The sequence below is a fragment of the Theobroma cacao genome, chromosome 3 (assembly GCF_053813885.1).
Source record: "Theobroma cacao isolate CCN51 chromosome 3, ASM5381388v1, whole genome shotgun sequence".
NCBI classification, from domain to species: domain Eukaryota; kingdom Viridiplantae; phylum Streptophyta; class Magnoliopsida; order Malvales; family Malvaceae; genus Theobroma; species Theobroma cacao.
The window spans coordinates 42,600,558-42,720,949 of record NC_142641.1 but is presented as its reverse complement, the minus strand read 5'-3'; the positions used below and the strand labels follow the sequence as shown (position 1 = coordinate 42,720,949).

At 34.8% G+C, this 120,392-nt stretch overlaps 23 protein-coding genes, 1 long non-coding RNA gene and 1 pseudogene across 31 annotated transcripts; 16 read left to right on the top strand and 9 right to left on the bottom strand.

The window, feature by feature from the left end:
* Positions 1-4,958: 4,958 nt before the first annotated feature.
* Positions 4,959-6,137, top strand: ERF-1 (ethylene responsive element binding factor 1). Its single transcript, XM_007039670.3, has one exon. It carries the CDS (start codon positions 5,083-5,085, stop codon positions 5,896-5,898), a length of 816 nt encoding a protein of 271 aa, XP_007039732.3. The 5' UTR covers positions 4,959-5,082; the 3' UTR covers positions 5,899-6,137.
* A 3,264-nt stretch (positions 6,138-9,401) lies between these two features.
* LOC148763846 (G-type lectin S-receptor-like serine/threonine-protein kinase LECRK3) lies at positions 9,402-10,745 on the top strand (annotated as a pseudogene).
* A 331-nt stretch (positions 10,746-11,076) lies between these two features.
* Positions 11,077-14,318, bottom strand: UCH3 (ubiquitin C-terminal hydrolase 3). Of its 2 annotated transcripts, XM_007039668.3 has the most exons (10): positions 14,141-14,318; positions 13,761-13,892; positions 13,591-13,629; positions 12,977-13,082; positions 12,691-12,749; positions 12,508-12,582; positions 12,240-12,288; positions 12,003-12,079; positions 11,356-11,458; positions 11,077-11,206 (listed from the first exon to the last, which is right to left on the bottom strand). In XM_007039668.3, the coding sequence occupies exons 1-9, from the start codon at positions 14,213-14,215 to the stop codon at positions 11,360-11,362; spliced, it is 711 nt and encodes a 236-aa protein (XP_007039730.1). In that variant the 5' UTR covers positions 14,216-14,318; the 3' UTR covers positions 11,077-11,206; positions 11,356-11,359. The 2 variants fall into 2 exon arrangements, with proteins under 2 accessions (XP_007039730.1, XP_017973297.1); XM_018117808.2 differs by lacking the exon at positions 11,077-11,206 and having other exon boundaries at positions 11,270-11,458; positions 14,141-14,317.
* Positions 14,319-15,037: 719 nt separating this feature from the next.
* LOC18606197 (AP2/ERF and B3 domain-containing transcription factor At1g51120-like) lies at positions 15,038-16,463 on the bottom strand. The gene is made up of 2 exons (XM_007039666.3): positions 16,329-16,463; positions 15,038-16,156 (listed from the first exon to the last, which is right to left on the bottom strand). The coding sequence occupies exon 2, from the start codon at positions 16,138-16,140 to the stop codon at positions 15,259-15,261; it is 882 nt and encodes a 293-aa protein (XP_007039728.3). The 5' UTR covers positions 16,141-16,156; positions 16,329-16,463; the 3' UTR covers positions 15,038-15,258.
* Positions 16,145-20,270, bottom strand: LOC18606196 (ATP-dependent caseinolytic (Clp) protease/crotonase family protein). Of its 2 annotated transcripts, none has more exons than XM_088804931.1 (8): positions 19,970-20,270; positions 19,711-19,880; positions 19,422-19,496; positions 18,909-18,999; positions 18,730-18,781; positions 18,511-18,614; positions 18,350-18,426; positions 16,145-16,284 (listed from the first exon to the last, which is right to left on the bottom strand). In XM_088804931.1, exons 1-8 carry the CDS (start codon positions 20,157-20,159, stop codon positions 16,246-16,248), a joined length of 798 nt encoding a protein of 265 aa, XP_088661057.1. In that variant the 5' UTR covers positions 20,160-20,270; the 3' UTR covers positions 16,145-16,245. The 2 variants fall into 2 exon arrangements, with proteins under 2 accessions (XP_088661057.1, XP_017973296.2); XM_018117807.2 differs by lacking the exon at positions 16,145-16,284 and adding an exon at positions 17,628-17,953.
* Positions 20,271-20,549: 279 nt separating this feature from the next.
* On the bottom strand, positions 20,550-23,513 carry LOC108661389 (ATP-dependent caseinolytic protease/crotonase family protein). Of its 3 annotated transcripts, none has more exons than XM_088804259.1 (7): positions 23,408-23,513; positions 23,149-23,179; positions 22,835-23,049; positions 22,626-22,662; positions 22,185-22,463; positions 21,704-21,987; positions 20,550-21,430 (listed from the first exon to the last, which is right to left on the bottom strand). In XM_088804259.1, exons 1-7 carry the CDS (start codon positions 23,498-23,500, stop codon positions 20,723-20,725), a joined length of 1,647 nt encoding a protein of 548 aa, XP_088660385.1. In that variant the 5' UTR covers positions 23,501-23,513; the 3' UTR covers positions 20,550-20,722. The 3 variants fall into 3 exon arrangements, with proteins under 3 accessions (XP_088660385.1, XP_017973290.2, XP_088660386.1); XM_018117801.2 differs by having other exon boundaries at positions 20,550-21,418; XM_088804260.1 differs by having other exon boundaries at positions 22,626-22,656.
* Positions 23,514-26,827: 3,314 nt separating this feature from the next.
* On the top strand, positions 26,828-30,589 carry LOC18606195 (increased DNA methylation 1-like). Its single transcript, XM_088804868.1, has 9 exons — positions 26,828-26,963; positions 27,110-27,215; positions 28,081-28,942; positions 29,017-29,119; positions 29,249-29,325; positions 29,420-29,658; positions 29,753-29,839; positions 29,943-30,042; positions 30,187-30,589. Exons 3-9 carry the CDS (start codon positions 28,136-28,138, stop codon positions 30,433-30,435), a joined length of 1,662 nt encoding a protein of 553 aa, XP_088660994.1. The 5' UTR covers positions 26,828-26,963; positions 27,110-27,215; positions 28,081-28,135; the 3' UTR covers positions 30,436-30,589.
* A 974-nt stretch (positions 30,590-31,563) lies between these two features.
* LOC18606194 (polycomb group protein VERNALIZATION 2-like) lies at positions 31,564-38,883 on the bottom strand. The gene is made up of 15 exons (XM_007039662.3): positions 38,716-38,883; positions 37,642-37,813; positions 37,258-37,313; positions 36,416-36,480; positions 36,245-36,297; positions 35,803-35,856; positions 35,661-35,720; positions 35,242-35,288; positions 35,019-35,152; positions 34,555-34,816; positions 34,258-34,306; positions 33,641-33,724; positions 32,641-32,720; positions 32,357-32,446; positions 31,564-31,916 (listed from the first exon to the last, which is right to left on the bottom strand). Exons 2-15 carry the CDS (start codon positions 37,765-37,767, stop codon positions 31,793-31,795), a joined length of 1,284 nt encoding a protein of 427 aa, XP_007039724.3. The 5' UTR covers positions 37,768-37,813; positions 38,716-38,883; the 3' UTR covers positions 31,564-31,792.
* A 7,796-nt stretch (positions 38,884-46,679) lies between these two features.
* On the top strand, positions 46,680-48,448 carry PLA-I{BETA]2 (alpha/beta-Hydrolases superfamily protein). The gene has a single exon (XM_007039661.3). The coding sequence runs from the start codon at positions 46,792-46,794 to the stop codon at positions 48,373-48,375; it is 1,584 nt and encodes a 527-aa protein (XP_007039723.3). The 5' UTR covers positions 46,680-46,791; the 3' UTR covers positions 48,376-48,448.
* A 3,851-nt stretch (positions 48,449-52,299) lies between these two features.
* On the top strand, positions 52,300-56,039 carry LOC18606192 (RGG repeats nuclear RNA binding protein A-like). Its single transcript, XM_007039660.3, has 7 exons — positions 52,300-52,720; positions 53,584-53,890; positions 54,017-54,082; positions 54,240-54,372; positions 54,928-55,083; positions 55,172-55,225; positions 55,464-56,039. The coding sequence occupies exons 1-7, from the start codon at positions 52,537-52,539 to the stop codon at positions 55,638-55,640; spliced, it is 1,077 nt and encodes a 358-aa protein (XP_007039722.3). The 5' UTR covers positions 52,300-52,536; the 3' UTR covers positions 55,641-56,039.
* Positions 56,040-56,473: 434 nt separating this feature from the next.
* Positions 56,474-59,013, top strand: LOC18606191 (Tetratricopeptide repeat (TPR)-like superfamily protein). The gene has a single exon (XM_007039659.3). The coding sequence runs from the start codon at positions 56,687-56,689 to the stop codon at positions 58,742-58,744; it is 2,058 nt and encodes a 685-aa protein (XP_007039721.3). The 5' UTR covers positions 56,474-56,686; the 3' UTR covers positions 58,745-59,013.
* Positions 59,014-59,315: 302 nt separating this feature from the next.
* On the bottom strand, positions 59,316-61,713 carry LOC18606190 (GTP-binding protein YPTM2). Its single transcript, XM_007039658.3, has 8 exons — positions 61,527-61,713; positions 60,887-60,959; positions 60,724-60,771; positions 60,585-60,632; positions 60,202-60,273; positions 59,955-60,110; positions 59,753-59,856; positions 59,316-59,589 (listed from the first exon to the last, which is right to left on the bottom strand). Exons 1-8 carry the CDS (start codon positions 61,538-61,540, stop codon positions 59,493-59,495), a joined length of 612 nt encoding a protein of 203 aa, XP_007039720.1. The 5' UTR covers positions 61,541-61,713; the 3' UTR covers positions 59,316-59,492.
* Positions 61,714-64,038: 2,325 nt separating this feature from the next.
* LOC18606189 (uncharacterized) lies at positions 64,039-65,401 on the top strand. The gene is made up of 2 exons (XM_088804650.1): positions 64,039-64,448; positions 65,003-65,401. Exons 1-2 carry the CDS (start codon positions 64,193-64,195, stop codon positions 65,014-65,016), a joined length of 270 nt encoding a protein of 89 aa, XP_088660776.1. The 5' UTR covers positions 64,039-64,192; the 3' UTR covers positions 65,017-65,401.
* Positions 65,402-65,876: 475 nt separating this feature from the next.
* On the bottom strand, positions 65,877-68,160 carry LOC18606188 (monooxygenase 2-like). Of its 2 annotated transcripts, XM_007039655.3 has the most exons (6): positions 67,816-68,160; positions 67,405-67,551; positions 67,206-67,271; positions 66,913-67,075; positions 66,555-66,783; positions 65,877-66,457 (listed from the first exon to the last, which is right to left on the bottom strand). In XM_007039655.3, the coding sequence occupies exons 1-6, from the start codon at positions 68,046-68,048 to the stop codon at positions 65,946-65,948; spliced, it is 1,350 nt and encodes a 449-aa protein (XP_007039717.2). In that variant the 5' UTR covers positions 68,049-68,160; the 3' UTR covers positions 65,877-65,945. The 2 variants fall into 2 exon arrangements, with proteins under 2 accessions (XP_007039717.2, XP_017973903.1); XM_018118414.2 differs by lacking the exon at positions 67,405-67,551.
* Positions 68,161-74,601: 6,441 nt separating this feature from the next.
* Positions 74,602-75,953, top strand: LOC18606187 (HXXXD-type acyl-transferase family protein). Its single transcript, XM_007039654.3, has 2 exons — positions 74,602-75,129; positions 75,236-75,953. The coding sequence occupies exons 1-2, from the start codon at positions 74,665-74,667 to the stop codon at positions 75,866-75,868; spliced, it is 1,098 nt and encodes a 365-aa protein (XP_007039716.3). The 5' UTR covers positions 74,602-74,664; the 3' UTR covers positions 75,869-75,953.
* Positions 75,954-76,996: 1,043 nt separating this feature from the next.
* On the top strand, positions 76,997-81,198 carry LOC18606186 (dynamin). Of its 2 annotated transcripts, none has more exons than XM_007039651.3 (7): positions 76,997-77,298; positions 78,559-78,647; positions 78,753-78,828; positions 79,431-79,480; positions 79,566-79,904; positions 80,273-80,311; positions 80,577-81,198. In XM_007039651.3, the coding sequence occupies exons 1-7, from the start codon at positions 77,127-77,129 to the stop codon at positions 80,754-80,756; spliced, it is 945 nt and encodes a 314-aa protein (XP_007039713.3). In that variant the 5' UTR covers positions 76,997-77,126; the 3' UTR covers positions 80,757-81,198. The 2 variants fall into 2 exon arrangements, with proteins under 2 accessions (XP_007039713.3, XP_017972172.2); XM_018116683.2 differs by lacking the exon at positions 76,997-77,298 and adding an exon at positions 77,331-77,446.
* A 2,159-nt stretch (positions 81,199-83,357) lies between these two features.
* Positions 83,358-84,227, top strand: LOC148763845 (uncharacterized). The gene has a single exon (XM_088805088.1). It carries the CDS (start codon positions 83,655-83,657, stop codon positions 84,102-84,104), a length of 450 nt encoding a protein of 149 aa, XP_088661214.1. The 5' UTR covers positions 83,358-83,654; the 3' UTR covers positions 84,105-84,227.
* Positions 84,228-85,468: 1,241 nt separating this feature from the next.
* Positions 85,469-86,398, bottom strand: LOC18606184 (uncharacterized). The gene is made up of 2 exons (XR_001926954.2): positions 86,062-86,398; positions 85,469-85,954 (listed from the first exon to the last, which is right to left on the bottom strand). It is a non-coding gene; the product is annotated as an uncharacterized LOC18606184 (long non-coding RNA).
* Positions 86,399-87,450: 1,052 nt separating this feature from the next.
* Positions 87,451-91,246, bottom strand: G3PP4 (Major facilitator superfamily protein). The gene is made up of 3 exons (XM_018116697.2): positions 89,840-91,246; positions 88,281-88,826; positions 87,451-87,805 (listed from the first exon to the last, which is right to left on the bottom strand). The coding sequence occupies exons 1-3, from the start codon at positions 90,870-90,872 to the stop codon at positions 87,768-87,770; spliced, it is 1,617 nt and encodes a 538-aa protein (XP_017972186.1). The 5' UTR covers positions 90,873-91,246; the 3' UTR covers positions 87,451-87,767.
* A 494-nt stretch (positions 91,247-91,740) lies between these two features.
* LOC18606182 (Ribosomal protein L19 family protein) lies at positions 91,741-94,407 on the top strand. Its single transcript, XM_007039646.3, has 5 exons — positions 91,741-91,901; positions 91,985-92,359; positions 92,659-92,745; positions 92,835-92,968; positions 94,110-94,407. Exons 1-5 carry the CDS (start codon positions 91,878-91,880, stop codon positions 94,216-94,218), a joined length of 729 nt encoding a protein of 242 aa, XP_007039708.3. The 5' UTR covers positions 91,741-91,877; the 3' UTR covers positions 94,219-94,407.
* Positions 94,408-97,046: 2,639 nt separating this feature from the next.
* Positions 97,047-100,881, top strand: LOC18606181 (Plant VAMP (vesicle-associated membrane protein) family protein). The gene is made up of 8 exons (XM_007039645.3): positions 97,047-97,279; positions 97,515-97,608; positions 98,210-98,280; positions 98,399-98,480; positions 98,708-98,823; positions 98,929-99,063; positions 99,914-99,982; positions 100,541-100,881. The coding sequence occupies exons 2-8, from the start codon at positions 97,548-97,550 to the stop codon at positions 100,676-100,678; spliced, it is 672 nt and encodes a 223-aa protein (XP_007039707.3). The 5' UTR covers positions 97,047-97,279; positions 97,515-97,547; the 3' UTR covers positions 100,679-100,881.
* A 2,484-nt stretch (positions 100,882-103,365) lies between these two features.
* On the top strand, positions 103,366-108,497 carry LOC18606179 (Protein kinase superfamily protein). The gene is made up of 15 exons (XM_007039642.3): positions 103,366-103,773; positions 103,866-103,942; positions 104,156-105,028; positions 105,186-105,252; positions 105,357-105,419; positions 105,538-105,601; positions 105,718-105,811; positions 105,885-105,968; positions 106,044-106,133; positions 106,253-106,280; positions 106,665-107,183; positions 107,273-107,334; positions 107,654-107,763; positions 107,846-107,933; positions 108,022-108,497. The coding sequence occupies exons 1-15, from the start codon at positions 103,416-103,418 to the stop codon at positions 108,307-108,309; spliced, it is 2,865 nt and encodes a 954-aa protein (XP_007039704.3). The 5' UTR covers positions 103,366-103,415; the 3' UTR covers positions 108,310-108,497.
* Positions 108,498-109,538: 1,041 nt separating this feature from the next.
* On the top strand, positions 109,539-111,601 carry LOC18606178 (bax inhibitor 1-like). The gene is made up of 6 exons (XM_007039641.3): positions 109,539-109,773; positions 110,095-110,238; positions 110,338-110,429; positions 110,793-110,979; positions 111,073-111,228; positions 111,341-111,601. Exons 1-6 carry the CDS (start codon positions 109,663-109,665, stop codon positions 111,392-111,394), a joined length of 744 nt encoding a protein of 247 aa, XP_007039703.1. The 5' UTR covers positions 109,539-109,662; the 3' UTR covers positions 111,395-111,601.
* Positions 111,602-113,267: 1,666 nt separating this feature from the next.
* LOC18606177 (transcription factor IIIB) lies at positions 113,268-115,583 on the top strand. The gene is made up of 4 exons (XM_007039640.3): positions 113,268-113,413; positions 113,611-113,757; positions 114,220-114,330; positions 115,026-115,583. Exons 2-4 carry the CDS (start codon positions 113,641-113,643, stop codon positions 115,308-115,310), a joined length of 513 nt encoding a protein of 170 aa, XP_007039702.3. The 5' UTR covers positions 113,268-113,413; positions 113,611-113,640; the 3' UTR covers positions 115,311-115,583.
* A 636-nt stretch (positions 115,584-116,219) lies between these two features.
* On the top strand, positions 116,220-117,828 carry LOC18606176 (protein BUD31 homolog 2). 2 transcript variants are annotated; one of them, XM_007039639.3, is made up of 4 exons: positions 116,220-116,422; positions 116,652-116,753; positions 116,857-117,044; positions 117,513-117,828. In XM_007039639.3, the coding sequence occupies exons 2-4, from the start codon at positions 116,660-116,662 to the stop codon at positions 117,666-117,668; spliced, it is 438 nt and encodes a 145-aa protein (XP_007039701.1). In that variant the 5' UTR covers positions 116,220-116,422; positions 116,652-116,659; the 3' UTR covers positions 117,669-117,828. The 2 variants fall into 2 exon arrangements, with proteins under 2 accessions (XP_007039701.1, XP_088660884.1); XM_088804758.1 differs by lacking the exon at positions 116,220-116,422 and having other exon boundaries at positions 116,645-116,753.
* Positions 117,829-120,392: the final 2,564 nt, after the last annotated feature.

The window sequence follows — 120,392 nt, the reverse complement described above, 5'->3', positions numbered from 1 at the left end:
ATCCAACTTTTTTGACCAAGTTTGTAAAAGGCTAATCTGGCTCTAAGGCTATAGATAATCATAACCACATAATTATTCAGTTGCGATAAAAGGTCTACTGACAAGATAACTTTATGAACATCATATTGGTGGCTTGCTTTCGTTGGATAGAAAACATAGGGAACTTTAATTTTAGGGAGATTAATCGCGATCCCATCTTTAAAAAGATTTGAGAGAATTACAACCATAATTTTGTTCACAGCAGCAAACCAACCATAAGAAGAACCACAAAATCTCTTGCTATAAGACTCTGGTAATTCAATGTTGTAGAATTTTGCTTTGGCTTGTAGGCTGCATAATTGTCGAACTCTATTGCTCATTCTTGTTGGAATCAACAACATGGGAATTGGATTACGTGGTGAATGCCTTTTTAAGTCAAGAAAATTATTGAAGACTAAATGCCAATGCTTACATACTGCACTAAATCGAACCAGATTGCTAGGAACATTTAATTTGTCAAGAACTAGAAAGAGACAGAGTGTTGGGAGATTTTTCCAACTTTTTTTAGTATTCTCCATACTTTTCTACATCAAAAGTAAAAAAAAAAAAAATATTTTGTTAATGAAACAATCTGAAAAAGGAAAAAAAATGATAAAGAACCACTTAAATTGAAGAAAAGAAATAGAAAAGAGGATTACCTAGCTTTGTACTTGATAATTTTTCTTCTTTCTGGGTCGCACAATCCAAGTCAAGGTATTTAAATATACAAAAATTAAGCTTTTATATCCTTAATATCGTAATTCCAATTCAAATCAAAAATTAATTTAAAGTGTTATAATACAACTGAAAAATAAATAGAGTCCAATTTAAAGTAGGAATGAAAACAAAACTTTAAAAATTGATGGCCTCTGAAATGGTGTATATTTTTACGTGAAAACTTTAATCTATGAATTCTTTTTGTTTGGTTTGGATGTGATAATATGATTGATGTCTCCGCCTCCTTATGGTTCCGTTTGTCCTTACGTTCACATTAGATGAATTTATGTTTAGAATATAGATTATTCTGTCTAATGTGAAATAGTTCTAAATGAAAGCTTTGATTGATTTCGAAATTAACACAGGAAAGCAAACAAAATCTTTAGTTTCATACCTTTCATTACGTATGATAAGGTAGTGCCATAAATTATGCAGTAGCTGGCAAATATATTATAATCAAAACCACTATTTTGAAGTACATGGATTCTTTCCATTGATTAATCTAATTCAATTATTAACTTTCTTTTGCATCAACAACGATTTGAAAATTGAACCGCCCCAAGCCGCAAAATTTGAGAGCACAACGATTCGATACCCATGCTTTAATCCTTAATTATTGTAAAGTTGCCTTAATCGGTCTCCTAACACGTGCTTTTCAGTTATTCATAGTATAAATAATGGATCCCTTAATCAGTCAATCTTCAAAATTGACTGTTTATTTCAAGATTAAGGGCTTTGTTAATACCATAACATGACCATTCAAGATAACGACGCTCTATATAAACTAATAAGTATAATAATTAAAATCGTTCACACTCCATAATAGTAATTTAACCTAAATGTGATGTAAATTAAATTTATCAAGATTGTTCCGTTTTTCATAATTATTATAATTTAACTTAATAATTATAAAATTTCATCAAAATTGTTTTATTTCTTTATAATGTGAAGTTATCCGTGGAGTTGGGTGAGGTCTAGCTATCATATCAAAGCCTTTTGTTTTTACTTATACAAGTAGTATTAGTTACGTAGTTTTGGCTAAGATTAAAGTTGTCAGTCATGATTAGAAGCCATAATATTATATAAAAAAGAATATATGCAACTTGATTAAAAAACACAAAGAATTTGCAACTTGATGATTGAATACAAGAATTGGAGGCCAAAATTTTTTATTGGAATTCCATTCAACAACGAATTCCTCAACATAAAAAAATAATTTCATGTAGGAAAATAGAGCATGGGAAGTTCCCATGCAGCCTTTTATTACGCACGTGTAGAAAAAACCCCTTTTTTTTTCATATTATATTTTAAGACAAAGAAGGATGCAGCTTCTGTCGTTTCGAGACCAAAAAAAAAAAAAATTAGGGGACTCAAACATTGCACTCGAACCGCACGTGCCGATTATTGGCATTTTGTGACCATGTACATCCTGTTCGGTGTTTGTTTTTAGCTAATAATAGAAAGCGGACTTTTCTTCCGTCAAAGTCATACATGACCAAGCCTATGGTCAATTTCCGCTTGATGGTGCGGCTGGCCGTTGCTTGAAGAAAGAAGGTCTTGGATTTCCGCTTCTTGGACCAATATGGATATGGTAGCTTAGTTTGCCCACGCTCTGCAACGTTATCCATTTCCTTGAAAGTGTAAATTTGGAAGATTAAAATATATTTATAGTGAAAAAAGAAAGAAATGAATAGAGGAAGAACTTAAGATTTGATCCGTCCTAGTAACAATTTTTGTCTTTGGCCGCATAAGAAGAGTCTAAACATTGAAACTTAATAGTTAATTCTATTTTTAGTGAAGTTTAATCATGATGAGGAAAAAAGTCTTGTTTATTTTTTTATTTTTTCGAAAGATATAAGAAATTCATTAATCACAAGGAAGAAATCCTTGGAAAAAAGGTACAGGGGAAACAATCCAGAAAAAAAAAAAAAACCAAAATCAGCAGCAGAGAAAAGAGCATAAAATGTGGTCACATGGCATAGAGCAGAAAAACAAAGAGAAGGATCAGCAAAAACGAGAAATACGATAAGAAAAATCAAGCAAAAAAGTCTTATTTATATAGATGATCGCGACATTAATCAAAGATGTCTTTTTTATAAGATAAGAGTCCCATTCTTTTTTATTACAATTGTTGAAAGCTTAAAACTCAATTATAATTTTAAGTCCATGTTTGACGAAATTAGTTAGATATTTTCAACCCATATATTGTATACAATCTAAAGTTAAATTCATTCCATAATAAATCTATAAAAACAAAGCGAGGAAGGTTCAACACCCATATTTTTAATTTTTATTCTAATAAAAGTTCAATATATAGATAGCATTAAATCATTGAATCTTACCTTCTTCCTCTTTAGTCACTTGTATGAAAGATAAAAATCAAAAGTCAAAATAAGGATGTGTTTAGTGTTAATTTTGTTTTGAATTTTTTGTTTTCGTCTTCACTCTTCTTAGAACTAATTTCTTCACCGTTAGGTTGCGGGTGAATAGTACTCCCGCACCTGAACATTGTCAATCTTTTAATTTTACACGTCTCTATTGCCAAATTGTCGACACGAAAATCCAGACCAAACATGTTGCCATTTTCAATAAATTGAAAACAATACTAACGTAAGGTATCACACTCTGTAACCAAACCTAAATACATTAGGGATAAAGAATGCTAGAGTTTTCCATATCCTAAGATTCTTTACAGCTGCATATACTATAAATTAAATTATATATTTAATTAATGCAGCAAATTTAATGAGGGCAGTCCAATAATCATTAATCATCAAATAGGGTGCATACATTAGCAGCCAATGTCCAATGGGGTTTCAAAGTATTCCAATAAGAAGCGAAGTTAGACTAAAAAATTAAACTTACAAAGTGCAATCCAAGTAGATTTTTCAAAAGGCAAAAAGGCATATAGATCTTCCCAAGTGATATGTTAATTTAATTAAATGTTAATTAAGAAAAAGGGGTTAGGAGAGAGTGTTAGTTAAGTGTAGCACAATAAACTCACCTTCCTTGAAGGAGCATAAAAGCAAGGGAAGTGCAAATTGAGGGAGTGGGTCCATGCCATAATATCTTTAATGGACTATTGACTTTATGCGAGACTTATCCTAAAATTATTATCATCATTTAACATTATTTTTTTAATTTATACTTTTATACATGTCTAGGACCAATGTATCCGTTTTGGACAAGAAAAGTCTCAATCTTGTCTTTTTCCTCCTATTTGCTTGACGATTCCTCGGCTATAATTGTTGTTTCTCGTTATTTTCCTAGATTATTCTTTTACTATATTTTTTTTAAACAAATGAGTAAGGGTTACTATATATATATATGCTTTTTTCACAAATTCTAGATACCCAATTTTCTTTTACAGTGGTAGACTGAACTAAATAGTTAATCATATTTCAATTCAAAGTATTTTAGTTATATTTAACATAACAAGTGAAATTTATTAATAAAAAATAATCCATTTTCATCATGAAAATTAAAATATATTGAGTTTTTATACAAGAATTTGAAATAGGGGAACACTTATCTTGAGATGGACTTATTCTTTAGATGGTTTTTAGCAATTATTCACTCCATCCTGAATACAATAATTGATACGTTAGGATGCATCTTTCTCAATCTTTTCATTTTCAATCTTTTAATATTTAGAGAAAATCTTTTTAATGTTTTGACTTTCATATCGAATATAAATCGAATTGTCTCATAATACTTTAAAAAAATATAATATGAAATATAACAGTCATTAAAGCTTGAAGCAAAGGAAAATAACGGAGAAAAACATCATTACATCAAGAAACAAAGGTGAAAAAGAAAGGAAGAAAATGGTATTGGAAAATTAAAAGACAGGGAAAGAAAATGAAAGGCAGAGAAAATAAAAAAAGAGGGGCAATTGAAATTCGATGATATTACTCGGCGATTATCAGCCGGACAACTAGAACAAGTGGCCAAGCAAATAGGACAAGCAACATTTTGCTGCTGTCAACTGGATGACGTCATCCTCTCTCTCTCTCTCTCACAATTTGGAAGCACCAAACACATCCAAAATATTAATCACGTGTATAAATGAACCTTCAAAGAAACTCATGCCCTAAAGTATTAATTAGAAAACAAAAATAAAACCCCACCATTGAGAATAAAATATTTTAAATTAATCCAAACCGAAAATTCCGCCAACTCAAATGCATGTATCGATTTCCCCTATATAAACCTACTTTCCCTTTGCCACGGAACGATTCAGACTCCTAAATTCTCAGAATTCCTCTCCCAAGTCTAATCTTTCGTCCTCCTAAAGCAAAGCGACCCAAACCCGAAAATTACAAGCTCACTTACCTGAAATTTGAAATGGAAATGTATCAAAGTACAATTGATTCCGATTTAGCGATGCTGGAGTCGATTCGCCGACACTTACTCGGCGAGTCATCAGACCTCCGACTCACTGCCTCAACGGATTGTACCACGGCTCCCCCCATGTTTTTCAGGAGCTCGAGCTTCAGCCGCTTGTACCCTTGTTTGACTGAAACCTGGGGTGACCTCCCACTCAAAGAAGACGATTCAGAAGACATGCTCGTTTTCGGATTCCTCCGCGATGCTTTAACCGAAGGCTGGGCCCCATCCGATAACTCTTCCACGAATTTCCCGCCGATTAAACCGGAGCCACAGGAGATTTTAACAGAGACACCCGTGAAAAAGGTTGCTACGACAGAGGCGGCGACGGCGGTTCCCGCGGTGGTTCCTGCCAAAGGAAAGCATTATAGAGGAGTTAGGCAAAGACCGTGGGGGAAGTTTGCTGCTGAGATTAGGGACCCGGCTAAAAATGGGGCTCGGGTTTGGTTAGGTACTTTCGAGACGGCTGAGGATGCGGCTTTGGCTTATGATAGAGCAGCTTATAGGATGCGTGGCTCCAGGGCTTTGTTGAATTTTCCGTTGAGGGTGAACTCCGGGGAGCCTGACCCAGTGAGGGTAACCTCAAAGAGGGCGTCACCGGAGCCATCATCGTCTTCGTCCTCTGGCTCGGAGAACGGGTCGCCGAAAAGGAGGAGAAAGGTGGCTGCCTCGGCTCCGGTTGTGGCTCAAGCCGGGTTAGATATGGGTTCCGGAGCGGAAGTTAAGTATCAAGTTGAATCGTGTACACATGGCGAACAGCTATTAGTGAGTTAATGCTGACGTGCTAATGCAATAATGTAAGTTTTGGACATTCCCACAAGCTAGGTGGATAAGGCCCTCCCCCAAAAGAAAAAGGAAAAAACAAAGAAAAAAAAAAAGGAAAATGAGGGTTGAAATATACTAGTATTTCAGAGTCGAGAGATCGTTTGGCTTTTGTGAATACAAAGGATTTGTTATTATTTCATGGCAATTTTGTTGAATGGGAATTGTTTTTTTTTTGTTTTCTTCTTAAATATGGCGTTCATATTGTGCTTGGAATATGCACTTCCTAAAGAAAAATGTGAATATTCCCATCAAATCTTCTCAGTTGTCTTTCCTTTTTCATTTTTATGTTGAGTTTAACACTTAGCTTTTGATCTATGGCAATCTTGCATGAACCTTTTACTTAGTTTAAATGAATAATATTTTTATCAAAATACAAGAAATGCAATGATAAGAAAATGTATTTAAAATGTATATTCACTACATTCAAATATTTAATTTAATAATTTATATAATTTTTCATTTAAAAAAATTAAGTCAGTGATTAATTTATAATTAATCGCAACTCCAAAACCAATTATTAAGACTTTACTTGATTTAAATCTTAAAATTTAGATAGCGTTTGGTATAAAAAAAATGAAAGCACATTTCTTACAATGTGTCCAATTAAATTATATTATTATGTTTGTTTTGCAACATACCACTGTAATGTAACATTGTAATGCAATCACATTGCAGCCAAGAGATATAATGTGATTACAGTCCAAAATCAATGCAATCACGTTACATATTTACATTACACTCTGCAATGTTATTAAAGACATTTTTACCCTTCAACTTTATTTCTTTGTTAAAAATATTTTATAATGTTATAATTAAAATAAAAAAATATTAAAATAAAATAAATAATATAAGAATCAAAAATTAAAATAAAATAAAATATAAGAAATTAAAATTAAAATATAATATATAAAATTATATTAAAAAATAAAAATAAAATATATAAAATTATAATAAAAAATAAAAATAAAACATATGACATTAAAAATATATTTAAGAGATGATATTATATAAAAATTAACAATAAAAAATATAAATATATTAAACTTGTATTTTAATAAATAAAAGTAATTTTGAAAATTAATATTACATCTTCAATAAAATACTTGTAAATTAAATACTGTAATGTTATTTTTTTTATATTTTAATTATTATTTTGTTTATATATTAAATACTATAATATTATTTTCTCTACAATTACATTACTTGTAATTATATAACACTGTAAAGTGTCAAACTTTATCTTAAATTAATTTAAATTCTTTAAATTATTTGGACATTCCAATTTTAGAAAACTTCTAGAAAATAAAGTTATTATACGGAGATTAGTTGGCGGTTACAGGCAATTGGGATCTACTTTCCACAAAGGAGAGGAGCCCTTCCATTTTCAGAAATGCTTTGTTTTACCGACAGCGCGGTCCGAAGCGATCTCTGTGGCAAAAACTTACTATTTGCCAGCATTTAAAGCATGAGCGTACTAACTCTCGTTGCGAAAAGGGCCAAAGGGGCGTCCTTGTCGACACACGTTTGCGCGTGGTACCCCCCAGCCCCGGGCGAATTGAAGCTGAGACATCCAAACCAACTCCAGCTGGTTGGGCCTAGAAGCTTTTGTGTTTCCTTATCTCCAAAGAAATTAAAGCAGCATGTCCATGTGTTCTATTTTGTTTTTTACCAAGGCCCTTGTGAACTAATAAAAAACTGATTAAGTGATGCCAGAAGGGTCTTAATCGTTAGTGCAAAACTAAGGCAAAGTCGGCATGCAAAACAAATGAAAATGTCAGCTTTTACTTATAAAATTTTAGTAAATATATTGAATGGTTCATGTTCACACATGCAGCGATGACATGAGAAAACAGCTCAACCGGAGTTAGAAGAAATGGATCGCGTCAACCTCAAGGAACAGAGACGGCACACCCCACACGAGCGCGGTTAGACGACATTCGCGACGATCGAGGTAGTAAAGGATGTAGCAGATAATTCGTTTTATCTTATCGCTTTTGACATTGAAGATTTGACTTGACTATGTTGACTTTTCAACGTTTTTAAATGCTTTTACATTTCCAACTCGAAACAATCCTTCGTAGTTTGTAGGGGGATTTGCTTTTCTGAGCTAAATTGCTGACCGACTAAATATATGCAATTAATGAAGTTTGAATGTGGTCAAATGAATTTTCAGTCTGAAAAGCATGTTTTTCGATGTTCTTATATGCCTGCATTTTGGGCTTTTCCAGTTGTGGTGCTGGGTTTTTGTTGTCTGGTTGTTGGGCCCAGTGAGCAATGTGCGGTATAGTATGACCATGGAAGAACCTGACATCAGCTTTGTTGACCTTGGGGAAGAAATAGTTCGACGAATTACTCATTTTCCATTTGAAGGTTGTGAGGACGACCTTTCTCTTCTTGGCAATTTTTACGTTTCCTCCAAATACAAGCAGCTATCTTTACTAGGAATCTCATGATTTTTAGAGTAAGCTGGCATGTTTAACTCCATCAATTATTTTAGGAATAATATAAAAAAAATCTTAAATTATTTTAAAAATTTTAAATAAATTTTTATATTTTTATTACATACAATCAAATTTTTATATTTTTATTTTAAATCAAATAAGTTTTTATAATTAATTATTTACTTAATCAAAATATCATTTGTCATTTTATACCATATGATACTGACGTGACATACTAATATATTATAATTGATGATAATATTATATGATGACATATTATAATTAGTAATAACGTGACATGTTAATTTGACATGATAATATGATCATATGACATTTTTACCCTATACAATAACGTCATGTTAATGTCACATGTATATAAATTGACAAATAACATTTTAACTAACGACAATTAATCAATTATTAATTATAAAATTTTATTTGATCAAAAATAAAAATACAGAAACTTGATTGAATATAATAAAAAAATAAAAATATATTTAAATTTTTTTAAATAATTTAAAATTTTATTTGAGTATTATACCGCTAATGTATATACAGCAAAGAATCATTTATTTGCAATGTTTTACCATTGTCATCTGTCACGGTCAGGGAGGGAGGGTAGCTGTTGCGTGACACATTCTTTAAACCGAAATTCTTTCATGACTACACCACGAGGAAATATAAGTAGGATATTTGATCCTAAAGAACACGTATTCCATCTATCATTTGCTTCTTTCTTCACCTTGTCTTGACAAGGAATGATTACCACTTTTTACTAACTTCAAAGGCTTTATCATATTATAACTTGATCTCACTGATTGTAACATGTTTTGGAGGTAAGAATTTTAGAGCAGGGAGACCAAATTTTAATGATATTTTAAACGTTAATCTTTTGAAAGAAGACATATTCATATGTTTGAACTTCTGAATTATTCGACGCATGCCAAAGTCCCTGTATATATATAGACTGAAAAAAGAGTGCCTTGACCATTGACCCACAACAGCAGATACATGTTAATAATTCGCACTGCAAATTATGCACTTTCATTACATTTTGTAACATTGAGAAGCGGTGCTTGCGGCTTCAACAGCAAATGCTCAATTCAAAATCGGTGGCCCAGCTGCGACTGTCCCCTGTCCCCTCGGTTATGTCTTTGTGGATCAAAAATACAGATTTAGTGGATTGAGAGATCCTGAAGAGTTATATGAAATGAGGGGATTTCGTGATGATGATTGGCCACTTGGAGACTATGAAACATTGGCACCTTATAATCAAACAAGAGTGTGGAAAGTGCCTCTTGCATGATTACTCTTGTGCTGTTGCCATTTTCGATGGCATGAGCTGATGGAAAAAGGAACTGCCACTCGAGAATGGATGAGGAAGAAACACCGGTTTCTGAAGGGTACCTTTCAAAGTACGGAAGGAAGCTAATCCAGGTTATTGGACGGTAAACTTTAACAGAAAGAAAGAAGAATCAATTCTTTTAAGAGGAATTCTTGAAAGCTCTGTATTTGGTCCATGTCGTTTTGCTAGTGATATGGTCTTCATGTGGCACAGAAGAAAAGGAGGAAGGAGTGCCCACAAGGAACTCGAAGAAGCAATGTATCAGCTCAAGGAAGAACATGGCTGGGATTCATTCGGAATTGTTTATAATTGGGCAAGTTGGCTCAAGAAAGGGAAATGGAATTTTGAACTGAAGTGAGTGCAACTGGGAAAACCCGTCACAAGAATCTAGTTGGATTGTTTGGCTTCCGTGAGGAAAGGACTCATCGGCTTTTAGTTTATGAGTTCTCTCTTTGCACTTCCCAGACCTGGATTGCCTTGAACTTTGCAAGAGGACTTGTCTACGTACATGAAGAGTGACCTACCTATAATCCACTGTGATGTTAAGCCTCGTAACAGACTCCTAGATGAATATTTCACCGTAAGGATTTCTCAGTCTGGAATTCGTACCATGATCAGTGGAACAAGAGGATATGTGGCTCCGGAATGGTTTAAGAACGTACCTATCACAGCAAAAGTGGATGTTTACAGTTTTGGTGTGAGGTTATCAGAAATCATTTGCTGCAGAAAAAGCGTGGTGATGCATTCATCAGAAGAAATACTAACAGATTGGGCTTATGATTGCCATGTCTAAGGAAGAGTAGATGTTGAGGCAGGTGACGATGAGGCAACCACGGCCGACAAGGACAGACGTTGCAAATGGGTACCATAGGTCACTTTGCGCATCCAAGACGAGATGGTGATGCAAATGCTAGAGGGCTCTGTTGAGGTCCCTTTGCCCCCATGATTGCAAGGATTGTCACCAGTGTTCGCTTTATATTTTTTTACAAATAGTATTTGTGTTGATAAATCTATAAATAGATGAAAATTAGGCACACGCCATCAAAGAGTAGTAGTTTCCTCGAATGATAACCTGGGGTCTTGTTCTGATAATGACCCTTTGAAGAAATGCTATTGCCTTTTATTGTTGCTCTGCTCCTTCGACATTAACATTGACAGTCCAGCTGAATAATCTGTTTTATAGGAAAGACCGTTCCACTCACAAGATTGGGTTTCAATGACTAACATCCCCTGGAGACCCCTAACCAAGGCCTTCAAGCCCACGCTCACCCCCAATCCCCTTGAAATCCTCGTGGACAATTTATTTGAACACACACACAACCAAGTATGAAGACAAGTAGACACACCGAAATGAAAATTTTTCGGTCAGCAAGTCGTACTGTAACTAGCAAAACCGAGTCATCAACCACATACAACAAGTTTCTTGGAAGGCAGGGTTTTCCTCCAACCAATCATCAAATAGGGTTGTTTGCTGCACGGCAAAAGGTCCATCTGTTTAGGCTAAGTTGCCCACGTGCAAATGATGAAAGGTATATAGAGAGACATGCAGTGCTTGACTATGTCAAGGTGACTGAACATTTAAATCGAATCAGTTTGAAGGAAATTGATGACAATACTTGCCATCTTAAAATCCACCCCCCACTTTCTTAGAAAGTGCAATAACATTGAAGTTGAGTGACTCGGGATTTTTCTGGATCATGCCCCGTATGACTTTGGCCGCATCCTGTTGTAAGAGAAAGTCATAAAAATTAGTCTGAATCAATAGTATATAATGCAAATGTTTATCACTGAGAATAAAGGAAAGTTGCCAGAAAAATGTTGAATCCTGAGCATTCACATTTGACTCAGAGAGCCAGCAAAGTCCAATCACAAGGGTGAAACAATCATCTAATACCAACACGGTTTAAGTAACTCAGTTTAGCACAAACAAACACAAAAACAGGCACATCCACAGAGGAAGTGTGAGGTGGACTGTGAAAGCTGAAGCTGATGATTCAAACTAAAACCTATTCTACCACTTGAAAGTCTCCAAACCCCAAAGAGATATAAATGAGCTAGCTTCTTCCACTCTCAACTTGCTCAGGGCATCACAGTCAAATTACTAGAACGAAAACGTAAAAAGAAAACATTTCCCTCTATGAACATCAAACCAATTCCATTTCTTAAAAGCTAAACATTTCTTGTAAAATGTCTTTTTGACAGCCATATATGTAAAAAGGAAAATCATACAAAGAAAAATAGATAATGTTTTAATTACCAACACAAACCTGCAATAAGCTACTTGGTGAGGAAGCACCATGAGATATTGGTCCTGACTTCCTTCCATCAAGCTCATAAAGTTCCCCTACATTAATGAGAGGAAAAACAATTAAGATCAAAGCACCAAAAACAACTACATTTATTTCAAAAAACATCTGTGACCAAAGCATTAGAGCTTGTCTCTTCCTATAATTTTTGTTCCTTTATGTTCCGCAATGAGAGAGAAAGAGAGAGAGAACATGTACCATCAACACAAGTGAAGCAGATAAAGTGAGTGTCCACATTGTCAGAAGCCTGTCAAGAAAAATAGTAAAACAGGAAAAGGGAATTGGGATTAGACAAAAAAAAAATTATAATACATATTGCCCAAAAAAAAACTTGATATGACATATTGCCCCAAAAAACCTTGATACGCCATATTGTGCAGATCTGTATCATACCCTACCTTCCAAATATTCTAATTATACATTAACAAAACCAAGTAGAAAAAAAAAAGCCTTTTAAGAGATTTACCTCTGTTTCACCAGCTGTAGCTGCAACTGAGTGAGCCACTTCCATTTCTCTGTCTTTCTCAATAAATGCTGCACGCTGTAGAAGCATACAACACTTTGAAGTCAGCAATGAGGAATCAAAAAACATGCAGGTAAAAACATGCAAAGAGAGAGGGAGAGAGAGAGAGAGAGAGAGAAGTAGAACCTCCAATGCATCCATGCTTGCAGTAGATTTGAAAAACCTATCTAAAAATGATCCCTCTTCTGAAAAAAACAAGGAAACAATCATTATTGGATGTGTATATATCTTAATTATCATTCTCCCAACAACTAATATTCCAACCAATGGCAGCATGCAAGCTAACATGTCACAATTAAACTGACACACGTAAAAATTATCATATGGTAATAAATACACCCTGTGAGCATCTTTAACATGCATATGAAAATAAGCATTAGTCAATAAATGATGAAAATTAGGCCCCACTTACGAAGCTTGATTTCTGAAGTGATATTTCCAACAGAATGAAGAAGCCCAATCGTTCCACAAGCATTTCCCACGGTTTGTTTCATGAAATAAACTTTGTTGCTAGCATCCTAGAGCCCAAGCAAAAAGGAAAAAAAATTAATTAAATCATACTAAGTTATCATTTTATTGGTACCACTACAAACTACTGCATCTATTCTTTTAATTTTAGGAACTTAAAAAGGGGAACAGAAATTTTGAACTTAAACTTTGCACTCTTATAAGAGTTTTTTTCTTTTTTCCTATTCCATTTACTTGGTTATTCAATGAGCTCCACTATCCAATAGAGTAGTCAGTCTCATCCACAAAGTAATTCATCATTTCGAATGCTACCCACACAAAATATACAAATGTTTGACAAGGAGGATATTTATACTACTTGAGAGATCTCTTACACCAAGAAGAGATCAAGTAATCATAAGGCCGAACTACAAAAGTTTACACAATTTAAATTATAATTATATTTATGGTCTAAACATTTCTAATCAATCTTGACAACAGTCTGACGCAAATCACAAAGGTCTAGAATAAGATATTAGATTCAAAAAAAAAATAAAATAAAAAGAGCATTGCGCTCACCCTCTTCTCATTTTCCTGCTCCAATCTCTCTTCTTCAGTCTGAAAACATTCAAACGTAGAAACAGACAACTTGTTTTAATTATGCGTATCAGTGAAATTAATTTTCAAGAAACGGCCCGACTAGGCAACTATTAGTGCTGGAAAGAAATAACGTCTTGAGTTGAACGCACCTGAGAAGTTATTGGAAAAAGAAAAAGCACAGCAAGAACAGGCTGTGGGACCATAGCTAAGAGTTCATCCTCCAAGCCGTAAACATCGCAGCACTCTGCCTCATCCTCTGGAAGACCCAGGCCCCAAAGAAACTGCAAGATATACCAATCATATTATTTTCAAGGGATTCAAACAAAATATTATTTCCACAGACTCATAACATCAATTTATTTCAACATTTAATATAACTCTTTAAAGAGCTAAACCTCAAAATCTCTATTCGATTGCCGAAATTTTTTTTTAAAAAAAGAAAATCGATGAAAAACGTTTTCTTTCCTATTTTTCTGTTCTTTACCGATCTTTTCTCGGTAAGCAAATCAAAAAAATTAAAAAAAAATACCTGGTTCATGACATCGGGGTTAGCTTCGAGAGGAAGCCATCTCTTAGCAGAAGGACTTTCGTCTGGCGTTGCCATTTTGCTTTTTCGCTTTTGCTTTTGTTAGGATTTTAATAACTTTGATGATAGGGCTTCGTATTTGGCGATCGGAGTGAAAATGGAAAATGAGTCGGTCGCTTCTCCTCTCTTGCTTTATATATAGGTTTTGGCTCGGTTTTAAATCTGATCAATGAATCGTTTTTAACCCCACTGTGAAACTGCTACGCCACCGCAGTGAAAACCAAGAGCAAATAGTCAAAACCCATTTTTTACCCCAGGTTGAGGACTCAAATATAAACTTGATCGGCCCATATAGTCCAAGTCCAAATAGTTAAAAGAAAAGGCCCACCCTCTTTTCCGTCATTCGATTGTGCGCATGACTGTTTTAATTACTCTCATTACCCTTTTTTTTTTGGTACATATTACTCTCATTCCTTGACATCTGCAGTTTCATGACTCACTGCTTAGACAAAATAAATTATTTTTTTATTATTTTTAATCAAATAAACTTTTATAATTAACAATTAGTATTATCGTCGGTCAAAATAACTTTTATCATTTTAATATTCATATAACATTAATGTGACATTAACTTTTTATTATAAAAATAAAATTATTACATAATCATATTGTCGTATCATATTAACATATCATATCATTACTTAATTATAACAAATTAATATATTATATTAACATCACGTGATATGTAAGAATTAATCAAATTTATTTGATTCAAAATAAAAATACAAAAATTTAATTAAACACAATAAAAACATAAAATTTATTTAAATTTTTTTGAATAATTCAAGATTGTTTTAAGTATTATGCTAACAAAATATTAAATTAAAACAAATACTGACATGCCCTCACTGAACTGTGCTTCTTCCTGTTCACAAAGCTAACCAATATGCGACCATAAAAATATAATTCAGAAAGAAAACAAACCCATCAAACGATAATTTCCCACACGATAGTCTGCAAATGATATTCAAGCACAAGAAAAGTAATTAATCCAACAATGAAAGAGCATAGAAAAAGGAGAGGGAAAAGAACAGCACTAGCCAAGGGATGGTGTTTTGTGGTTAAGCTATTTGGATTCCAAAAAGCTTAACCCCATTTTTTCTCTCAACTCCACTGATTCCATCCACATGTGCACCATTGTCAACAATGTTGGGCTGTGTGCCAATTCCTTGCTCTGCATCCCTGCCAACAATGTAGTTTGCTGCATCATTCCGATGTATATCGATCATGTAAAAGTTTCTGCTCTGTCCTTCCTCTACAAAGGCACATCCATAAACCATGATGGTGTCTGCAATATTCAAGTTATTCATTGCAACAAAGTGTCTCCAGCCCTTCGTAAACAGGAAGGTCTTGGTGCTACACCAATATGAATAGCGGAAAGTCCAAGGACGGTAAAATTTGTCGTAGAAAGTTAGATCAACCGAGTCATTTCTCATTTGACCTCCATCTGAGCTGTTGCCAAGTGGGGGCAAGTACTGCAATGCATATTCCTTGGGGATGTGAAAGCCTTTGATTTGAGCAACATCTGTCTGTGTCAGCTTCTTATGAAATAACAACTGATGTGAGATTCCCTTAGCGTTTATTAGGCAGCCAGACATACTTCTCCTTACAAGAGATTCCCGTGCAAGGAAACTGGTCAAGTTAGATGTGTATGTCTTGTCCTTGATCATACTCATGATCTCCTCATTTGAGTACGAACTCTGGAATAATTTCTCCTGAGCTGTGTAAATCTTCCAGGGGAAGTTAAGGGGAGAGTCACTTCTGTGCAACTTGAGGGCTGCTCTATCATAAGCAATAGCTGCCTCCTCTTCCACTTGGTATGTCCCAAGCCAGTATGCCCTGTACTTGAGGGAGATCCGAGCACCCCATTTACTATTATTAAGTGCAAGTACCCCTCTGAATCTTGAGGAGGACATCCTGCCACTGCTGCAGCTGCTTCTCATTCTGTACTGTGAGTTCCTACGACATGGGATAATTTTGTTTGAGTTAGAACTTCCTACCATGCCTTTTCTTGAGTCAGATCTGACTCCCTCCTTGAAATGAAAAGACTAAGAGACAAGGCTTGATGGTGAAAAACCCTTAGGCAGCTGTCATTTATAAGGAGAAATCACTTATAAGAATAGAAACTTACAAGTCCAACACGCAAAAAGGTCAGTTATGGTAACTGCAAACAAGAAAACTCATCAAAGGTGATTTTGTTATGGTATCTATCACTGCCTTCCTTAAAATGAACTTCAGATATTAACAAGAATGGAAAGTACAAAACATCTATTTGGTCAGAGTCAGTTTTACAAAAAGTTGAGACTATTTCTAAAATGATCTTTACACAGAAGAGTTATCACAAGCTTATCACTGAACTGTCCTTGGCTTTTGCAGTATTGACAAAATAAATTAAGGAGCCATCCATGTAACTAGAATCCTTACTCTAAATGTCACCTGAATCAGCTCGTGCACGTGTCATTATCAAAAATCTCATCCAGAGAACAAAGGACACAGTTGCTACTTGATGACTTGTAGCTTTTAATTCTTGAAGCCAAAGTTGGTGCTATACTACAAACATGACAATTTTGTAAACTAACTTTATGATGAAAGCAAAATATACCTTACCTGGCATAATGTGACAAAACATTAGCTGGAAATTCAGGAACATCATATGCTGATTACCTTCTTTCATAACAACAAGAGTTGTCGATAGTAAAGGCTCTTAAATTATGTTCCTCTCTTCTAATTTGGGAACAAACATGTTTTCATTAATCTACTTGCCAGTAATGTTAAAACACATTATTTGGATTTGTCAGACTTCAAACATCGCCATATTGACTTCTACAGGATCATCTGCAGCATTCATCAATATCCCAGTCAATTGCACACTACGCCAAACTAAATTTCTTGTTTAAAATACTAGTCGTACTGTTTATAATCAGGCTGTATGCACAATTAATACAGATACAAACTGAGTCATTTGATGCCATAGCAGAAGATGTGGAATAGACAATCGGTAAACTCACTCAAGGAAAATACTAGTTCATAGTCATCTTAAACCTTTTTTCTGCAAAATTTTTAAAGTAAATAAGTGGATAATATCCTTTTTTTTATTGAAACAAGAATCAATAAGTAGTTGCAATTAGGTTTGTCCAAGTGAGATGATTGCAGAACTATTTTAAGCTTGCTTTTCCAGAGTTCCTCAATAGTAAACGTTTCCAGAAATAGGATGCCCAATCTCAAATCAGGATAAGAAAATTTATGCCTCTTTAGGACTCTAAAGCTTTTGACTGAGATTTTTTCTACTTACATCTATGTTTCCAAAAACAAAAAAACTAGGGATTGGAAAAGTAAGGATTTAGATCTCTGAAACAGCTTCCTATATGATCGAGGCTGCTTATCACACCGAATATTCATACCACCATTGAATTGACTTTAAGACACAAGGTTTATGTAATTTATTCGTCATTTTAATTACTATAAAGAGTTCATCCAACATACAGACTTCTGAAAGGACCCAAATTTAAAACAAAATGAAAACTTTCATCCGTGATAAACCTGTTGGAAGCTGTTATTAAGTAAGATTCTGAGTCTTTCTTATTCGCCATTATATCTTGGCTTCCGCTTCTCAGCAAATGCTGCTAAGCCTTCCAAGCGATCTTTTGTATTTAAAAGCTGTTCATAGCACTCTTCTTCCAAATCCAAAGCCGAGGTCATATCTCTCTCAAGCCCCTCATTGATAGCCCTCTTTGCCATCCTTATTGCTATTGGACCCTGTTAAGGATATGTCCATTTGAATGCTCAAGAATTTGTATAAAGTAACAAACAGTTCTTTTTTCAATAAAATGACTTCTTTGTTACATTAAGTTATGAGGTCAACATTATCAATGAACACACTACATAGTTGGTAATCAAAGAATCAGGAGATGCTCCTTCACTCTTTGAAATAAGAACAAGGGCAATTAGTGGAACAAAATTAGAGTATCAACAATCTAGCAACAGCATAAAAACAATAAAATCTTCAATGCTATAACACATTATAGTTGCAGCCCTTGCATTTCTGATTAAGCTTAACTAACATTCATGGATGGTTAATTTGAATGAACTTAGAGAAGAATGTATCACATGAAGTTCCAAGCAAGAAAATTTTTGAGGATCCATAGATTTTACCTTCTGATTTATTTCCCGAGCAATTTCTAAACCTTTGGGATGAGCTTCACCAGCAGGAACACAGTAATTGACAAGACCTGCAATACCACAGACCTTGTTCAGTATTTGGGCGGGACAGGTCGAAAACAAGGGGAAAAAAAGCAGCTTGTTGGTATGCATACCCATAGACATTGCATCCCTGCCACCAATTCTCCGAGCAGTAAATATAAGTTCCTTTGCTATTGATTGTCCAACCAATCTAGGAAGTCTTTGAGTCCCACCTGCACTGTTAAACATAGGGCCAATGAGCTATCACCTTTACAGATTTTAAAAACAAGAACAAAAAAACTGGATCAAGTAATAGATATAATGTAGAAAACTGAAACAAGATAAGCATATACCCAGGAATTATGGCAAGTCCTGTTTCAGGCAAGCCCAACATTGCATTTTCCCCTAAGCAATTTTAGAGGACAAACCATTCAAAACAATTATAAGGAAAAAAATTATAAAAAGCATGTAACAGAAAACAGTTTAGAAGCAAATAGAGCTAATTATGAAATGATTACGAATATAAAACTACCACAGATCCTAAGATCACACGACAGAGCCATTTCAAGTCCTCCACCCAGCGCTGCACCCTCGATAACAGCAATAGTAGGAATTTGAAGTTCCTGAACTAAATAAATAGTAGTCCATGTAAGCACCCAATCTAAAAAAAGGCCATTGCAAAGCATGATGCAAAAACTATAACAGCATTAGTTAAGAAGAACATTTTTGAAAATGTCAGGGAATTTATCCAGTTAATGGTAAAATGTGTTAATCTTGCAAGCAACACTTTATGCAACAATGTTAAATGACTAAACCCCAGACCCTGCTTTAGGAAGAACAATATTGGTAAACAAGACAATTTGTTTCTAAGAGCACATCAAGAACACCCAAGATATACTTGTGTATTTCAATGTTTTAAAATGTATATATTTGTAGTTAGTTTAAGTGTTACTTACAATGTATGATGCTCACAAAATTTCAATATCCATGTGACAACAAGAGAATCAACCGCCATACAACATGTTGATGTAAAATAAGGACTAACCTCTATCAATGAGAAAGTGGATCGCAAGTAGTTGACATATGAATGAACCTCAGAAGCAGTCATTTTCTTTCGTTCCTGCCAATCAAAGGGCAAACTACAAGATTAAGATCTGAAACTCACAATATCTTAACGCAAGCTTAACCCTTTAATATCATTTCCAAGCAGGAAATTTCCTCGTCATTACTTCTAGTAACCACACTATCAGTTGAAATGAAGTAAAAAATTTTCACTTTTTTAAAACATTTAGTTCTTTTTAACTTTCAGAAGCCAAAAAAAAGGAAGCGAATACCTTTAAATCAGCGCCAGCGCAGAAAACATTGGGAACTGAGCTAGAGATCAAAACTACATGAGCGGAGGAATCTCCATCGATAGCTTCGAAGGCGTGGCGCAAGCCTCTCAACATATCGTTCCCAATTGCATTTCTGGCTCCAGGCCTTTCCAAATTAACCTCAACAATTCCTGCTCATCGTACTCGGCTTTTAAGATCTTAAACACGAAGGAAAAAAAGGTTAAAACTGGAGAATTTCTTAAAAGGTAAAAAATTATACCGGAATCGGAGCCGGGGAGACGACGGAGCTTGACAGATTCGGATAAAGAGGGTTCCAAAATCAGAGTTCTGAGTGTTTGGAATTGTAACTGAGAGTTATTAGAAGGAAATTTGTGAGGAAAGATGGAAGGTTTCAATCTTTTCGGGCAGTGTTGCCCCAGCGATCTGGTTAGTGCGGTTACTACTGCCATTTTTCTTTTCTTTTTTCGCGCAGGAGTTGAAATTGAATAATTACAGAGAGAGGCAGAGAAACGGTGTTTTGATTTTTATTCTTTCAATTGTCAGCGGGAGACCGGGGGAGATTCGTCAATCGGCTCCCTCGGTCTCACTCTCCGTAGTCAATGAGACTGTCATGGCCGTGAAACGCACCGTTTCATCTCAATACATTGATGATAAAATAATATTATTGTATTATTTATTTTTAGTATTGTTAAGCTGATATATAATAAAATAATATTTTTTGGCAGAAAATAAAAGAATTAATAAGATCAAAAAATATAATTCCTAAAAGAATTTTAAGTATATAAATAGTCTGATTATTTAATTTTATGTACACGTAATTCAATCATTTAAAGAGTGACTAGAGAATAATGGAAACCTTGTAATTGGAAATTGGAATGCCTTTGGTTTGATTAGGAATATGCCCGTACAAAGTAATTTGGAGCTTCTGAACATAAGGGAGTTCAGGCTGCAAAGTAGATAACAGAGGATCTTCCATGGCATGCGACGAGAAGATTTCTGCCTTTTCACAGGGTCACACCCTGCGAATCCATTGCTCAAGCCGAAGCTGCTTCAAAGGAGGGCCACGGTGAGGCTTGCTTTTCTGTGGACAACGCCATTTTCCAGTGATCTCCATTGCCTCACAGCGTTGAACATTGGTTGTTTCTGCCAACACCTTTCTTTTCACGACAGCACCCCTTTGACCGCCTGTTATATTACTACTTTTGTTTCTTGAACACTGTAACACAACCTCTCGCCTTCCTCCCAGAGAATTTTCACCATTTCTTCTTGTAAACTTGTTCTTGCTTGTAGTGATAAAACCATTTTTTGCAATGTCTTTTCCTTCATTTTCTTTGTCATTGCTTCCATGGGTTGGTTTTCTCCAATAACCTCCACTGACCTGATCGAAATCCTGACTCTGATCATGTGATGCAAGATCAACTTTAGTTTCTGGGCTCCTTTCTATGCTATCCCTCGTATTAATCAACTTCTTTGAAGATTTTCTATCAGTTTTGCCTGCACTTCTGCTGATAACTGTCGATTGAGAATCAGCTTTCTCATGTTTTGATAGGAAATCTCCACCATTAAAGCCTGAGTTTTCAACACCTTTGTTTGAATTGACGGTGCTACCTCGCACTTGTTTGACTTCCAAGATTGGATCCAAGATCTTCTCAAAACACAAATCACCCTTCCAAGTAAGGTTTTCCTTACCTCCAGCGCAGTGCAAATCCTGTAATGTCAACTGGACAAGATAAATAGAGCCATATACAGATGTACTCCTGCATCCTTGAGAAAGAGGACTATTCCCCAACACTGAATAGTAAATAACTATACTCAAGAATCTCAAATATTGGGTCTTACAACCACTTTTAGCTACACAGAAGATGAGAATCGAGGTCATAATCCTGTTCCTTTCTTAAGGCCTCAGAACAGAAATTGATATGATTATTTAAGAAAATTTAAGAGATCAAAATGGGAAAAGAGAGGGAAACACACAGGGAGATGGAAAGAGTACCTTACTAATAGACATATTTTCTTGCTCATCATTTCTTAGGGAGCTGTTACATTTCCTAAACTCATTTGCGCACATCTTCTTAACAACACCCTCTTCATTTCTATGTCTAGTTTTTGTTGTTGTGTTGACTTTCTCTTGTTTCTCTCTCTTCCTCTCTTCAACAGCAAATTCATCCTCATTAGGTTCTCTTTCTTCAGAAAGGGTATCTCTAAATTCATCACTTGTATCCAAGACAGGAGACTCATACACATAGTCTGCGAACCAAAATCCCAAATCCGGAGGTCCTGACAGAAGAAACACAGGCAAACATTACTACTCCTTTACTTGGATTAGATATTCACATGCCTCATTTGATGACTGAAAAACAATAGAAAAAGAGAATGATGTTCCATATGTTCTTTGTTTCCCCCAAGATTTCCTAACCATTTAAACCACTATAAAGTTCTTGGTGAAAATTTAAGAATTTAGAAGTGATACTAACCCGAAAAGAGAGAGTGTGACTCATTCTTCCTATCTACTAAAGAACTACTGCATTTGACCAATTTAGTTGAGCATATTTTCTCAGAGGCATCTGGTTTGCAACTGCTTTTCGTTTCTTGGCCCAAATTCGCTGCTTCACCTTTGATGCTTTCGCCAATGGCAAGTTCATCTTTCTCACATTCACTTTCTCTAGAAACATAACTTCTAAAACCATCACTCGTATCCAACAAAGGAGATTCATACACATAGCTCGAATACCAGTTTCTGATATCAGGAGGCTCTGAACGAACATGAAAACATAAACAAATTTCACTCCATCTTTACATGCTTAAATTAAGCATTGTTTCCAACTCCTAGTCTTAATTTCCTTCCCTAAAGGTTTTCAACCACTAAACACAATTTAGACCTAGTAAAATCTCAGAAAAAGAAAAGTGACACATACCAGAAAGGATTGAGGGGGAGTGCAAAGTATCCTGAACCTAGCAAAAAATAAAAACTTGTTAGATCTAAAAAACTTCGAGCTCTACACTACCTTAAATTCTCAAAAATTATTCAACAAATTATACAAAAAAGAGCTAAAGAAACATACTATTCAACAAAACCCCAGATTCCCAGAATGCCTAAAATAGAAAATCAACAAATGGAAAATACCTCATTAGAATTCAAGCTCCCATGTTCATCAGCCTTTCTAATTTCTCCAGACCCATCAAAGTTCTCTTCTTTTTCTCTGTTAATTTCTCCAATCACCAATTCATCTTTGTCGCTTTCCCTTTCTTCTGAAAATGTTCCTCCGAAATTTTCGCATGTATCCAAAACAAAAGACTCGTACTTGTAACTTGAATACCAGTTCCTTATATCAGGAGGCTCTGATTTTAAAAAATAAAAATAATAAATTTTCTCAAACTCGAATGAAATTAAATCTTTAAAAAATTCTAAATTGAAGTTTTGAGATAAGAAATGCTAACCAGAAGGAATGGAGCATGACGAACCCGAAATCTGTGATAAGAAATAAATAAATAAGCAATGGGTTAGAAAAATGGATTTCACACCAAAAAGAATACTTAACTTTTGGAATTTTACGATACCCAGTAAGAGAGAAACTTGTTGCTACAATACCAAGTATTCCAATTATTTTTCCTACATTTTCTCTTGAACGAAACGGAAAATAGGCTTCGCTACGATTGGAAATTTAGGAAATTGGTTGAAAATAAAATTCATCCATACCTCAGATTTAAAATCCTCCATTAAAACTCTCTTTCCTTCTCTCTTTCTTGAAAAGAAGCAAAGCCTGATAAGGAAAGGTTTTTTTTCTTTCATTTTCAAATTTCCCGGGATTTTACTTTGGCGCCTTATCTTTTAAGTCGCGGTTTGGGCCTCATATAAATATACCGTAGACGTTAAACTAACCACTCAACACAGTATCATTATGCAAATGTATTAGATTTTGACTGACAACCAAACATGCCCTTTCTATTTTACCCAAAAAACGTGCGAAATTCGTAATCAAATTTAACATCTCTTCAACTATTGAGTTTACAAATTTTTAAAAGGTAGTATTATATTTTTGAAAATTAAAAGATTTTTTGTTTAAAAAAATATAAAGATTCATCTTTTACTTAAGGATGTAAATGAGTATCGTATAGTTATTTTCAAAACACTTTAATTCGAATCTTATTATTAAATAAGAAATTCGAACTTCATAAAATTCTTATTAAAATTTTAAATTGTAATTCAAACCTTTATTCAAATATCTTACACACTATCTATTAAATATTTAATTAAAATTAATTTTTATTATTAATAAAAATTAATTTAACAAATTATAATTAGTTCATAAAAAATAAATTAAATTTTAAAATCATAATTAAAACAATTAATGAATTTCAATAAATATTACATTACCTATAAGAAATTCATAAAGAAAAATACATATTTAAAATCAAATTTTAACATAAAAATATTATTTATAATCGAGTTAAGGTAGTAAGTACATAATATCACAATCCGAACCCAGTTATAAAGTATACTAATCTTACTTAATTGGGTCTGATAATAAGTTGGGTAATACAAGGTAACCCATTATAAAATACTCACTAATATTTTTACTTTTACAGTAAAACTTCTATAAATTAATACTCTTTAGACTATAAGAATTTATTAATTAATCGATATATTATTTAATCGATAAATTAATAATTTGTTAATTTATATATTAATTAATAAAAATTTAATTTATCAAGGTATTTTTTATTTGTTTTTTTTTTCAAAACATTGAATCTGATACATGTATTCTATATTGTAATTATACAAATATTACCTAATTATGAATTATCATTATTCTATATATTTGTTTAACAAAAATAAATTTATGAATGTAATTAGTCTTATTAAATAAAAATCGTAAATCTATCCATTTTTACAACAAACTAAAATTACATTGGATGTATACTTAATTGATATACTCATGAATATTAAGTTAAGCAAAATATTTACCAAAAAAATACAATATCATAAACGGTAAACTAAACACAATAGCTTCTTATCTCAAAATTGTAAATACATCAATAATGACGAATAAAATGCATAAAGTATTTTATGAATACAACATAAAAAATCCAAATTGTACCAAAAAGCAATTGCAATAGTAGATATCAAAAAAATATAACTTGCAAGTGAGCTAAGCAACAATATCAAATATAATCAAGAGGTTGTCAGAGCATTTATCAGACAATATCAATTTTCTCTTATAATACAAGAACACTACACCAGAGTTTTTTAATGTATTAAGAAAAGTTATAGATGAGGTCCAATGAGACATTAATTTCAGAAATAAACAAGTAATATTATAGTCATATTTTACATATGTCTCCCAATCGAGTCAAGTATATATATAATTTTGATGTATAAGGAGATTATTAATTTATATATCAAACGAGACTTATGCATTTTTTTTAAATGTATTATCTTATAAATTTAGCGAATGATTGTCTCAAGTCGAAATTGATAAAAAAATATTATTTAATAAAAAATAATTTATTTATTGAGTATTAATTTATTGATATTTTATTATACTTCCAAAAGATATAAGAAGTAAATATCATAACCAAATGTTGGGTTTTTTTTTTTCTTTACAAAAGAACAATGTTGCTTAATTGTTCTAATTTTCACTTCTTTATAAGAATTTGAAACAATAAGAATATTGTCGTTACCAAACACTAATTATCTGGATTGATTACATGACTATATTTATACAAAAGCATGTCAATGGGAAAATGACACATGATCTATGGCATACATCATATATACCATTTGAAAAAAATAAATTATAAAAATATAAAACATAATATTTGAAAAAAATGAGCAATTTAAAAAATTTTAAATAAATTTTTGTTCTTTTATTGCATTCAATCAAGCTTATATATATTTTATTTTTGATGAAATAAATCTTTATAACTTATGATTGACTGATTGTCATTTGTTAAAATAATACTTTAATATTTTATACCCAATGCTGACATGGTGTGGATGTGGATGATAAAAAAGTTACATGATCATATAATTATACAAAATCAGTGTATTATATCATCATCAATTATAATATGTAATTATATTATGTTAACGTTATGTGATATAGAATGATAAATGACATTTTGACTACTAAAAATTAATTAACTATTAGTTATAAGAGCTTATTGATTTAAAAGAAAAATATAAAAATTTGATTTAATATAATAAAAGAATAAGAATTCATTTAAATTATCTTAAATAATTCAAAGGCTTTCTTTAGGTCTTATGTCATTTTTTTTTTCAAACTTAGGACATTTGAAGTTGACTTTTTAGGTCAATTTAGGATTCTACAACATTTTAGGTCTATGTAGGTTGAATTTGACTTATTCACGTTTCAAATCAATTTAAATTGGTAGGGCAAATGTTTGAAATTTTGGTAAATTTGTACTTCATTTCATTTGCATGGGGATAATAATCGGGTTTAGGTTTAGATAATCTACTTCACTTTTGATTATGAACTTTTCCATAACTTTTGGTTGACATGATCAATGTTTCAAGCATATTAGCCAAGGCAAATCAAGGTTTGCCATCTCATAGACTTTTTATAATGCAAAATCACATATAATTTCCATTTTCAACCTTAAAAGTTCTGATGTTTTCTCTATTGAAAATAAAGAATTAAAATGTATTATTTAAAAAAGAGTAAAAAAAATTCGTCAAAGCAATTTCAAAGTGCCAAAAGATGGTTTTCACCAAACCCCACTACCAACTACAATGAAAAATCTACTGAAAAATTCTAACTTTTCCATACATGGGAAGTTTCTTATAGCAACAAATTTAATGATAATTCTATAGTTGGAAAATAAAATAGATTCCAACTGTCTAATACCATATTTCAAATATTAAATAAATTAAAAACAGAATAGTTCATATATAATTGGAAGAAAAGCCAAACAAATTGAATTCACTTCCATATTAGTAGAATTTTCCCAATTGTAGTCCAAATTAAGAAAAAAATCTTAAATGTATACAGCCTATAGCCAGAATGTCTTTTTTTTGGCTCTTTTCCTAATAATTTATACTTATCTGTAGTGGGCGATATTTTCTATAAAACCGGTGAATCGTCTTGAGAAAATTATCAGAATAAAGATTACTTTGAAATTTCTCTCGGCCATTTCACAGAGTGAAACACTGCGCGAGATATAGTTGCATGCAGTGTGGCACTACTCCCTCATGTTAGCCTAAGCAGCTTCATAGTTTCGGTTGATCCGTGGTAACCTTTCTAAACCCTAAATCATTTTTTTTTTCGATTAGATAAAACGTTTTTTGAATGTACACAATTTTATCATTTTTGTCAAATATAATCGATATCCGTTTTCAAATATATTTGTTGCTAACAAATTTCCGTCGCGCCTCAAGCTGTTCAAGGAAGTTGCCGATCGTTTATCTTAATCGCCGGACACAGACGTTTAAAGAGAATCGTGTGCATATTCAAAAGCAAGGATTATTTTCAAAGAAATTGTAGGTAATGCTCTTTTGCTTTTGCAATTAAAATGAAATTTATTATGACTTGTTTAACTCACCATGTTGAAGGGTTTATGGTCTTTATGAATAAAGCTTAAGGATCTAAATGTGTATCTCCAAAATTGAATAGATCTAGTCATGGTTGGTGTTCCAAGCCCCCCCCAAAAAAAAATTAAAAGGAAAAAAGTGCTTATATTTTGGTAGTAATGCCATTTTAGACAAAAGTTTTATGTTTATATTCTATATATATTTTTGATATTTTGCTATTTTCCAATCTTGAACTTCTGTATTTAAACCTGTAGCATCAACTGTTTTTTTCTTGTTCTCTCTAATCAGTTTTAATCAATCAATATTTAATTTTTTTTTTTTTATAACTTCCCATCGGACTAGTTGTTATCATATCTACATGGACTTACCATTTAGGAGTCAAAGGTACTTTTGGATCTTAAGTTGTTTTTAATTAAATATTAATCTACAAACATAGGGTAAAAAAAGATTTAAAATATTTCAAAATTTTATGTTTTCTGGTAGAGTGAAAATTAAATTGATTGTAAAATTTTCTATTGATTTAAAAGTATGATCATTCAATATAAGATAAGGCTGGTTATAAAATGGGCCGGGCTTAATAGTCGAGAAGTAGTTAATACAGCACTAGATTGCAAATTACAAAGTGAAAAAGCATGCTGTGTTTTATGTATTTACAAATATATTTGAGATTTGTTTCATGAGTGCTATAAATTTATCACATCTAAGTGAAGAAGAAAAATTAATTCCGGAAATAAATTTAGAAATGGAAACAAATAACAATGGGACAAACTTGAATTTGGTACTTTAGTTGCAATTGTTCTCATGGTTGCTATTTGCAGCCAAGTTGCCTTCATTTCAGTTTCAGGTACAGAAACAAGTTATCGGAGCAATTTCATGGATTTGGAAAGATCAATGAATTATAACTTGAGGAAGAGGAGAGTCCTGAATAAAAAGATTGCTAATTTGGGATCGACAAGCGGTTCGGATAATGAAAGCAATGATTCTACTCATTCTGACCCTGACTATGGGAAGCCTATGCCTGCAAGGAACAATGGCAGACCATCTGGTGCAACACAGAGGGGTGGTGGTATCCGAATAGGAGATACTGCGCTTGCAAGTTCCAGCAAGAATGCTGCGACCGCGCAGAAAAGGCGGCCAGGGCGGCCCCCAAAGGCAAAGGCTAATGGGGCAGAAGACAGGCCAGGCAACATAGAGGAGAGAAGTACGAGGAGGAAAAGCAAGGATATCTCGCAGTCGCCTGTAGAATGTATATATAAGAGAACTGTATTGGCTTGGTTGATAAGCTTGGGTATAGTTGGACAACATGAAAAAGTCTGGTACGTTGATGAGGATTCTGGACGTATATTGGCAGAAGGCAAAATCAGAGCGGAGGGCATTGTATGTGACTGTTGTTCTCGTGTGATTACAGTAGGAGACTTTGAGATCCATGCCGGACGTGACACCAAAAAGCCCTACCAGCATATATTGTTGGCATCCTCACGGATTTCCTTGTTGGAATGCCAAATAGAAGCATGGCTAGATAGGATGGAAGAAGGAAATCGTGCATACAACAACGTACAGCCTGCACCTGAAGCTACTGATAAAAGTGATGATGCCTGTATGGTTTGTGCTGATGGAGGGAACTTGGTTTGCTGTGAAAGATGTCCTTCAACGTGTCATTCGAGCTGCATTTTCCTGGGGGTAAGAAGGATTTGATTTATATGGTATTTCATTATATTCTAGTAATTAATTGTATGTTTTTGGAATTGGGACAGAACAACATTTCCGGAGATGAATGGCTGTGTCCATATTGTGTCTGCAAATACTGTGCCGGCGGGGATGGCACTTTAAAGAAGTGTACCCATTGCGAAAAACAATGTATGTAGCACTTTTTAACCCAATGCTATGAAGGAAATTCAATCTGCTCCCTGTTTTACATGATTTCCTGTTAAGTCACACAACTCTACAGCTATTCCTGCTTCATAACTTGAGAAAACCAATTTACAGATCATTGCAAGTGTGGAGGAGAAAAGCTGGACCTGAATTCTCCGACCTCCCTGTTCTGTGGAGACAGTTGCAAGCAGGTATTGTCCTCAATTTAAAAGCTAAAGATATTTCTCCATCATTTTTGGAAGCCTTGATATCAGAAAAAGCAACTGACTTTGAAGTTTACAAAAGATATATGAAGGGTTACAGAGTATGCTTGGAGTTAGAAATGATCTTGTCGGTGGCCTTTCTTGGACTCTACTCCAACGGACAGAGCCGATATTCACTGCCCATGCAGGTGTTGATTACAACAAGGTAGTGATCAACTCCAAGATTGCTGTCGCCTGGATGGTCATGAACGAATGTTTCGTGTCATCCATAGACCGCCATTCAGGAGCCAATGTTGTGCAAAGCATTGTCTACAATATTGGGTAATGATCAGTTCGAAGCCTTTACTTTCAATCTCTTTCAGAAACTCTTTGAAGAAGTTCTGACCCTCCCATTGAATTATGCAATGGCTTTCAGGTCCAACTTGACGCGTCTTAATTTTAGTGGCTTTTATACTGCTGTCCTGGAAAAGAATGACGAAATCATATGTGCTGCAAGCGTAAGGTATTTCTCAATTCTCATCCAATAAAATCTATATGTGTCTGATAGCGTTTGCACACGTTCCTTTAACATGCCATTCCAGTTAACTTCACTCAATGCTTTCCAGGGTGCATGGAAAAAGGTTGGCTGAGATGCCCTTCATCGGAACCCGTACAGAATTCAGGCGTCGAGGGATGGCTCGCACCCTGGAAAATTGCGTTGAATCTGTAAGCATAGATTATTTTGCGAAATTGAACGATTTCCATTTCCATCCCGTCAGTGCTTGAGTATGATATGCTAACTAATAGTCATATATCTGTATATGCTGCTTGAAACATGTCGTAATGCTGCTGGATACACTTGATCTTCAGGCTCTTTGCGATCTAAAAGTTGAGAAGCTGGTGATTCCATCTCTCCAACAACTTGCCGGCATGTGGATGGAGAAGTATCTTTTCTCCCACATCGAGGAGGACCGCTTGAAAATGGAGCTCAGCCAGTACAATACGGTGACGTTCCCAAGTTCAGTCGTGAGACTCCAGAAGACGTTGTCGACGCTTCCTGACTTGAACGGTGGTCCTTCTCCTTCCGAAACCAATGAAGGTTCATTGAATGCCATTTAAAAGTTATCTTCAGCAATCAGAATCACAGTGCTTGTTTCAACGCAGTTTCTAGTCGTGCTGTACACATGGGGCTGTTGTTTATACTAGTTGCGGGCTTGCAGACCTTTCCCCCTTTATCGCTTTCTGGATTTCTAATAAATATTTTATGAATGGATTGTTTGCCTAGTCAATATGATATATATATGTTGGTTTTTCTCTCTTTCTCAGAAAAGTGAAACCAATTTTAATCCTTTCGGTTCTTTCTTTTATGAACCCAAGCCCCAGAATTCATTGAATGTTACAACCCTGGAGAAGCAAGATTTCACTTCTCCTGAGAAAGAATATCTTTTTTTTTTTTTTTGAAAATTATAAGAAGATTATCATTAAAGAGCTGGGAAATTACATTTCCCCTTTGCAAGAGACATGTCGAGCAACCAGCCAGAACGACAAGGATATTGGTTGATATGCCCTTAACCTGTAAATCAGTATACACTCCCAATACCCCTGTCCAAAAACAACTACAGCTCCTCTCTTCGCTCTGACCGAGAAAGAACATCTAAGAACCAATTGCTGGCCAAATAGAAAGAATGGTGAATGGAATGGAAAATTAGGAATAAGCCAGAACTGCATGAATTAGCATGTAAGTTTTCAATCTTGGACGTGATCATTGATCATCATGAAAACGCAGCGACCCAAATTGCTTGGCTGACTCTAACACAACATGGGACTCATAATATTGGTAAGGGTGGATATTAGCAAACCCCTGGAGACTCTCCATTGAAGTGCTTGACAGTCGCAAGAGGACTTGGAAAAGACAATTAGTCAGTATTTTTATTTTAATAAATATGTTGTTTTATAATTAAGAAAATTTCGTGTTAATATGAAAATAGTTAAATAATTAGTTGGTATCATATTGATTAATAAATTTTTATTTTAATAAATGGCAATTAAACATACGAGATTAAGTTGTTGTTTTAATTATTTCAATTTCAAATTTAAATTACACAGTGATATTAGATTTAGCCATTGCTAGTTGCATAGCGAAGACCGGTTGCGGAAGGACATATTCTTTCTGGTCTTTATTAAGTTAAAAGCTTGCTTTAGGCAAATTCAAGAAGGAAGAAACATATAATCAGAGCAAGAACAAAGGGACTGAGAAGTCAACTTCTTTATGTTAAAAAGGTAAAACCTAAGGCCAGTGTTGAATAAAGTATTGCCATTACAACAATGAGAAAGAATATTTAAGGACCAATTCTGGCCAAATTGTGAGAGAAAGAATGGAAAAGGAATGAATGGGATGATCAGGAGAAAAAAACAGTGTGCATGCACTGTATCATCTCTAAACCCTGATGTTGAAGTTGTGTATCACTTGTTCATTTCAGCTTTTCATAGCATCCAATCCCTCATTTTGGCATCTTTGAAGTATCATGCTACAGTTGTTCATTGCGCCCGCATCAAGAAGACCATGATTCCAAAGTTTGATCATGAACAACCTCCAACACCTGAACCGGAAAATATGTGACACTTCAAACACAGATATCAAAGATCTCAATGACTTGCAATTACTTTTAATTAGAGAAGACATTTCAAACACAGTTTTACGATTTTTACAAGTATCAAACTTGCAGTATTCTGGAAGGAGATTTGGATGGAATGGAATATAGGTTATAAAAGGGGTTCAAAATGGATTGCCATGTATGCCCTTTATAAGTTGATTAACTACCTATGAATTAATTGAAACACCTCAATAAGTTAAATTCTGGGTGGGCATGGGCTGTTTACAGTTGGTTTTTATCACCTGTATCTGCCATGGCCCATAAATTGTCAACTCAAAGTAAATAACTCAATGAAGTGGCTATCACTATTGATGGCAAAATGCAACTTAGCAGTCAAACGACATGAACTTGTAGAGAAATGGGCAAGAATACTTCAAGAACATTACCAAAAGAGAGCAGGTGATTGCACCAACTCCTGGCCATGGAGTTTTGAGAAAGCCTCACATGCCCAGGGAACATGACCATCAGCCAGAACCCTGTCAAATGAATCAAGAGACCTTTTAATAAGTGGTGCCACCTCAAGTACTAAAATCTTCTTATAACTTCTTGACATACAACAATTGGAGGGAACAAATTAATAGAAATAAGGGGAAAAACAGTAAATGATAACCATGAATTCAATTGGCAAGAAGAAAAGAAAAGAAAGCTTGAAGTGTTAAGCACAGACTACCTTTGCTTTCTAACAAACGAGTTCCAAAGATGCATAAGCTGCTTCTCATCTTTGCTAACATCCACAAAATCATCAAGCATCTGTCACATATGGGTTTTATGTTATCCTCTCACTTCTCAAAAGTATAATAACCAGAACATCTAATCAAAAATGCAACTTGAGATAGGATCCTAGCCCAATTGAGTTGAAGTCCAATCAAACATAATACACATCATTCTAAACCACAATTTCTCACCTTCAAGAAACCGGACTATCATCAATCAAGTATATGGTAAATAAACAAGCCTGTATTTTCATAATTACTCTGGTCATTGTTGTTATATACTTATATTTATAGTGATGAACAAAGTATTGCTTGTACAATAGAAGCAAACAGTGAGCAACCTATTATTAGTTGAGACAAATGAGGAGAACTGATTGTCTGACCCAACACATCACTATTTATTTAATGCCTTACTTTCCTCTCACAACTGATAATTTATAAACCCAAATATGAAATGCTTGTTCACCAGTTACTCTGACTCCAACAAAAGTCAAGAGTGATTTAAATACATTTTCTTTTTCAATTCCACACTTGCTCTCAGAATGCTAAAACACATTTCTTCCAGTCAGTTCAATAACTGAATTAAAAATTTTACACCATTGATCACTGGTCCAATTTTTCACAATCATTTTCAAATTTCATATTGAAGAAACCATTAATAGCTAGAGCAGATTTGCCTCTCAATTCTACTGCATGCATACTGACTTGGTGTTACTTCCTTATCACGATTTGAATGGTTAAATTTATAAATGACATTAACCACAAATCCAGAAAAACCTTTTGCACTATATTTCACAGAGACAGAACCAGGCAAATAAACTCTTCCAATACATTATAAAATACTAAGCATTTCAAAGTAAATTCCAGAAATTTAAACCTAGACCAGCAAGGTTTATTGTTGTAATGAGAAGATCAGGAAAAAAGGTCAAAATTTTCATGCAAAATCATAAACCTTACCCTGCGATCTTCAAGATCTGCAATGTCATCATCAACTTCGTCTTCACTGTCCCTATCTGACATTACTTGGTCTATTGCCATTGGCTTTCATTAAAACAACAAGAGACATATTAGTGCATATGGAGAAACAATTTATATATTATAAACAGAAAAAATCACAAGAACGATAAACAGCTCTTGATGGAAACCTATTAAGCATACTTTGCCTATCTGACTACGGATTAAAAAAAAAAATCAGAAGCCCAATTACACAAGCAAAGATTTTCAAGGAAAATTCATGCATAAAGAGTAAAGTCACCTGACCAAAGTGTTACATCAAACAAAATCTGAAAATTAACAAATGAAATATGAATGGAAGTAATGTGTAGTCTGTTCACGTGTATTTCTGGGAATCGATTGGTGTTAACGGAGATCTGATGACATATGAACCCAAGATAAGATCAAAAGTTAGACCAGATTTGCCTCTCAATTCTACTGCATGCCAGCTGACTCGGCTTACTTCCATTTATACTCATATGGATCCAAATGACTTCTTGTTAATGGAGATCTCACGACATGAATGTTCATGACAGGACTAATAGTGTAATCAGCCTAAGAAGATAGCTAAAACTAATCACCTGAACTCGGTGTGAGTGAAAGAATTGGCGTTTCACCAGGAGCATGCGGCTGTGAGAGCACAACATTTGAAAAGTTAAAGATAAAAATAAAAATAATTAGCATGCCTAAACTTCAGGTATTTTGAAAAGATAACAATTGCTATTAGCAAACATAACCCAAGAAAAAAAATCAAAATAAGGAGAGGGAAAAGCATATTGAGCAATGCAATTAAACAGGAGGGAAAGAATATAACAGAAAAGGCCTCTAAAAACATGAAAGGAATTGACTGGGGAAAAACATTGCCTTGGAGAACATACTTCCTAGGTTCAGACCGTTCTGCCATTATTTTCTTTGTTTTTACAGGAGGAACAGCTGTATCATTTGCAGATAATGATTTAATACAGTCAGGCTCCACAGGAGATTGAGCCATTGCAATTGAAACTCCTGGACCATTGCAACTAGTTGCAACCGGTGCAACACACTCTGTTGCACTTGTATAATCAGAGCCATAGTTTTCCACACCATGCCATCCATTCTGCATATCTCTCTCAACAGGAATTGACTTGGAAACCCTCTCACCTTCACAGAGTTAAAAATCAATATCAAAGAAAGGTAATTATGGAATCGTTGTTCTAGTATCTTTTTACTTATAAGTTACCAAATGATATGGGTGATTTCATGATGTAAAGCATTCATGCACTATAAAAGATATCTAAGACCAAGGCATTAAATGTAAAGATAAATATAAAAATGTTATAACAGGTGTTACTGGAAAATGTACCATCATCCTTCTCCAGAAATCCATTCTGCCTGCTTTCACTGGCCATTTTGGGTGAGTCCAACTCCAAAAATTGTACATTGACATTCTTCTCACTCTGAAGAGGGTTTGTAGCCCAACGCCTTCGAGGCTTCGAGCTGCACATGAAATTCTTTTTACCATTCAACTGCAGTATTTATTACCAGCAAGCAGATAGCAGTTGAAAGAGCAAAATAATATATCCTACCAGAAGCAGAAAGTTTCTACTCGTGGGTCTACTCCACTTGCCACAGTCTGTAACAAGAACATTTTGGCAGAATATTAAAGTTCAAGAAGTCATTCATGCTTTTTGATAGAAATTAGGGGAAAGCCACAAGCCTAGTCACAATTCATTTTGTTCAACTAAGAAAATGCACAACATACACCAATGATATGCATTTTATTTTCACTTTTCAACCATTGTTAATAATAAACAATATCGCACCCCAAACCAACAGCCATTACTTCCACTTTTTCCATGATGTCCACCATTTAAACATAACCTACAATCTTTGAAGGGTCCAGGATTGTTGTTTATGTCGGTCTTAGCTTCAGCATGAATTTTGAAGAGAAACGGAAAACAGGAAACCTACTAAAATACTTTTAGGATGGAAAGGGAATTCTTACCTCAGATACCATTATATCAATTTTCACAGAGACATTCACCACTTGATACTCCTCTGTGACCTAAAATGTAATTGTCTTTTCAATAGTCTTTCTAGAAAATCTCAATTGAGTAGCAAGTGACTTTACAATTTAAGCTACCAACCCAGAAATCAAAGTTGAACAAGTCATGTGAAGAGCACAAATGATACCGCAGACCCTGTGAACAAAAATGAAGGTTGGCTGAGTGTCAAACAAGCGTTCTGTTTGATAAAATAGAAAAAGTTATGCATGTCTAATAAAAACCAAGGCTGATACTATCAAGAGAATACCTCAACTAGGGAAAGTGAGTCTTTAATGCAAAAGAATCAGAATAATGCCTGGATAGAACAAATTGCAATATTTTGGAAAAAAGATTTATAAAATATGAAAATCATGCTAACATATGTGAGAATGAGTTTGTTTAATCATGTGCAGGGTAAATTTAAATTAACACCCCCTCCTGTTGTTTTCAATAAGATAAATTGCAACTTATATAATGTGATGTAAACAATCAAAATTATGAATGAAGCACCCAAGATAAGCAAAGACTACAGATAAATATCCACCTTAAACCTTGCACACCGCATCAAGCAAAATGGACAAGAGAAATCTTCAGTTACTGCAAGTTAAAGGACAATGTAAGAATTAGAGCACCGAGAATCAATTTTCGCTATAAAGGTTAAGTAAAATATGATGTATCATGCAAAATTCTGCAAAGATGAAGAAATTCATGATACCTTCAGTCTTTTGTAGCATATTGCCATAATCTTTATAGTTGAAAATTACAATTCCAGCCCTCAACCTACACAAACATATCCTACGTACGTTAACCGAATAATAAGTCATAAACAAACCAGATAATTTTGTTAGAAATGCAGAAATTTTCTTTACTCTTTGCTAGACGAAGAGTTTAGTAGCTGTAGACATAGAGTAGAAGATCAATGGAGCAAAACACCAGCACTATAGCAATCACTATGCACTTAAGTTACTATTTTGTGATAATAATGTCTTGTCTTTATTCCCACTAATGCTGTTAAGTATGGCTTCAAAAATTCAGGGCCATGCTTAAACATCTGGAGAGTTTTAGGACTTTGAAACTGTCTCAGGATCTGTCTTAAGATTATTCTTTTAGTACTGAATCAGCCCAACTCCGCCATCAAATTCATCATGCTACAACTTGGAACCTAGTCTATTCAAGAAAACTCACATGGCCAACAAACAATTAACTTCCTTTTTAACTGAATTTATTCGCAAATGTGGCACTTTAGTTCAAACATCAAATAACCATCAAAGAATATTGCTGCTTTTCACTTTTCAGAAGCATGAAAGAGAGGAGAAAAAGATAGTTCCGATTAACTACCCATACTTGTCTGCCTTTAATTACATCCTGACTTGAAGACAAAAAAACCATCTACATAAATATATATATATATATATTTTATCTATAAGGAGAGACTTGAGCCAGTGGTCACTGCCACAACATTAACACCCTAATACCTTAGTTCAATGAAATAAATTAATAGAAATCATAGTGTTACTTCTGACAGCAATGAACAGATATTAAAAAGAAAGTTCATACCGCCTTCTATGCCTTGCCTGTATTTTGTATTTCAGACATCTTCGAAGAAATGAAGGCTGAAGCAGCAAATGAGTTTTGATTAGAAAGTATAATGATACAGAGAATTTTTCCTATAAGGCCTCAAACAGTTGACACCCATGAGATGAGGCAATGTACCTCCTTAAACCCCAATGTAATGTCATGCAGTTACATGGCTTATTGCAGAAAAGATTAACTACAGAACCTATCTGAACTAAAAGATGAACATCCGAGCAAGACTTTCCAAATAGAATAAAATAGTAGGTTCTATTCAACACAAAAAAAAAAAAAAAGTATCTAAAACTTCCCAGCATGAAATAGATCAAAGAAAGAGATACATGTTCAGAAAGAAAAGCATAGTATTACATTGTGTAAAGCACGGCGATGAAGAATATTGTACAACTCTACAGGCTTGCAATATACTAAGAGATTCTCTGCAGCTGAATCTGACTCTTCTGCAGACAAATGCATGCAAGAATTTTGACAGCACATGACCTGCAGTCCAAATAATCACAGCCACGCCCCAAGATTCTGCAATCTACATCACAATAAGAAAAAACATCAAAATGTGCACCCACACTATAATTTTCATCCTACACAAGAAAGAGCAGTGATAGATATCACTCAATCTTTCAAAACATCTAAGGAGATTATGACCTTAATCAGTCAAACCACCAAATAAGCTAGAACATTTTACATTCAATTCAAATATCCCAAATGAAAATAATGAAGACGAATATAGACCAAGCCAAATTTAACAAGGATGTTAATACAAAGCCTTCATTAACATGGCTGGTTTGCCTCGTGTCAGATGTCAGCAGTTCTTTAGCATGCCTCAAGTATTAAAAAGGTGTACTCCTAGGGTTTCTGATGTGAGTCTATATCAGATACTCGTAGTATGATAAGAATGACAATTAGCAACAAGTTAACAACAAAATCACGTCCCTATTTTTTTTTTATTTTAGATAAAAGGCAAACCCAAGCTCCTTCACGAATTCAGACACCAAGAACTATTTGACCTAGAAACTCTCTGCTGTTCTCTGTTGCTCTTGCATGTCCAAAGGTAAATGGAGAAGTCACGGGGAAAGATATCCAAACCTTACTCAATTAAACCATTCATGAATTCTACAACAAGGACAACAACATGATACTACAAAGTTAAAAGGCCAATAATAGAAACAATAATTCTTCATGAAACTTACAATGCTTTCTCCTCGACCTAAAATTCGATAGAAATTTCTCGAACAGAACATATAATCAAATTTCAAAGTAAAAACACAGATAAATCAAACCTCCATCACACCCTCGAAAATGTTAAAAATAAAAGAACGATAAAATTGATGTCGAGGTTTGAACGTAAACAAATCCCAAGAATTTTGTTGAACAGGTTAAAAGAATCAGTGGCGATGGATAAAACGCGTGACTAGAAAAAAGAATTACCTTTTTTTTTTACCAGGATAATTCTGAGCGTTTCCACGGATCGGTAAATTTGCCGGGGAATTTGGATTGGCGGTTTCTGAACAGTGGGCGAGCTACGAGCGGGAGGACGAAGAGGTAAAAAAAAAAAGAAAATAAAATAAAAAAAGGAAATGTTAGGTTACCTTCAAGGCTACAACGGACAAATTTACACTTGAGAATTTCCGTTCTGAATTTTTCCTTTTCGGAAATCATCCTCTACGACCACTACTATGATATGTTGAATTTGAATTCTCCTTTTTCTTTCTTTTCAGGCCCAAAATAAAACATTAAGTTGAAAAATATCCACAAGGAAACAAAAGCGGGAAACACAGACATTTTGGGCTGTCGATTTGGCCCAAAAAATGGGTAACAGGTCTCTGAGCAGGAAACATATCTTTCCAACCAAGCTAAATGTTCAAATTGGAATTGAACACTTAGGTTTTTTTTTTAATCAAAGATCAAATGTTTTAATTTAAATAAATATTTTTTTTTTTTTATAATTAAAGATTAAATTAGAGGGTTAATGATATGTGAGAAATATTATTGTTATTTTTTATTACTGTTTGTTGGATTCTTATTTTATTTGGTTCCTTTTGTTGACTTATGATTCGCTGGTGATTCTTCTTTTGTTGATCTCTTTATGAGAGGCTAGATGCCTTGTTTACGTTTTATGGGGTAAATTTTATGTTTTCTGATTATGACAATCTCCTCTCACTTTTGAGAACTTTTTGATACCTGTTGGGAGGTTGGGACGCTGCCTTGTTGTGATTTCCACGGAGATGCCTTGGATGGATTTACTTTTTGATGTCTTTTATTGGGAAGGACTCTAAGGATATTTGATTGAGGGTTTACGTTTGTTTGACTTACTAGTTGGGTTCTTACTGCACTCCATTGGAGTCTCACGCAGCTTTTGTACAAAAAGGGGTTTATCTTTTGAATTTTTTTTAATACATTCTTACAATTTTTTTTTAAAAAATAATTATTACACATCATATTAAAAAATATAATTGCTATACTTTATATTGAAAATTTAATTATTATATGTCATGCTGAAAAATATAATAATTACAAATCATGTTGAAGATTTAGTTGTTACACATTATATTAAAAAAAATAATTATTACAAGTCATATTGAAAATTTAGTTATTACATTTCATGATGAAAAACATAATTATTACAAGTCATATTAAATATTTAATTGTTACACATCATGTTAAAATATATAACTGTTACAAGTCATATTGAAGATTTAGTTATTATATATCATGTTGAAAATTTAATTATTACACGTCATGTTGAAAAATGTAATTCATACATAGCATTGATGATTTTACTGTTACATGTCATGTTGAAAATTGAATTGTTACACGTTATACTGAAAGATTATTACAAATCATGTCATAATTTGAATCGTTTTTACTCGATAGAAAATACTTTTTAATAGAAAAAACTTGACAGCCCACATCATACACATGTCGTTAGGCATCTTTCATCTTAATCCTTAATTATAAAAAACCAAAAACATTTTACTTTTAATTGAAAAAGTGTCAAATATTTAATTTCAATTTAAGCTTTTAAGTTTTAACCTTCTAAGCATGTCTTTGTATCACGGGGCGCGGTTCAAGGCCGCACGGTTGGGGCGTCTGCAGAACCCCCACGTGACATTTGGGCCACATGGATATTTGGTTAAATCTTGGATTTCCTGCCCAGTCAAATATAATTATTTCATAACATAACACCCCCGTTATATCACAAAAACTTCTTTAAGATTAATATAAAAAAATAGATTTAAATATTTTCATCTTCAAAAATCTATAATTTTATTCAAACCCATTCGTTCTTCCATTAGTATAAAACAATTGTTACATTTAAAAATTGAACAAATCTTTTTATTGAAATTTCTTTAATTTAAAGTAAATTATAGAAAATTAGTATCCCAGTTGCCTCAATTTTATTTTCATCACTCTTTTAGAATGCAAACTTAGAAGAACATCAAATTACTTGTTTAAAAATGGAATGCCACCAAACTGATGATAAGCATCAAATCTCTTTAACCTCAGCCAATTAAGCCGCTCTACGTGCAAATTAAGCTACCACATGGCAGAAACATCCAAGTGGATAACTGGACAGGCTTACGTTATTGTCTTCGTTCACGTGTGCTCGATGTCGGTGGAGATTGCGGACATTATCTTGGGCACCTGGCACTTTGAACTCAACATGATTGTCTTTTTGGGTCCGCGATGACATGTCTGTTGCATCCATGCTTAGAAAAGTCGCAGCAACATGCGAGTTGGGATTCTGTATTTATTGTACTATGTTTTCTTCAAATGAAAATACTTAATGGACGATGTTTATAGTCTCATGACAAAGTGATATAAGGTATGCTAAGATTGAAAGTATCGCATTGAGAATTTGATGGCTTTTAAATTAAGCAGGAATAATTTCCCTTGACCTTGGTCTTGATTACTCTTCATATATGCGACATAGATCATAAAAAAAATAATCCAGAAATGATACAGAAATTTATTTTCCAGCCTAATTTCTGTGGCATAATGTTTGTGACTTTTTTCCATACTTTATATATATTGCACTTTTGATTTTTGAAGATAGGAAGGAGCCAAGAAGCCAGTTATTGCGGATTTATTCCAAGTCATGTGTACACATTATACATGGTCTTACTCTTCTCCTGGGTTAATTTGCAATTCAAAATGCTGCTGCTGTCTGTTCTGAAAAAAATATATTATAAACCCTTTGTTTCCTACACAGTAGCAATATTAATTTTTTACCAATTCTTTGTTCTTTTGTTTACTTATCTGGTTAACCCCCTCGGGGCCACGGTCTGCACACGAACTTGTTGGAAATTATATCTCCCATAGCAGTTTACCAAAACCTCTACACTTTCTTGAAACAACTTATAAATTAGCCTGAAACCTTAAAGAACAGATATGGACGGTATCAATATTCCCACAAAAAATTCAACACATTCAGCTCATATTTTCCAACGCATGCCTCTCACTTTCAAATGTCTAACCCTGATTTTGATATTCCCTGCACTGACTTCCGCACACAAAGCTTCAGAAATGAGCGGTTTAATTAATGCAAAGTTCATACCTAATGAGAGTCATAATTAAAGACATCTGCAAAGGAAAAATTTTATTTAATTTTAGGACATGCAGAACATTGACTAACTTTATTATCAAACAAATGAAGTTTATTAGTTGATACAGGAAGTCCGCGAGCATGCTTCTCGTGTAGGTCCTGTGTGCATACAGTATTACTCCTTTCGGCTATATCTTAATCCTACATGCAGTCTTTTTCCAAATTTTTCCAGTTAAAATTGGACGCCGCGTCTATATGTCTCTCCTTCTCCACGCTGGTCGGTGTGTCCGATCTGTTGAAAATGATGGGGTCTCTGGCCCTGGCCCCTCTTCATCTCCCAAGTCTACGCTATCTTTGGTCTGTGTTTGTTAAAGCATTCAAGTCTTAATAAACAAATGCAAGGCCTTGTCTCACGTTTGATTACGCTAGCAGTGTCCCAAAACATGTTCCATCATTCACTTTTAAAGTATTTGGCCAGTGTGGCGCTAAGCCAGCTACCAACAATAAACAAGTATGGTTTTGGAGCTAATTAATCTTCATTCCCACGTCTTACTTCCCTCAGCACCCACTTTAAACGGATGTATATTAGTAGAATCAAAGCAGCATTAAGCAATAAAGAATGATTAAAGAAAGGAGCCTCACACGAAATGCATGCTTCGATGTAGGATGAAAGAAGAAAAATGGAGTGTGAGATGCGCCAGAAGACTTGGACATTGAGAAATAAATACATGTGCATACACATGGTTGCATGCGGGGGAGACATGAGAGCCGTGACAGTCAACGACTTTGACTTGAACCCTCTATCTCTAAAGTGAACTAGCTACTTCCAACGTTGTTTGTTGATGAGCTTCAAGGAAGAAACAAGTGGAAGAAAAAGGGTTATCTGTTACACTTTGTTCAAAATTGTACTCAAATTACAAACACTGCTAATCATACAGACAGAAGAAGTTAGATCTTTGAATTTCGTTTTTAACGTGTCAATGAGAAAAAGTGGAATCACTTTTAAATGAGATGGATATATAGTGGAAAATAATGTGCACAGCTTTTCCTCTTTTGTATACGCCCAGATTCTTCAAACGTGTTATTTGGTGCAGCTTTTTTCAGTGGAGTCAGCAAGTGATGCAAAATGAATAATGGAAAAAGCACTAGAGAGTAGAATTTTTATAGTGCTTTTACATCAACCATATATAGAGGAATGATGAAAAGATGAACACGCCTCTTTCAGTGCATAGATATGGCAAGATCGAGTGAGTGGTCACCATCTTTTTCTCTTTTGTAATTCATTGGTTGGTGATCGGAGATTCTTGCTGCATGCCGAGTGGTGGAGAAACAGAAAGGGAAGCTAATCCGATTGTAAAAACAACTCCTTTTAAACGTTTTCTTTTAGTACGGGGTAGGGTACAAAATATCGATCACATTTGTTCATTATCAATAACAAATGGTTCATAATAGAATCTGATTCTATGATGGCTTTATCTCGAGAGTGTATTTTGAATCAAATATTGTGAAAAAAATGAAAATTTTCAACAAAATTAACAAATTAAAAACGATTATAAAGAGAACTATTTATATATATATATATATATTCTTAGCAAATCAATCTCTTTTACAAATTCTTTAATAAAAATAGACGTTGATAATGGAGTTTTGTTACGACTTAGTTGATTGATTGTAAGTTAACGTATGCCATGATGTAATTGAATGTTTGTTTATCTCAAATAACAAAAGATATCAACTTGTTTGTGTTAATAAATTTTAATTTGATTTTGAGAAATATAAACAAATTTCAAAAAGACTTTGGACTCTCCAGCAATTAACATGTGATACAGCAGCAGTGACATATACTCATTGACTGATCATAACAATTCCTAAAAGCATCAACATCCTTAATTTGATATCGATACAAGGAATGCAATGATGATCTACTCTGACTTGTCCAGTTTCATAGCTTCATTCTCACGCCCTACATTTTTCACGTTGCTTAATGTCTTTTTAAATTCGTAAATTGAGTGCAAATTAAAGGATGATTATGTTAATATTTAATGATCCTAATTTTTCATGATTCCATCCCAAAAGATAAAGCAAAGTAATATTCTTTAGTGGGAAGAAAAGAGGAAAAAAAATGTTACAAACAGTTTTAAACTATTCCACGTACGGATTTTGAATCATCAAAGATGATTTAAATGCGCCTAATTTTACAGTGCTCAACCACTTAAAGAATACATGATATTTTATCATGTTGGTTGTATAATTTTATCTCTCTACTTTTTTAATTTTTAATAAAATTCTTATCTTGAAGAGGAAAACGATTCTAGACATGCAATGTCCAATTGTTTGATCAGAGAAGTCAACAGAAATAATATCTATTATTTTAAAAATATTTTAATTAGAATCCCATTATTTGATAATACTCGAAAAAATTTTAAATTGTTATTCATTTAATTTTATAAAATATCTTAATTTTTCTTTAATCGAGTTTGATAATACAAAATATCTGATTATAATATATTTTAATTATTTAATCAAATTAAATAATACAAGATAAATCCATTAGCATACCTCAATTTGATAAGCGATAATGTTTAATAAGACTAGCATGTTACAACAATGGCTTTTAAAGTTCAAAAAGCGTAGTGCAGACTGAATGGCCTAGAACATCTCGCACCAGCAACAGCCAACAAGGCCTCCACCATTTTTTTAGTGTGCCTCCCGACACGGGATTGGTGTAATTGTTAACTTTTAAGGGGTAATTATATCTTGGTTAGTCATTGATCTTTAGTGTTCTTTTCAGTCATTCCCCTTTTGTATATCAACAGAAAAAAAAAAAAAGAGAAATTGTTGCACGACTTCCATGCAAAATATAAATGAAAATAACCACAATAAATATTGTGTATTCATTAATATATATATATATATATTTCTATATCACATACACCTCTCTCCGTGTCCTCGTATTTCATCTCATCTGACGAAAGTAACCCATGTCTTAAATTAATACGATTCTGGGAATAACGATTTGTTGCTTTGTTTGAATTTTGCAGAATCGATGACTTGTCGTCCGTAGCATTGCCTTTTTGGGACGTTGATATGGCAACGGCAATGAGAAGGAACCTTCATGATTTACACCTGCATACCACGATCTGGGCAATGAATGTTCAAACTGATGGTATGATCCACCAAACCAGACCAAGGCCGACATGAACATGGCAAAAAGCATAATATAAGATTTGACTATAACACAATATTGACCAATCAAACACCGGATATAACAGAAAATATAAGTTTGCTCGCAGTTTCATTAATTTATGGGAAGATATTATACCTGAAAGAAGAAAGTGTTGTACGTAAGCAGATGAAACTAGTCATATTCGGAAATTGCAAAAAATGGACAGCTATTAGCCCGAAACTCGAGAGGAATACTGTTTTGACCGAAATTTCCTTCCTTCTTGCGTCGGCTTTCAACGAGAAAACTCATTCCAAATTCAACATTTTACTGCATCCGGCGGATAGAGGAACTCGCTTACCCTAAGCTAGTTTATCGATCCCTTATGGAAATACCCTAACTTCTTGAAGCTTTTGACAAAAAAGAAAAGGGGGAAGATGATATAATTCATAGGGTTTGAAACTATGTAAGAAAAATTCAAAAGTAAAAACAAGAGACCAGAATATTTTCAATTTTCAAATATATCAAGCACTCATGCAGGAATGGAATGGACAATCCATCCGTTTGGAATTAGGGGGGCACCGGTTTATTCCAAATTGTCTGGAGAAAAAAATGGAAAATTGGGGAATTCACAGCTTCTGTTTGCCTGCATAGATATGCTGCTGTTGTAGCTCATTTTCATATCAAACAGATAGATTTGCATAAGGTGACCGACTTTATTTTGTTGAATTCAAATACATTTGCATAAGGGGAGGGGACATAACTAATTATCTTTATAGATAATAGAAAGGTATAATATTTAAAAAAGCTTTTAAAATATTTAAAAAATTTTAAATAAATATTTGATCTTTTATTAAGTTCAAATCAACTTTTTATTTTTTTTATTTCGAATCAAATAATTTTTTATATCATAATAGACAATAATATAACATTTAAACATCATATAATGATGTGGTTATATAAAAGTTTTCATTTTCCACATTAACACCATATTAATACTATGTAAATATAAAATAACAAATGATATTTTAACTCATGACAATTAATCAATTAATAATTATAAAAATCTAAAAATAAAATTATATGGACTTAGTTTAATCTAATAAAAAATAAAAATTTATTTAAAAATTTTTAAATAGTTCATGATTTTTTTCAAGTATTATTTTTAATATTAATATAATTTTTTACTGAAAATAAAATTTTAAAATCAAATTTTCATTTAGAAATATTATATATATAAAACTAAATCAAATATTCGAAAAATCAGAATTTTTATTCAACGTTAAGGTTGTGGTTAGATGATAAAAAAAAACTAGTTTGCATTTCATGGTTTCCTTGACTTATAACCCGTACACGGTAGTACACTACGATTTCCTGTTAAAGTCAAACCCCAAAACACAAAACAAAAAAAACTTGTCAGCCAAACAAACGTAAATGCCAAACCCAAGGGTCCTCACAGTCAATTCAACTCCAATAAAAAGGCTAACTCCCTTTCTCATTGATCTCAGACTTTTCGTGAAACCCAGTAGCGTTCAAGGGTGAAAACAGAAAGGGTCAATCTTTGTCCATCTTATATTACGATATTGCCATTGGGACACTAAAAGCTTCTTCATGTAATACTAAAGTTGCGTATGGGTATTTATTGGAAATGGCTGTCTATAAATACTATGCTTGATCTGCTCAATCCTCCTTGGTCATTGCTTAGCTGTTTGAGTTCTCTGTCTTTTTGCATCTTTCTCTTCATTGACTTTTTCTTTGCTCTCTCTCTCTCTATCTTTTCCTGTTCTGTCTCTCCATGCAGATCGGCATCAGCTCGACTCTTCCCGCTCAAAACTTGCACGTCTACCAGGCCAGACGTGCAAACTTTAAGTGCCAGAAATCACCTCTAAACCCTTTAACAAAACCCCATCCGTGTTCCCAAAAACCTTGTTCATCGGCATCATCGACTGAGTTGGCTCGGCAGCACCTTTCCAACCTCGACAAACTTCTCCAGAAAACAAACCAAGCTGACCCAGAACAAGTTATCAAAGCCCCAACTAATGGATCAATCGAAACCAAAGGTAAGGGTTTACTCGAAGGGCTTAATCTTTCCAGGCTTTGGCCTGAAATGAAAGCTGCAGAAGAGATGTCTCCACGTCATTTAAACAGGCTTCAAAGGCTTTTATCAAAAACCATGGAATATTCTCCAAGGAACAACCTTGGCTCTCGCTGGAGAGAGTACCACGGTTGCAATGATTGGTCAGGTTTGCTTGACCCGCTCGATGAAAATCTAAGGCGTGAAGTTGTTAGATATGGGGAATTTGTTCAAGCTGCTTACCATGGTTTCCATTCCAACCCTGCTATGTCAACAGACGAGGCTCCTTTACCAAGGCACGTGGCGTTGCCTGATAGGTCTTACAAGGTAACCAAGAGTCTATACGCCACCTCGTCCGTCGGGTTGCCGAAATGGTTAGACGACATGGCTCCCAATCTGGGGTGGATGACCCAACGGTCTAGTTGGATCGGCTTCGTAGCGGTTTGTGACGATAAGAGGGAGATTCAACGCATGGGAAGGAGGGATATCGTTATCGCTTTACGCGGAACCGCCACGTGCTTGGAATGGGCTGAAAACTTTAGAGCCCAGCTCGTTCAAATTCCTGAATCCCGTGACCCAACCCAAAAGGTTGAATGTGGATTCTTGAGCTTGCACAAGACCTCCGGTGCTCACGTGCCTAGCTTGGCTGAATCAGTGGTTGAAGAAGTGCGAAGATTGATTGAGATGTACCAGGGTGAGACCCTCAGCATTACAATCACGGGGCATAGCCTTGGTGCCGCACTTTCTCTTTTAGTTGCCGACGAATTGAGTTCATGCGCTCCCCAAGTGCCCCCGATCGCAGTATTTTCCTTCGGAGGGCCTCGAGTTGGTAACAAAGGCTTTGTAGATCGGCTTAATGACAAAAATGTCAAGGTGTTACGAATTGTGAACAATCAAGACGTGATCACTAGGGTTCCGGGCGTGTTCATTGGCGAAGGATCACAACAACAACAAAGAAATGAAAGTTTTTCAAGAGTGTTCAACATGCTAGATAACAACAACCCATGGGCGTACTCCCATGTCGGAACGGAACTACGGGTCGATACTAAGATGTCGCCCTATCTTAAACCCAATGCAGACGTGGCGTGTTGTCACGATTTGGAGGCTTACCTACACTTGGTGGATGGATTCTTGTCATCCAACTGCCCGTTTAGAGCAAATGCCAAGAGGAGTTTAGCGAGGCTGGTTCATGATCAAAGGTCAAACGTAAAACAATTGTATACTCACAAGGCCTTGAGTTTGAATCTTGAAAGGGATGGCTTAAGCTTCCCTGTGCCTAGTTGTTTGCCTAGCCCTTCTGGATAAGCTAAGCATATAAATACTTAAAAAAACAAGTAAAGAAAGAAAAATGGAAAAAGCTTGCACATATTTCAAATAAGCTGCCCATATGCTATGTTTCTTTGAATTTTATTTCTTTTAGTATCAAAGTTCATAGTTCCAAAGGTAGAAACTTGTCATGACTAGGATATTTGTATACCCTCAAACAAATGAAAATTGGTATTTTTTTAAGTCAAAAGCATCTTCCAAATGACCAAGAAATTGCTAACACTACAAAACCAAAGGCATTTTTTGATGGAATAAATTTCGTCATGAATCTTTATTGGAATATTTTGTTGAAAATTTATCGAGAAGAAGTTATTTTTTAAGAAAATTTGGTTTTTTCTCATGAAAATTCCATAGGAAAAAACTATTTTTATTAGTGTAATAATTAGTAAAATTGAATCAATGGTGGCTCATTTATTTATAAGAATGAAACATTTAACCTAAAAAATACAGTCATGTATTTTTAATTTGTGCTCACAATATGAAGTCAATGCTCAACCTGCTACGCTGCAAATAGCACAGTTTCATATGATTTGCCTTCTTCTTTTAATTTGTGCTTAGGCATGTGAGTCTGAGATTTTGCTTAAAATAATGGTAGTGGATTATAATTAATGTCGTTTTATTGATTATCTAATTAGCAAATAACCCCATTTCCCTTGTAAAGAAAATTGGTTAACTAACTTCACAAATCAAAAGATTCTGTACAAAACTAGCCAATTTTGTTGTGAACAGATTTATTTATCCTCTCATGACCATATATACAGCAAAAATAAAGTAAGTCCATTTTCTTACAATTAAAGTAACATGAACATGTCAAAGAATAAATTCACCAAGTAAAGTTTATACACTCTACTAATTATTTATTAAAGGTTTTTTTTTTAATTGAAGAATGGCGTAACTTCGAATAGCATTAAGTTTGATGAATTAAACTATAATTTATACTTAAATGTAATCATCAAGAGTTGTCAATTGATTTTAAATTAAATATTCATCTACAATTGAACAGATATCTATTGACAAATTTTACGAAGCCATTCATTTTCATTACCCACCAAAAAATGTGTGCAGTAGGAAATCCAACCATGATCATTAAAAGGTTTGGGCAAATGACAAAACCCTAGTCATGCAAATAATCTTAAGGTCAGATAAAGTTTCATATATATTTTATGTTTTTTCTTTAAATATGGTAATTGAGAGAAGTTTTAATTGTACTTTAACTATTTGTGAGTACTTTTCAATATTATTTATAGAATTTGAAATCTCAATTCTGCTCAAGTCTTAGTCTTAGCAAATCCTTTCTCACTAATTGCTGACTAATTCATTTGAGGTCAGATTTCTCCTCATCATCATGTTCTTGTCAATGCCTTTCTTTCTCTTTTATCTAGATTTGATTATAAAGTTATTCCATATTTCATTTTATTTTTCCATCGTGTGACACAGTCTTATTCTAGCTAGTTAGATAAATGAGTTGATTTATTCATCAGAAATTTAAAACCAAAAAGGGGTTTCAGATGACGGTTGTTGAATAAGTACAGTTTGGACTTTGAGGTATTAGGAGATGACGATATGGGGATTGGAGGAAATGAGCAAAGGTTACATATCCCCTTTTTGGAGTCTAAGTAAAGGATACAATATTCAAAATGTGGTTGGAATCAAATGAAACCCTTTCTTTTTCTTCAAAAAATTATAAAAAAAAGTTACAGATATAATATAAGCGAAATTATTATATTTTTCAATATTATCCTACTCAGTCGGTCAATTTTTTTTTTCTTTTGATTTAAAGAAAACTTTTTTTGGTAATAGAATTGTTAGAATGAACCAAAAAATTATGAAAAGTTGAATGCCAGGTCCAAGTATTAATTAGAAAAGTTATTACTAAACATTTTTCAAAGCATAAGAAAAGTTATAAATTATAGCCCAAGGGGCAAGTCAAGCATATCTAATTGTCAATGGCATTTCTTTGTTGTTACACGCTTACAGCTCGCAAACAAACCTGTCGTGTACTTTTGAATTTGTCACAGGTCTTAACCCTTTAGAAAATTAGTAAAAGAAAAGGTAAAAAATAAGACTTTTACCTCTTCTTCGACTTAAACTAGGGCAAACATTGGCAGTTGCTTTCAGTCCAGCCAAAGAGCATTAATGTAACTACTCCTGAACGTATGACATTTGTTTTTAACAAATATTCTTTTATATGATGTAAAGTAATATATATATCTCTTTCAACGACAATAGAGGAAAATCGAGGGTTGAAATAATATCAATCACCCAATAACTTAAAATTATCAGAAAGTCAAAAGATTTTTGTTTTTCCCATGTGGAAAGTCTAAAAAAGAAAAAAGAAATTGAACATTAAACCTTTAATTTTAAAGAAAGATAATAAATTAAAAATCATCCATTCAAAATTTGATTCATCATTGAAATAGATAGTTTTGATATTTTTGAACTTTCAATATTTCTAATTCTCCTTTATATCTTTTATTTCTTTTCGAAGATTCCTTGTTTTTCCAAAATTCTAGAATATGCACGAGATGGACTTGTTAAGCGATATAATTATTAGTAATAGTTCTCATTAAAATAATAAATTATAGTTATTGCAAAAAGAAAAATCTTGAATCACAAATTGTGAATTGCAAAATTATGAATGAAGTATTTATATAAATATATATATATATATATCTTAATTATAATTATATCATAATCTTAGTAATTTACTAAAATTTTTTATATAATTATGAAGAAAATAATGTCAACAATACAATATAGTGATAAGGATAACTTTCCTATATTCCTTTAACTATTTTTCTCTAGAAAGTGTTGCTAATCACTATTTGATTTCGAATTACGAGCATGACGTTCAAATAACGTCATCTTGACTTAAACACATTCACCTCGAAATCTAGACAGAAGGTACAACGTTTTGCAGCTCGAGTCCCGCTTTGATTGGTTGTCGGTGGAAGTTGCTGACGATCCATCCACACTGCATTTATTTATTTATTTTTAGCTTTTAAAATGACAACAGCATGGGCCAGAACCAACCAATCCCTTTGAACTTCTTGTTGTGTCTTCTTTTAGCTTGATTGCCCCAACAAACTTTGAAGAAAAAGGGGGGAAGATCCTCATATCTGTTTGTATTTTCCTTTTTAATTTTTACTAAAATCAACTGTTTGAACAAACATTCCGATGGAGAAACTTGTCCGATGTTTTGTTTTGGGCTCTTGGGCCGACAAAATAATTATTTGGACTGGATTACGAGTTTGTCTTTTCAAGGCCCAACAGTAACCTACGGCCCAATTCGAATAACTAGCTAAATGGATGGGCCCTTTGATTTGTTTCGCATCTTTTGCTATGTCAAATTAGGAAAAGTGTTCTATTCTCCTAATATTTTATATCTTTTTTATTCTCAATTTTTATATTTTTTAGAAATTGTATTAATCAATTGAGTATATATTTTCAATCATTATTATTTATATTATATTGGCTTTGCCAATGATAATTTAAGTTATTTAAATAGACAAACATATGGTATTGTATTTAGTATTAAATATTAAAAAATTCGAAAATTTGATATTTAATAATTCAATGTTAAATGTGTAAAATTCTCTATACTAATTGGATTGAATGATTTTTTTGGGCACAATGAATATTGTTATAAGAAATGGAAAACTATTATGTTTTGATAAATATGTTTTTTACATTAAATTATCTAAAGAAGCTATCGTAAACTTTGAGATTTTTTTTTAAAAAAAATTTCCCCTCCTTTTAATGAGCCTTGACAGATTATTTAATTAGAGTCCAAGAAACATACAGGGAAAAAGAAAGGAAAAACACGTCTTAAAATGAACTCGCCCACACATTAACGAAACCCATAGGGTTTTTAAGATTAGGTTTAGCCTCAGTCTCGTTTCTCTGCCGCATTGGCTAGGGTTTTCTGAGCCCCTCCCGTATAACTCTCATAATTCACTCTCACATACCTTTCTCCCTGTTTTCTTACCTTCCAAACACCAAACTTAGATCTTTTCCTTTTGGCTTATATTCACCTCTATGGCTTTAGCCATACACTAGGGCTCTCTTGGTTGCTGTTTCTCTTTTTGAGCTAAAAAGAAAAACTAAGTTTTCGATATAATTTCTTCTTCGAGTTAACAAATGGCAACCATGAACCCTTTCGATCTCTTGGGTGATGATATTGAAGACCCAAGTTTGCTTATTGCGGCTGCTCAGCAGCAGAAGCTGGAGAAGCCTAAGAAAGCTCCTGCTTCGGCTCCAGCTCAAGCTCAGCCTGCTAAGCCTGCTAAGCTCCCCACCAAGCCAACTCCTCCTGCTCAAGCTGGTAACTTTTGTTTCTTCTTGCTTTTTGATTGGTTTTGGTTGTCTGTTTTGTTTTGAAGATAATGTCAAAAAAGGAATAAAATTTGTGGGTTTTTGATTTCGTCTATTGTTTCCGTAGTTTGTGGAGTGTCTTTGTTGGGATTGATGTATAGTTGTTTTTGGATTGGAAGTGAAGTAAAATAAAAGAAATTTGTATGTTTTATTAATCTTATCTGTCAGTAAAGCTGCTCCTTTGTATAAGTCTTACCTATATTTATTTTTGTATAGGAATGAAATAAAAGAAAAGAAATTTGTGAAATTTATTAGTATTATCTGTCATTAAAGCAGTTCTTTTGCTCAAGTCTATTGCTGTGAAGCTGTATGTGTTTTGAACTTTTGATATGCATGAGTGAGTTTTGTGTAATTTTTTTTCGTGGTATCATTGAAAATGAGGTAAAACATGAGAAATTTTTTAACTTTATTGATTCTATTTGTCTTGCTATGAAACTGTTTGTCAATTCCATCTATTCATCTATGTAAAGTTTAAACTCTATTTTGAACTTCACTTAATATAATTCTTATAATTGAAAATGAGGTAGAACATGAGAAATTTTTGAACTTTATTGATTCTATTTGTCTTGCTATAAAACTGTTTATCAATTCCATCTATTTATCTATGTGAATTTTAAACTTTATTTTGAACTTCACTTAATATAATTCTTATGGATGATATGGTCATTGTAATATTCTGGCATTTATTGCTGAACTTTGCCTTAGATTTACCTTCTTGTTGGTTTATTGACAATCACTTTTAATTATTGAAGTGTGGTGTGCATACTCATTTATCCTGCATTCCTTTTTCCCATGTTTGCCTTGTTTATGTAGTGAGAGAGGCCAAGAGTGAGCCTGGACGTGGAGGAGGCCGTGGTGGTGGACGTGGAGGAGGCCGTGGTGGTGGACGTGGTGGCAGTGGGTTCAATCGTGATTCCAATGTTGGTGATAATTCCAATGGATTTTCAGGAGGGTACAGACCCTCTGAAGAGGGAGAAGGAAAGCTATCTGAAAGGCGTGGCTATGGTGGGCCTCGAGGTTCTTTCCGTGGGGGTCGTCGTGGTGGTTTTAGCAATGAAGAATCTGGAGAAGGGGAACGCCCTCGTAGGCAGTATGATCGCCGCAGTGGGACTGGACGTGGGTTAGTATTTTGCTTTATTTGAATTGTAATTTTTGGTCATGTGATTTGTTTCACATAATCCCACTGTTGATGTTTTCTTTTATTAACCATTTATCACTTCAACTATCTATCTTTATGTATAACCAGAAATGAGTTCAAACGTGATGGTGCTGGACGTGGTAATTGGGGAACTTCAACTGATGAAATTGCTCCGTGAGTATCTGTTTGCTGATCTCTTAAGCAGCATGCACAACAAAGCTCCTTATGTAATATGCTTTATATATGTATATGCATGCATGCATGTATGTATGTATGTATATTGTGATGTGAACTCATCTGTTAATATATCTGCTATGTTGGCCAAAATAAGGGAGACTGAGGTAAATGTCCCTGAGAATGAAAAGAATGTGGGTGCTGAGAAGCAATCTGGAGAGGAAGATGTCGTGGATGCCAGCAAGGAGAATGCTGCAAATGAACCTGAGGAGAAGGAGCCTGAAAATAAGGTAGTTCTTTGATCACAGTTAGGGTTTTGATTTTCTAGAGATGTGGCTATGGTTTCAACTGAGGGCTAAAATGAATATATTTGGTGATTTCCTGACCCTAATACCATTTCTCCTTGTTTAATTAGTGTTAAGGGCATAAATAGAATGCATTTTGATAGCTTGCTTAAACTCTATTAGTTGTCTATTAGAGCTTTTTCTATATTGGGCAATTTGTCTAGTAACATTATGTGAGATGGTTCTAATATGTTCAAAGTGCATAAATTCAATGTTTGAACTGTAATTATAACCCAGGCTGTTGTGGAGTTTATCTATGCTAACTAAAAACTATTTAACTAGGTAATAATTGTTGGATGAATCTATGTCATTGCTGAAAATTAGAAATTTATCTTTGATGATTCTGAATGGTGGAACTGGCTTTGCTTCCTCTTTGGTTAACTGAATTAACCTTGGGATGATCAAATGATTAACATAGGTTGGATTTCCCTGGTTTAACAAGTTTTGCTTGATTTTAATATTCTAATTTTGAATGTATACTTTTTCCTCTGTCTATACTAGGAGATGACTTTAGAAGAATATGAGAAGATTCTTGACGAGAAGAGGAAAGCTTTGCTTGCCCTTAAGACTGAAGAAAGGAAAGTTGATGTCAAAGAGTTTGAGTCCATGCAACAACTTTCAAATAAGAAGAGCAATGATGACATCTTTATCAAACTCGTAAGATTTCTTAAGTTTATTCTGTTGTTATATATGGTTTCATCTATTTCATTTATGCTGGTATATTGACTTAGCTTTTGATAATCAGGGTTCTGAAAAGGACAAGCGCAAAGATGCTGATAAAGAAGAAAGAGTGAAAAAGGTTTGCATATTTCTCTCACATGTTTTGTTGATTTCCCACTTCTTCTGGATGAATGCAATCCTTCCTTTCTATTTAACTTGTTCGAAGAATGGGTAAAGCAGTTATGAATTTCAGGTTGCTTGATGAATGGGTAAAGTATCCTTGTTTCAACTTGTTCACCATGTCACTATTATTGGTGCCAATGATGTAGATGTTTTTCCCTTATTAAAATTCTGTTTTGAACGTTGCTTCGGTGTAGTCTGTCAGCATAAATGAGTTCTTGAAGCCAGCTGAAGGGGAGAGGTACTATGGCCCAGGACGTGGACGTGGCCGTGGCCGTGGTCCCAGAGGTGGATATGGAGGCATCGCAGGGAGTAATGTGCCAGCCCCCGCAATTGAAGATCGTGGGCAGTTCCCCACTTTGGGTGGCAAGTGAGATTCCACCACCACTGCAAGCTGCACAATGGTTTTCACTTGCTTGGAATTCATTGTGATCTATTCAATACTCAGGAGTCAAAAAAGGGTTTTCTAGAGGAATGATGATTTCCTTTATTAGAAACCATTTAATGTTTTTGAGTGTAAATTTTAGATAATTTATCCATGGGTCTACAGACTTATGGTCTTTCCCTGACATGCATGCATACCTTTTTTTTGACCTTTTGTTTTGCCCTTTTTTTTTTAAAGTTAGAGCGCACATGGATCATTATTATGACTGAGAAGTAGTGGCATCAGTTTTGGTTCGGTGTAGGCTGAGAACGTTTTAGTGGTTCCTTTCTGGAACATTGCAGTCATGTTATTTCATCTTTTAATCTCTATTTATTTATGATTTGATGCTTCATGAAGCTTCAAGGTTGGGGTATTTTATGTTTGCAAATAAATATCACTCAAGGCTAAATGCCATTAAGCTGCCCCACCCCCTGTTGTTAAGTGCGTTAAACCCCGTATAGGCTGCGTACGTCCAGCCATCATCCCTTTTTCGCCTACCGTCAGTGGTTGAGGGGATGAAGCTGGGTCTCCAGGCTTCGGTCTGCAGCTGTTACGGATAACTGCCTATGTTCAACGCTAATGTTTTTCTGTTTTTAAAAAAAACTATCACCTTGTAGGACTGGTAAAAGTCAAGAATGAGATTAAGTAGCGAAAAGGATGAAATTGAGGTTTAAGTTGAGTATTAACAAGGTTACAAAGGTATGACACTTTTTTTCTCCTCTGACGTTCATTTTTTCTCTTGAACTCTTTCTTGTGTAATTTTACCCCTGTACCAAACAAACCAAAAACCAGAGGAGAGATATTGGACTGTGATTTGCAGATCCGTCTCAAGCAGTCAAGCTCAAGACATTCAAGTTAGGATGGAAAACAAAGCAAATGAAACAGACTCAAGACATAGGCCGAACTTCGAAGCACTCAAAACATTTCCGAGTTCCACCATTTAGAACTCAATAACTAATAATCTTCGACTTTCCCTTTTCTGACCAAGCATGACAAATGTATCATTATCTGAAAAACACAAGGAAGCAGCCCACCTTACCTTTCCTCAAAATTTTTCCACCAAGCAAACACCCTCTCTCCCCTTTCTCCACTTTCACAATCCTAAATCCAAATGTCAATCCCAACCACGAAGCTGTTCCCGCCAATTTCCCTTCCCATTCGCCACATGAACCTCACTTGGTTCCCACCAGTAACATAGCGAGGAAACCCCCAACCGCCCCTTCCCTTGACAAATCTCCAACGTTGGATCAACAGGATCACAATTATATCATTTCTTCAAATAAGGTTATCACTAGCTATATTCGCTCAGGTGATTTAGATTCCGCTCTCCGAGTTTTCAACACCATGACTGTTAAAACGACAGTTACATGGAACTCGATTTTGGCCGGGTATTCAAAAAAACCCGGGAAGATAACACAAGCCCAAAAACTGTTTGATAAAATTCCTGAAAAAGACACTGTCTCTTATAATATTATGTTGGCTTGTTATGTACACAATTCTGATATGGAAACTGCTTGGTCTTTCTTTAATTCAATGCCCTTTAAGGATTCTGCTTCTTGGAATACAATGATTTCTGGTTTCGCTCAAAAGGGCTTAATGGGAAAAGCGAGGGAGTTGTTTTCGGCCACGCCCGAGAAGAATAGTGTTACTTGGAGTGCAATGATTTCTGGGTATGTTGAATGTGGGGAATTGGAATTGGCTGTGGAGTTTTTTGAGTTAGCGGATGTGAAGAGTGTGGTGGCGTGGACAGCCATGATAAGCGGGTATATGAAGTTTGGGAAGATAGAAAAAGCTGAGAGATTGTTTAAAGAAATGCCAGTCAAGAACTTGGTGACTTGGAATGCTATGATCTCTGGTTATGTGGAGAATTGTCGAGCTGAGGATGGTTTAAAGCTTTTCAGGATGATGTTAAGGTATGGTATTAGGCCGAATAATTCGAGTTTGAGTAGTGTTTTATTGGGTTGTAGTGAATTGTCTGCTTTGCAGTTTGGGAAACAAGTTCATCAGCTTGTTTGTAAGTCTTTGTTACGTGATGATACAACTGCGGATACTTCATTGATTAGTATGTACTGTAAATGTGGAGCGTTGGATGATGCTTGGAAACTGTTTCTTGAGATAAAGAAAAAGGATGTTGTTAGTTGGAATGCAATGATTTCTGGTTATGCCCAACATGGTGCTGGTGAGAAAGCTCTACATCTGTTTGAGGAGATGAGGGATGAAGGGGTAAGGCCAGATTGGATCACCTTCGTCGCAGTTCTTCTGGCCTGTAACCATGCAGGGCTGGTAGATATGGGGATTCGGTACTTTGATTCCATGTTGAAGGATTATGGGGTTGAAGCTAGACCAGATCACTATACATGTATGGTGGACCTGCTTGGTCGAGCTGGCAAACTGGTTGAAGCTGTAAATTTGATAAAGAGAATGCCTTTCAAACCACACTGTGCCATATATGGAACCCTTTTGGGTGCTTGTAGGATCCACAAGAACTTGGAGATGGCCGAGTTTGCAGCCGAGAACTTGCTTAATCTTGATCCCAAAAATGCAGCTGGTTATGTACAACTGGCTAACATTTATGCAGCAATGAACAAATGGGACCACGTTGCTAGGGTTCGCCAATCAATGAAAGACAATAAGGTAGTGAAGACACCTGGGTACAGTTGGATTGAGATAAAGAGTGTAGTTCATGAATTCAGATCAGGGGATAGGGTGCACCCAGACTTAGCCTCCATACATGAAAAACTGAGAGAGCTGGAGAAGAAATTGAAGTTGGCAGGTTATGTTCCAGATCTTGAATTTGCACTACATGATGTGGGGGAAGAGCAGAAAGCACAGCTACTATTACGGCATAGTGAAAAGCTGGCAATTGCCTTTGGGCTCATTAAAGTGCCCAGTGGGGGACCAATCAGAGTTTTCAAGAACTTGAGAGTATGTGGGGATTGCCACCGTGCCATCAAGTACATTTCAGCAATTGAAACAAGAGAGATCATAGTAAGGGATACCGTAAGGTTTCACCATTTTAAGGATGGATCCTGTTCTTGTGGTGATTACTGGTAGGTTTGCATGGTTCCCTTGAAAGTAAGAAGGCAATATGGAAACGATTATTCAATCCACTGCTGGTTCAAATCACTCTGGTGGAGTTCTCAGTCTCGCCTAAGCTCTGGATCCACTTATAAGGAAATTGAGGTGTGATATATACTCCTGACTGCATTTTTTTTTTTTTTTGTGGTGGCAAACCTTGCTAACGGCCAGGCTCCAGGAATTTATATTTCCTGCCAAGAAATTACAACGGTGGAATTGTACAACTATGAGTTTTGTTTGTCAAAGTGTAGGTTTAAATTCTCTGGGAGATTCCTCGGGGATGTTGCCGCATAGTTCACATAGGCAACAGACCGAAAGAAAATTCAGAGCTAATTGCACTTGCCATTTACGCTACTATTTCGGCCAAACCACCCTAATAACACCAATTGAGAGAAACGAGGTGCTACAATTTCCACAAGAAACTTCCACGGCCATGTTAAAAATATAATAAACTTCAAAACCAGATAACTCAGATGAGGAGGGCAATATGTGGCTAATGGTAGAAACTGAACAAGGCAAATACTATATTCCTATTTTTGTACAAATGTTTGCTTAAAATCAAATACAATTAAAAGAATAGAAGTTTAACAGAGTATTGAACAAAAGACAAGAATACCAAATCAGGCTGAACCATCTCCATATCAAAAGCATGAAATAGGACTAGTTTTACATGCAACAAATAAACACAAAAGAACATAATGAGCCCCACTAAAACTAACTTTCTTTAAGAAGAGCAGCAACCTGACTTCTGGTTAACAGGCTGTCCTCGAATCTGCACCGTTGGAGGTCTCGCATTGTTCATGGCTGGTTGGCTTGCCATCCTGCAAACAACCATAAAGAGATAAGGATCAATAAACTCAAAAATTGAGGGCCAATCCATTAAAGAAGAAGTGAATCCATCTGCTTCTTATGTGTGTATATATATATATGTGCCTGCATGTGCGTACATTCACCATCAAATAGGGAAAACACCAGGTACAGTACCTATTCTTGATTGAAGCAGCCATGGCCATGAAAGCCTCTTCAACATTAGTGGCATTCTTTGCACTTGTTTCCATGAAAGGAATCCCAATTTCATCTGCAAACGCCTGAAGAAAGAAAACAAGCCATGAGTGATGAAAATCCTAACTTTTAGGATACCTAAAACTATATACATGTGAGCAACAAATTTGTGCAATCAGTTTACCTTAGCCGTCTCATAGGACACAACTTTGTTTGCTGTTAGGTCACACTTGTTCCCAACTAAAAGCTTGTTCACATTTTCACTGGCATAGCGGTCAATTTCATTTAGCCATTGCTTGACATTGTTGAAACTCTCTTGGTCTGTCACATCATAAACAACCTGGCAAGAGCGTAAGCAGCATGAGTTTAATCCTGCATAAAGAAAATTAAGAAAGGAACAACACAGATAAAATGTAAAATATGGCACTTACTATGATACCATGAGCACCACGATAGTAGCTGCTAGTGATAGTCCTGAAACGTTCTTGGCCAGCAGTATCCCACTGCATATCCAGAAGCAAGCATGAAAAGCAATCAGTAATCAACAATGATCAAAACAAAAGAATAGTCATGTAGCTTTTTAACTCTATAAAACATATCAAATAATTCCAAGAAGGGAAACAAAAAACGATTTAACTTCTAAACACAAAGAAACTTGTTATATTAACTAGAACTGTGAGAATGAACATAACCCCATTAAAGCAGACCAGGGCATGGGGGTACCAAAATCACAGTATGCATTCCAAGTAGGTAACTTTGGAGATTCAAACTCAATTAACAAAAGAAAAGATAGTATGCCAATTTAAAAACTTACAATTTGGAGTTTGATGGTCTTTCCATCCTGTTCCACAGTGCGAATTTTCTGCGTATTGAAATACAATTCAAAGTTAATTTACCATTCACATGTTCAAAATATACAAACCAATTTTATAAAAATACAAGACAGAACTTACAAAGTCAACACCAATGGTACTGATGTAACTCTCCAAATATGAATCATCCTGGCTCACAAAAAAAAAAAAGTTTAGAAGCATTAAACCTAGTGAATAAAACGATAACAAATCACAAAGCAAAGAATCCAAGAGCATGAAAATCAATGAGGGACCAAGAACTTACAGCAAACCTCAAAAGTAGACATGATTTCCCAACACCAGAATCTCCAATAAGTAAAAGCTTAAACAGATAGTCACTGCCATTAACACAAACAAACCACATTCAGAATATAAAACACGGGTCAACATTTCAACATATAAGGATACATCCCAAAAAGCTCAACAGCAATCAAGATTCAAATTTTTGTCACTAAAAGTTTTGAAGACATTTAGCTCTTGCTATGACTTTAGAATATCAACAACCAACCAATATTCACCCGATTATTTCCATCCTTAAGCCTAACTTTGTTTAAAATATCTTAAATCTTTCCAAAAGCTGTTACCTAACTTAAGAAATCACTTCGATAAGATTACAGTTTTTCAGCATAATTAATTTTTCCACGGTAACTTATAATGCATAGAAAATCAATAAACAGATCTGATACACAAATTAACCGGATCTGATTCATAAAGCCGATCAATAATCAAAATAATGAAAGAAACAACAAAATTTTAGGGAAAATCAAAAACAGTTAATTCAAAAAAAAAAGCAGATCCATGGAAAATGAATTAGAAACGATTGATTCGTCATAAAATCAACTAAAAGAAATTTAAAAAAATTAACGGTTTCTTTTTTCTGAGATTTGAAATGAACTGGAGCTTACTATTCGGGATTCATGATGGCGACGAGTTCGAACAAACTGAATCACAAGAAGTCGGGGGCGATGACAGAAGGAACGTGAAATTGGGGCTTACGGAGAAAATCACCGGTGATTTCAGATCGTCGCCGGAGAAAAAGAGAGAGACACAGCGAGAGAGAGAGAGAAGGAGCTTTATACCGTATTGACGTGGTGTCGTTATAAATAAAGAGCCAGAATTTTTAATTTTTATTATTTATTAATTAATTGTTTAAATTTAAAATTTGGGGAAATTCGAGTGGTGACGTAGCAAGGAAACCAAAGAATGCCACGTGTTGTACACTTGTTATGTAATTACATATTTGGGGCATTTTCGTCCTCTTTTTACATATCATTTTCTTGGAAAATATTCAATTATATCTAATATTTAAAACTTTATTCATATCATTTTCTTGGCAAGTATTCATGGAGAGTTCAATAAATATTAATCGAAAAAAATTATCAAAGAAAATATTACAAATGTCCTAAGATGCTTATGATTTGCAATTGGCAGAATTTTATTTTTTATATCATTTGGATAACTATGAACTAATTTGATAATTTTTTTTATTAGAATGAGATATTTGAAATTTGAATTTCAATAATAACTATGAGCGGAAATCAAAATAAAGACAATGATAGAATTAGAAATTTATTTGTTATATACTTTATATAATTAGTGAAGCACGTAACATAAATTAAATATTTTTTTCATTCAATTACACAAGGATTGATGGATAAGAATAATCTTAATATTATAATGAAAGTAAATCCCAAAGGAATGAAGAGGAATTGGATTCTTCAACTTGTGATTTATTTTTTGGGATGTCTTATCGTAGATCATCGTCACCATGCACAATTAGCTAGCAGTTGGATTTATAGGTGGATCCCAACACAAGCAATTGATATCTAAATTATGAAGTTATTTTATAGTTGGAGAAAGTAGTTAGGAGAATGACAATAACTAGGTTTGGATTTTTATTTTTTAAACTTTAATCATGAATTAATGAGTCAGATTTTCACTTATATTCCACGATCTATCTTCAAAGATCTAATTCCTTCGCTGACAGATAGTAGGAATTAAAACCACAACTTATTTTTAAGGATATTTTAGTCATTTTAGAACATTTAATCTGGCTTTCCACGGAAGAGGAAAAAAAAAGCGAAAAGAAAAGAAAAGCCAGGTGTTTCCGTTTACGTGTGTGTTGTCTGCATGAAAGGAACCTTTCGACAATCCAACTCGTGCATCCACGCGCCTGCCAGCCGGAAACAAGGGTGGCGGCAAACACGACCGAACCCAGCAAATGCAATAATGGGACAAACATGTGGTGGTCAATTTCTCCGTTTTTCGCTTTGACCTTTTTGTTTTCATTGCTCGCATATATTTTGACCATGCTTCAATCCAGGAGCGTGTTGTTTAACTTCCTTCTGAATGAGGTCAAACGTGGCGGGTTAGAAAGGTCTGAGAAAGTTTTAGTTTTAGAATGGCTAATTCGTGCATTCATTGAGAACAATTTGGTAATAATTTGCTTTTATTTGAATCTTTGACAACTAATTCGAGTTCATTGTTAGGATGGGAAAGAAAAATTGGAAACAGAGGAATCTTCTCAGGGGTTACGTGTATTATAGCCTAAACACATTTTATTTTCTTTACTTCTCTACTTGTTATTTTGCTTCTTATTTGGATATTATATATGGCTCTTTGCTTGAACAAAAAGAGTGCTCAAACTAGACAAACAAATAATCTTTATATTTAATATACATGGTTAACAAGGTCTATTAACTATTTGCTTCAAAATGTTATTTTAGTTTAAAATATTATCTTTTTTCCAACAATTAAATGCCACGACCTACAAAGTTTCTTATTAAAGTTTTCTTAGTTGATTTTTTTTATTTTTGTAAAAATTAATAAAAAACAAATAAAAAATAAAAAACAAATAATGAAAAATCAACCGAACACAGTCTTGATATCTCTTCTTCAAAAATTCAATATATCTATGTAATTTGGATGACGAGATTAATAATAGTGAAACGAGCTATTAAGGTTAATTTGCTTTGTTTCAATTTGAAATTTCCTTTTTTAGATAATTAAAAACAAAATCTTCAATGGTAAAAGTGTTCATAAATTTATCCAATCTCATTAGAAAATGACTCTAAATTTTGAATATAATAATTAAAAATAAAAAAAACAATATTTTGATGATATAAAAATGTAATATTTTCTAATGTATATGCATTTGAATCTCTTCCATAGACCTATATTTTTTTTTTCAATGATTTATGATATTTCAAGAGTGTAGGCATATATCTTCTTTAAAAAAAAGAGTGTAAGCATGTATTTCAAAATCTTAAAATATATTATTTCTCCAAAAAATAAAAATAAAAATACATTATCAGATATAGCTCCAAGTAACTTTCTTTGTTTTTGGCCATGAATAAAAAATTATAAAAAAAAAAGAAAGAAAAAAAAGAGAAGGCTAAAGGCATGGTTTTGTTTTGTCATTTTGCGGCACCGCCTAAATTAGCCAAAAACCGTGCCCTTTCGTGAGGAGTTTCGCCTTCAGTCGGCACCCGCAACGAAGACCGAAGATCTCATTTCTATTGGAATCTCTCTCTTTCTCTTTCTCTGAAACAAAAGAGAAACGGACCCAAAGATGCATCGATCATCGAGCGGTTCCCGAGTCGCAGACGAGTTCTTCATCAACTCAACACCATCCGAATCACAGAGTTCGAAGCAACAGAGCTCAGAGACGGTTTCCCTGATCCCGCAACAACTGCCCACATACAATCCCCTCTCGTACGCCGCTAAGAAAGAAAGGTCTCGTATTAGATTTGCCGAGAACGCCATCCACATCATCCCTCTCGTTCTGATTCTTTGCGCTATCATTCTTTGGTTCTTTTCCAGCCCAGGTTTCCAATATCATTCCTTCCTTTATTTATTTTTTGTTAGATTGCGTCCGAAAGTTAATTCATGGTTGCCTAAAATCTGGGTATTATATAACTTTTTTTCTTTTATTTAGAATGGCAGCTGCTTAGCAGTGCAATTGTTATGTGGGGGGTTTATAAGTTGGTAAATTAAATCTGTTTGATTGGTTTCGTTCAGTGAAATAAATAACTTGCATTCATTTTTGTTGAGCAATGAAGAGACATGTTAGATTGAAAGGCAGTTATTGAAATTTACTAGTCATATTTATTATGTTTTCTTGATCAGGCAATGCATAAGAACCGCTCAGCTTTGTGCTTTAAATCCTTCTATTTTTATTTTTTTTAAATCCTTTTATTTGTTTCAAGTTATTTTAGATTTTTCTTCCCTTTAGATTGATGAGATTTGGTAAGATATACTGATTTTCAGTTACAGACATTAGGTAGGTACTTAATAGTTAGAATTAAGGTAATTTAAGTTGGAAAAATCAAAATTTAAACTTTAAATGCTGTATAAACTAAGATGATCCAATTCTTTGCAGAATCAAGGGTTTGAAGATTGATTGCAAGATCAAGATTCCTTGGTGCATGGACTGACTCGCTTCAAAACTGGAGCTGGAGGACTTTAATTCAACAAAACAACTGGTGTGCGTAATCTGTGATATTATCAAAGAATGGGTGTGATTCACTTTTTTCTTGTCAAAGAGAGTACGAGATGTTCATTTGCTATGGAAAAACCATTTTGATTTTTGAAGAATTTAGGTGATTTCATGCATTTTGTGATATTACACATATATACAAATACAAGATGATAAATTAATGGGTTTAGAAGACAGAAGAGAGCTATTTTCGTAGGGATGAGTAATGCATTGTCATGTTTGTAAGATAGAAAGTGGTTTTACCATTTGGCTATAATGATAGTAGAAACATCTTTTCAATCATTCTGTTTATGCTCATGCTCTTGTATTCTGATATTAACTTCGACTATTTCCCAGCAAGACTCCATCCTAAAGGCCTACTTACTCCTTGCCTACTTCAGCTTTTTACATCACTGGTGCTAATAAGACTTAAAAGTGATTTCTTTTAATAGATTTAATATCTTGAACCTTGAAGTTGCAAGAATGGTGAACGAGTAGAGGTGCAACATATTTGAGGTGGGGAACCTGCTTGATGCATGTAATGGTCTTCTTAATTTTTGCTTTGATGTAATTATATAGGTTGCTGCATATTTTCATTTTCTAATATATGCTTTGTTCTTTTCTTCCATGATTAACTCTGTTGTCCTAGAAGTTATTTTTGGACAATGCACCTTTTTTGAAGGTACAAGGAGACTAGAGATAGGTAAACTTTGCCCCATTTTATCAAGAAAGCCCTGTAATTTTGCATGATGCATTAAAATATGATGGACAAAATAGCTTTAAAGGACAATTAAGTATAGCCATAAATTCTCTTGCTTCTTGTGGGGTCGGGTTGAAATCCAACATTTTATGTTTCGAGAGGCTCACACTCAAAATTTGTGTGTTCAAGCATTGACCCAAGTCTAACTAATTTAGGTATGACAACATTGTCACGAACAGAACAGACAAGTGGATCATCCCACTGCAAAAGTGATCCCACAAGATTTGCCCGTATGGTTATTGGAAAGATACGGGGCCATCTTTCCTCTCCATATGCCCTGAGAGCACCTTCAATGGATTCAGGACCAGATTTAATTCCATCTGCCAGCTTTCTTGTCAGGATCACTGCGTCCTCTAAAGCACAACAAGCACCTTGTCCAAGATTGGGAGTCATTGGGTGCCAGGCATCCCCGACCAGCACAACTTTACCGGCTGATGCAGGGGGGCTTATACCTGGCCATAGCCAACGGTCAACAAGGGGCGCCTTACTTATCGTCTCATCTGGGGTGAGATCAATCAATTTAAGTAGCTCCGGAGGCCAGTTCTTTATTAGTTCTTTTGCTAGCTTCTTCAGCAAAATTGGATCAGTGATCTTTGGACCTGAAACAAGCCAAGTTCTACATCATTAGAGCTAAAAAAGTATTTGCAAAAACTTTATGACTGAATCCGACTGCAAGTTTCATTCATAAAAAAGAACCTGCTGAGGGGCTGTTATAGCAGATAAACCAGTAAACTTTTGTAGGAGATACAGGAACATATCCTGCACGCAACCCTCTTCCGTACATGTAACTAACTCTTGGTGCAAATGGCTGCCCCTTGGGATAATACCCAAGTCCACGGAGAGCACAATGCCCTGCATACTTCGGCTCAGAGAAACCCATCCATTTGGCTATTGTAGACCGAATTCCATCACACCCAACAACAATCTGTTGAAATGTATTCCATCATTTGATTTCTTGTGACACAGTTTGGAAGCAATTCTGAATTATAGTATTAATCAAGATTCAACCTTGCTATATATATGAACGAGAATGTTAAAATATAGGTTAATTAACCTTGGCAAGTAATCTAGTCCCATTCGTAAGTTCCAAAAGAGTTTCACCATTTTCACTTGTTTCAATCTTTGCTAACTTGGAAGAAAATTGGACTGCCTCAGGTGGCAGCTGATTGGCAAGCGTCTCTAGAAGTATTCTCCTCTCCACCGCGCGAACTTCTTGGCTGCAGCATCGTGTCATCATTGGTTGATGAAAACAAAAACGATTCCATACAATTGAAAGGTAAAGAAGAACAGAAATGGTGATACAAGTTGGATTAAAAACTGCCTCCAAGAACGTGGAAGATTTAGTACGTTTGATCTTCATCTTTGAATTTGAAGGAGCGTAACTCCCTGCCATCTTCTGACTTCACCACCATCCTGCACAGCCGATGCAATGAACAAGTTCACAATATGATAACTAAGGATGCCTTGAGTTTGAAACTAGTATAGGAAAATTTTGATTTCGTAACGCACGTGTTAACATGACAAGCTAATGAAAGTGAACGTATACCCTTGGATTTCAAAAAATTGGCTCCTGAGACTATCTGCAACACCGATTGCATCCAATACCCGCCACCCATTCTTGAAAAGGGTGAGTGAGCTTCCACCAGTTCTAAGTGACTCTGCTTGCTCAAGCACTAGTGATCCAATTCCTAGCCTGATGATGACTTAACATGACAACTACTCAGAACAAGTTGTGGAGATTCATTTCTCATTGAACTTGCTAAAACTCAATAGCGCAAATCTGATCATGTGCTATAGCTATCTTACATAGAGAAAAAAAAATTAAAACATAGATTTTTGCACAACTCATTGCTAAAGACACCACCAAAGGAATCAAAGCAATTTGTAAATAGACAGTCTAATTTAGACTAGAAAGGTAAGCAAGTCATAAAGTTCAGCTAAAATTTTTTTTTCTTACCTGCGAAGGGACACTGCAGTGGCTAGACCAGCAATCCCAGCTCCTACGATGACAATATCCTCCTTCTGAGCACCAGCTTCAGCTTTTATAGCTGATGCGCAGATGGGTTTAGTTCTGGGTTGAGCTCGAAACCAAGCATGGCTCTGGAAAAACACCCTCCTTTGAGAATTATACAAAGAAGGTCGTGACATAGGAGAGTTGAGGCGCAAAGGAGAACGAGTGGCAATTGCCATGGTTCAGCAGTGTTCGGGGTGCAAACTTTGTGATATTTTGAGACTCGAGAGAACCAGAATTTTAGTACGAAAGACCACGGAAAAAAGTGGCAGGGATGAAAGCGCCCTGGTTGGTTCCTGTTCAGCCAGATTTTACACGGGTCTTGTTAACCTGAACCTGGGTCTTGTTTCATTAGGCCTGAGCTTGATCTATGGTTTTAGGCCCATATTGAAGTTGATTTTATGCTCAGCTTGCCCTCAGCATTAGGCCTTTAGATTCGGTAATAAAGCCCCATGTTAGGGCTGAGCAAAATCGATCCAAATCGAATAACCCGATAGAATTGAACTGAATTCGGTAAATTTGATTCGATTAATTATCAATTCATGATTATTTAATTTTCAATGCTTCAATCTTTTTCACCGATTTTTAATATCTAAATTTTTTGACTGAATCAATCAAAAAATCAAATTTAAATAATATATATTATTATATATTATCTTTAATCATAATTGTTTAACCCTCCTACAAAAAAAAATTACCCTTCAAGTCCAAGTAAATTGGAGAGGAGGATTATGCAAATTGAAGAGGACGTCCAAATTTTCAATTTAGTAACAAAAATTGCTTCCACTCAATAACTACGTATATGAATTTTTACCTTTTTGCTTTCACTTTCCGTCTTATTTTGAACATTTTAAATCTCTAAGTTTCCATTTTAATTTATTTTTTCAAATAAAAATAATATCAAAATGTATTGTTTACATATACGAGATTCATGTACCTTGTGATTTTGAATTTAATAGAAATTAATGTTCTTTTTTACTTCTTGATTTAGCATGTATCTTGTTGTAAAGGTTTTGCAAATATATTTCTCACCTTGTTTTACACACACAACAATAGTCAAATCATAAATATTTGGCCTTTCAAACAATTGCCGTCCTCACACATTTTATTTATTACATTTTTTGATGAATCTATTTATTAAATTTCTTTAGAAAATACTAAATATATTGATAGTACTTTATTTCACATGATAAGCTATATGCACCATAGTTGTGACCACAGGCCACGTGATAAATTTTGTTTAAATTTAATCATAAGGGTAGATAAATAAACATAAATAAATAATCGAGTACTTATTTTGGCATGTCGTAAATATTGGATTAGACCCGACAGGAAAACACAAGCCAATTTAAGATACTGCTTGATAATTAAGCATTGGAAAGGCAAAAGCAGACGTAAGGAGGGGCGAGGGCAGCCCCGCACAGAACTAATTGATTGTTCTAATAGCATGTTTGGTTTAGTTATTTCCTCTCTATTCTCATGTTTTTTTTTATCCTTGTTTGATAAGTAATTGCTTAAAGGAAATAGCTCTTTTCTAATATTAACTATTCTTTAAAAGTGGTTAAAACTCATATTTATTTAAACCCAAGCTCTCCTATTGTATTTGTTATTCCATGATTACGAGAATAGCTTGCAAATTTGATAAAATTAAAATAACCCTTATAACTATAAAATATTACAACCTTAAACATATAAATACTTTTTTTTCTTCTCATTTTTCCTTATTCTTTCTCTCTCTTCTCACATTCTTGCCTCTCTCATTCTCTCTAACTTGCACTCATCACTGGAAATGATGACGCTAGCGGCAGACAACGGTGGTTCCACGATTAAATATAGTTGAAAAGTGTCGATTTAGTGCTTTTTGACAACATTCAACTAAGGAGTCGTCGAATTTGAGATCCACGACTTAATCTAATCGAGGGAAGCACCGAATTTGGTGCTTTCAGACTAGATCCTCATGGTCGGATCTGGCACTCCAAGGCTAGATTTGGCAGTGAGAAGCGCTGATCTGGTGCCTTGGTGATCAAATCTGATCACATGGTGCGTCAAATCGATATTTTATTACATTAGCCACATTTCTGATAGTTGGGCCATGGAGAAGTGGAAAGGAAAAAGGAAAAAAAATTAAAATAAAAAAGTTAAAAATTCATTTATAAATTATAAAAATTAAAATTTTAAAATATTAATTTTTTAATATTTAAATTATAATATTTAAAATATAAATAAAATATTAATATTTTAAAATTTTAATGTTTATCTTATTAAAATATTAATATATTAAATTTTTAATGAGTATAAATAAAAAATGAAAATAGAGAAAAAATTTAAAAATTATAATAATATTTTAATAATAAATTATTAAATTTTAAAGTTTTAAAATTTTAATGAAAATAAAAATTAAATAATTAAAAAATTTTGCTTATATTTGTCTTTTGGTATCAATTTTACTAAATTATATAAAGGGTATTTTTGTTGTTTTAAAAAATAAATATTATTATAATAAAAAGTTTTAGTTTTTAATTGCATATTATAAAAATTAGTGTTTTAAATTTGGAAATTAATTAAAATTAATAATTTTTATTCATGATAATATTAAATTATAAATAAAATATTAGTATTTAAAAACATATGATTAAATTATAATAAAATATTAATATTTAACCATATTAATATTTAAATAATTAATTAAATTATAAATTATTAATATTTAAAAGTAGAATATAAATAAATAATTATAGATACATATATATAATAAAAAATTTTATGTTTTTATTTTTTATTTTTTTCTTGTTTCAAAATTATTTTTACCAATCAAATATGACAATAAGTCATAATAATTATTCTTGTTTCCATTCGTCGTATCAAATTACGTAATAACTATTTTATTTTATTTATATCTCATTCTATTTATATATAATAACTATTTTATTCCATTCTTATCTATTTTGTGAATAAAATGTAACTTAAATGGCTGAAATGTTTGGTTGAACTATTTCTATTACTTTCCGTCATGTAGATATCACACACATGACAACTTCATAGATCTCGATCTCTCTATTTAGGCAATCACATAAATTAAATGGCTGAAAGGGTTAGTTGAAGTATTTCTATTACTTTCTATCATGCAGATATCGCACACATGACAACTCCATAGATCTCGATCTCTCTATTCAGGTAGTCGTTGTAATATGAAACCATGTAAAATCGAAAAGGCATATGACTTTCTTTCCATTTACCTCATTAAGAGACGCAAACAACATTTTTTAGACTAAGCTCATCTCTACCCACGACTTAATTTTAAGGATAAGCAAAACTAATCCAGACCAATTACCCACCTAAATTAAATACGATTTGGGTAAAACGGTTCAGTTTAATTGATTCATTGAATTAATTGATCCAAAATGTTTGGCCCAATTGATTTTTTGGTCAGTTCTCGATTTTAAAATTTTTAAACCAATTCACCAAAAAAACCAAACTAGTTTTTTATATATTTATATATAATATATATATATATATATTAAGAAGAATTGATAGTAAACTTAATTAATAATATATTTAAAATATATTAGAGTATTATATGTACATATACAAATCATAATCATAGCAATTTAATATTAGTTATATATATTTATTTATGCATTTGTATTAATATAAAATTACAAGTTATATATTTTAAATGATATAACTTATATATTAATATTATAATATATGATGGTAAATTTCATATACATTAATATGTTATAATTATTACACTTTAGTAATGTTTCGTAATATAAAATATTATAAATATATATAATTGTATAAATATATTATATATACATATATTTAATTTATACATAAACATTACTATAATTTATAATAAGCTTTATTTATATTATTACATTTAATAACTTTATTAGTTATCACCTTAGATTTTATAATATATTGTTTATAATTAATTATTATTTATACAAATTTTGATATAAAACATTATAACATATAAGTTATGTCATTAATTTCAAATATATATATATATATATAATAAAATCAGATATTATATATACATATAATTAATTTATACATAAGCATTACTATAACTTATAATAGATTTTATTTATATGATTACACTTAATAATTGTATTAGTTATCTCATTAGATTTTATAAAATATTGTTTATAATTAGTTATTATTTATACAAACTTTGATATAAACATTTCAACATATAATTTGTATCATTAATTATATATATAATAAAATAATATATTAATATACATGTATTTAATTTATACATAAGCATTACTATAACTTATAATAAACGTTATTTATATTATTACACTTAATAAGTTTATTAACTATCACCTTAGATTTTATAACATATTATTTATAATTAATTACTATTTATATAAACTTTGATATAAAACATTATAACATATAAGTTATATCATTAATTTCATATATATATAATTATGGATGAAGTTTATAAGTTTTAATATTATAATTTATAAAAAAAAAGTGATAAAATTTTGATCCATTGGTCTAAAACCGGACCAATTAAACCAAATTTATATTTAGTTGGTTTGGCCTTTTTTTATATTTCGTCAATTTTGATCGGTTTTTTAAAAATAATTGATCCGTTTGATCCTTATGTATAATAGACCAAGCCACCTAATCCACCAATTTGCTTACCTCTACCTAATTGCCTAACCCCAAACTGCTAATTAATGAGGCAAGTTGATTTTCCATGAAATCAGTCAGTTCCCACATTAATTTATTTAACATGAAAGCCAGCTACGAGCAAATCCCAATTTCACCCCTTACAATGCCTCCCGCACTCCCATGGCTCCCTTCGCTTGCTAGCTCCATGTACATGATTCAACTGGGAAATGGCCCCGGAGGAGGTTGAATCCACCTTACCAAAGTGAAGGTTTCCATGAATTTACAGAACATATGTCAAATGCCAAATCAACTTGCTCGATGCATGGGTGGTTTTGTCCTTAAAAACAAACTTATCGCAGGCTTTCCAGTGTCACCAACAAGCACCAGGAAAAAACACCTCACCTCAGTTACCAGGTCCCTTGCATATTCAAGATGGTCCAACATCGAGTTGTTAGCTTAAAAAATTAAAAGCTACTACTTCTCAGCAACCCAAGCAGAGAGCATTTTGGCATGTCCTTATGGAATGGGAAACAACTGCATAATATTTGATTTCTAACGACATTTATGAGCTGCACATGCAGTTGTGTTAGAGCAATTAATGATAACATCTTGACTCGTCTCGTTCATTGCTCGTTTTCACCTGCAAGAACTGCTTGAGGCTCCATATTAAAATCTCAACAAACTTGAGCTGTTTTTATAAGTCCTTTATTTGCCAGAAAAGCCCTTTACATATATAGAAATTCAAACTCTGGGAGCTGCGGCTATGATGATGAATCCTCATCTCAAAAGAAACCACTACATTAATTATAAACTTAACTTATCCTTAGGAAGGGTAGCACCTTTCGGTTCCTTTGGCCAAATTTTTGTACGTGCAATATGAATCTGATGACAGGGCTAAGATACCCAGAGTTTTTTTTCAGCTATGGAGGTTTGCAATTAAAGTAACCCCCACTTACTTAATGAATCATTGAAAGGCTTATAAAAAAAAAAAAAATTATAAACTTAACTTGTGATAGTTTATAATTCAAACCCCAAATTTGGCAGATTAAAAAAGTTAAGCCAAAAACTGAATTAAATATTACAGTTGTTTATTTGGTAACTTTTTCTTTGTGCAATTTAAATTGCTGACGAGCTTGGAACAAGTGAAAAAGAAAACTCAATGTGTGTACGGTACATGAATAACACCATGTTGATTCTTGCCTCCATATTTATTGGATATTGGTGGCCGTTTAACGAACTTAAAGTAAAAGACAAAAATCTTTTTAAGTGACGCTGCATGCTTTAAGGAAATTCGGCCAATGTTTTTACAAGAGCTTCCAAAACTTGGTAAATGAACCTACCAACCGATCATTGAAATGCAATATTGTCTGGTAACGCGCTGTGGGCCGAGACTGACATCTGGCCATGGCCATTACAAGTTACTGCACATATATGCACACCCTTCATTCTGCAAAAAACTTTTGCTTTCGGGCTTTTTCGTTTAATGGATTTTGTACTAACTGACAATTGGTTGAACTGATTTGGTCTGAATTCAATTTAGCAGATTTGTATTGATTTCGCTTTTGCTTGTCTGAAGAGACTCTAGTAGACCAAGAAAATGGAAAAAGACACGAAGAATGGATTTCCCTGTGCCAGCATTGAACTCAAATTAACAGTAATGATCAACTGCATGCTTAGCAATGAGCTTGGGAAAGTTGGCTTTTTTGCCATTGCATGTGCTTCAGAAGGGTATTGCCGTGGAATTTTTTAATGTCTTTAAAAGGAAAGAAAAATGATATTAAGTGATGCAAGTTTAGATTAGATTTTGTCTGATTACCAAATCTTTTACAGAATAAGACATCTTCCTTTCCCTTTACGAATTATCCTGGCACATTAGGTGTACCAGCAAGCCAGCCTCTACTAAAATTCATTAATCAAGCCAACACTTTTTCTTTCTTTTTTTAAATAAAATAAAAAAATAAAAAATAAAAACTAAGCTCTTTTGTAATTTATAATACTAAATCGCATGTTCAGACTGCAATTATGCAATGGCATTTTAGTACTTTAGACTGTTCTCTTTCTTTTTTTTGGGAGCTCAGCTGTTTTGTGCTGGACATGTTTCTATAAGTACCATAGCAATTAGCGGAGATGTAACCTGTTCTGCTCACAAGCTTCCCAAAAATGGCAAAGCAAACCGATAGCTTTGTTTCCAAATTATCCATTGAAGGTATTATGACTGTAACTCCCATAAGGATAACGGATCCACGACAGACCCGACAAGTGTTGGCAGGGGAGGTTGTTGATCCAGGGGTTTTCCAGCGGTGTCTGAACGTAGTCCAATACTACAGAAAGGAAAATGAGGAAGATTCTGGCTGGCTAGTTGCTGGGTGGATTAAGGAGACACTTGGGAGAGCTTTGTTGGAGCAACCAATGATTTGCGGACGTCTCCGAAAAGGGGAGCAGAATGATGGAGACTTGGAGATCGTTTCCAATGATTGCGGCATTAGACTCATTGAGGCAAGAATTCAGATGAATCTGTCACAGTTTCTTGATTTGAAGCGACGGGAAGAGGCAGAAGCTCAGCTTGTATTCTGGAAGGATATTGATGAGGAAAGCCCGCAGTTCTCCCCATTGTTTTATGTTCAGGTAATATTGTACTGACATTAGCAGGTCATTAGCTATATTAGAAAAGCTCTTGGGATAAGAAACTTGATTTCGAGCAGAATTACGATCAGCTCTTCATGTTTTACAGGTGACCAATTTCCAGTGTGGTGGATACTCAATTGGAATCAGCTGCAGCATTCTTCTAGCAGACCTTATGTTAGGGACAGAGTTCCTCAAGACATGGGCAGATATTCACAACAACATTGTCAACAAGAATAATGAACGAAAGCTACCCCTATTCTACCTCCCTGGTCTCAAGAACACCACCACCTCCTCCCCCAACATAATCAGCTCAAGTTCAAGCAAAAACTCTGGCAAAACTATGAGCTTCAAGATTAATGCTGAAAGTGGGAGTCTTGAGAGTGACTGGTGCAGAAAAGCCGCCTTAGCCTGCCTTGAGGAGGCAGAGCACAATCTCGGAAGTGAAATGGGTGCAGAGTTTTCTTTGTTTGTGAATGAATCGTTTGAAGCCATCAAGGTGGAAAGCTGCTCAAAACATGGGACACCGAAGCCACAGCTGAACCTCAACAAGGACTTCACTTACGCAAAATGGGATGATTTTGGGGCAAATGAAGTTACTTTCCGACAAGGGAACAAACCCGCTCATGTTTCCTACTGGTTTACATCCATTTTGGGTGGGGTCGTCGTCGTAATTCCTTCGCTTCAGGAGGATGCAAACAGAGTGAATATCTTTGTCACAATTCCTAATGAGAAGTTCTGAAAAGGGATTATCCCTGGGCTTGAATTGCAAATGACTTTTATTTAAATAATTTTCAAAATAAGCAAATAATATTTACTTTATATTAGCATGCATCAAATGTAATCTTGCCATAATAACTTTTTAATTATTCCCTTATTCTTTTAAAAATCATTGCATGCAAATATTTTGAAGAATTCAGCTCATCCGATTCATTTCGTTTTAATGACAGATTTGTCCAAACAAAGTGGCTTCGCTTATGCCGATATTTTTCTCAGTTCTTTACTTGGAAGTTGGAAATGAATCTGATGAGAAAAGAACTGAGAAAAATTTACAGCTTATGCCTCTATTATATAGAATTCTGGACAAATAGTTAAATAGTCAAATGCAATTGAGATTTGGGGAAGGGAGAGAATAAGGACGATTGCCCTTGTTACTTGCTATACCCTAATATATGTGAACGTGCACTCCTTCAAAGTTTACTAAAATTAATCAAATAATTATTGTTATAATCAATTTAATTGCCTTAATATTTTTTTTAAAAAAACCCCATGGTTGAAAATTGCTCCAAAACATAAAATATGTGTAAAACTCATGTATACCCTTTCGAATGACGATATTTAATAAAAAATAAAATTTTTTGTATAAAATGATCTCAGTTTAATTTTCTAATACCAACTTAGAAATTTCAACACATTCATATTTTTTTTTCAAAAAACATTATTTTCTTGTTCATTCCTCTATTTATTTTTTATTATCAAGATTTGAAAACAAATTTTTTTAATCTTATAAATAGCTCAAAAAAATGAAATATAATTGGGTTTGGGTTCAAACAATTTACTTGATAAAAGAGGCCTATCCCTTGCTTAAAATTAGTAAGCCTTGAGCCCAAATATAATGAAAGGACCCAATCCAGCTCGACCCATAGCAAATTTTCCCAGTTCGTCTTCGTCTACAGCTTACTTACGGTAGAAGTGCCCGCACTTTCAATTTCCATTCTACATATGGGTATTTATGTAAATCCAACCATTTCCCAACCTAAATGTACTTACGTTTATTGACGTGGCAAGGTCTGATTAAACCAAACATAACAAAGAAACATGTTTCTGTCAACAGACGATATCTACCCATAGTGTATATGTTTTAGTTGCAGAGAGACAGGAAGGAGTAACATAGGCAGAATTCTTGGCTTCTCCGAAGAGAAAAGAACATGAAAGAGATACGCATATGAAAGAGTTTTCCTTGGGATTTTGCAGGAAGGGGAATAGATACTTGTTGAAGAATGGAGAGTAGTATCAGTAACAGTAACGATAAAATAGAGGTAACGAATCAAAGAAAAGGCTTTGAAGGAATCAGAATGGAGAATCCATTTACTTTGAAAGTGGGTCAAGTATTTACTGGCTTTGGCATTGGCTGTGGTATTGGTATAGGTGTGGGTCGCCCTATAAATCTAGGTACTGCTCATTATCATACTCGCTCTTTGCGTATGCTTTATTCAATCAGTGTAAAAATCTTGTCTTTCAATTGTGAAGATGAATTGGGGTGGTTTGTTTATTCCCAAGAATGATGATATTTATTCCAATTGGCTTCCTAAGAAACCATGTATGTATCACTTCTGGTATCACTTTCTTTTCATTTGTTTTATTAAACATATAGGTTATGTTTTGTTGTGGGAAAATTTGGGTAAGTGGAATGAATAGTAGCTTTCCATTTTGATGTTTACAGTATTTGAAATGACGGGTTAATTGATTTAGTTTGTTAAGGTTTGAGCTTTTTTCAGTCGTCAAGAGTGTGGTTTAGCTTAACCATTTGTTATTCTAAGTCCTGATTAAGAACAACTACTTTCAGTTTGTGTTCTATATATTTGCTGTCACTCTGTCATATTTTTGGAGTTACTAGATCAGTACTATCCTGACTTAGCTTAATAAGCCTCAATCTCTTGAGTGGCTTTTGGTTGTCGGCTCCTTAGTGGAAATCTGATTGCTTTTCACTCAAGTTAATTGCAAGATGAAAACATTAAGAAATTATTTGAGTTCAATCAAGAGTACAGTGTAATTTCTTGATTTAATCATGTACCAGGTAATTGGTAATGACTCCCCCTTCAAGGTTTGGCTTGGATGATGTTTTTCTACATCTTTATGCAATATGATGGTGTTTTGCACAATATAATGGGAATTTGGAATATTAAATGAGATTGTAATTCAATAATAAAATCTTAAAGTTGCCTACAGTGAACCAATTCTGCCTTGTTTGGGGTGGCCATATCATCTATTAACAATCATTGACTGTGGAATGTTGATAGGGAGAGCATACTATTAAAGAGTTATCATTTTTTGACATTAAATTTGTTAAATTATAATCCTCTTGCAAACTCTTAGATGCTTTTGTTTTATCCTCTTTATCCAATGCATGCTTCTTTATATTCTTTGATCATATGTCCTGTGTGGCTGTTCTGTAAATCAACGCCTTTAGATATCATACTAAGTCTGTAATTGCTGTTTAAAGTTATCAATATTATTACATTAAATAATTGTATCTGGAATGAGAAATGAATGGGTTAGGGCAAAACTTTTATGATTGATGAATATCTCTTATGATGAAGTACATTATATTGTTGTTAGCTGATGTGAGTTTTGCTGCTGTTTCTGATTGTTTGTACATTCTTTCAAGGATATTTTGTTAACCGGTGAAACTTAGCTTATGCTATATACCAGGTGCAATACCTATGCTTGGCCAAGTTATGAGTGCAACTAGAGGTGCAACTGATGCGTTTTCTGGTGTTAGCAGACATGTCAATGGTGCTGTAAGTCAAATATACAACTTTCTGAATTTTTATGACACCTTTTGTTTTTTACTTTTGGATGTTTGATATTTCACAATCTGCTTCTTGTATTTTCTCATGTTTCAGTTAAGGAAGTTGGGAGCGAAGAACATAGAAGCAGGCATTGGATGTGGAGTTGGTCTTGGCCATGGTTTTGGTGTTGGTATGCAACATTGTTGAAAAGAAAGTATTATGATATAAATGCACTTGTATTAAGATGTGATATCTTATAAATTCCTTGTGTAGTCTGACTGTTATTGGACCTTGCAAAAAGATACCATGAGGTGACATTGTGTGTGCCTAATTTTTTCAAGACTAGAGAAATTACAGATTTTTTTCTCATGATTCCCTTATTAGTTACTTGATTTTATGCTGTGTACAAAAGTGTTATGTGATCAGCCACTGCTGATCCACATACAAGACCAGATACTTTATGGTTTGCTTGTTGACTGCTTAGTTTCAGCACTTTCTTATATGATCATAGCAAAATAGCTGATTTCTGTGGTAGGGATTCTAGCAACATGAGACATATGTCTTTTCTAACAACATGAAAATCTGTTCATGCTTTCCTCTTCTTTTGAAATTCTAAGCATCCGCGTAAGGAGTAACCCCATCAAGCCTGCTGTGCTTATATCTTTTATACCTTAACTGACATTGATATCTTTATCCTCATGCTGCATAAAAAATAATCTTGTAAATTAATGCTCTGTCAATGATATGAACTAAAAATATCATTTTTGACAGCTAAAGTTGTTTTCATTGCAGGACTTGCGGTGAAGCCAGGGGTGGTGCGTCAAATTCAATGTTGTGTTATAGTACGTTTATTTCTTATAGCATCGTCTAATTTGCCTATTGTGGTTTGCTTTAATTTTGTCTAAATTTGTAATCTAAAATTTCTAGGAAGCGATGACAAAATTGATGATGAAGTTTGGAATGGCTCCCAAATTGCCCTTCAGTGAAGGTTCTTTTCCTGTATCCTTTCAAAGTAGTTTGACCACGAGAAATGAACCCTATATCCAAAGCCCACTTGGAAACATGAAGCAAATGGTTACAAAGCTACCAGATCCCACATCTCAAGGCTTGCCTGGACCTGCAAATGTGGGCAGAGATTCAGCTTATGAAAAACTTTCATCAAAATATCCAACTGAGACCTCTTATGGAAGTCGAACAGAAAAGGTTCTTAGTAGTTTTTTGCAAAATCCAGTTTTGAAGGAAGACAAAACTAGCCTAAACGAACTGGTATGCAAAGATACCCTTGTTCTTGTGCATTTCTCTTTGCAATTCATCACTTGAGGATTTTGCTATTTCTTATCCTCATTCCTGCATTTGAATCTGACTATGAAATGTTAATTTTAGAAAATCTTATGGGAGGTCTATGGGGTTAAATTTGTTCAATATGAGGTTAAAAAACCAGCTCATTTTATACACTTAATGGTTGTGAGAGAAACATTATTTCCCTCCAGCAATTGAAGGAGTAGCTGGGAACAGGAAGCTATGAAAAGAACATGCTTCAACTCGCAACAAATAGTTGCAATTGTTCTGATTTTGGTTATCAGTGGTAGCAGTAGGCAGCAGCAATAATGCACTTGAGTTGGGTTGTTTTGTAGGTTGGGCGCTTGCGTTCTGAAAACAACTTGCTTCAACTGGTAATGCTCCTTACTCACTAGTTTTTTCACCTGATCTGTACCCATTTTGTTTTACTGATCTTGTTGCCAAGAAGATTGTTGATCATTAAGTGGAAAACCACATAAAAATTGGAAGAGCGCAATGGTAATTAGATGTAAAATTTCATGATTGACGTTGCAATGTTTTCGACATACATTTGATTCATACAAGGTCTCATCCATTTCGCATTCCTCCTCCTTTTATTTAGGATTGTGTTAGATTGTACTGAAACTTCTATTCATTAAGGTGTTGAAACATCAGCGAATCATTGAGGAACTTATGGAGGAGAATCAGAAGCTTCATCAGATACTAATAGAAGACCTGAAAATACCACCAAGCAAGCTCCAAGCCAGTTACTCGAGTAAAATTAAATCTCCATGTTCAGAATGTTTCCATTGCCGAAGAAAACTAAGGAAAAATAGATGATGACAAGAAGTATGATATGTAGAGTAAAGACCATTCAAGTGCCATACCAAAGTTCTTATTGATAACCTTTCCAACAGGATTTTGAATTCTGCCGAGCCTTTCCAACCTGATAATGCAGAAGTGTTGTTAACTATCATCGATTATGATCCAATGGAAGAGGATATCAAAGTAAATGACCTTACACATGATTGTACCGAACAGATTGAGAGACACTGAAACTAATACGCCAATGAATCTTCCAAGGCAGGTTTTTTCCCCCCCTTGATGTGCAAGTTTCTGCAGTTTTGCTAACTGATCATGAATCTATCCATTTTTGGTTTGATTTAATTTCTTGATCGTTGTTTATGATCTATACAGGCTTGTCCCTTTTGTTTTTTAAGTATTGCCAATGTGATAAACAGTTACATTCAATGCATGTGATACTGTGCAATTTTTACCTGCATATGTACGAAACTGAGTTTTCTTTGCTCAAGCTTTGCTTAGCTATTCTCCATGAGCATGACTTTGCTTTTAATCAATCTCATCCCAAGCTCAATGAGTCAAGAAGCTAGTTTAAACTTGATCATTTCGCCTAGACGACCAACCCACCAGAGCAATGTCACAAAGTTTAAGAAAACCTCCATTACACCATTGAAACATGCTTTTCCACACAATACTACTTCCAGACTAAAGACACTGGACGACCAGTCGGTCCCAAAAAAGACTCCAAAAAGCTTCAAAGTTGAAACAGCTCATCCTTCTTTCTCTCTTTCAAAAATATGGTAGCAGTATTCCTTGTTGTCAATTTGATCGACCCCGAGCAGGCCCAGAGCAATAAATTATGGGCCCATTCTAATGCTTTGGTGGGCCAATCTCTGACACTGCTTTTAGTCTTTGGTCAATATCAGATGATTAGAGGGCTTAGACTCTAAGCCCAACAGGTGGCCCACCCTATGCCTAATCAGAACCCCAATGTGTCTGTTTTCTTTCTTGTTTTCTAATTATTGTTTTTAACCCAACATCAAACATTCTTACTCATGTTCATGACTGGACTAGGTTAATAAGCGGTAAATTTGTGTGGCTCACGTGAAAGATAAACTGGACTAGGTTGGAAGGAGAGCAAGTCTTGGTATGGCCTTTTATTCTTTGTGCTTGTCATGTCTTCATGGGAGAAAGACAAGACAGAGAAAGAAGATAGACAAGCTAAGATGTTTTTTAGTGCAGTGCTTCTTCCTAGTGTTTACCCATTATTTATACAACCTCTTTTGAAAAGGTATCCAATGTTGTTTTTTCTTTTTCTTTTTTTTTTTTTATGTTTTCTTAACTAAATTCCTATTATTTGTTTATATAATTTAACCTGTGCATGCCAGTCATTTTAACAGGAAAATTTTTCATTAATGCCTCTCAAAAATAAATAAATTTCTTCCATCAAACTACATAATAACATGAACTTCATGCAATATTTTGATATGAAAAAAAAATTGATCATTTATTTGTATTTTTTTATTTTTAAGAAATAGTTAGGAAGTTTCATGCAATAAAAAGAAAAAAGAGTTGACCCTTATTATATAAGCCCAAACCAATAAAGAAATAATTATGTATGCACGTAGGTAAAGATTTGAAAGAATTTAGAGACCAAAGATTTGATCTTAAATTTTCTTTTTTTTAAAAAAAAAAAAAGAATCTGATTTTAACTTGCAACTTGATAGTTAATTTCCTTGAACTTGTTCGTGGTGGCAAGCACTAGCACCCCATGTGCACATCACTTTCATACTCGAATTGATTTGTCCTTTGAGGTTTAGGCCCACAACAGCCAATCATGCATCCATGGCAAGCTCCCTCAGGACTCTTTCTCTCTCTCTCTCTCTGTCCCCCTTGTGCTTTTGCACCAATGGAGAAAAAAGGCCCATTCTCTCCTGTTTTAGCACTCATAGGTCAGAGCATATACCAATTTCTCCCACAAACACAAAAGAGTCTCCAAAGGCAAACTCCTGCCCCTTTCCAAAAAGTTTAATTACACTTCCTCTCCCTCCACACAAGTCTAAACTTAACAGCTAGCACCTAACCTTTTCCATGACCATTCACCACCACCAATGTGCACCTCTTCATCTTTCTCCATCTACCCCTCAACCAACCCATTCTCATCTAACTTTTTAGCAAAGAGAGAAGACATTTGGGCTTTAAATGCATAGACAGGGATATGTACTTTCTTAATTTGTGTGTGTGTGTGTTTGTATATGGCTTCTTTTAGGCATTTTAAGAAGCGCATTAGAATTGTAATGGACTGAGTAAATTCATAATGGATTAGAATATAATCATTTGAACTTTGTGAATCAACACATAGTTCAGTGGTAATCAAATGTTTTTTCCATCTCATCCTCTAAGTCTAAACTGGCAAGGGAAAAAAGTCTCCGTATCTGACTTTTGCCTAAACAATGAAAATAACTTGATTGAATGGCCATAAAATTAACCTGCCATTTCAGTTTTTTTTCCCCTTATTTTGTCCATTTTCTTTATCAAAAATCAAGATGGATAGTCTAATATTCGATTTTTCTTTTCTTTTAGGGTAAAGTCTAAGCAAAACAATATCCAGAATCACAAAGAAAAGAAAATAATTAAGACTTATTAGAGTAACGCAAAACAAGAATCACAAAGTCTCTCTTTATTAGGCTAAGTCAAAATGCTACAAAAGAGCTGTAACATTCAATGTAAATCTTCAAAAATAAAGGCACCTCGCAAATCACAAATGCAGCTCCAAGAATCAACCAGAGAGAGAGAATGTAACCAAAAAAAAAAAAGAATACACAGTGAACAGCTTGATCTACATAAAATAAACAAAAGAAAAAAGATTAAAAATTTTGGAAAAAAACTGTGTCCTAAACAAAGAGTGCAACTCCTCCGAGCAATGCTAACAAGGACATGCTGTATTCACGTGTAGAAGCAGCAAAGCTTGGCGAAGCCGTAACGGAAGGAGGCGGAGCAGTAGAGGGAGAAGGTCCTGATGCTGCTGGATTATCGGCTCCCGCTGGTCCAGGAGGAGAAGCTATGGACGGTGCAGGTGACGAGCTTATTGATGGGCTTGGTGCCATAGGGGTAGATGATGGGCTCGGGGCCATTGGAGTTGATGATGGGCTAGGGGCCATTGGGCTTGTTGGAGTCATGGAAGGAGGGCTGGACGTGGCCGGTGGGGGTGCGGAAGTTGGAGTCATAGCTGGGGGAGGTGTCGTGGAGGTGGGTGGTGGGGTGGATGCTGTAGGGGGAGGTGTCATGGAGGTGGGTGGTGGGGTGGATGCTGTAGGGGGAGTACCACCAGTAGGGGGTGCGGTGCTTGAACTCGGTGGCATTGTTGGTGCTGCTGATGGACTTTGAGCTACTGAACATGATATCAGAGCCAGCACCAAAGTCAGCGCGAGCATGGCACGTGAACGAGCCATGCTAACATATACGTATGTGTGCGCGTCTCGAAGCAAAAGGCAAAGAAAGGTGGAGAAGGTTAAGATAGCAGGAAGCTGAGGCCTAAGATGAGTTGTGTGAGGTATGGGGAGAAGGAGAGGTACTGAGGATGATATATAGAGGCAAGGAGATTGAAAGTTCTGAAGAATCATTTCAAGGGATAAGTACACGGACAATTCATCCTACTGGCCACAAGAATCGACGCGTGTCCCAAAGGAATGTGTGTTTTTTGTGGTCGAGCACTTCCTGCTCAGGACAGGCCATGCACAGGATGAAGAGGATATTTTCTTTTTCCTGTTATTGTCACAAGATAAGTTAAATCCAACACACATTTGTTAATTTAAATTTCCTGTTTATTCTAAACTAAGGTCACAAATTGTTTATTCCATGATGTGGAAGCCATCAAGTGGCTTTACCTTTTTAGGAATATTTATACAGAAAACAGGAGAGCTTAAAGTTAAAATTAATCAGGTGACATGGGAACGATTGCTATGATTTCATTTGAAAAGAAAAGCCTTCCATCTAAATAGCACAAAGCTTTGATGCTTAAAGCAGTTAGTAAATACACGTCAACAACATGAAATAATGCATTTGATTCGGTACAATTGTCACTCTGCTTTACAGTCCTTAGGCCAAAAACCAAAGTATGAGACCCTGTTTCCCTTTTTTTTTTTTTTTTTCCTGGGTTGATATTGACAAAAAGGCAGAGAATGAGTAGTTTCTTTTTCAAGTGCTAAATATTGGTAAATTGGGGCTTAGCTTGCACTCCCACCATAGGATCCTGGCAGGGACCAATGACCATAGTGGCATTCATGCTTTGCAGGTATCGTTTTGTTTGTCCCACCAACCCAAAATTTGTGACAGCTGACTTATTCACGAGAATCAAAATGACAAGAGCAGCAAGATATTGAAAAATCATCTTGAGAAAAACCCAAGACTTTGTATCAGCTAGCAAGAAATTTTGATGTTTTTGTGCTTTTCTTCTCGATCTGATTAGATTCATGCTGAATTGCAAGATGAATTGGGTTTAGTACCTTACATAAGGTTGAATGATTCTCTCGATGGGAGTCAAAAAATTTAGATTTGTGATCATCGTCCTTACATCAGCAGTAATAGTACTCATTAAGTGCTCTGCGTACAACTGCACAGATAGAAATTCTTGGAAAAGGTGCAGGTTACGCAGATTTGACATGTTTTCAATGTTGCTTGTTTGGTCGGTGACAAAATGGATTGCGAGCTGTTAGAAATCGAGCCAAGGTCGTTCTCTGAAATACAGAACATAATGGTGGCAAACAGCCTATTTATGTCCAACTATGGTCAAGATGTTCATGGAAAAGAAAAAAAACCCACCCTGCTCAGGTTACATTTTGGCAATTTGTAATCAGAAAATGCATCAAGATATGTAAGTTCGAGGGGAAAACAACATTAAAAACTAGTATTCTTTTCACCGTTTGTGCAGTTCTTAGAAAGAAGTACCTGAGGCTTTTTCTCTTTCAAATTTCAATCCTAATGTAAACCCTTTTTATTGACAAGACTTTCTTCTCCCTCGGGTTCCAAACCACACAAGCCATGAGCCCATGACATGAATAATCAAGATGTTGGCACACGAAATACCCGGTGGTCCTCCACGATGACCCGGACCCTGGTTCCATTTTTTCCACCTTGCTAAGCCTAAATTAATGCGGGACCCGAAGCCAGATGTGCTTCCATGGAGAGGACCTCCAATTTGTTGGCTCATTTCTGGTTGGCTGTATCTTAAATCAAACCTAAGAATCAAAGGCAATATACATAGTTTGAAGATGTAAGAGTAACATTATTACTTTAACAAAGAACACACATAGTTTAACACTAAAGAATCAAATAGTTCTCTTACATATGGACGTGGTGAGAGATCAAGAATTTCTTGAACAGTACGAACAATTGAAAAGATGGCAGATGTCTGCGTGTGAGACGAAGGGACAGCATAATTCTAATGGAAATCGGTTATGGTCTTAAACCTGTTGAAAAAGAAATATGAGAATTTTTAAAAATTATATGGTTAGAAAGAAGAAAGAGCTGGTGTGACAACCAGGAAGGAGAAAGGGGTCCTCAATTCCAGCAACTACAATGGCGATTGATGGTAATGTCTGCTTTTGGGGCTGTCAAAAAGGACACATTTTTTTTATTACAAATTACAAATTCAAGTGAAAAGGAGCCAGCCATGCCTTTGGAAGCTGGTGTGCCAACGTGTTAGTCACTGTATTTCATCATAAAAATCTTTTTCCCCTTTCCTTTCAAGCAACTTGGGAACAAAAAGAAATTGGAGAAACACTCAGATATGTGATAGTTCCCTCGTTACGTATGAACAATTTAGTACTAAAGACATTTGTCTGAATTGTAAGCTTGGAGTTTGAATCTCAAAACCATAACGACATATCATTAGAACTTGTATCCTGATCCGAACAAAATGATTTGCAGCAACAAGGAACATGGGGAAAATCTTTCCTCGAACTGGAAAGAACAGAAACCATTCCACTGAGGACAGATTCAACAGATACACACAAGGGGTAGGGGTAAGTAACAGAGAGGAACCCAAGGGCCGTTAGTTGGTTTCATTGAGAGAGCAGGACATCTCCAAATACATTAATTGCAATTTCAAGTGTTAATCAACATCTCTATCAAGGCAATTATATCCTTCAGTACGTAAGGGACCCCCTGCTACAGGAGAAGCCATTTAAAGTTATTAAAGCATAAGTGAAGGCATCATCTCTACAGACTTGACTTTGAGTTCCCTTCTAATGCTAAAAATTGACAAAGAAAACACGAGCACATATGCGTTACAACAGAAATTCCCTTGAAACTAAGAACTAACCATTGAATTCGAACCGACAATCCAACAATAATGCTAAAGTAGGCTTAGCAGAAACCTAACAGCATCAAGGCCGCCAAGTTAGATAGCTTTGGATTAAAACAGCTAACTTAAAAACGATCTTCAGCTTCAGAAACAGTCATTAGCACTAGTCAACCTGGTTTCTAAGTTTACTTCTTATTCGACTTAGAGAGGGGGGCAGTGGAAGAGCCTAGTTTCTTGGAGAACATTTTTCTGACATGAGAGGCTGATGAACCAAATGAACATTCACATGTTGTTCATAAATATAAATATTTGAGACAAAAATTCAACAGGTGGCCGGTGGGTGATCGCAACATTAATGCTGCCAAGTCCGATAGTTTTGAATTGTCAGAGGTTAACGAGAAGAATGAGATCCACCCACCTTAATAGTCATTGGCACAACTTGGCCCGGCTGCTCCACTTACTTTTATTAGATCAGTTAAAAGAGGGAGCTAGGACATTGTTCCTAGGAGAATAACTGAAACAAGAGACAATAAATCAAACTAATGTTACATATTGCTATCAGTGTAAATATATTACAAAAATCAGACTAGCTGGAGATAAGCTGCAGCGTTGCCATCAAAATTTAGCAAAATACATATGCTTCATGTCTGTCAACTCAGACAATTATTTGTAGCACTTCTATCTATCTCTAAAATGTGTTCTAAACTCCCTTAATTATTATACCTCCTTGACACCGTACCTGGTTATCACCTTTGATTGCTTAAAAGAGGTTGGGATCCTGTAGCTGCAAGGAAAAGGTAGAGATCAGACAAGTCCAAAATGATACCATGTTGGAAGACTTTTCACACATGCAAAGGATAGGAATGTGACTTGATTGAAGCAAACATGGGACCTCTAGCATGAAAAGTAAGACTTTGAAACAATTAAAGGTAAACTTTTCCAACATATTATCTTTCAAAATCGAAATTCCACATATAACACACAAGAATTATCTATCGGAAAGCTTGGAGCCTCACAAATAACACATTGAAAAAGTTTAAGTTTCTTTATCATCTACCTGGTAGTCTTGGAAGTCACAAAATATATTTTAATTCCTACGGCTTCCGTTACTATGACTGTTCCAATTTAGTGGACAGCATTTCACCCTCAAATACTATTAAAAAGCAGGTCGCTACATTTAATTTCAAAGAAATTTTTAATACTACTCAGTATGCATCACGCATGCATGCATCTGTGCAACAAAACTTCTACCACATTACCTTCAAAAGCTTGCCGTCCATGGGATAATGGAATTGGTTTCTGAGTTTTCTCAGTAATTTCTGCTATGACCAAACGTGATAAAAGAAGTGCTGCAATAAGAGCACCAACCATTAGCATTACAAAAACTGCATCCCATCCCTTTGTTGAGAGAAACCCAGTGAGTAGAGGGCCAAGTGCAGCGCCAACTGATCCAGTGCCATCAATTATGGCAGTCACTGTTGCCAATGCCCGAGAATCCCCTCTGAGAGAACTGTGTGTACCAAGGTCTGCAGAAACTGCAGTTGTGATAAGTGCATATGGCCCATTAACAAACAAGCCAACAATCATCATAAGCAAAATGTTTATAGTACGAGAAACATTTCCATATGTGCGGTATAAGAGCATGGAAGGAATTGCAGCAGACATGAAGCTGGCTGCTGTAGTAGCCCGGGCATTAAGTTTATCAGACATGTATCCAGCAAGGATCCCCCCAACAATACCCCCTACATCAAACAAGGTAGAGAGATTTCCAGCAGACTTCACAGACACATACTCCCCACCAATTTCTGCATAACAAAGAATGCAAAAGTCTCAGACTCTTAAAGGTAGCAAATTCACACAGGTCTAGAAAAACAGGAAATAAATCTGTTTGAATAGACAGTTGACTACTTAAGAACCAACTTTGGTCAAAATTTATGCATATCCAGGTACTGAATCCACAGAAAAAAAAAATGAACAATATCTTTACTGCTATCACAAAGCAGCTGGATTACAAGCTGAATGTTAAGCACAATGTTATGCATCTTTAGTAGAATCCCATGCTCCAGCAACAAATAGGCATCAGGAAAATAAAATAGAATAGATAAGTGAAATATATATATATATATATATAATGCACTGAGAGACCTAATTGTTAGCTGACAGGACTTCAACTACCTTCATAAGCACAATTTTATATACAATTGATGCATTTTGTATCTTTTATTTATTTTTCTGAAAAAAGAAATCACAACGAAAACAACCAATTTTAATATAAGTAAAAAAGAAAGAACAGAAAACCAACTTACAATTCACAGGAGTTATACTTAAGGATGAATTATAAGTAAACTAGCCCCCTAGAATGCTTTTGTCCCACAAAAGTCAAAAGATAAACTAAAATTGTCGAACTTGGCATCAATATATGCTACATCAAAGGGTAGAATAACAGACAAATTAGATCCTACATATAGCTATTTATCAATTTGACATCTGTAGATTGACTGGATTAAATTTTGGGTGTTCAATTAGACAAACTTTGACACCAAATCAATCCTATGTGCTGAGGTCTCAAAGAAGGAAACTTTATTCGAGCTCATCATGATTCTAGCTTGATTTTCATTCCATTTTAAACCTAGCATAAATTCAATCATTTCAAAAGTTGCAATCTCTTTTGATCTAGTCACTCAAAGTCTACAATAAAGCACATTCATCAACCAAGATCAGAAGATATTTAAAAAAAATAGATACCTATTAATCTCCGGGTTGCAATTTCCATCTCGTCAATCAAACAATACCCAAAGCTTGGAAACAAGAAAAATACCTGTCTGACTCAGATAAAATGGTAACCAGTATAAAAATGTGTAGGCCACGAGCTTTGAGAAGAGGAGGCAGAGTGCAAAAGGAATCACCCCTGGTATCAAACAAGCTTCAGAAAGTCCAACACCTTTCCTGCTCCCTGACCCCTGTTTGAGACTAGAACTTTTTTCTATATCGACTGCATTGCCCTTTTGAATCTGAGCCACCTCATTATGAGGCACGGAACCTAGTTTCGGAGTTGAAGCATTTGCACCAGCGAAACCGATATCCTCTGGATAAGCAGGTAGGAACAAATAAACTAGTACCCCTGCTGAAGCAATTAATGCTCCTGGGACAATAAAAGACCATCCCCAGCCATAGTCCAAAACAGCAGCAGCAAGAAGAGATCCACTAATATTCCCAACTGAAGTATGCGCATTCCAAACACCCATAATCAAACCCCTCTTCCTTTTCCCAAACCAATTTCCGATCACAGCCACAACTGAAGGCCACCCAGTAGCTTGAAACAACCCAGCAACCATTTGCATCACAAGGTAAAACCCAAAGATATGAATATTCCAAAAGTATCCCATCCCAAACAGCGCCACAAAAATGCCACTCCCAATCATCCCAGTTGTCAAGAACAACCTAAGATCCAAAGTATCACCTAAATGCCCTGCAACATACATTCCGAAAGAGTAACAAGCCAGAAAAGCAACATCAATTTCACCCAATTTTGATGTACCATCAGTTCCATTAAAAGGATACCAACCCTTGTGTTTCACCCTGTTTCTATCAGAACTCACAAATTCTTCCTTGATGAAGACATTTCCAACAGGCCAAGGCTTCCCCTCAGAAACTTTAATGGGGTCAGGATACAAAACACTCTTAACTATGCTACTAGGTTTCCTAGATGCATGATAACTAGCATATGCTATGAAGGTAATCAACAAAACCATGTATCTATATGATTTTAGGCTCCAATCCTTCCCTCTAATACTTCTAATAAGCAAAATCCCAGGCGGGGTTTTCCTCGTTGTATCTGAATTCCTTGACATCTTTAACAATCCCACAAATTTAACCACCCAAAACCGATAGAAAAAGGTAGCCTTTTGTTACCAATCTTTCATAATCATCATAATCATAAAAACCCCATCCTCAAACATCCTTAAAAAGCGAAACGTCTTACAAAATGCAACTAACTTGATGGACATAAAAAAACGATACCTTTACCTCACAAGAACAAACCCTTTTATGATCTAAATAGGATAGCTAACCTTGATCCAGACTAAAAAAACTTTTTCACTGGTTCTTGCAGAGAGAGAAGGAGAAAAAAAGTTGGTGTTTTTAGGGGAGAAGAGAGACTGATGTGAGGGAGAGCGAGGTTGGCGGGAGAGCGACAAAGGGGACGAGTTTGTATCAAAACTGGATGCACGTGCTACTTGTCTGGAGCTTCAACCGAAAACATATGTATCCAAGTGCCACGTAGGCGATCGAGATAGTGACGGGATTACCGCGGTTCAATCAAGGGAGAGGTTTGTGAAAGGCTAGCTGATAGCCACGTTGCTAAACACGAAGAAACACAGCAGTATTGACCGATAAGCAGCTTATTCCCAGAATCACAAAAAAAAAAGAACGAGGTATACCTGGATCAGATTTCGTCATTTTGGGTTTATTTCTACACTACTCTATCATAATAACTTTAGAGTTTGGACCAACCCAAAAATATGTAAACTTTTTCAATGTTTTAAAAGAAAATTTAGATTGATTTTTTTCATATAAACTTGATGATTAAAAACAGGTGAAAAGAGTTAACTCAAAGTACTTATAATCTTATTTCATCAATAAAGGAAACAAAAATCTGAAAAGAAAAACAACCAAGTTTTATGGAATATTAAAAATATATAAGCATTTCATATATATATATAAACCGTTGGAAAAAAGCCGGTGTAAAAAATAATACGACCCGACCCGTTACAGAACCCTATCTCAAAGTGTTTACCCCAGCAATTCTCGAAAACAGATAAGACACAGTCTCGGAACTGAGACTCCGTAGTAACACCATGGCCTCCCAAGTTCTTCCTCAGGTAACCCCATCTCTTTTGCTTTTTGCTTACATTTCTTTAATTTACATTTTCAAGAAAGAATTTACATTTAATTGTTTGATTAGGCACTGCATATGATCCCGATAAACCAAGTACAGTCCTTTAATCCAGTAAAGAATTTTGGGTTCTCTGCATTTCTGTCTCGTGGTCCTTCTCCGTTGACGACTTCCAAGGTTTCAGTTTCTGGGTTTCATTTGAAAATCCCGGTTGGCTCAAGTTCTAGTTGTTTTGCCCGAAGGGAATTTGTTGTGAGAGCAGAGTCTAATCCTGAAGGTGTAGGTGAAGTTGAAGCTGAAGCAAGTGAAAATGATGTTGAAGAAGCAGAAACGAAAGCAGAAGCTGAAGAGGAAGTTGAAGCAGGAGAGGACGGAGAAGATAAGGTTGAAGAGAAACCCAAGGAGCGAAGAAAACCCCTGGTTAAACTTGGCGATATAATGGGGGTAATTTGCATTCTAAAGTTTTGTTGATAGTTTTATTTATTTATTTCCTTATATTGGAATTGAGAAGAAGAATAAAACCTTTGAGTTGCAATTTTCCCTTTCCTTTTCAGTTGGTTTAGGAGTTCAGGAAGTTGAATTGTTTACAAAGAGAGAACCTTTTTCCAAAATTTGAGGAGTTGGGTTGAGCTTTTCGATAAAAAGGCTGAACTTTGCTCAGCTGTTTGAAAATTTTTTTTGAAGATGTGTGACTGATAAATGCTCTAGTTAATTTGCTGACACAAGTGCTGTTTTCTGAGTAGATATTGAATAAAAGGGCAATTGAAGAATCGGAGAAGCAGAGGCCAGTTCCAGATCTTAGGACTGGTGATATTGTTGAGATTAAATTGGTAATTCGTGTTTCTCATTCTTCCTACTGCATCTCTTTTGTGTGATATAGTTGCTTTTCTTATATTTGCTTCTTGCGGTTGATGTCCAGGAAGTTCCTGAAAATAGACGCAGGCTGTCTGTATACAAAGGTATAGTCATGTCAAAACAGAATGCTGGTATCCACACTACCATCCGAATTCGGAGAATTATTGCTGGCATTGGAGTTGAGATTGTATTCCCTGTGTAAGTATTTCTTTTATCTCTTACGATAACCATTTCCTTCATCTGGGTTGAGCATAGTGGTGGTTAAATTATTCTGCCTAATTAACTAACTAATGTGTCATCTTGAATCTGAGAAAGAGAAATTGGAGAAGCTAGATTTGTACATAATCTTCATGAATTTATGAAACTCAAGAAAATAAATAAAAACATAGAATAATTTGCAAAATTGAAACCTTAATGTAATGTGTGCTTATCGATTCCTATCTCAGTCTTAGATTTCTTTTTGATATTAAGATGATTGGCCTTCTATGTCATATGTGAAACTTACCTTTTGTTATTTATCCAAAAAAAAAAAAAAAGGAAACTTGCTTTTTCTTGCTATACATACCATGTCTATCACTATGATGATTTTACCTTATTGTTTTTATCAAGCAAGTCCTCAAGTTACTTTTCTAAAAAGTGAGATTATCATGAGTGCATGACTGACTATTAACCGTGAGGCGACAGAGTTTGACAATACAGTTAAATTTTTTTCCAACTTACTTGGCTAAAGTCTTAGTTGATTTGTATTATATATAACTAACCACCTATGTACTAGTTAGTTTAAGGATCTTCTTCATATGTGTAACTGCTATTGTTTTGTCTCCTTTTTGTTAAAGAATTTCTCTGAACTGTTAATTATTTGCGTTTTACATTTTTGTCCATGGTCCATGAAGTCATGCAGTTATACAAATTCATCAGGCTTCTTGTGATTTCTGTTTCTATGTGTTCATCACTGGGAAACAACAGAAGTTGAATTTTCTTGAATATATCTTTTGCTCAAACGTGAGCATGATATTGTATGAAAATTAACCATTAGAAGACCACAGGAAGAAAGTTTGAATTATCACATTTATGTTGCACGGTTTGCGTGTTATTCCAAGCCAATTTGCGAATACAGAAAAACAATATCTGTTCCACCAGTTTTCAACATGATATTGAAATCTGTAATAAGTTGGAACCTGAATTTAGAATAGTTTATTCCCTAGCTTAATGTTTCATGTAATTCAGATGAATTAGTCTCCTGAATTTGGATGATGATTATGCCGGACGTACTAAAGACTCCTTTCTGAAATTTGTTAAACATGATTCCCGATTTATGTTTTCTGTATTGTTATTGCAGTTACTCACCCAACATTAAGGAAATCAAAGTAGTCAAGCATAGGAAGGTCAGGAGGGCGAGGCTGTATTATCTAAGAGAAAAGCTCCCCAGGCTGTCAACTTTCAAATGAAAGACACTGATGCCTTTCCTCTGGTTTTCTTTCCCCCCAAATTCCAAGCTGTTTTTTAATTGCTTAGATATTGTAAGAGCTGTAATTCTATGAATCTACCCTTTGTCCATTTTGGTGTAAAATTTATTGTAAACATTGCTTTGATTCTGGGAAACTACTAAATTCAATTTTCAAGTTATTTACTAATCATTTCAGTATGTTAATCCCAATCTTCTAGCCTTGAGATATGCTTCTTTCTTTGTTAATCAAAGGAAACAGAAAAATCTCAGTTTTCAAAGTTCCTGAAGCCTTTCTTCAAAGCAATATTTAAATCTACTTTAATTGCAACAATGCAAGCTTCCCAATCCCAATCTCAAGTTAAGATGCTGGGGTTCGGAAGATTTTCAAAATAAAGTGAAGGAAAAGTAAGATTAATTAAGTAATTTGATATGTTAATCGATTAAATAGCATGATTAGTCGAATAAGATTCAATGAAAATTGACTAATGTGAAACAGAGGTTCACACGTTTAATCCGTTAATATTTCATGTTAATTGACTAAAGTTAAAATTTAAATCTAAAAATTTGTTTTTGGGATGAGTTAATCGACTAATTTCATAAGATAATTGACTCACTGAATAAGAATATAAATTTTAAGTCCTAATTTTTCTTTTAAAGTGTCGATGCCTTTTCAATGGGTAATTCAAAATATTGGTTAAATAAGAGCTTACTCAAAAAAAAAAAATTGTCTCTCTAGAGTCATTAAAAAGAAAAATCTATAAATAACTAAATTAAATAACTTTTCAAAATAAAACAAAAATTATAAAATAATTCTCGTCACTCTCGAGAAAATAACAAATCTCTTATACATTATTTCACTATAAATTTTTTTTATTAGACTGATAATTCTACTGCTCATTGAAAACTATTTAATAATTTGATTTCATTTTAGTATAAGATGCAGTTTAATAAAACTTCATTTTATCTTCAAACTATTCGATTAAATTGGCCACGCCACCATAAATAGTGAGAAGAAAATAAGTCTTAAACGAGAGGTACGCAGGTGAAGTTATTTTCCATTTAATTTTGTGACTTTTCATACACTCGCATTTAACAAACGTCTTCTATTAAAGCCTAAAGGCATCTACCTTTCTTTCAAGAAAATTGAATATGTTCTTTTCAGGTTTCATATTAATGGGGAAATACAGATTTCTTGTTAGGATTAAACTTGGATATTAAACTGACAGCAATATTGACTTTATTCAAGCCTACCCAAATTGAAGGTTGGTTTGTTTTTTTTTTTTATTAGTCCAAGCTTTACCCCTCCTCATATATTTTGATGTGGTACGAAAATTAATTTTTCCACGGCTACAAATAAAGTAATGGGATGCTGTTATCATGCACCCCATGTTCCATTTTTTATACATCATCATGATTGACGAATAATTAATTGTTTAATGCACGGCAAGTTTCTTGGAGAAACCGGTTTTCTGTCTAACCAACCACCGTTCTCCCATTTCCCCTTTATTTTTTCCTCTCACCGACCTAACATTATCCTCATCCATGGTCATGACCTAATGATGCTTCGTCTTTTAAAAATGTTTTGTCGACAGGGATGCATGTTTGTTGGTTTGTAAAGTGGAAATTGTAAAATCAAAATAATTTTGAATATAAATGTTTTTTTTAATGCACGAGTTTATTAAAATTATGTGTTTTAAAATTGATATAATATTTTAAAAAAATTAAATTATTTAGAAAAATATACATAAATTATTAAAATTTTATTATATTTAATCAAATTTTAATATTTATATTTTGAGTCAAGTAAATTTTTATAACTAATACTTAACTAATTATTGTTGTCAAATTACTACTATCTTATATGGTGTAGACATTATATGATGATATGATTATGTAATATTTTTACTATTTACGTTAGTATCATGTCAACGTAATATAATTAATCAACTCCTAATTATAAGAGTTCATTTGATTTAAAATAAAAATATATGAATTAATTGAATGCAATAGAATGATAATAATTTATTTAAATTTATCTGAACAATTTATAAACATTTTCAAACATTATATTTTTAAAATTTTACTTTTTTATATTTTAAAAATATTTATTTTCAAATTTTAGTGTTCATGACATTAAAGATGTAAATGAAAACGAAAAATCAAACAAATGTGACCCTATACATCTTTTCTTTAGAATTTTCCCATGGAACAATCAATCAATCATGGGTTGGAGTTGGGATGTTTCAACTTGTACATGCATCAAGATGATTGGCTGTTTTCCTATTGAAATCATTGACTAGTTAGGATATATGGATGAGGTTGATTGTCAAGCAAAGTACTTTCAAATAATTAAGAGGTCCTACCTTTGATCTTCAAAATTCAAATCATCCACTCAAAACTTTTATGTGACATAAAGCCTTCCAAAATTCTTAAAAATTGTAAATTTTAAATTTTCTCTAATTTTCTTTTTAAAAAATATAAAATAAAAATCTTGATTTCTTAGATTTTTCTTTAATGGACAAAAAGAAAAATCATAAAGTAAACAAAAAGACATAAGAGAAAAAGATAAAGTAGCCCTTAGTGCCCATTGGGATTTGGGTTAGAGGGGACACATCACAGAAAAAATGAGGTCAAAAAAATGGAAAAATCTTTTTAATACTGAAGTGACACGTAAGAGGCTTCCTTTTATTGAGTGCCACGTCATTGGATCCCAGTTCCAGGCTGTTACTTTAGAACCGGGCGTTCACTTTCTATTTAATTGACACGTGTCAAATCACAGTCTTCCTTCTCCTCTTTCTGATAGAACCGCACTCTGCCTCTGCCTTTCCCAGCAGCAGACGGTGCACAGAAGCTCCAAGCCATTTTCCTCTCCCATTTAAAACCTTATTTTCTTTTCCCTCTTTTATTTAAGTGATAAGAAAAAAAAAAGGGAAAAATTTATATCTTATTCGGACCTGAAACTCCGACTTTTGTGGCGACAATTTGGGTGACTCTTTTTCCCACGCCAAAGAAAAAAGGAAGAAAGGAACCTCGGATTTAAGACCGAGCCAGTCGCACCACATGTTAGTTCCTGATTCATTTTCTCTTTCTAAATTAGTACGTTTAATTCTAGTGACTAATATTAACTAAATTTTTCTCTCTTGAAGTTTTTTTTTTTCTTTTATGGCTTTTGAGGGTTATGTTTGTTGATTTATTGTTATTATTATTATTAGTATTAGTATTTTTGCTGTGATCCTTTAGGTCTGTGAAAGATTTTTGTAGTTGGTTTTGATTGATTTTGTTTTTGAGAGAGTAAAGATCTATTGGTGACGGTGGTGGTGGGGCCAAGTCATGACTGCTGGTGACGGTAATCAGTTGATCTCTGTTCATCCCAATGACCTCAAGTTCATTTGTAAGTTTCACCTTTGTATGTTTCTACTCGCATGCATGCATGCGAATTTTTGATGTATCTATGTATGTATACTTACATGCATGAATGTGTGTGTGGAGTCGGGTTGGATGTATGTGAAAATTCATGTTCAATTCCACGATTATGTGATGAACTTGGGAGGGAAAAAGTGGTGCAAAGGATTGGTGTTGTGTTGAATCTCAGGTGGGAGAGATGCATTGGAGATGATTATTTATGACAAGTTTATGGAATTTGAGGATTATGTTTGAATTCTTGACTTCTTTGGGCCTTGATCTGGATTTGGGACCAACCAGAACTTGTATAAAAACAGTGAATGCGAATTTAATTTGTTAAAGTTGAGCTTTTGTTTTTAAGAAAATGCAGGAAGAAGAAAAGCGGTTTAGGGATATTATTTAATCGTTTCTTAGTCTTTGTAACAAGTCATCAACGTTTAGTTACCTTCATTTCCGCTTTTGGCAGCTGGTTTCTTTGTAATGCTGAGATTTTTTTAAGTCATCGTTACAATCATCTTCTTTGCTATACGTTTATTCTTGAAAATTTTGTTAAGAAAGTTTTTAGTTGATCATGCCATTCATGTTTTCAGTTGAGCTGGAAAAGCAAAGCTTTTGTGATCTTAAAGTGGTAAACAACACGGAACACCATGTGGCTTTTAAGGTACTGCTTCTGTTACTGTTGCAAATATGTATGATTATCTTGTTATGTGTATTCCTATCCACTTTGTGATTTTCTATAATTGTTTGATTTTAATGTTCCCAACTTCTTATCATGTTAGGTTAAAACAACTTCACCTAAGAAGTACTTTGTGCGACCAAACACTGGTGTTGTACAGCCTTGGGACTCATGTGTCATCAGAGGTATTTCTTTTATGATGATCTTTCCAAAAACAATTTCATTCTTGTAAAGTAAGTTCATGATAGAATTTAAAACACAGTTATTTTTGGGTCTAAGAACTGTTCTAGCTTTGCGTTTTAAGATCATTAAGTCACTTGCTTAGCTTGCTTTCCACCATTACTTTTCTCTGTTAGTTCATTGAGATTTTCATACGTTTGATACTGATTTCATTGACATGCTTGAATACCAGTCACCCTCCAAGCCCAACAGGAATATCCTCCAGATATGCAATGCAAAGACAAATTTCTGCTGCAGAGTACTATAGTGCCTCCACATTCTGACGTGGATGACCTACCAGCAGATACTGTAAGAATGATGAAATGGAGTATGATGTTTCCATTTGTCTACCTTTATGATATTGTCTAAAAACAAACTTGATTTTTGGGCTGTGATCTTTGTCTTTGCATCCAGTTCAATAAGGAAAGTGGTAAGGAGATCGAGGAGTGCAAGCTTAAAGTTTTCTATATGTCTCCTTCTTCAGCTCAAGGGAATTCAGAAGATGAAGGATTAAAGAGCTCCTCACAGCAAAGCCCTGATTCAAACTCTGTGAGTCTCATTGGTGATCTGCTATATTTTTTTTTTGAGGAGGGGGAGGGTTGTGTATGTTGTTTTATTCTATGGAATATTTATGTTTGCAAATGCTTAACCTCACAACACATTGACGCATGCACCTTTGTGGTTTTGAGTAAAGTTTCAATTGATACAGTTGATCATCCTATTGGAATAGGTGTTGAAATCAGTACTGATGTGGGCAACTGAAAACTTTCCTCCTAATCTCTTTGTTTTTAATGCTTTTGTTATATCACTTAAGTTGAAGGTCCAAAGTATTGCTGGTTTGTTTGTATAGTATTGTAATTTCTAGTATTCTAATGCTGTATGATGTTACTTTAGTTTTGTTGCATAAACTGTCACCCTTCTGGCTTGTGACCAAAGGGAAATAAAATGTATGCATTAGACTTTTGATCAATTATCTGGAATTTGCTAATGGATGTTTACAGTTTGAATGAAGTAGGCATGTCAATATGCAAAATAATGGTCAAATGCATTTGTTTGCCAAGCTGCAGATACTTATTGCCTGATTTATATGAGCACATGATTCCAATGTTCCTGTCTGATTTGTATGAGCACAGATGGTTTCAGTTCCTTGTAGCCATTTCTTGTCTATGACCTGATTATTATGGGATTAAGGACCTTCCTTTTTTTATAAAAAAAAAAAATTAAGTTATTGCAAATCATCATGTTTTGTGATCTTACATTTGCAGTACTTCATCGTTATATGCTTGCTGCTTGGCCTTTTATTTAATTATATTTTCTGGTGAAACTAACTTAGTAAAATGCAAAGCCAGTCTGATTTCTATGTCTTTATATTTTACATTTCCCTTCTGTATTCAATCAGGCTGTGCAGCATCTGAAGGATGAAAAAGATGCAGCAGTTCGGCAAACACTGCAGCTGCAACAGGAACTGGTATGTTTTTACTTCAGATTTTTTTATCTTAGTTTTCTTCACAAGTTGACAACTGCTCCACTAAACTCAAAAACAGAAATGCGCACTCACACACAAAAATACAGAAAGAAGAAGAAAAAGAAGAAAAACCAGGCTTTTCTAATTTCAAATTTCAGCATTTTGCAACATACAATGAGAATTTTGACGGTTGACAGAATCCATATAAAGGGACATAACATGAACTTGTAATGTAAGTGGTGTCCGATTTCCACCTGGGTCGAATATGATATTCACTGTTTTTTTCAATAAGAGCTAGAACTGAATGGTGAAACTTTTAATTTGCCAATCCGAACCAGTAAAAGGTTATTATCCATATATGAGCTGTAATTGACCTGTAAACTTTTCATTCCCAAACTGAGCAAGCAGATTGTCATTACCCAGGGAAAGAAGGGCAGATGTGCTCCTTGATTATAGTTTCTTTTTTTGTATGTATACATGTTTATGTTCTTTCTGAGGTACAGGCTTACAACTCCGAACAGACATGACCAATATGTAAACAATCTTGTTTTCCTCTAACAGGATTTTCTGAAGAGACGAAGACAACGGAGAAATGACTCTGGCTTCTCCATCACATTCGCAGCCTTTGTGGCACTGATAGGGGTGATGGTTGGCTTTCTATTGAATCTTTCCTTGTCTTCACCACCACCGATGGAATGAACAGATGCCCTTTTACAAGTGTGGAAACCAGTAATTTTGTCCACTTCATTGTATAATGCCGAATGTTTCTGTTGGATGGAGAGTTTGATCTTCTAGCCATATTATGTTGGTCAGCTGGTTTTTGTGAATGTGTTTTTCATTCAATTGATAAGTTGATATGTTACTCTTATTAGTGCAATACTAAGTAAATAGTTCTAATAGAAGTTTACTGAGTTCAAGTTCTTGACAATTAAACCTCTTTTGAGTTCTTGACAATTGCTTAGATTGATGCGAATTAGAATCATAAACCATCCACTATTTAATTTTTTTTATTTAAAGGGGAATTTATTGATTAATCAAACGTGGAATACAAACTCCCATCTTATCATTCAGGAGTAGGGAAGAAGCTTTTGCTGGTGGGTAGTCATACAAAATACTATCAGAGTTTAAGTCAAACCCAAGATTAGACATAAAATCTGCAGTTGTGTTAGCTTCCCTATATATATATGACTTATATCGACCTCCCAATGTCTACCTAACATACCTTTAATTGCTCTAATTAAATCAAGATTGGAGCAAGGATGAACAGAAGAAAAGCTGATTGCCTGAACCATTGCCTTGTTATCACTTTGTAATTTAACTTTGCGGAAGCCTCGTTCCCAAGCCAGTTGGAGACCTTTGTAAACCCCCCACAATTCCACACGAAGGCCTGAACTTGTTTCTAACTTGCAGGCATATCCCACTATCCAAGTACCATGTGCGTCTCTTAGCACTCCTCCAGCAGCCGCAGTCCTTGCTGCACTCTTGAACACCCCATCCGAATTTACTGCTATCCAGTCTTTTGGTGGTGGTGACCATCCCACTAGGATCTCCTCTTGATGCCTCATGCCCCCACTAATAATACTCGGAGTTGACCATGTATTATGAGAATTCACAGCCATGCTTTTGATTATACTCAGCCGGCCTTCAACAGAGAGTTCACGACCTTCAAAGATAAACAAATTACGCCATTTCCAAGTATACCAACAGGCTATACCAAAGACAATATTCCATGGGACATCAAATACATAAAGATTCTTAAGGTTAAGATTCGAAGACAGCCAATCAATCAGTGGTGTTTGGAAGAATTGATTGATACCACTTTGAGGTAATATGTTCCTCCAGAGAGTCTTTGATGCAGGGCAGTCTCTAAGCACATGCAGGCAAGTTTCCTTCGCTCCATAATAGTGAGGGCATGATGCATCTGATGACATCTTATGTCTAACTCCTTCTGCATTTGTCAAAATGCGTTTGTGCAAGCAGAAAAACAGGAAAAGACAAACTCTATGAGGACCTCTCCAATCCCAAACCAAGCGCCACATTTTGTTGTTATCTTCTCGAGTAGAATCTGCAAGACTCCATAGATGCTCATATGTTGAGGAAATAGTGAAATACCTAGAAGGAGAAAGAGCCCAATAAGGCATATCTGGTGAGGCTGATAGAGTGGGAGGGATAATGTAGAGAATTTGATTCACCACTTCAATTGGTAAAATAAATGTCAGCCTCTCTTTATCCCAATCACCATTAGGCATAATATAATCCCTTACCCGAGCTCGTAAATTCGACATGAATCCCATATCAGCAACAACATTAATCAAAGACACTTCCCTTACCCAAGTATCTGTTCAGAATTAACTAGAATGTCGTTCCCAATTGACCATCTCACATGTTTGGTGAATTCACCCCATAATCTACTCATTGATTTTCATACATTTGAACATCCACGACACATAGGATCTTTAAAATAGTCTATTCTATTGAAATTATATTTATTCACAATAACCCTTACCTAAAGTGTGTCAGGCTTGAAAAACAATCCCCAATATAATTTGAGGATAAAAGCGTTGTTCATAAAGGAAAGTCTTCGAATGCCCATCTCTCCTCGTGCCTTAGGCTTACAAAGTATATTCCACCTCAACAAGTGTACTTTCCTGTCTTGACTTTCACCATGCCACAGAAAATTTTTATACAAAACGTTATATTTTTTTACAAATTTCTAGAGAATAGAGATTGTTTGTATTGTGTATAAAAGAATACTCGAAAGAATCCACTATTTAATTTGTTGATGCTTGATATATATATAATCATACTTAACACTTGACTTTCAACAATTATATTTTTTGAAATACTTCTAACGATCACTGATTAAGGTTATTATATACATATATATAATCGTTTAGAAGTTCAATGGTAAAAGTTTAAAAATTTTTAAAATACATATTTATAAAATTATGGGTATTTGTCTTTTAGAGTTTCTGATTCTTAAATTTATTTACCATTAAAGTGACAATATTTAATACATTGATAGTGTTTAAATTTCATATATTATAAATTTATATGAATAAAGTCTATAATTGATACATTCATACAAATAAAATATATTGTGATATATTGTCAGAGTATAACATCATTTCATAAATATATAAAAATAAATATTTTTAAATAAATCATTTCACATTGTCCATCGTTCAACGAAGGGGAAAAAAAATAAATACTTGGGGAGGGGACAAAGGTGTAAATTCAACCTCACACAGGTTCAGGATCAGATGAGCACATTGGCGGGAAAGCTCGCACGTACTGAAATCTTAAAATCCCCATCACGTGCCTGATTCCCGCCTATCTCAGTACCGTCCCAAACTTTTCTGTAAAAATTCCTTCATTTTCAAACCCTAACATTTCTCTGTCCTTCCCCCCAGCTTCTCTCCCATCCATATTCGTCATGAAAAGTGACTCGGAACAGCTCACCGAGTCACTAATCCTCCCGGCCAGCGAGTCGCAAAAGGCCTGGCACATTTTTTCTCTTCTAGTCTTCATCGGCAAGCCCACCCCTCTATGGGAACTCGCTTCCCAATGCACTTTGTTCCCGGCAAGCCCTGCTCTCATTTCTTCCCTCTGTTCCATTTCAAACTCTCCCATCACTCTCTCAAACAAGTATTTCGTCGCTGTCTCTTCAACAGGCCTTTCTTTTTTCGCCTCTTACTTAGGCCGAAATTTCACCGTAGCTGAAGCTTTTACGTCGTCGCCGATTCGATTCGGTGGTTTCCAGAAGATATGGCTTGGCAAGAGGAAGCGAGACGGTAATTCCAAGAAGAAACATGCTTTTTACTTTTTCCTTTTTTGGTGTAATTGCGTGTTTATGTTTTTGTTTGACTTTTGAGTGATTTTTCAGCGGTGGATTATGCAGAGGATAAGGAGGAGAGAGAGTTGGCTCTGTCGTTGAAAAGAATTCGAGGTTATTGTACTAAGGTATATGTTGAGCTAATTATACACAATAGATCTGTAGGAAAACTCCATGGAATTGCTAGTTAGTACATTTGGTAGCTCAATTTGACTGTATTTTTAGTGTGTAATGATGATGATGAGTGTAGATCTTGGAAATGCCATCAAGCAAATCTGTTTTCATTAATTGTTCTTTTCAAAGTTATAGTATCCAAAAATTTATTTATCAAAAAATTTCAGGTACATGACCATCTAAGTGATGATATCAACAGAATTGTAGAATTGAGTAATCCGTTGTTCTTGGTAAATAATATTGTGGTCAACCCCTACTTTCTAGCTGAAACTAGTGCTAGACAATTAAGTTGTAAAGTGGAGGGTATTGAAAATGTGGAAAGTGAAGTGAGTGTGGAAGACTTCATGCAGAGAAATGTCAGCATAGAATTAGCAGCTAGTGAACCTGAACCAGAATCAACAGTTCCAACTGCAAAACCAGATCATGAGCTAGAAGTTAAAGCAGTTAAAATCCCTCCTGTGTATTCTACAGAATGTGATCAACAGAGCAATATATCAGTAGTGGTGGGTGGAAAATTTAATGTGGATTGTACCACAACAAATTTTAGAATTGCAGACAATGAAGTGATTCCTGAGGACAGTAAGAAAGAAGAGAAACTTGATTTTGTTAGTCAAAGCCAAGGAGCACTAGATCTTTCCCCTTCATTTAACATTGACCTTAATGAGGTACCACCTGAAAGGGATTTGGAAAGCCTTGATAAGGATAACTGCTATCATAAGATGCCATCTCTAGCTGGGGAACATCTCATTGTAACAGCAGGTGCCAGTGTTATACATTCTGTTGCCAAAATTTCTGTTTCCAAGGAGCAGCTGGCAGAGCCTTCTGTGAAGGCAAAGACTAATCAGAGGTATATGGTGGCTCCAGTAATGCAAACCCCCGGCAGGTCTTTGGGGCATACCAAGGTTGTTCATACTTACAAAAGGAAGCTGCATGGTGAAAGAGATCATCTATCAGTTCGTGCTGCACAGAAATCAAATCAGAACCATAGGGACATATATGTTAAAGAAAGAAGAGGAAACTCTACCTCTATTTCTTCTCAGGTAAGTTTATTTCATTTTGTAGTTTTGCTGTCTCATGTAGGAAGTAGGGTGCTCTATTTTTTTTTTTTGTTTAAAAGTGGGAATGTATTCAATCTGCCTGAATTTGGCTTTTGTGTTATTTGAACTATAACTTAAAAACTATGTATGCTTGCTTCAGGACCAGTCAAAGCCAAAAGTACTGCCAGACTTTGAATCTTATATTGTAGAAGAGGAAGAAGGTTCAGGTACCGTAGTGTTAATTATTTCTTCTTTGCTTGTACTTCACTCCTGATCTGTTTATCACTATGACCATTTATTGATTGGCTAAGGTGAAAACTCTAATTGGCAGGTGGTTATGGCACAGTATACAGGGCACGAAGGAAGAATGATGGAACATTAGTTGCCATTAAATGTAAGAGGCAAATTTTATATAACATGCTGTTGCATAGCTGTGCTGCAAGGAGACCTGTATTGTATTAAATTTCTGGTGCATTCCCTTGATGCCATATTGCTTATGTATTTCATTGCAGGTCCTCACGCCAATGCTCATAAGCACTATGTTTACAATGAGCTGAAAATGCTGGAGCGTTTTGGGTAAGCATTTCAGAAAAAGTTTGTTTCATGTAAAGAAAATTTCCTTTCTTTTTTAAAGTTGTTATTAAGCTCTTCTTTTTCCTCCCCTCAATCGTTCCTTTTTTCTCCAATTTCAGGGGTAGAAACTTTGTAATAAGATATGAAGGATGCTTTAAGAGTGCAAATTCTGATTGCTTTGTTCTAGAGTATGTTGAGCACGATAGGCCGGAGGTAATTATTAGAAGTTTAACATTTATATTTTGCTTGTTCTTCTGCTTGATTGTGACTTTGTTTCATTGTGCAGGTCTTGAAAAAAGAAATTGATGTTTTTCAGTTACAGTGGTATGCTTATTGCTTGTTCAAAGCTCTTACAAATCTTCATAAACAGGTACGTCATTTTCTAGATTTGATGCAGCTATTCTACAAAATTACATGTTCTTAATAAATCTTTATACATCTGCAGGGAGTAGTTCATAGAGATGTTAAGCCAGGAAACTTTCTTTTCTCTCGTAAGACCAACAAAGGTTATCTTATTGACTTCAATCTTGCCATGGTAAGCAGTGCAAGGTCTCCTTGCATCATTCTACAATTGGACATTATGGTTTCCTTTTCCAATATTTTCATTCTCTAATCTAATGATTTATAGTTTTGTTCTTTCTCTTGTTTTGACAGGATCTGCATCAAAAGTACAGGAGTATGGGTAAGTTCCTTTTCTGGAGCTTGTAATTAGGTATCCTGGTACTGCTTTCAAAAAAAAAAAAAAAAAATCCCCAGTGTTGTTGTTGTTGTACTTTAGGCAATGAAGAGGATCACCTAAATGTTTTTGTTCTCCTGTCTAATACTTCCTCTAATAAAGATTCAAGAAAGTTTTACTCTGGCTGTTAACTATCTACTACAGCCCTCCTTATCATCCATAGAGCTGACCCTACATTGTAGTCAAATGCTTAGTTTGTTGTTTGTTCCATTCCAGTTAAATAGTCTTCCTTTCCTTTCAATAGTAATTTTTTGCCTTCAAAGTTTCCTGCTCTTACTACCTCCTGATTATTAATTTATAATTGATGTGGCATTGTTATACATTTCACAGACAAATCAAAGTTGGGATATGATGTAAGTTTTAATCGTAATATTGTTCCTACCAAAGCCATTCATCCTGCAAATAGCAGCAAGATTTTAAGTACTAAATTATTGGAGGGAATCAATATAGAGGCAACAAAAGACTCCAGGTTAACTTTAGAGCCTAAGAACATGAAGAAGACAGCAGGACAAAGAAAGGCTCGTAATGACTTGAGTAGTTGGAATAAAATCAATAGTCAGGGTGCAGATGGCTCGGGCATCACCTCAGCAAAGGATTTAAGTGCAAGGACTCCTTCAGCAGAAAGGCTCAGAGAACCTTTGCCATGCCAAGGTAGGAAGGAGCTCATCAGCCTGTTGCATGAAGCAATGCAGAGTCCAAACCATGGAGTGTTACATGTTCCTGCTCCCATGAGAAAGCGAGTTGCTGCTTCTCCAGGAAAAATGGATAGACAGGTTCTTCATCTTACTCCAATGCCTTTGAACTCAAATAGCTTTGCTATTGCTGGAGCTGGCTTAGCCAAGAACAAAGGTAAGTACTTTTCCTGCGAGAATTTTTGCAATTTTGCTTTCCAAGAACAATTTTCCTTAGTAAATTCATTGAAACTTATTCACTTGCAGGGGATGGGAAGCATAAGAGAGACGGTCCTTGTGCTGGGACAAAAGGCTTCCGAGCTCCGGAGGTAATGAATATTAAACTTCAGTTTAGGTTTTAATTTAATCCCAGAAAAAAACCTATGGGGCTAGATATCATTGAGTTTCCTGCTGGTGGTCTTAGAGGTTGAATTCATAAAGCGAAAAACTTGTCCAAAAGAAAAATGTTAATAGCAAATGCCAAATTTTGGCCATTTGACCAAAGTAAGAAAAAATGATTTCTGTTATTAAAAGAACTGAAAGATATGGCAAACTGAACTTTTGCTACTTCAGACCCTGATTGATGCTCCCTCAATAATTGATATTGTTTTCCGATGAATGGAGCCTCAAGTTGAGTGGTTTGTGCAGGTCTTATTCAGATCTCAACATCAAAGTTCAAAGATTGATATCTGGTCTGCTGGGGTCACTCTACTCTACCTAATGATAGGGAAATCACCCTTTTTTGGTGATCCTGAACAGTAAGAATTCTTTCTTTAATCCTAATTGCTTGATCCAGTTCTGCTTTATGCCTCATGTTGCCAACATCATTGGCACTTTCAGGAACATAAAGGATATTGCAAAGCTGAGAGGCAGTGAAGATCTTTGGGAAGTTGCCAAGTTACATAATCGCGAACCCTCATTCCCTGAGGTATAAATATAATGAATGATCTGTAACTATAATCTATTCAAAAAGTAAGTAGTGATGTCTTGTATTGAAGAGTATGATTTTCTTGTAGGACCTCTATGGTAAGCAGTCATTGGCATCTGTGAACCTACGGGAATGGTGCCAAATGAATACAAAGAGACGAGACTTCCTCCAGGAGATACCAAGTTCACTTTACGATCTTGTGGACAAATGCTTAACAGTGAACCCAAGATTAAGGATTACAGCAGAGGATGCTCTGAAGCATGAATTCTTCGCTTCAATACATGAAACCCTGAGAAAGCATAGGGCAATCAGGCAGGGACTCAGCTTGGAATCTGGGACTAACAAATCCATTAAGGTTTCTCTCGAAAGAGCTTGATCAACTGTGATAGTATACTCCATTTTTAAAGGTATAAGGCCGGCTGGAATCATTTTCTGCAGTTCTTAATTCTGTAAATGTAATCAAATCTTCCACCCCTGTAAAATTTCCTCAAACACTACAGGTTCAAATTTTTTGTAACTGTATCCATTACCTGAAATAGAAAAATGCAAATCTAATAGTAGTTATATATGGTTCATCCTTGACAAGTTGGTCGAGAGGCATACCGAAAGAAAAAGATCACAGTGAAAGGTCTATGTTTTACGAGAGAGGTCATAGCTTGAGAGAGAAAACTCCTTAATATGCTTTAACTAATTCCTTGGGTCAAATGAGAACTTTCTGGTACGCAAGGAATTAAGTTCTCAAGTAATTTACTTCGCCCAAAGTTTCAGTCATTCCATATCAGCTGGCCAGTTTTGATGAATGATTCTCGTTTTTGGAATGATAAATTTTGGGACGAGCATGGTATTTAAATTGAATTCAATAATTTATTGAGTTTCTATTTAATTTTTTATTTTAACAGATGATTTATTTGATTAATATTTATATTCAAAATTTATATCAAATTGATTTAAATATTGATTTTTTAAAAAATTAATTACTTTAATTTTTAAATGTTTAAAATCAAACTGATCAAATCCACTCAATATTTCTCTCTAAATAAATTTTAAAAGGATAACATTTGAACTCATTTTCGCTGTAATTAAAAAAAAAGAAAAATTAGTTAAACACTTTAATTATGGTTTTAATTACTGAATTAACGAAGTGGGCGATTATTGGGGTGTAAGTGACATGGCAATATTCTATTGGCTCACGTGACGCAGCAGCAGCGGAAGTTTTCTTGCTTCGTGGCGAAGCGATGTTCGCAATGAACACTTTTTTGGTTCTTTGCTTGTCATTAGGAAGCTGTTGGTCAACCTCTGAACACCGCGAGTTTTCCAGAGCATTTGCGTCTTGTTCCATTTCCCCAATTGTCCCTCAAGTATCGGATAATTTCAATATTTGCCATAATTAAAACTCTTTCTTATCTTAATTTCCCTTCAAACCTTTTTTTAAGGAGAGAAATTTTCTAGTAATTAGTCCTAAGACTAAATACGATTCTTCTTCAACCAAATAAACTCGTTCAAGTAGTTGGCAGACATTTGTAAATTAAAAAAGAAAAGGAAGGGCTTTTTCGTAACTTACCTATCTAGAAATTTCCAAGAAATTCTCTTATTCAGGCCCGATAAATACCACGATCCATATCGTAATCAAAATAAACAAAATTCCAATTCGACAGACTTTTCTTTCATTGTATCTGTGAATTTTCTTGCGATTTCTCTCGTTTTCTCTCGTTTTCTCGTTCGACAAACAATGGACGCGTTCTCTTCGTTCTTCGATCCTCGATCGAGAAGCAACTGGAGTTACGATACTCTCAAGAATTTCCGTCAGATCTCTCCTGTCGTTCAAACTCATCTCAAACGGGTAATTTTCCCTCAAATTACGATTTTATGAAGGAAAATTTCCTTAATTTTTTAAATTTTGATGTACTTATATTGTTGCGAATTGTCATTTTTTTAAAAAATTTACCCCTAATTTTTTACTTAGGGTTTTGCACAGTTTTTTGGTTAATCTCTTGGATTGAACTCTTTCTTAGGTTAGGAGACTTACAGTTCTCATCTTTATGCGATTCTAATGCTTATTATGATTTTATCTTTGATTTTAGGACAAATTTATCTATTTAACTATTCTTTGATCCATATTTTGCTTTCTTGATTATCTGAATATAGCGGTTTTAATTTGCAGGTTTATCTGACCCTATGTTGTGCGCTGATTGCGTCCGCTGTTGGGGCTTATCTTCATCTCCTTTGGAACATAGGGGGTTATCTCACAACATTTGCAGGCTTTGGAACCATTATTTGGCTTCTCTCTAGCCCTCCTTATCAAGAGGTAGTAGCCTTTCTTGATTTGTCATAACGAATGGTTTTTTTTTTTTTTTTTGCATTTTTAGAACTCATTTTTTTTTGTTTGTTATTTTAAATTATGCAGCAAAAGAGGGTTTCTCTTCTGATGACATCGGCAGTGTTTGAAGGGGCTTCGATTGGTCCTCTGATTGACTTGGCCATTCAGATTGACCCAAGGTATTCGTCCAATAACTATTAAATGGGTAATTTGTGTATTACTAATCACATATTAAATGTGGTGAACTTAAATTTTGAATCTAAGTTGAGAATTATATTTATTTTTTGTCACCTTTTGAGGGTGATATTTTGCTTACCTAATTGAAATAAGACAATTGCAAATCCCTCAACTCTTTCAAAGGTTATGGGCCTTCTCTTTGTGGTGGATGGTTATGCTTAATTGCTATTAGCTTTGACCATTATCTAGACCTTTGAATCTCATTTGGGTGTGTGACTTTGTATGTGTGTTCTTCCTTTCCACTTGATCAACAAAAAAGGCAAAAGAATGACTTGAACTAATGATGCTTTTCTCCATTATGACAGTGTTTTGATAGCTGCATTTGTGGGAACAGCTCTGGCCTTTGCGTGTTTTTCAGGAGCCGCTATGTTAGCAAGGCGCAGAGAGTACCTTTACCTTGGTGGCTTGCTTTCATCTGGTGTGTCTATACTTCTCTGGTTGCATTTTGCTGCCTCTATCTTTGGTGGTTCCACAGCCTTCTTTATGATTGAGGTGAGTGAATTGTTAATTTGGAACTTTTTCTGTTCTGGTAGTTCTTGAAATGATATTAGGGACTGACACGCCTCTTTATCTTTGTTTTCCCAGATATACTTTGGGCTTTTGGTGTTTGTGGGCTACATGGTTGTGGACACACAGGACATAATTGAGAAGGCACACTTGGGTGACCTGGACTATGTAAAGCATGCCCTGACCCTTTTCACTGATTTTGTTGCTGTATTTGTCCGCATTCTGATAATCATGGTGAGTCAAACTAGAATACATGATAAAGCTTTATTTTAATTTTTATAATAACTGACTTGGTTTACATTACCTGACTATATTTGTACTAACATCAAACTTACTTTTGTTACAGTTGAAAAATTCAGCTGAGAAGAGTGAGAAGAAGAAGAAGAGACGGAGTGACTAAATCTTTAAACAGTAGCTGGGAAAGGTTGCTTACTGTCTTGCAAAGATGAAGTCAGTTGGATACAAGTAGTTTTCTTTGCGTTTTGTACTAAAGTATCATGCTAATGTAATGTGGAAAAAATTGGCCATACTGTTTCTGTTTCTGCTGATTGCTTTTGTTTGGAAACGATTTTCACAGAATGACATGTTAATATTTGCATTTTCTCAAGGTTGCAATTCATTCATTTCCCTCACTACATATGCTAGAAATTAAACGTGATATTCAAACTGCTTGATCTGGTAAATTTTATTTGAATAATTAATTTGGTGCAAGCCTGTATGAGACAGCGATCCCTGCTTCCAAATTTTCCCGAAACACCCTCCCCCCGTTTTACCCTTTATGTGTGTCTCCACCGATGGTCAGTGACAACTTTCCTGGTTCATGCGGCTCATTGTGACCCCAATTTCAGCTCAGACCTCGTCGCAGGGTATCTATCGTGGCTCTAAAGGGTTCTTCTATTTCTCCAGTTTCTGCGGATAACTCCTTGTTGCAGAGTCCATCGACAGCTGAGTATGACTAGCCTTCTTGCCTTGCTTACGACGTGCAGTGTTGGGTTTTTCAATCTGGAACTTAAAAGTTGCGTGAAACAGATTTTCCCTTCTAATTTCTAGTTGTTGGACTATTAAAGTCTTGTCTAAAACAAAGCGATGTTAAACAATTTCTTTATCCCTTTGGCAAATTAAGGATGCACTCCATGGAGCTCAACAAATTCTAAGTAGAAATCAAAGGAAAATAGTATGTATGTATGCATGGTAACGAGTAATTGACTCAAAAATTGAGTTCTACCCGCATTATATATCAGCATTAATGGCCTCTTCTATTTGCATTCTAATGGTAAAACCAGAATCAATTTTACCCATAATAGTTAATTCATATTCTGCAACATGCAGTACGACTGAGGAGGGAGTAGAGAGGATATTTATCTAAAGTCTCATGTTAGTTGGATCATCTCTATCCTTACATATGATATCGACGACAGGAAGACTCACTCTTTCCCAGGGATCCCTTCATTCCTTCCTGGAGAGCCTCTTCGTATTCTTGTTGTTTTCTTTCTGGCTTCCACCTTTGCGACCACACAGTAACTATCATTTTTAGATTCGTCTCTTTCACACCTTTTCTGCAGTTTTCTCACAATGTTTTGATTGCCGCCTGGATCCCCATTCTCGTCAAGGATAGCATGTGAATTCAGTAGGGTCATTTAAAAGCTCTTTTGCATCTCTACAATCAAAAGCCTCGTTTACAAGGCTGGTCTCATCTAGAATTCCTTTTTCTTCACAATCATGTCCTTCGAGTGAGACTCCTGGGTCGTCCTGACCTTTGTCCATTCATTTGTACCCTTAGGTGTACCATGTTCATTCTTTCTCGTCCTTTCAGGTTCATTTCCAACCTTCTCAAGTTGGCCAACAATCGGTATTAGGCAGTGCGAAAAGCAGATAGAAGATGATCTCGAAGATTGCTGAGGCAAACCGAGGCTAAGCATGGTGATTTTCTCTTTCATAATTCTGAGTGTTCCATGCACTTTTTGCTGACTCCGACATCAACTCCTTGAATCCGTCAGGTCACTAATCTTCCCATTGCTGCAGTCTTTCATGGCAATTTATTATGGTCTACTGCCAAAAGACTTATGCTAAGCCATCTGTACACATTCTTTTCTTTGTAAATAAAAGAGCAACAAAAAAGGCCCAACCCAATTCTAAAATTGCTAATTCTTTCATTACTGTGTAACAATGATGATTTGCAGCCTGCAGGTGAGTGAATACCCAAGCCCAAGATAAGCCCATTTTGGAAGCATTGCAATTGGGAAAAAAAAAAAAGCAAGAAAGAGTTGAAATGCAATTCGGGCTGTTCTTGGTCTCGATCCGCCCACCGCCATACACATCGTGACAACCATTTTTCGCCATCGGATTCAACCTCTCTTCCCTCCTAGACCTGCTTCGCCGCCGGTCTCCAGCCAGGCTTGTTGGAATTGGCGCCTTCCAGGTTAGTTCCTTCCTCCCCACCACCCTCTTTTCGATTTTTACTTCTTAGTTCTGGGTTTTTTTTTTTTTAATTCTTGGGTTTTAAAACAGTGAATTTGATGATTGTTGCAACAAATTCTCCATTAATTTGGGAGTACTGAAACTAGTTTGTCATTATGCGATTGAAATGTAAGTTCTTTTTTCTTTTTTTGGGTTTAGGAAAAAGTGGATGCTAAAAGGTGAAGCAGAATGGATAAATTAAGAGAATTTGGGAGAAAAGCATTGTTCTACGTAAGGGTTCTCTCCGGGTATGAAGAGCGTAGAATTCGAAACTATAGATTGCAGCTCGAGAGACGTCTGCTACAGGTTTTTCACTTTCTTTACTCATCCTCATATTACTCTTTTACTTTTGCTTCTTTCTTTCCCCAAATTTTTATAAATTTGTGGAGCTAAGGCTATTTCATGGTATTGGTAGCCTTAATTTGAACATGGGAATTGCTTCGCTCTTCTAGAAACATCTGTTATTTGCAGCTGCTCTTATTCACTTGTGGGTCTGACATCACAAAGTTTTGACTATGTAATGATGCATTTCCTTAAAATGTAACTAAAGAAGAAGTTTTATTTCTGCAATGAGGTGACTGCACTGAGTTTGTAGTTGAAAAGGGTATATTCTTGTATGCATGTGTACTTGGGAGAGTTAATGTATGTATGTGTTTTATTATCTTGATTTTGATGCTTAAGGTAGACTTTGATTGCTCTTTGTGTGTATTGAATTTCCTGTCCGAAATTCTTATGTTAGCTCTCTTTCTCTCTCTTTTATCTTTGCAGGCACAAGAAAGGAAAGCGGCCATAAGAAAGATCCCTGAGCAAGCTATATTGGCAGAGGTTCGCCGTATGGTTGACGAGATGCAAACTCTAAATAGAAAGCTTGAAGAAACAGTAAGTTTCACTTGCAATTGGAGATGATAATCGCCAAAGGCAGTGCAAAAATACAGTTTTTGCATCTTAAAATTTGAATAGTGTTGATTTTGGATACACATGTATATATTCGGCATTGCCACTTACAACCTCTATTCATCAGTGGGCAAAATGAACCAAAGAACTTTTGACTTGTGTGATTTGTCATTTGCTCAAGTTGTAAAGAAATATGTTCATGCCATAAGGCTTATGCTGCTTTTGCTTAGAGATACTTTTTCTTCTTGAATATGCATCATCAATCTTATAGGAAGTTTTGAAGATCAATGAGACAAATTATCTTGTATGTTGGACCTATGACGATTGATTTTATCAAAGTTGAAATTCAGGAAAAAAATGAAGTTATTAGATTATGTGTAGTACTTGACAAATTCCTTGCTTGGTTATAGGCCCGTCTTTGTAAGGTCCAGATCCCTACTTTCAGACTTTGATCAACTCAAAATATTTAAACCTCCCATAACTAATTTAATGGTCACTTTGTCTAAATATTGCCATGCGCATTTGCAATCATCTTTCCTTTTTCACTGTGGCACATGTCATGATGGGAATCACTCCACTGTTAGTTTCTGAACTCTCAGGCATTTTTCCGTTCCTTAAATGTCTCCTAGTTCAGAATGATTTTCCTTTTTATTCTTAACAAGATCGTTGTTCACGTTCAGGAAGCTGCCATTGAAGAGTACTTCAAACCAATAGACAAGGAAGCTGAGATGCTAATGAAAATGCAGCTTGAAGGAGAAGAGAAGACAATGAAAGAGATGGTGGCAGCAATGCAACAACAGGCCTTGCTTGAGAAAGCTGAAGCTGAGAAAATAGCAAATACGCAACAACGGGCCTTGCTTGAGAAAGCTGAAGCTGAGAAAATAGCAAACACGCATCAACCAGACACAAACAAAAGTAACCAGGATGCTACCTCCAGCAGCAGTCAGCATGCTCAAATGAGATAATTGTCAAAACCGATTCCATGAGTGCATATTTTTTGTTTCTCCACTTTTTTGTTAGTATGCGCGTATTGAGAGATAAGTCTGAATAATTGAGGCTTTTAGCAAGAAAAGTTGAAACAACTAAAGGCTTGAATTTTGTCAAATTTAGTTAGTCATGTATACAACCAAGAGTTGTTATTGTTGCTCAATTGTACTAATGGTTATGTAGGATGGATAGTTTCCATTGCCCATACTCCACATATTATGTTGCAAATGAGTGTGCTTTCATGGGGATGAGCTTAATTGTTGAATATTTGGATTTGGACACAACAGTCTATATCTTATATAATCTATTGATTCCTGAATTTAGGGATTTATCTGCTTGACAGCTGGCTTTATTTTTGCACTGGGATTTTTGTGCTTGCTGTTTCATTCCCAATATGCAGAGATTTAGGGTTTGTTTTGCATTGTATGGTATGCAAATTGGTGAATTTAAAAAAAGGATATATCATGTCATTTTAACATATTATGTCATTATTTGTTATAACATGCCATTATGTGTGTGATATAAAATAATAAGTGATATTTTAAATAAATTAATTATTAGTTATAAGAGTTTATTTAGTTTAAAATAAAAATATTAATATTTATTTGATTCAAAATAAAAATATAAAATTTTAATTGAAGATAATAAAAAATAAAAATTTATTTAAATTTTTAAAAAAAAATTTAAAAAAAAATTTAGATATGATGTCATTTGTAGACAAGAAAAAACAGTTTTATGTAAGTTCAAGAAATTTAGCTATTAAACGCTGTCGTTTCCCAAGTTTATTTTTTATAAATATTCTACTCAATGGCCAACGTGGACTCTTCCTCTCCAATTGCTGCGCGTGTGGGGGTATTTATAGATTCCCTCTCTCACCCTCTCCACTTGAAGCCCGTAGGTTGTAGATCCAAACACCGCAAAATCAAAAGCACAAGGGTGCCATCAGCAGGCCGCCGCGTAAACCGACATAGTTCTGTTTGAAATCCCAATTCGTGACGCAAACGACCCAGATCGACTTCTCTCGTTGATTGACGACTATTCCCTTCGCCTAATTCCTCTTTCTCTCACCCTCAAGCTCCGTACTTTTCAGGTGCAGTGAGTTGTTCCTCTCCTATTTTGTTTCTAATTAAGAGAAAAAACAAGCTTTTTCATCTTTATTTCCGGTTCGTAGGAGCTAAAGAAGTAGGTAATAGGCTGTGATTTTTAAATTGTGGGCAAGATACCTCTTTTTACATAATTTTGATTTAGGTTTTGTGGCATGATGAAAAATTGCTAGGAAAAATATATGGTAGTAATTTGTCATTGGGCATTGATGACAGGTCGAACGATGCCGAAGGTGAAGACTAACCGTGTAAAATATCCGGAAGGATGGGAATTGATTGAGCCTACGCTTCGTGAACTACAAGCAAAGATGAGAGAAGGTGGGTTTTTTATGCATCAAAGTATTTTTATGTTCTCTACTTAATTGTTGAATCTTTTACTATCATCTTGATGTGGTGAACTAATTATCAACTCTTTGGACAGCTGAGAATGATCCTCATGACGGTAAGAGAAAATGCGAGACATTGTGGCCTATTTTCAAAATTGCACACCAGAAGAGCCGCTATATTTTTGACCTTTACCACCGGAGGAAGGAGATATCCAAGGAGTTGTATGAGTTCTGCTTGGACCAAGCCTATGCTGACCGCAATCTTATTGCAAAGTGGAAGAAGGTTTGCCTCTGCTCCTGTTTCTTAGTTCATTATCATCAAGTGCCTTCCAATCTGATTTTTGACTTATGTGAGACTTGCATCATTAACATATTTGTTTTATTGAGCAATCAAAAGGAATACAAACAATGGGTATAGAGTATTGTTGGAAAATAGTATGTTATTGTCTGTCTGGAACTGACAAGGTCACAGATAATTAGGCAACGCGGTTAGGTCATGTTTGATCATTTTCTCAATTATTTCATATTAATTGATGATTGTTTTGTTCGTAATCTCAGACTCCATTTTCTTCTCTATAACATATATGGTGTGCATGTGTGTATATACTATATAAATAGACATATAAATGGACATACATTCATGTATCTACTATATGTACATATATACATATTCTCTCTTTCTTTCTTTCTGAAGTTTTAATTTAATCTTGTAGTAGCTGATCTTTATGGTTTCTCGTTTTACCTGTTGCAGCCGGGTTATGAACGTTTGTGTTGCTTGAGATGCATGCAGCCACGGGATCACAACTTTGCTACAACTTGTGTCTGCCGTGTGCCAAAACACTTGAGGGAAGAAAAGGTTATTGAATGTGTCCATTGTGGATGTAAAGGCTGTGCAAGCGGAGACTAGATTTGCCTTGTTCTTTTGGCCTCTCCTTCTTAGTTACCAAGGGGGGCTTAGAATGTAGTTGCTGCTGCCCCCTGATTACCTATTTCTGTAAATTTTCCTTGCGCTACTGTACCTCTGAACCTGAATTTTTGCTACGAATGTTATGTCTTGGATTGAGATATTTTTGCTGTGGCAATTAACCATAGATAAGACATTGAATTGACTTATACTTCTGTCATTATGAGGCAAACTAATGTGCTTTGCAACTTTGCTGAACGAGCAATCAGAATTGATTTTGGACTTACTGTAGCATTTTAGTCACCTGTGTGATTTGTGGTTCAAACTGAGTGTTTAACAAATGGCTATATGCCTCCTGGTTTTGGTGCCGGAGCTAGAATTGAAAACAAAAAAAGCTTATGGTGTCCTGATGGTATAATTGTTGCATTCATCAGGAACATTTGAGCAACAAGAATACTTGTTCATGGCAAACCTATTAAGGCTCTCGTACTGATTTTTCTTTCCATTTTAGGTAGGATAGGATTAGCACTTGGTAGTATAGTAGCAAAAGCATTATAGGGGAGCGTAGGCCTGATATGATTCATGAAGTCCATTCTATCTACAAGTGTCCTAGTGCCCTCTCAACAAGGAATGCTTGAAAGAAAAGAGATAAAGAAGGATAGAAAAGGGTAGAGAAAATGATATGATAGGGACATATTCTAATACAGTATCCTCCATATTCTATCTCAACAGTCAATTGACTTACCAGCCATGAATACTCGATCAGTCAGAAAAATTCTGGCCCTAAATCAAATGGCAAAATCTTAATCTGAATTCGGTTTGATGTTTGAATCATTCTCTCCTTTACCTCAACCATTTTTAATATCTGAAAAGTCTCTCTTCCCATATCTACTAACCATATGTTCTCCCACCGCCCCAACATCAAATCATTCTTGTCTGATCTTGTGTTGAAAGGCTGCATCTGAAACAAGAAAATGTGGAGCAAGACTGAGAGAGAGAGAGAGAGAGAGGATTTGGAGTTGATTGATGGTCGTAAATGGAGATAATAGTATGCAAGTGGGGATAAAATCCTTTGTAGATGGGAGTGATTAGCACCTTGGACCCTCCTATCCTAGGCCACCGCCAAATTTCATGAATTGGTCGCCCTGTCCCAATCAGGAAAAAAAAAAGGGTACATACCACAGTGAAAAATCTCAACCTAAGGCTAAGCCAAGCCTAGAGAAAGTAAACTCAAAGAAAAAGGAAGGAAACTCCTTTTAATACAGAAAAAAATAATAATAATTGAATAAATTGATTATGCCTACATCATCATTTAATGCAACAAATAACATGAATGATAAGAGAATGTAGACGGCAATGGGAGTAGTGGTCACACAAGCATTATGTGAAAGTGCTATACTTTGTTTGGATGGGAAGACATTGACAACAAAGCAAGAATGGCTTTTTCTTTCTTTTCTTTGCTTATTGACTATTACAAAGAGCTTCTAGTTGGAAGAGGAAGGTTGCAAATTACCTGATTGTCCTTAAATTTCTTAAGCCTTAAGTTAGACAACACCTCTAAATCGATGACGACAACAAATTATCACGAGTCCATCTCAACGAAAAACCTTTTCGTAATGATACTAAAAAAAAACATGATTCAAACTTTGCATAAACTTACACAAACTCAAACTTTATATGTAAAACAAATTATAAAAAACATTCAAATTTACACTACACAAAATCATTTAAATTCTATTTTAAAACACATCAACAAATTTTAATACTTAACATTTTAAAAATATATTAATAATTATTGGACTCCTAAAAATTGAAGGCCCAAACTAGGTTGAAGTGAGGCCCATTCTTTTCGTTGGGCAATTCCAGCATGGCCCAGAGACTTACTTGGACCAATCTGTCATCCTATATACTAAAGAGCAAAGGGCATGCCATATCCAAAAGGGATCTACTTATCTTTTCCATGGAAGGATTCCATTAACTCAAACGCCTTTGTCTTATAGCACCATGAAGGAAAAAAAAATGTGGGAAACTGCTTTCCTTTCTCATTCTTTGCAAGAAAAGTACTCTCACTATTGGGTAAACCCCCAAAAACATGCCTAAATTGCTTGATCAGTGCAGGATCCTAAGGCTAAAACTGATGGATATCTTTATGAAATTATTAAAAAAAAAAATGGAGTCCTAACTTATTCTTTGGTCCCATACTCAGTTGTCTTATCACATTGCAAATCCTGATCAGAGCCCACCATCTATTTTTTATTGTTGTTTTACTCTTCTTTTCCTTTGAATTCATATTTTACATAACCAAAGCTTCTGTCACTTGACTTTTTAATCACACTCATTTAGGCCTAATTGGGTGGTTGGATTGGTGTTGTCTTTTACCAATTTAAACTTATTCAAACGTTTAGGAACTTTAAATGGATTACATAATTTTGCTTATGATATCATTTGCTTGACCTTGCATGCCCTTCTGGGGAATTTTTGGGTCCAATCTAGGACAAAAACAGATGAAATTCAATGGGCAGAGAAAATTAAAACAAAAAAAAAAAAAACAGCCCATTTACTTTTAACTATTTACCCAAGAAATAAGAGAAAAATATTGTGAAATTAAAAAAAAAGGGGGGGATCCAACCCATAAGGATTGCATAATATGAAAAGGCTTAACCAAATTGATGTTATCCTTTCTTATTTTTTTCTCTGTGTTTGTTTTCTTTTTATGCTGCTTAGGTA

Coding starts and splice junctions, on each gene's coding strand:
- LOC18606190 (XM_007039658.3), bottom strand. Junction 60,274..60,584: donor AGACCATCAAACTCCAAATT/GTAAGTTTTTAA, acceptor CTGGATATGCAG/TGGGATACTGCTGGCCAAGA. Junction 60,111..60,201: donor GTGGTGCTCATGGTATCATA/GTAAGTGCCATA, acceptor CGCTCTTGCCAG/GTTGTTTATGATGTGACAGA.
- LOC18606189 (XM_088804650.1), top strand. CDS start 64,193: ATGCATCGATCATCGAGCGGTTCCCGAGTCGCAGACGAGTTCTTCATC.
- LOC18606187 (XM_007039654.3), top strand. CDS start 74,665: ATGGCAAAGCAAACCGATAGCTTTGTTTCCAAATTATCCATTGAAGGT. Junction 75,130..75,235: donor CCCCATTGTTTTATGTTCAG/GTAATATTGTAC, acceptor CATGTTTTACAG/GTGACCAATTTCCAGTGTGG.
- LOC18606179 (XM_007039642.3), top strand. CDS start 103,416: ATGAAAAGTGACTCGGAACAGCTCACCGAGTCACTAATCCTCCCGGCC. Junction 106,281..106,664: donor TCAAAAGTACAGGAGTATGG/GTAAGTTCCTTT, acceptor TACATTTCACAG/ACAAATCAAAGTTGGGATAT. Junction 107,335..107,653: donor AAGGCTTCCGAGCTCCGGAG/GTAATGAATATT, acceptor TGGTTTGTGCAG/GTCTTATTCAGATCTCAACA.
- LOC18606178 (XM_007039641.3), top strand. CDS start 109,663: ATGGACGCGTTCTCTTCGTTCTTCGATCCTCGATCGAGAAGCAACTGG. Junction 110,239..110,337: donor CTAGCCCTCCTTATCAAGAG/GTAGTAGCCTTT, acceptor TAAATTATGCAG/CAAAAGAGGGTTTCTCTTCT. Junction 110,980..111,072: donor CAGCCTTCTTTATGATTGAG/GTGAGTGAATTG, acceptor TTGTTTTCCCAG/ATATACTTTGGGCTTTTGGT.
- LOC18606192 (XM_007039660.3), top strand. CDS start 52,537: ATGGCAACCATGAACCCTTTCGATCTCTTGGGTGATGATATTGAAGAC. Junction 54,083..54,239: donor TCAACTGATGAAATTGCTCC/GTGAGTATCTGT, acceptor GGCCAAAATAAG/GGAGACTGAGGTAAATGTCC. Junction 55,084..55,171: donor ATGACATCTTTATCAAACTC/GTAAGATTTCTT, acceptor TTTGATAATCAG/GGTTCTGAAAAGGACAAGCG.
- LOC18606195 (XM_088804868.1), top strand. CDS start 28,136: ATGGATTTGGAAAGATCAATGAATTATAACTTGAGGAAGAGGAGAGTC. Junction 28,943..29,016: donor CGAGCTGCATTTTCCTGGGG/GTAAGAAGGATT, acceptor GAATTGGGACAG/AACAACATTTCCGGAGATGA. Junction 29,120..29,248: donor TACCCATTGCGAAAAACAAT/GTATGTAGCACT, acceptor ACCAATTTACAG/ATCATTGCAAGTGTGGAGGA.
- LOC18606197 (XM_007039666.3), bottom strand. CDS start 16,140: ATGAGAAGCAGCTGCAGCAGTGGCAGGATGTCCTCCTCAAGATTCAGA.
- LOC108661389 (XM_088804259.1), bottom strand. CDS start 23,500: ATGAAAGAAAAAAAACCTTTCCTTATCAGGCTTTGCTTCTTTTCAAGA. Junction 23,180..23,407: donor TGGAGGATTTTAAATCTGAG/GTATGGATGAAT, acceptor TTCTTATCACAG/ATTTCGGGTTCGTCATGCTC. Junction 22,663..22,834: donor GGAGCTTGAATTCTAATGAG/GTATTTTCCATT, acceptor ATTTTTTGCTAG/GTTCAGGATACTTTGCACTC.
- ERF-1 (XM_007039670.3), top strand. CDS start 5,083: ATGGAAATGTATCAAAGTACAATTGATTCCGATTTAGCGATGCTGGAG.
- G3PP4 (XM_018116697.2), bottom strand. CDS start 90,872: ATGTCAAGGAATTCAGATACAACGAGGAAAACCCCGCCTGGGATTTTG. Junction 88,827..89,839: donor ATTTTATCTGAGTCAGACAG/GTATTTTTCTTG, acceptor TTTGTTATGCAG/AAATTGGTGGGGAGTATGTG. Junction 87,806..88,280: donor TGGACGGCAAGCTTTTGAAG/GTAATGTGGTAG, acceptor TTTTCCTTGCAG/CTACAGGATCCCAACCTCTT.
- LOC18606182 (XM_007039646.3), top strand. CDS start 91,878: ATGGCCTCCCAAGTTCTTCCTCAG. Junction 91,902..91,984: donor CCTCCCAAGTTCTTCCTCAG/GTAACCCCATCT, acceptor TTGTTTGATTAG/GCACTGCATATGATCCCGAT. Junction 92,969..94,109: donor GTTGAGATTGTATTCCCTGT/GTAAGTATTTCT, acceptor TTGTTATTGCAG/TTACTCACCCAACATTAAGG.
- LOC18606191 (XM_007039659.3), top strand. CDS start 56,687: ATGTATCATTATCTGAAAAACACAAGGAAGCAGCCCACCTTACCTTTC.
- LOC18606177 (XM_007039640.3), top strand. CDS start 113,641: ATGGATAAATTAAGAGAATTTGGGAGAAAAGCATTGTTCTACGTAAGG. Junction 113,758..114,219: donor TCGAGAGACGTCTGCTACAG/GTTTTTCACTTT, acceptor TTATCTTTGCAG/GCACAAGAAAGGAAAGCGGC. Junction 114,331..115,025: donor ATAGAAAGCTTGAAGAAACA/GTAAGTTTCACT, acceptor GTTCACGTTCAG/GAAGCTGCCATTGAAGAGTA.
- LOC18606181 (XM_007039645.3), top strand. CDS start 97,548: ATGACTGCTGGTGACGGTAATCAGTTGATCTCTGTTCATCCCAATGAC. Junction 98,481..98,707: donor GGACTCATGTGTCATCAGAG/GTATTTCTTTTA, acceptor CTTGAATACCAG/TCACCCTCCAAGCCCAACAG. Junction 99,983..100,540: donor TGCAGCTGCAACAGGAACTG/GTATGTTTTTAC, acceptor TTCCTCTAACAG/GATTTTCTGAAGAGACGAAG.
- LOC148763845 (XM_088805088.1), top strand. CDS start 83,655: ATGCTGTATTCACGTGTAGAAGCAGCAAAGCTTGGCGAAGCCGTAACG.
- LOC18606176 (XM_088804758.1), top strand. CDS start 116,645: ATGACAGGTCGAACGATGCCGAAGGTGAAGACTAACCGTGTAAAATAT. Junction 116,754..116,856: donor ACAAGCAAAGATGAGAGAAG/GTGGGTTTTTTA, acceptor CTCTTTGGACAG/CTGAGAATGATCCTCATGAC. Junction 117,045..117,512: donor TTATTGCAAAGTGGAAGAAG/GTTTGCCTCTGC, acceptor TACCTGTTGCAG/CCGGGTTATGAACGTTTGTG.
- LOC18606186 (XM_007039651.3), top strand. CDS start 77,127: ATGGAGAGTAGTATCAGTAACAGTAACGATAAAATAGAGGTAACGAAT. Junction 79,481..79,565: donor AAATTCAATGTTGTGTTATA/GTACGTTTATTT, acceptor TAAAATTTCTAG/GAAGCGATGACAAAATTGAT. Junction 79,905..80,272: donor AAACTAGCCTAAACGAACTG/GTATGCAAAGAT, acceptor GTTGTTTTGTAG/GTTGGGCGCTTGCGTTCTGA.
- LOC18606196 (XM_018117807.2), bottom strand. CDS start 20,159: ATGGCAGTAGTAACCGCACTAACCAGATCGCTGGGGCAACACTGCCCG. Junction 19,000..19,421: donor CCACTTTCTCATTGATAGAG/GTTAGTCCTTAT, acceptor TATTTAGTTCAG/GAACTTCAAATTCCTACTAT. Junction 18,615..18,729: donor GGACTTGCCATAATTCCTGG/GTATATGCTTAT, acceptor TATGTTTAACAG/TGCAGGTGGGACTCAAAGAC.
- UCH3 (XM_007039668.3), bottom strand. CDS start 14,215: ATGGCAACGCCAGACGAAAGTCCTTCTGCTAAGAGATGGCTTCCTCTC. Junction 13,893..14,140: donor ACCCCGATGTCATGAACCAG/GTATTTTTTTTT, acceptor TATATCTTGCAG/TTTCTTTGGGGCCTGGGTCT. Junction 12,583..12,690: donor CAAGCATGGATGCATTGGAG/GTTCTACTTCTC, acceptor ATGCTTCTACAG/CGTGCAGCATTTATTGAGAA.
- LOC18606188 (XM_007039655.3), bottom strand. CDS start 68,048: ATGGCAATTGCCACTCGTTCTCCTTTGCGCCTCAACTCTCCTATGTCA. Junction 67,076..67,205: donor TTCAAAGATGAAGATCAAAC/GTACTAAATCTT, acceptor ACGATGCTGCAG/CCAAGAAGTTCGCGCGGTGG. Junction 66,458..66,554: donor CTATAACAGCCCCTCAGCAG/GTTCTTTTTTAT, acceptor GGCTTGTTTCAG/GTCCAAAGATCACTGATCCA.
- LOC18606194 (XM_007039662.3), bottom strand. CDS start 37,767: ATGTGCTGTCAAAATTCTTGCATGCATTTGTCTGCAGAAGAGTCAGAT. Junction 35,721..35,802: donor TGTTCAACTTTGATTTCTGG/GTTGGTAGCTTA, acceptor ATTACATTTTAG/GTCACAGAGGAGTATCAAGT. Junction 35,289..35,660: donor TTGATATAATGGTATCTGAG/GTAAGAATTCCC, acceptor TTCTTGTTACAG/ACTGTGGCAAGTGGAGTAGA.